Below are 117671 nucleotides of genomic sequence, written 5' to 3'. Positions count from 1 at the left end.
GGTAGAAAGCGAGAGGCGTGTCGTTCACAGAGGGGAGAACCCTCAAGTGGACAGACAGTGGCAGAATCGCAGACCCGATAAGCTGTAATGACAGTGGCTAACTCTCTCTCTCACACATAAACACACTCTCCCGCTAGGTCTCTCTATCTTTCTCTCTCTCTCCGGTGATGGGCGCTGATCTTGGAGTTGGCGGAATTAAAGGCGGAGCGTGAGTTGGTTTTGTGTGTGTGTGGTGTGTGTGTTTTAGAGTGGGAGAGAGAGCTGGAGATGTAATGCAGATTTCTCAGAGGCAAATGCTGTGATTTGTTCCTGCATTATTAATGACGTTGGATCAAAGAGCACGCGCAAATGAATACGTTAATGGGTAAAGAAAAATAAATAAAATAAACACAATATCCAACCTGGACAAAACCCAGTGTAAGCCAACAATTTAAAAGGGCAATCTGTAAAAATTGCGCAACTCCAAACGAACAGGGGACAGAAAGCTTTCATAAGAAAGGACAAAATGCACTCCCCTGCGCCATAGTTGGACTGGCCATCCAGCAAACCAGGACAAATCCTGCTGGGCTGCCACACTGGCTCACCTAAATAACACTATCTTGAATATTTCTAACCTCAGCATAGGCCAGTTGCTGACATATTGCCATACCTGCACAGATTGGGGAATAATGTTCTCCACAGAGGTTTACCTTCAAATCTGATTATGTAACTGGTAGGATGTTTTCTTAGGTTATTATTAGACTGGCGACGACAATTTTAAACCCAGTCTGCCCAGTTAGAGAGACAGGGAAGATGTAGTGGTGGCAGGAGTAGAGGACGAGCCACAAGAGGTCAAGGAATGCTAAGGAGAGAGAAAGCAGCAGCATCAATAGCTGAGCTTGAGGAAAGAGTGAAGGAATGTGGCTGAGAGGACTGAGACAGGACACTACAGTGACTCAATACCACCTCTTGAGGCAGAACGTGGTTTTACAGGACAGGCTGGGGCTAGCTGGTTAGCAATGCTAACTTCAGTAAATGGTAGCGCACATGGGGCTGCAGACTTCAAGTTTGAAAATTAAAAAAAAAAAAAGTCTGGGGGTGCGGAGTGAGAAAGAAGCAAGCCTACCCATCCTCTGCTTGATGTCAGCAACTGAAGCCGCAACCAGCATTACACACCTGAATCTGCAACTGAACTGTCAGCAGTCCAGCTGCACTGTGGGTGATGTAGGAATCATATGAAGAGAAGGACTAAGAATGTGGAATAAAAAAGATGGCACCTCTGGTTCTGTGGCACTGATTTTGATCTTTTTTTTTTAACTGTCCACTATGACAATGTTGTGACAAGTTTGTCTATTTTTTGCTTTATTCAACCACCAAACACACTGATGCTACATACAGTCTAGTAGGTAAAATCTTGATCCGTTGGTATTAACTGATATTTAAGTTACAGTACAGGTGATGGTGATAACCAGAGCCAGAGAGCAGCAACCACCACTCTACTCCATCTGTGCCAAGTCCTCTCGGAAAAAGTTTTTACTTCCATGAGCATGTATGTTCTTATTTGAGCATGCTCATTCACTAATAGCTAGGGTCTCTCGTCTTTGTGCGTGTTCTGATTGAGTTGATCACTGCTGCAGCGATGTTAAGACTTTGACTGCAGCCACTCCATGAGGGAAGATCTGTCCGAGATGCTCCAAAGATCTGAGAGAAGTTTCTTATTCTTCCTAGAGAGACAGAGACAAAGACACTGAAATGTTGCTTAAACAAACTACTGTATATATATATATATATATAAAAAAAAGTATATCCTCACATAGCCCCATATGTGTTGAGCCTAAACACATTGTAGTCTCCCACTCAGCCAAGCTAGACTACAATAAAATCCCTGTTCTTAACCTCCGACCAGCAGCTCAACTCCTCTGTGTACGATTATTGTGTACTCAGCATGGCTTCACTCCAGCAAAGGACAAACATTTCATATAGGGAGGATTACACTGACAGAGAGATATAGTTCTGTGTGTGTGTGTGTGTGTGTGTGTGTGCAGGCACTGACAGATATTTCATATGGTGCAGATTACTTAGGAAGAGTCTAAGCAGCACTCAACTCCCAACAGGCTGTCTGTTACAGAGCAAGGAGATGCCATGTACAAATTTACAAAGACAGAAGACTATATTTGGAGAAAGTGCAATATGCTGACACTTTGACAACAAAAGACTAAGAATTAGCCATATTTCCGCTTCCTAACTCACTCTTAAGCGGAACATCTCTGCCTGGCAGCGTGTGGGTTCATCCTAATAGAAAAACGCTTCCATATCAGCATTTTTTTTTTTTAAAAAGTGTATTTTCTCTTCCTTTCCCTATCAGTGTGCACTGTGCATTCCTCTGAATACTTGGAAAATAAATTACCCAAGGGAAAATAAGATTTGGACTCCCCGAGAGAAAATGTGCCATGACAAAAACATTTACAAAAGCTATTAAAGCATCTCAGTTTGGATTTAATCAAAAATTCCAGCACATTTATATTAATTAAAACTGTCTTTTAGTTAATAACCAGATTAGGAACATTAGTTTAAAATTAGGACATTAAGCAAAGAAAATTATAAAAACCTATCCTATTTCTGCTAATGGACAAGAGTACAAACACAACCACAAACTAAAAGTAGCTTTTGGCAACCCACACTACATGTCTGAGCCTTTTCTTTTTTTTTTTGTGAACTGACAGTCCAGATGTGGCAATGGCTGCATCCATTTAAGTCATGAGAGGTCCCTACTTCCTGTCATAAACCTGTGTTTAGGCGTCTCTCTGTCCCCTGTGAAACTCCTTAATGTCATTGGGTGACAAACTCAGCCTGCTCTATTAATCCGTACCCCATCTGATTTTCCAGGAATATTGGTACATTTTCTGGTTGAGACGTGTTAGCACAAGTATGAAATCAAGTTCATTTGAGTGTTAAAGCTTAAATAAACATTTGATTTAGTGTCGGTGGAGCTGCTTTGAGTTTTTTTTCCATGACACACGTTCGACTCCTAGTTTTCAGCTGTCAGGCTCCAGTTGTGCTCAATAATATTTAAGAGACTCTCCAAAAGCACAGGATTAGGATATTTTGTGATTTATGGGAGGGTTTAAAAGGTACTCCAGCATTTTAGTATTACATTAAAGTTAGGGGACTTGTGTAAGACAGATTAAAATAAGAATGGTAAAAATCAAAGCAGCAGAAGCTGAGATATCCTAACTTTCAGTCCTTAATGTGGGCCCCCACATTTATTTGAATGATAGTAGTCCAGCAACACAGCAGGAGTTCCAACACAGGAGGCTCAGGCAAAACAAAACAAAAAAAAAGAAACATGCAGGGTCAAATTCAAGCCACGCTGAAAATTTGCTCATCTGGCAAAACACCGCAGAGGCCAAAAAAAATGTACTGTTTGTACTGTAATACGAACAGTGTATTTCTACATTTTACCTCACAATTGTCACAACAAAGATATACTAACCGTGGATACAGAGTATTAAAAGTTCCTGTGCTTTGCTGTCTCACCTGTCTCAGCAACATGCCCCCCACTAACACAGCCCCTTGTGTTGTTTTAAAGGAGTCTGACCCTTTCTACGAGGTCAACACCTGCCAGGTAAACATCTTTGAAACACTCCCAGTTAGTATTGCAGGTTTTATGTTATAATGTCTTGAATCCCAGAGATAACCCTGATGAGATGATCCAAATTACTTTCCCTGACTTTTAAAAGCTTCTCCAGAGGCTCCAAATACATTACACAAATGTTTTCACAGGCTGAGTTGTGCTCTCTGTGAGTAGTAAACAGATCATGATGTATAAAATTGGGGGACCGCCCCTTCACAAAGTGCTTAGGGTGAATATGTGTGTTCGCTGTACCTCCTGGCATTGACCATGTTCTCCAGCTCTCGGGCTTTGCGAGCAGCAGTGTGTAGTATAGAATCCGGGATGTCAGCCAATCGGGCAACGTTCAGGCCATAGCTCCGTCCTGCAGCTCCTTCAGTTAGTTGGTAGAGGAAGGTGATGAACTCTGGCTGAACTTCTCCGTCTGTCAGCAAACACACATATACACCTTAAAATCTCAAAAAAAAAAAAAAAAAACCCAAGAGATAATAACTCAGAAATTGCCAGAGTAAGATTGTTCTCAATTTAACAGCAAGACCACAGTCAAACCCATAATTTCCACCATAAAACATTGGAAATACGTTCATATGTGCACAAAAATGCACACAGACACACACACACACACACACACACACACACACACACACACACACACACACACACACACACACACACACACACACACACACACATACCATCAGTGTCAGAAGCGATGTCAGGTTCATTGAGTAGAAAAGCCATATGGTAGTTAGACACATGTTCAGGATACACCCGCTCCAACTCACACAGAGGAGGATAATGGGTCACAAACAGGGTTAGAGCTTTCACCTAAGAAAAGGAAAGAGATTTTGAATATCCAGAATAATCTAGTACACAGGGTCTGTGGCAGGTCTTCAGCCCTTAACACCTGGTATAAAAATGTTGAGGTTCAGGAAAACTGCATAAGCATGGTCAGTCGGGCGTGAATGTGATCTGTACACTGTGTTCACATTAGTGAGAAAATATCCAGAGAAGGGGCAGAAAACAGCAGAGCTGCAGGCAGGAATGTCATCACTGCCGTTGCTGCTCTGTACCGACCTGCCAGAAAATCCCGTCACTTTGTTGTTTTTCGACAGTCGTGGAATATGTCTCTCTGGTAGGTAAAAGTAAGAAAAGTTAAGAACAGACTACAGTAGCGTCACTTGTGCTGACCCTCCACCCGCCATGTTTCGTTTTACTGACAATAGAACTGCCGCCTTCCCACCTACTCACCAGCTTTGCATAGTGCCTGTGAAAAATGAGATCTGATCACAGAATGCAGACAAGAAAACCATTAAACCACAGAAAAACTCAAGTATGTGCTGAGATGTTGCCGTCGTATTTGTCATTATTTGTTAAACACATCCTTATGCAGACCACATTTTCTTCCCAGGTGTAAAGAGGTCATGTTGACAGAATGATGATCACATATAAAAATCAATGAGCCAGAGTCCATTAAAACACAATATGGAAACATAATCATTCTCATAAACAAGCTGAAGCTATAACTGCAAAATAAACAAGACTAAAAGTCTACAGCCACACCAGCGGGTCTGGCATAGTGGTGCTTTGAGGTAAATCCTAACATCAGCATGCAACATGCTCACAATGACAATTCTAATGTGAAATTTATACTAATTAGCACCAAACACAAAGTATAGCTGAGGCTAATGGGAAAGTCATTAATATTTTCACCATGACGGCTCTAGATTAGTAAAGTTACAACGTCCCTAGTTATTATAATTCACCCTGAGGGGGGCATGAAAGTCTGTATTAAATTTCATGGCAAACCATCCGGTAGTTGTCAAGACACTCGTCTCAAAACCACAACTGTCAACCTGCTAGCAGTGCTAAAGATAAGTCAGGGGATCAACAAAATCTGTGCAAAAATAGTTGTTGCAATCTTTCAGTTTGGACCAAAGTGGTGAAACACCCGCTAAATATCGAACTAACTGACAAAGCAAACCCACAGCACTTTAGCACCCCATTAAATATATATAGAACGAATTGTAACCTTTAAACAGAATGTGTATCTTGACTGTTAATAAAGGGTAAAGATACATAAATGTTTACCAGGCATATTAACTATTAATCTTTTTTTTTTTTTTAACTATTTTTAATCCTTACAGTTGGAGAAAAAATGAACAGAAAGACGAAATAAAGATACATAGTACATATACCAAGTGGTAAGCAGCATAACAAATGTTGTATTATGTAACGCTATCTGTGTTACCACAACTAAGCAAAAGTGGAAGCTGAACAACAAGCCGAGCATCTAAATCTACGGTGCTTTGGCCCAGTGTTACTTAACTGCCTCTGTACCCTGCAGTGAGCTGAGCCAATATATAAAGGCATGCTTTGTGAATATCACCACTGGTACAAACACATATACACCGTATTGTGTCACCCCCGCCCCCCCCCCACCCCCATCAATTTATTTCTTCTTTTGTTTTGTTTTTTTCTGAAGGATTTCTGTCGTCAATCACCCGTTTTTCTGCCTTTCACTGTAAACACCACACCCAGCTTTTCAGGCTCTGGAGACAGATTCAGCCAAGTGAAGGCCCTTCACCTCATCCTGCTATTCTTTAATCTCTGTCAGGCCTGGGAGCCATCCAAAGGCTACATGATTGAACTCTGGCATTAAGGTTAAGACATGAAAATCACAAAAAGCAGGAGGCGCATGCACTCACCCGCTCAGCCTCTCTGTCAAATGCATGCACAAACATTTTCCTCTCAGCGCTGCACTCTCAGGACAGCTGCTAAGAGCTCTTCACTAAAACAAATGCATTTCCTTTTCCTGCTTACTTTAATGACCTAATCATGTAAATGGAATAGGGAGTGCAAAATATGGTGAGAATATTTTCTCCTGCATATTATAAAACAGTTTTGACAACGTGACAAATTGCTGAAACACTAGTACAAATGCTGCATAAAAAATCCCCAAAACGTTAGTATTAATAATTATTAAGTGCAATGATGACTGTAATAACAAATCATATAGCAGTTCTCATGGTGGAGTGGGCCTGAGTCTTATATCATTACAGCAGACAGGCGGCTGCAGGACTCGGCTGGCTCCAGGTTCGGCCTGCTAGCCCCTTGGTCTAAGAAAGGTCACACGTCACTAGTAATGCCTCCTTCTGAAAGAGACGTGCAGGGCCACTCCCACGTTTCCAACTGAGACCCACAGACCTGTACACGCTGAAACACATGTACAACACAGTCATACACACACAAGCTACTTCAATCATTCCTGTCCACCTACACTAAAAAGGTAAAAACAAACTGAGCACGGCAGAGGGAGGCTGCAGCCTGGATAATGGCCTGATTAGGTGCTAATGGCAGCTCATTACCAGACCACCCCTGGGTACACTGATAGCCTTGTTCTGCAGAGCTGGATGATCTGATGAAATCAGTGCTGAAACAATTAGTCAATTAATCAGTTAGTCACAGGCAGTTTTGATGATCAAATAATCGTTTCATCATCAAGTAAAAATCCATAAAGTTAGCTGGTTTCAGGTTCTATAATATTGTACATCCATGTTTACACAGTTGATTTGAATGATTACGCATTTAAAGACATTTTTGAGGTTCTGGAAACGGCTGCTTAGCATTTCTTAGCATCATCTTTGATCTCTGGTAAACTAAACAATCGGGTCACTAAATCAAAAAGTAATTAAATCTGAAATTTACCTTCTGACCACTTGGGAGCAGCTGAACCAAAACACAGTTACAGGCCAGAAAACCAAAACAATAAGCTGAAAGACTACGAGGCTGGTGGGGAACTGTCATCTGATAATTCTCTAGCTGTGCTAACATGACCAACGCATCATAATTTGATCAATTGTTAATTGATTAAGTCAACAAGTAAAATAAAAGCTGTTGAAATGTGTTGAAAGGTGGTTCTATCTCAAATATGATCCAGGTTTAACGGTCCTCTAAGATGACTACGACTTAAAGAGGGAACAGTTCTCAGTCTCTCTGTTTATGAAAACTGGCGTCTGGGTCTTAAAAAAGATGAGCTTCGGTAAATATCCACCCGTAATGTAAACTAAAATCTGCTGTATATTTATAAACAGATAGAGGAAAGCTTGGAGCGGTCAGACTTTAAGGAGGCCGGGTCCAGATGGGACAGTCTGTGTGTTCGGCTCACTTCATGTGATGGTTCAAATAAATCAGCATCTCACAGACTGCTCATCTGCCACATGCTACAGATAAGACGTTCTCTGCCTTGTGTCATCTTGCCCGCCTCTTCTTCTCCAAGTTGGTGTCCATTTCACTGTACACCTGTACAGCATCGCCACCCACCCCAGCTGTTTTATAATGACATGTTGACAGAGACGCGAGATGTGGGCGCACAAGAGTGTGCTTCCACTCTCTAATCTGATCCTGAGGAAAAGGCTAGAGGTGTCAACACCACTATTGCTGTCTGTCTTGGTACTTCTCTCTGTCCAATTAGACACAAATCCAATTCTAACTCAAGTCAACCCCCTTTGTGGTGTCACCTCACAACTAACAAGGCTGAGGTACTCAGTGAGAGCCTGTATGTGCTTGAGAAAGGTGGACTAAATGAAGCATGCATGTGTGTCACTGACCTCTGACTTAGGCAATCTTGTTCTCTCACTGGCCTAAATCGCTTTTGCCAGGGTAAGTGGCAGGTGCATAGGTGATGACCTTTCCCTCAAATCATGTTTTGCCTTTTGTTTAAATGAAAATACTTGTTACACATCCAGGGTGCAATAGTAAGGACTGAATAGTGCTGTAGTGCGCCTTGTGTTGCGGGTAATGTAGGCTCCAGATGTTTGTTTCAACATCAGCTATTGTTGGTCAGTCACTTTTTTGAAGACTTTCTCAGTGCTGTTTGGAGCAGTATTTTGTGTTTCACTTTTTTGATTCCATGCCATATTTGACACACCTGATATTTAGTTGCACGCATATGGCAAATTTATTTCATCTCAATTACTGGGAACAGGATGCACATCTCCATTTCATTTACAATTTGATGTTAAGACCCAGGACATAAAAATCCTGCACAGAACAGATTTAACTATCTGATTCAGAGAACGTGCACTTTTTCAACAACACCTGCCACAAAACACTCAGTGAGAAAGAGTGTGAATTTTCAAGTAAGTTCTGAAAAGAATTTAAGCAAGCTGTGTCCCTGTCCATGCCAGTATTAAAATAACTTATTTTTAAAGTAGAGCAGAACTCAACTAACTCATATGCACAGTGAACAAAATGAGAAAGAGTATCTGGACAACACTGTAGTGGGATTTAGTGAAATCTATCAAGTTTACTGTAAATTGATCATCAGTTCAAATACTACACAAAATTACACTCTTTCCAAAATCCACATCAGAATCAAAAATTTAGTGCTGAAACAATTAGATGACTGACAGATAAACTGTCAACAATTATGACAATTATAATTTTATTTACAATCATAATTATCTATTAATTGTTTCAATTGCGCAATATGCTGAACATTTGCTATTCTGAGCTTCTCAAAATCTGAAGATTTGCTGCTCTGAGACAAAAACAGACAGGCACCTTATCCATGTGCATGAGTACAGTGCAGCCACAGAGCAGCGCAGAGTGCAGTGGAGCACATGAGGGTCTTCGTAGGAGCTTTGTGCATTAGCACGAGCACATCCGACCATTTACGCCCACATGGAACAATACATTCTTCAGGAAATTTACCCATTAGCGTGCAGCCAAAAGTGAGCTTTAGTGAGTTCTGTGAGTCCAAGTGTGAGGCTGGGCCTGATGCTCTCTACTATTACAGTGCAGCATTACAATGCGTGTGCAGTAACATGCAAGTCTGAGTCATGGTACGAGTGGAGAGCAGTGCGTAGTGCTAAGCTTAGTGTGAAGCTAATGGCAGGACCTGCTGTTAGCGAGAATAAAAAGTGAGAGTCCAAGTGAGTCTGAGAGTGAGTAATGGCTAAAGAAGAGGACAATATGAGGTACTTCACACATCACAGCTAGAAAGGAATTAAATTAGATAAACATGTACCGAACCCATCTCATTCCGGTCGTGATTTCACAACAAAACCCGACCAACTTCTAGCAGAAGCAACTCCTAGTTTCCTCTCTCCTCTGCTTTCCTGTTTCTTTTTTTCTTTCTGCGCCAAGGCTGTCTCTTTCATTGAGTGGTGTTATGAAACCCATCTACATTCTTAACTACCTCTCAGGTGAGTGTTGGGGACAGGGAAAGGTGTGTTACTATAACAACCGAGTCAAAAGAGGAGTAGTCTTGACTTTTGACGAGAACAGTTGAGTCTGGTGAGGAGGAGGGGGACGAGGCAGAGGATGAGGAGGACGGGGAAGAGTAGGAGGAAGAGGAGTGAGCATGAAAGACTCTGCAGGTCTGCCTGTGCCGAGGAGGCCTTTCGCTGTGAAGCATAACTCCTTTTGTGCTCTTTCATTTGTCTTTCCTTTAATAGCAAGGCTTTTCTAACAAATCAATGCTGTTACACAACAGGTAGTTAGAGAGCTCCCTCCTCCTGCCAACAGCAGCTCCCTACTGCATTAGCGCTACTTACACATTTTCATTCTATGTTTTCCAACAGAATTACATAACCCCAGGATTCTGTCCAAAGATTAATGTGGAACTGGCAAAACAACAAAAAACTGGATGGAGGTTTTCAAAGATAAATATTTATTCATCTATATTTGAACAGGGGTAACTCGGGGCAATTTAGAGCTTTTTGACTAAGGTACAGAAAATAAACAAATACCAAAATACCAGCTCTCATAGATTGGACACGGCTTTGGACACGACCCATAAGGTTGAAGTAGCAAAAGTATGCTTTACCACCAGAAGGCCCAAATTCAGCAGTTTACTGTAGTACAGGGACTATCAGCTAAAAGCGAGCGGTGTGTCTAACCACAATAACCAGCCAAAAAAAAAACCACACACACCACCCTACTGTTAATGACTTAAGATCTCTACACCACTCAAACACACAAGTGTCGTGTGTATTTGTGTCTCGCAGACAATTCAATGTAGAACTTGGCTGAAACCCTTATTTTTCTTAAATCAAAATTTAAAGCTGCATTAATTTATCATTTTTGGCCACTTTGGGGCACCAGAACTAGCTTAATACAAAATATTTGACATTACCTTATAACCCGGTAGGCTGACATGTTACCCTATATTCAATATTTACTGTCATCTTGTATTTACCGTTACTGTCATTTTTGACAGTAAAGTGAGTTGTTCAACTGTAAATATCCTGCCTCAACACACATACAACTGCTCACAGTCGATGAGTATGTAAATGTCTCATGTTCAAAGATCTTGTCTGCTGAATTTGTCACAAGCAAAGACACAAAGTCTGTTTCGACATTAATTCATTTGCTTTGAAACTATTTGACACATTTGATATAATACCTAGCAGCAGTAGTACATCTACACATCCAAAGATCTCATTCGACATCCTGATTAGAAAACATTTAACGAGAATGAACAGGAAGCCTTGTGTAGTGAGTTTAAACAGCTGAGAAAATGAACAGCTGTGTTTCCTACCTGATGCCACAACCTCGAGCATGCAGCCCAAGTCAAACTGTAATAATGAGTTTGTTCAACACAAACTGGAACATACAAGCACTGTACAGTAAGGTCTACACAAGGAAACAGCGATTAACCTGCCGATGTCGGTATTGATGACCCCCTTTCCTAATACAAACACAGCCCCTACTCTCGTGGTCTCTCAGGGTACCACTCATCTGTTCTGTTAAAATGGAGATACGCAACGTAGTGCAACACCCAAAGGGCTCCTGACTGTGCTAGTTCACATAATCCCAGCAGAACACACACACACACACACACACACACACACACACACACACACACGCACGCACGCACGCACGCACATGCACACACTTACACACACACATAGTCTCTCTCATTGGAATACTGATTCCAAGTACTCCAAGTACACTGAAAAGCCCAGTATATCTCCAACGCTGTCTCTTCTCTTTAGTGACCCTGAGCATTTCATCTCCTCCCTTTAGCTAAAATTGCACCTTTCACCTTTCCATACACATCATTTTAACGACAGCTGACAATGAACAGGAAACATGTTATTAAGAAATGGCGACAACGCACGTGGACACATATGAGCCCTTGTAAGTGCAAAGGTGGACATTGGACAGTCTGTCATCAGCCTCGATCATGTGGGTGTTTCATGAGGATAAAATGAGGCCTGTTGCACTACAACGTGCATCCCTTCAGCGATTAGGTACCTAGGGGTGCCTCTTTCTCTTTCTTCCTCTATTTTTCCAATGCATCCTGCTCTATAATAAGATATTAATATTATAGATCAAGCTTCTTTGCAATTCTGCGCAGTTTTCAAGAGCTGCTCTGTTGCTGAGGCCTCTCTGATGGCTCGTCTCTCTCTGCAAAATAAACGATCATGGCAGTCTGCAGAGCGCACAAGCACAATCAAACACCTGCATGCACGCAAATAGACACACATGCCCACACCTCTTCACTGAGAGCCATTAACCTGATGGCTAATTGGGATAGCATCAATATCCCACACAGCTTGTGGATTTAGCATCACGATGAATATGTGTATATGTGTTTGAGAAACATGTATTTCATGTCATTTGGTAATTCAACAGCTACACTAACAGTTACATGCCCCAAACGTGTCGTCAGTGCCTTTCTTCTCATTTCTCATGTGTTCATTCACTAACACACACACACATACACACAGACACTTACAACTCTGATGAAGTACTCCAGAGTGGCATAGGCGATGGCAATCCCATCATGCGTGCTCGTGCCCCGTCCCAGTTCATCAAGGATGACCAATGAACGCTCGGTCGCGCGGGAAATGATCTCGGAGGCTTCAGTCAGCTCTTCCATGAACGTACTGCGCCCTTTGTAGATGTTGTCTGAAGCCCCCATCCTGATAACCAATCAGATAAAGAAGAAAGAGAGGTAATAAGGTGAGAAAGAGTTATGCTGAGATTTTATTTTGTTTTTTGTTTTTTTTGAGAACGTCACTGTGTCGTGCAGAGAGACACGTCAGAGCTGGGTCGTTGCCAGGGACAGACTTCACCGCTCCACCTGACAGGACCAACAACAAATGTTGAAATCTCACAAATGTTGACCTCCTCATGAACAGGTAGCATTCACCTGGATGAAATTAGTGATTTACATCAAGTTTGTCCAGTCAAGAGTTTGTTTGTTGCCTCACAGAATAAACAGTAAGAGAAATTTAGGATAACAAAACATGAGTGCACTAGCATGAGGCCCAATGTGTAATGAGAAAAAACACATAAATTTACAAGAATGACTAGAATGCGTGTAATAAATGTACTGATCAGAAACAGTGGAACAAAACTACCCTGAACACAAATGATGTTGCCGTCTGCCGAATTCTTCTCAATAGATATGTGCTGATTACAGAGATACTATGACAACACGTTGAATTCTTCACAAACCTCCAAGCCAGTTTGAGAGCTCCTCTGATACAGACTGGCAGACAGAGCAGTGACTCATCTGATAAAACCTTGACTCCAGCTGGATCACAGATGCCACATCTCTCTGCCAGCCAGTATTTCTCACCTCTAAATCTGTCTTTTCCTGTCTTGATTGACCTTCAACATAATACCTATCAATGAACTACCAACAAGACCATGCAGCACAACAAGTTGCTATGGTTACACCACACGCCATACAGGAGTGGGGTGTGGCAGACATGCTGCTGCATTTCATTAGCCAAATTATAGTGTGTGTGTGTGTGTGTGCATGTGTGTGTGTGCATGCATGCATGCATGCCTAAGACTCAGGGGAAATGATGATCAGATCTATACCGCACGGCAGAAAGGAAGGACAGAATCAGACGAAATGCAAGACACACTATGTCTGTCCACTGATTAGGGGAGTACAGCGGAAACACAACAACTCTCTACCAGCTGGGTGTCCTGCTGGTCTCATTTAGTCCCTTCTTCTCGCCAAACAAACTGATTCTGAAAATAGACTCCATTTATTATCACCTCACACCTCTCCAGAAAACATGTTTAGCCACATTTCAAGTGTTTATCTGACACTTGTGCGTCCCTATTTGCTTGCTGATCTTATTTTCTTATTTCATCACCATATTGCTCTTAGTTTGATTGATGAAGATTGCTTTCACTCACGTTTGTAACGGAGCAGTATCAGTCACTTGGCCGTTAGAGCAGAAGATCAAACCGCCCTCCCTCAGAGGAGAAAGCTTTGTCTACAAAGAAACTGCTGCTGTTTGACATGAAAGACTGACACAAAACCTTATGTTTACCAATGATGTCTTTGAAATTTCTGCTGCCAGACTTCACTGCAACAGAGCTGGATATATTTCATAGGAAACCTCATGTCACAGATATTATTCACCGGAAAAGAAATACATACCACTCCAAGGTATTTACATACAGAGCAATGGTATATAAAATATTCAGTGACAACACTGAGTTCTTAGATTTGTCCAGACCATTTTGAACCACGGATTTCTATCTAGTCTGATATAAACTTCAAGGTATTATAGAACATTAAAGGCCTAACCAGCCCTATACACCGCCTACAAGATGGCACAGGCTCTCTGACACTGCAGCGCTATAAAAACTCAGAGGAACAAATGAGTCGATTTAGGATACTGCATTTCTCCACATGCTCAACATGTTACAACACCCACTTAGGTGATGATGTTGCACAGAGACCTGTTGGCACCAAAACACCCACCACGGTTTGTGAGGCTTGTCTTAGCCACATTTCTGGGACCCAAAAAAAGGGAAATAAATCTCACTGCATTTTCTGAAGGAAGGGGAGCTTGTAAAAGACTTTCGTAAAACACAGTATAATCACTGCTAGGAGCCCATGGTCGATTAAAGGTCCTTTTCAAAACACACTTTTACATTCTGCTTCCTTTTGCTGTTTCCATAACAACCGTGAAGTGATGGAAGAATGTGCGCTATAACCCTCAGGACTCAATACCAACGAGAAAACACACACCACAGCTGCATACATGCACATATGCATTCGTCGGCCGCCAGGAAACACACACACAGACACATCAAGCTTCTGGCTTACTCTGCTTAAGTCTGTAAAAGAACACACATACAGTTACGTTTAAACAATTGTATGGCATAGCTGTAAAAATCCTGTAGCGCAGTAGAGTGGGCAGGAAAATAAAACCAAGACTCTGTGAGGCGGCACTCAGCTTTAAACAAATCTCCAGATTATTCATGTTATTCTCATTGATAATCAATCATATGGATCAGTTCAGACAGGATATCCCATTAGACACCTACGCACCATCTCATTAAGTCAAAGTCACAAAGTCTGTTTATTCCACTGTAGTAAAACTCACATGCTCCCGCTCCATGTCTGTCCCCCTCTCGCTCATAAACACATAACGTCTCCCTCTCCCACACACACACACACACACACAAGATGAAGCAATTCCCACTGCTGCGTCTATTATGCTTGACACAGCAGTGGGAATTGATTGAGTGTTTATTATCAAGACTGATTCTCCTCAGGATCTTACACTCAGTGACGAGTGGGAGGCCAAGCAGCCCTATTAGAAACAGATAGGATGACAGAGGTAACAGAGGCGGTGAAGAGAGGACAGTGGATACCATGCGGCTGTGTGTACGTTTTCTCTGTGGACATCAATTAGATCTAAGTTGCATTTTTTTTTCTGAGAGAAAGAGATAATATTAACCTCCAACCCCTGATCAGAGACCTGACTAAACAAGAAAGAGACACATGCACGGTTCTATGTTGCTTTACATATGTAGACCTTCACTGACTGACGTACATTAATTCTTTAACCTGATCATGCACTACTACTCTCATTAACTGAATCATTTTCTAGAAATATCCAGATTTTTATAAAAACAGCATCAACTGAGGCACCATGATGACGTGGGGCTTTAAGGTAATGACCTTGGACCTTGTGGAGTGACCTTGCCAGTCACTCCACAGCTCCTTGTCTTTTCCTGCTATCACTATATTCCCATGTCATTTCATGCTGGAAGAAGACATCGATTACCTCAGTTTACAAAGAAACATAAATCGTTTTTGTGATGAAAAAATTCAGAAAACATTTTTGATAATACAAAGTGAAAAAAGCCTGCAATTATCTTGTGTCCTTCAGTTTTAGTTTTAGTTTTTTACAAATGTTAAACTGTTTTTTTTTGCTGATTTTAACAGTATTTAGTCTTTAAAATAAATTTACAGCCTTTTTATTCAAAGTAAATAGTTCCAAAATTCTTAAAAATGTATTTCTATTGTAAGCTTATTCAAATTATTTGATTTTAGTTTACTTTAAATAGTTCTGTTTTTTGCTTTCAGCTTATAGGATGATAAAATATATGATCTGTAGCACAATTAATATATCTCCACATTTTATAATCAGTTTCCACTCAGCCTTCCCCTTCCCGTCAGTCTAATAACCCTAAGCCCGAAGTGGACCCTTATAAAATCCCCTCATTACACTAATATGAAGTCTAAAACCCCCAACTGTTCTCAAAGATTGCAGAACGCACACACACGGAGACCAACACACATGGTTTGGTATGCTGACAAGCCGCTGGCTCCCGCAGGGTTAATACATAAGAACATGCTTAAACCCACAAAAAAAGGACAATTACTCACATCTGCAAGTCATTAGGTCTAATCACACAGTGAAGCAGAGGCAGAATAACAGAGACCATATATTGGCCTGTGTTCCACACTAATGTGTAGTCAGGACTGGAAACTACATGCAGAGCTTACTGCTGCCCTCATCATTATAAGAATAATCATCAGTGGCAGAGAAAGATCTTCTATCACATATTCTTTTTGTCTACGACACAGAGAATCGTATCGTATTGAACCATCACAAAGCAAAGGAGCTGGTCTTGTCAAACAACTCTTGTTCAACTTTTTTCCCACCCTCACGCCCCTCCTCCTGTGTGGTGAGGAACACAATGGGATTAGAAGGGATTAGTGTCAGTCCTAAAAATAAACTTGACCATGTCACAGATGATGAAGGTGATACAAGGTGAAAGAGGTTCTTGGTGCCTCTTCTGTGCAGATGCCCTGAGGACTGAAAAAAAAAATCTCACGTCCTCTCAGTGTCCTTATGTTTAATAGCACTAATATGAGAGAATCTGCAGAGGTGAAAGTGTGCTGTGCTCCGTCAGTGTTGTCATGGTCACTATCTTTGTCTTCCTGTCGACGAAGACAAAGGTAGAGAAAGTCATTCAGGTATCACTCTTTTAGTGTGTTTCTGAAAGAATGGAGCTTGCAATGGCATTGTTGGTAGTGGTAACACTTTTACGTAATGGACTTGGTATATGTACATGTAATCGTGGGGTGTGTGTGTATGTGATGTCTCATCTTTATGATGCCAGGAGAACATCCACATTTTTTTTTCCCCCATCAGTCCCCCTGTTAAATGTGAGTGTTTTTTTTTCCTGTAGTGAGTGATTGCTTTTATTCATCGCCTGTTACTGTGAAGTTTACACTACCTGATGAAGCCAATTCACACGCAAATTCATAGATAAGTGTCAGTTCACCCAAATTACAAATAAACATTTTTCAGTTAACTCCTGCAGCTCTCAACTGTTTTCATATGGAGTACTTCTTCAGAGGAGAGAAAACTTTACAGTGTGTTCTGTGGATTATCCACTGGAAACACTTTTGGACAGAGATTTTGCTGCTTTTTTTTAAACAGAAAATAATTTCTGTCTCACTACACTGATTACTGAAGACTATTCAGACTCATCAAACATGTAACAAATGCAGAGGCAGATTACAGATGTGCTTGTGTTCATACCTGGTGTAAATCCCATCCAGTATGCCCAGACGTGCCTCAGAGGCCGGGACGTAGGAGCCCATCTGAGCCATAACACAGATCAGGGCCACCTGGCGGATGTAGGAGCTCTTACCCCCCATATTAGGACCAGTGATTATCATAGTTCTCCTGCCATCACCCTGTTAGAGGAGAGGAGAGGATAGAATAATAACAGTGACATTGACAGAAGGCGAATGAGGAGAGAGACAGAATAAGATATTTGCATGCTGTCCTGCACAGCTGAGGAGGTGGGTGGACTGAAAGCTTGGCTTCTCTTCCTACTGGCTTGTGCTTCTGTTGCAAGATTAACCTACACCCACTCCAGCACTGAGCAAGGAAGTGTGCGTGTACGTCTGAATGTGTGTATTAACGTGTGTGAGAGCAAGTCTCTGTGCGTGCTGTTGCAATTTTGTTTTAGAACTGTCTCAATGAGTTAGAGAGCAGGCAAACGTCTGTGTGTGTTTTGGCTCAACTTTGCATCAAAGCTCTCTGAATGAGCCTGTGTGTGTGTGTGTGTGTGTGTGTGTGTGTGTGTGTGTGTGTGTGTGTGTACCTGCAGTTCTGTGTGATTGGGCACATACTGGTTGTGCTCTCCCATCAGTAAGTCTATGGCAGGATGTCTGCCGTCCCTGATCACGATCTGACGCTGATTTTCATACACCTCTGGTCTGAACACAGAACACATTCAGTCAGTTTGGCACATACAATAAAACACATTCATACACACCAAACACATACAGTATACACGCATGGATCCCACTTTGACATTGTGCATAGTGTTTTCCCTTTCTGCTTTATTTAGGTATCGATATTAGAGTCTGACCAATACTGAAAGTAAAAAGATTAAAAATGGGATAAAAATATATCCACCAATATTTCAAGGCAAAAACATGAACATTTTCAGATTTCATGTAATTTACATATACATAATATATCACCAACAAAGATGGCAGTATCAGTAAATATAACACTTCATTTTGAATGTGAACATAACTGAGTGCTTTGGAGTTTCTTTTTCTATATCTGCCAGTTCACACAGATGTGATAAATCTGTGTTAAACCATTACTGGCTGATTACAAATTGGCAACAAATAGTAACACACACACAAACAAACAGTAGATACCTGCTTTAGCAGGTATCTATAGCAATCTAAGCAATAGCAATTGCAGAAAAAGAAGTTAAAGTAAAACAGTCTGCATAAATCTCCACGTACTGTAAAAAAAAAGAGGACCTGCAGTACTAATACACAGAAGTAAATCTAAAATACTAAAATGTGTAGAAATAGACAATACATGTAGATGTGTGTGTGTGTGAGAGATGTTGGTGTTCTGGCTGAGCACGCTGCAGAGCCCAGTGCACACTCCCACACACAGCCTGCCTGAGACTATAGGACATGACACAGGACACCCACACACCCACACCCACATGCACACACGCACGCACACACACACACACACACACAAGTTTAACCAGCTATCCTTGTTAGGACACTGCATTGACTTCCATTCACTGTGGACATTAAGATTGGGCTTTGGTCCCCATGAGGACTACTAGTCCCGACTAGATTGGTGTTTGTACCGCAAATGGTCCCAAAGAGGTAACAAAAACACATACACACCATCCTACAAATAAACACATACACACAGTAAGAATTTACACACATACACCAATATTTATGGTCATCATGAGGACATCACCTGCAATAGTCCCCTTGTTTAGCCACCTCAGCCAATGAAAAGAGACAGTCCATGGTTGCTAGGTGACTAATAGCCCTTTTCATGGTGTGATAGTGCTCCCCAAACTGACTACAGAGAGAAAGAGAGACAGAGAGGAAAGAGATTTTCAAGTGTAAATTAAGGTAAGTGCATACTGTGTTCTGAGTAGACGGCACTGATGGCGTACTTGACTAAAAAAGACTAATTCTGGCAGGCTGAGAGCTGTGGAGGCATCTCTCTGAACCAGAGACTGACATGTTTTTAGCAGTTCTTCATTTGAGTTTATGATCAGGTGTGTGTGTGGATGCAAGTGCTTGTCATACTCTAGAAAATTGGTCCACTCCCTCTGGCAATCCAGCAGCAGCTGCTCCCGGAGCTGCAGCAGCTTCTTGTAGCGCTCCACCAAGAAAGGAGAGTGATACCTGCTAACTGCCTTGGTACTGCAGAGGAGAAGGGGGAAATAAGTGAGGTGGAGGATGCAGAGCACAGAATGGACTAAAGCGAGGAATAAACTTTCTAAGTCTTCAGTATATACATATAATATCATGACGAGCTTCAACAAGTGCCGAGACTGCCAGACACCAGTCTTTTTGTCTTGTGCGTTCTTAAAACTAAGCAATGTGAACTTGTTACCCATAGTCACCAGTTGTGTGTGCCCATGTGTTCGCCATCATTTTTATAAGCTTATAAGTAGTAACTACTGCTCAAGAATATATTTGGTGATGGAATGAATCCTATAATGATTCAAAGCTGCATAACGGAAAGAATGAAGTGGCTGAGTCCATTGTTTTTGACACCTTCAGGTACATCAATATACCTAGGCTGATCTCATTCTTTTGAATGGAGTCAGTCCATTGATGCAACACCCAGCAAAAAAAAAAACAGCAATTCATTCTGCAGCAGGACAATGATCCCAAATATACAGCCAGAGTTATAAAGAACTATCTTAAGTGACAAGGAGTGCTGCAACAGATGGTATGGCCCCCACAGAGCCCTGATCTGGGATTAATTTAAGAGACAGAAGACACTGAGATGGCCCTAAATCCACAGAAGGACTGAGGCAAGTTCTACAAGATGCTTGGAACAAACTGCCTGCCAAATACCTTGAAAATCCGTGTGTACACAAGTGTTCTAGAGACAATGCATAACATATCATGCTGCCCAATACAGCATTCAGTGGAAAAAAAACTCCTCAGAGTTACACAGCTGCATCTAAGACAGCATGTTAGTTAGTTCAGAGGTGACATTTAAAAGCACACAGCAAATTTTAAAAAGACAGTCGGCGTCAGTCGCATCATTTCAGAAATACTGATTGAAGCGTTGGTGACTGTCTGTGTGTGTTTGTCTCTCGCATGTGTGTGCATGTGTGTGTGCTGCAACTGCGAGCTCACCTGCTGATTTTGACCCAGTCACGTGGAACAGTGGATGACAGTGAGTTCTTCACTTCAATCAGAAACTGAGAGCAGAGGAGGAAGAGAAGGAGGAAGACTTTGACAAAACAAGACTGCAGCAGACGGATCAAAGTGTCACTTTTGATTAAAACTGACACACACGCTGACAAAAAAAGAAAAAAAAACACACATACACAGAAATCAGATCATCACCATGAGTCAGTCTTTCACCCAAATCAGGCCATCAGTCTCCTCCCACCTGTCTTTCACTCTCAGCCTCACACACACACACAGACGGTACCTCCTGTCCAGAGACGGTCGTGTAATCGAGTGCGGGGGCCTTCAGTGTCAGTCGGATTTCTTTGCGGTGGTCTTGAATCTCATTGAGGACAGACTGGATCTGCTCCCTCCTTTCCTGCAGCACCGGGAAGCCGGACAGATCTGAGAACAGCTCTGTCTTATTCCCCACCCTGAATAAATACACAGCCCAAATATGAGACATTTTGTGAGACATGCATTTACTGATCAGCCTGATTATTCAGTAGTGAAAACTGTGTCATCACAGTTTTGTGGCACTGTGTTGTGTTTTTCTGATTCCCACATTAACATATGAACATAACGGCTTGACGTCACCATTTAAGGCTTTTATTTATAGACTTACCACTATGCACCAGTGTTAACGACTGAGTCTTAATCAATAGAGATTTATACACTCTACATAATCCTTAGTTGCAGCGCTTCGGTCCATACCAACTACTATGAGTGAACACAACAAAGAAATTTAAATGATATAATATTGATGTGATTGATCATATTCTTTTTCAATAACTAATTCTTTTTCAACAATAACAATCACTCAGACAAAATGTCAAGACTATCACGTTCTGAATAACATATCAGTCACCTATAAATCCACTCAGTACTGACTATTTTGTATCCAAACATTCTTCCCTGATTTCTGAATGAAAACTGTAATGGCTGTTGTTTTGTTTTGTTTTGTTTTGTTTTGTTTTGTTAGAGATATCTCTATGCTAACTCCACAGTCCAATAGTGTTATTGTACTGCAGTGCATTGCAGGTATCTTTTTTTGTATTGCTGATCATGCAAAATACTCAGTTCTTCCTCTGTCACCTACAAAAAACCCAGCATTTCATGCTGCTTGATACTCACTTGGCCGCCTTTTCATTGAGCACCTTGAGAAAGCTGTGGGCTGGAGCCAGCAGGTCAGGAGTGTCTAACAAGAGGCCTTGGAGCAGCACCGAGCTGATCTGTGACTGGATAGCTGGGAGCAAGGCCTGCAGTTCCAGCCCCAGGCGAGAGAGACTGCTACTAATGAGGTAAAACTCCTGTGTGGAAGACTGGAACACACGAACACACACACACACACACACACAAAGATATGTATAAAACAGTTCAGCAGGCGATGGTTCTGACGTGCATCTTAACTGTAAGGGAAGCTGCCTTTGATCAAAATGTAATGGCAATTTATAAAACAGAAATAAGAAATGCTATACTATTCTCTTCAAAATACAAATCATACTCTTTTCATTGCTTTGTGTATGTGTGCGTGATGCGTTTCTGTAAACCAGCAAGATTAGATCTCTAAATCTCATCTGCTCTGGATATGGCAGCCAAGCTTAAAGAGCAACCATCGATTACAGGCAGCACAGTCACACACACACACACCTCCGCACCCCCACCTCCTACACAACCCAAACCACCCACCAAAAGACAAAAATTAAATATCACAGCTGCTTTACTGCACTGTGCATGACAGAATGTCATTGTAAAGTAGACACAGGATTTATTGAGGACTTTGGTCACTGATTTATTTAAATTTATCAGCAAAGAAGGCTGCCATTAATCTTTTATTTTCTGTAAATTTCAGCTCCACAATACAGGAAATATAGCTGTATAATGTAATATACAGCAGCTACAGTTTAATGTTTCCTCAAGATCAATGCTGCAGCTTTAAAAATAAAACTGGTGATCATTTAAGATGAAACCAAGTTAATGATTAATCAATGCTTTGCATTTCACCTCTGAAGAGAGGCCATATTGTGGATTTTATTGACTTCATATAGCCATTAGCGATGTCAGAGTATAGCACCAAGTCATGAAAGGTTAATGAGAATCACACTGACAGTGTTTTATGGTATTAATCACATGCTGCCGTTTTAATGGTTCCCCATGTCAGCAGCCCCCTTGTTGTGCTTTTATGAACCCAAACAGACAGTGACTGGAGAACATAAGCGCGCCCTCCCTCCCATTATGTCAATGGAGCCATAGAGACACAGGCCATTACACACAGGCCCATTTATCTACAGATGGGCAAAATGACAATTAAGGACCCTGTGTGCATGTGGTGTGTGTATGTGTGTGTGTGTTTAGTGGCATTTGATGGTTTTCTTTTAACAGTATATGACAGAATCAGAAAGTTGAACATGAAACAAGACATCAGGCTGAGACCAACACACACAAACACACACACACATCCCCACATACCCACACATGGACACACACACGGGTGGAATGAAGCCTTCTGACATTTCAGAGATGGGTCCAATGGGAAATGAGATTGTGTCAGACAATCAGGTAAGTGCCACTGAGGCGACTGTTCCCAGTTGTTAATCAAGAGGCATGCCATAAAAGAGTGAGAAAGAGAAAGGGGGAGAGAGAAACAGAGAGAGAGAAAATTGTCTTGGTTTTGATTTTTATGCAAAGTAGCGGGGAGAAGGAGGTCTGCTGATTTCACCACCTGAATCAGATTTTTGTCATTTTGGCCATTGTTTTAAGGAGTTTTAAACTATTCCACTACGCCCACAGATCTCAGCTGAGACAATGAGTAAAATAAAATAAAAGTGATGTTATTTTCCTGGGTGAGACGTTGTCAGTCTCATATACTCTGCTCTGCCACTTTCATTACTTTTTACCTTTTTGTGGTATATGCTGCAGATGCCTCTCTCCAGGTCGGGCAAATGTGACAGCAGGGATCTGATGGAATTTAAAGTGAGAGAGTCCGACTCCAAGATCTCCTGCACAGCATCCTGCCGCTCTGAGATGGACCTGTGGGTTTGTGGTAGAAAAGGAAGGAAGGAAAGAAAGAGGTACAGAAATTAGGAAGACAAGAAGGAAAGCAACGTGTTAAAGAAATTAAAATGTTCAATCTCTATCACCAGCCATTTGGAGGGCTGAATTAGTGTTGAGTGAGAGGTTCTTTTTATAAGAAAGGTGTTTTCAACACAGAACAAAAAACTGGCAAATTGCTACTGATTAGCTTCTTCACAAATTCAGAAATGTGCTGTGGTTTGCAAGTAGCCTGAACAACTTCAAGTCAAACATCGACTATGAAAGAGGCGGTTGCAGTCTTATCTACAGCAGTTTGTGCTTTTTATTCTATGGGATCTCCAGCATGTCCTCTCTGGAGACAGGGTAGATGCTGAGAGCACTGAGATGTATTTATTAAGTTAAAGCATTTTTATAGTGCATTTTACAATGGGGTCAGATAAAATGCAGAAGGTGGGAAAAAAAGTTTGAAAAAAAAAACCTCCAATAAAAGACACAAAGAATATGAAATGTTTCTTTGGGCATAAACATCCAGAAAAAAATGGACTGAAAAAAGCAGATCAAGACAAGTTTAGTGATGTAATAAATGCACATCATTCATCACTGATGTATTGTGTGTGTGTGTGTGTGTGTGTGTGTGTGTGTGTGTGTCTGTGTGTGTGTGTCTGTGTCTGTGTCTGTGTCTGTGTGCGTGCGCACATGTGCATGAGTGTCCGTGTCATGTGCTGTGTGTCTTGGAATTAATGTGGCTGGGTGTAATCTGGGTTTTACTGATGCTGAAATTCTGTAGAGGAGCTATCTGTATAATCTGAGAGCTGTGCCCAATCCACAGCTATAATCCCTGCACAGGGGAGAGGCAGAAAGAAAATACTCACACAAACAATATATGGATAATAAAATTACAATGCAGAAATGAGAACTGGAATAGTACTGCAGCAGCATAACTGAGCTACAATTCTTTATTCTACCAAACAGCATTGATTAAAGACATACTTTAATTAGGTGTATGTTAAAATAATAGTGTATTTCCTACTTATTTGTATTATTTTTGGCCCCACCACTATATTTATTCCTAAATACTGAATAATAACATTGGAGGAATTGTGCACTTCTGCCTTCTATCCCAATGTGACAAAGTCAAACAGCAAAGTACAAAAGCTAAATGGCCTTTTTACCCTAAGTCAGGCCTCTCAGGTGATGCTCTCTTTCAAGCTGTGTGCAAATTCTGCAGCCAGTGTGAAAACCATTCAGGTCACATCATTACCGTCCCACAAAAGGATTCTTTTCAGCAAAACATCTTTTTTAAAAAAAATTGAGTTATAAAAACAAATGAGAAACTGAGATTTTTCTGAATCCAGGAAACTGGACCAGATTTAATAGATAGGATGTTATACTGTCAATGCACTGTCCTTTTAATTCTCACTCTCGTTCCCATATTTACCATATGACATGAAAGCGGGACAAGGACAACAGAGTGCCTTCACCATGGTTGTGTGATCCAGACTCACAGGCCAGACAAACTTGCAGTGTTCGCATTTATTTTTCAGCACTGTGAAGGTGAATGACAAAAACAGAGAAAGAACAAGAACCGACAGTCGTGCTTCATCAGAGGTCAGAGCGTGTCCTGTACTCACTGTGGGTCTGTGATTGGCTGGCTCACCCACTTTCTCATCAGTCTCCTCCCAAATGGAGTGCGAGAGTGGTCCAACACCCACAACAGACTGCCTTTTACACCACCATCTGTCTGTCATTTAAAGGACATACACAAACGCAAAAATGCACATAGAGTAATACACACAGCTCGTATATAATGCCCACATGGTGTAACAAGTTGGAGCTGAGGGTTAGAGATTAAATATGCAATAATCCAGAACTGTTTATTGAAAACAGCTATTCTAATGGTAGCAATGAAAGAGGTGAGCAGCTGGTAGAAGCCACAAGCAGCCAGGTGAGAAGGCTTGAACTGGACCTGAACTCCAAGTGTGACGTGTGTGTGTGTGTGTGTGTGTGTGTGTGTGTGTGTGTGTGTGTGTGTGTGTAAGAAAGAAACACACATGCCACAGCAGCAGATTCGTGCTGAACTTTTGAGCCGAACTTTTCTTTCAATTTATCTCACGCTTTGAATTCTCACACTTTAAATTTCCACATTCCACTGTGTGACTATGGCTGTAAACTGATTTTTCCAGGTTGTACAAAAAAAACCTGTGTAAGGTTGTCATGACATAAATGTATTACGTTCACTGGAGGGTGTCTCTGTAACTGAAGACATTTCTAGCTGGCTAGCTGCTGACACTGTTATGTGCTAAAAGCTAGCCAAAATAGAAAACTCAAGTAAAGCAGGTCAGTAAGTCTAAATATACATTTTTTTATGATATAATATTTTTATAACACTGTATAAAAGGAGAACGTGAAAGAGTTCACTTGCAGTGATGAACCCTCCGAGAATTCTCTCTCGAATATGCAGATCCCCTTGGCAAGTTTCAGCTTATTGTTTATTTATCTGACATGCAACTTCACTGTTTTTGTTGAGACTTAAGACTTGGCTCTACCTAACATGATTTAAAAAAGCTTTCTTCAGACAGAGTGCAGATGTTTCACTTTAGTAATTAGGATACACTGGAGAATGATACAGTACAGTGTAGTGTAAACAGTCAGCTGAGATGTGCCTTTACCTGATTGTTGAGGATTTCCAGGTTCCTGAGGGTGGCCGCACTGAGGATCATACCCTCCGACTCGCAGGACAGATGCCGAAATGAGCTGTATGGAGCACAAGAATTATTATTATACAATTGCATAATGTGAATAGCATCATTTTTCTAATTAGGAAAAACTTTCCATCACTCAAATCAAATCAGTTCTGTCACTAAAAATGGCTTTCAGGCTTGTAAAATTCTGATGTTCACTTTTTAAACGGGGTTAACAAAAAAAAAAAAGAACTAGAAATTGCACTTTAAAGCAATCCAAGAGTGAAAAATGGTGTAAAATACATTCTGGAAAATCCCTGTAGGGAGTACAATGGGTGAACTGACCCTTCAAACTCAGACTCAGAGCTCCTCACTGTGTTGTATTCAAAGAGGTTGCCCTATCTTTTGTACTCTCACCCTGCAGTGTTTCTGAGAAGAGGAACAACTACCCTGCTGACGAATGAGTGATATTACAGGTGTTATCTTACAACCTCTCCAACAACACTTACTTATATGTGATGTTGGAGAAAGTCTTTCACAATATTAATTCAAATGTCAGGAGCAGAATGTCACATGACTTCTGTTACGCAAGACTGTATTTTATTTTATTGTTTAAAACTGCAGAAAGGGAAAGACGTCCACAACTCTACTATGACTTTGTATAAATCGAACCAATTCTGCCTTCTTGGTTTGTACAATGTTAGTGTTCACCTCAAAAGATTTGAATGGGGGAACTGAAAGATGTCAGTGCTGCACTTCAAAGCAATAAAATAAGTTGTGAAATATATTCTTTTATAGTCCTGTAGGGCAAAGCCTAAATCCCCTTGCATTTCTGACCAGAGTCCAAGTCTGAAAATTAAACATCACTGATCAGTGGAAACCCTTGATAATGATGAAGCTTGAAGCCTGTGTTGCTAAGTGTATGTTTTTGTTTGTGTATGTGGGTGTGTGTGCACCTTTCACTCCTAAGAACTCTCTCCAGGTTGAATTCTTGGAGGTACTGGATGAGCGGCCCCAAACAGCAGATCACTGGGCTCTCCAGGGATGCTACACTCGACAGAGAGCGAGAGCCTGGAGGACACAAACACACACACAAACATGCCACATTTTCACTGATCACAAGCCAATGATCACAGGCCCACTCCTCAAACACAACCAGTGTTTTGAATGGCTGACTTGGTCTCAGTGAGAGTATATGAGTAACAGAAGGGAATATAGAATAAAAGATTAAAAAGAAAAAAAGGCATACAGTGGTACAAACGAACACACCTTTGTCCTGGGCGTGGCAGTAGAACTCTGTGACCGTGTTCATTGCAGAGGCGAACTCAAACTGAGCCCTGTCTCTCTTCTCGAGTCTCACCCGGTCATCAGCCTGAGCGCTGGAGGCAAGCAACATGACAACACTGAGTCAAGAGGTCAGTGATGCTTGTAGGAAGGAAGGAAACACAGGATCTGATAACTGATCGATTTCTTTCTGCAAAAAGAAATAGACACAGCAACACTGCATGTTCCAGCCGTGCTTCTGTTCAACTAGACTTTATAGATACACACACACACGCACACACACACACACACACACACACACACACACACACACACACACAAGCAAACCTCAGTCACACACCCAAAGACACAGTTCCCCTGCATCTTCCCATTGCTTCATCGTATCTCCCTATTGTTCCATTCACTCTCTAGGCATTGCTGCTTTCAAGGACTTGGCTGCTTTGTCCGCTCTGTTGTTGCCAGGGCAACCAAGGCAAGCACGTGGCTCTGGAGACAGTGCTGAAGCATTTTCTTTCTTCCGTTTCCTAATGCTCACACACACACACACACACTCACACAACCACACATGGAAGAATCTTCATCTTTCACTTCAGCCACTGGTTGAACTGGGAACAAAGATTGCATAGTGTGATCAATAGACCGCATTTTGTGCCAGCAGTGCAGCTACAACCATTAATCATTTAACCAGTCAATTCAACCATATTATGAGATTTACAAGAACATCGACAATTGCAGATATTGATCCAGGGACAGAGGGGTGCAGTTTCTACACAAAAGGTTTCTACAAAACCCCGATAGCACTCAGCTTTGTGAAGCAGGGTTTAGGAAGTCTCAGTTGGGTTTGAGATTCTCAGAAAACTACAAAGCTTGATGCTGGTTCAGGCAAAGAATTGACCAGGGGTTTGAGTTCTGCTCAAAACTCAAGCAAACTCAGTCAAAATTAAAGGGTTAGCTCACCTTAATTACAAATAAAACCATTTTTGTTTATGGTATCCGACAGATAATTTTTCTAACCAATAGATAATTTTGGTTTGATTTACAGCCTCTTTTGATCAAATTCAAATTTTAACCTGATGATGGCACCAGAGAAAAAAAATCAAGTGATCACCAAAGTGATAAGAATTGATCCTCTGGGGACCACAGGTTATTATGATATTTCACCCAAAACCCTGAATATCAATCTCATGGTGGAGCTAAACAAAAAGTGAAGGGATTGTTAAAGTCTTGAGGATTCATCTTTTGGAAACCATGAATGTCTGTAAAACATTTTGTGCAAAATCCCAATATGCAACAAAGGTTCCCTGGGCCATTTTTCAATACTATGAGCACTTCAAATTAAATTTAATTAAAATGTAATTTGGGTTTAGTCCATCACTGCAGATGTAAAGGGGCGGGTCCTTCATATTAAGAAGTGACACACCACTTCTTTGGCATTGAGCATTTTTTTTTCTTCAAATGCACACAGCACTGTGATAATCAATCAAAAACAGGGATGGGTAAAGGTTAAATCAGACTGTTGATACCCAGAGAGCAGAGGTTAATGTGCACAACAGATTAAGGTGCTCAATTAGTCTCTGTTGCTTCAGGGTAAATACAAAGCTCTGAGAGAGGGTATTTAAATCTACACACACACACACACACACACAAAATATGCACTGTGTGTGTGTGTACTTCATCAATCCTGATACATGACTGCTGTCTTACCGTGCACCAAAGATGTAATATCAACGTTCAAGAGAGTCAGTCAACGACTTAAAATCTTTGGAAAGGCGAGAAAGGGAGAACATTTGTGTTGACAGCATCGGCCAGGGAGCTTTTCAGTCTCTCTGATCCCCTTCACTGCTCTGATCCTGACTCATGACTCCAGGCTGTGGATGAGTAAAGCAACTAATATTGCACCTAGTTACTACCAACCTCCCAGGGACTCATTACCTGACGCTCCATGGACACACATTCACCCCGTTGCCTTGGGGCCCATCTCAGCAGCCCACCCTAGAGACACGCAGGCTGTCGAGCTAACGTCAGCAGCAACAAAAGTCCCCTGTTTTAAATGTCCACCTGGGTGAGTCCCACTTTTGTATGTTTTAAAGGGCTGAAATTGCATGACTGCAAAGTTTACAAGCGTCAATGCTGATATTCATAAAAACATCTATTTCAGAATCTTTTATACATTTTAAGTGTCATTCTTCTCAGTCTGATGTATCACGATCGAGGAAAAAAAAAACCTAATTGCCTAGAAAAATGTCTTGGGAGGATGCCAACAGTAGTAATCTGTAAAGGGCTTCGCGTAGCTGAGTATTGTGTATAAATATATTTAGCGAATACATTTTCTGTCTGAGCTCAACAATGCTGCCCTGTATTTATATGATACAGGCTGCAAATTGAGAAGAGTCTTGTCTCTGATGAGCACAACACTAGAGAGCAGTGCTGTTCAAACACAATAATTGGACTGGCCTTTACAGGCCCATCTCCCCAATAATCGCTCAACATGGATGGCTGAGAGAAGAAGGAGGGGAAGACAAAGAAAGAAAGGAAAATGAAAAAGAAAAGAAAATAACCACCGGAATAAAAAAAAAATGAATAATGAGAAATGTGCAGCGTCAGGGAGGTGAAAGCAGCAGACATCCCTCGCATTTATCCAACCATCCCCTTCTAATCTAATCCACTCCACTCCCTACCACTCCCTCGTTTCATTTTCACAGCATAATGCAATCACAGGCAGCCTCCAGAGAAACCCGTCCCCACTGGTGTGAACATGCTGGGTGCAGACTGTCGGCAAAGATGAGCCAAATGACGGCACGATGGGAGGCAACAGGTTTCTGGAATACAGCAGTTCAGTGTCACTGTTGCTGGCCGCGCTGTGAGTCAGCCGATGAACGAAAGACAGTGTTGAACATGCATGCATTAAATGGAGGTCTGCTTTTGCATCAGAGACTTGGTTAAAGCTTGTTAGTACAACATAAGCATTGACAACTCCCGGTTGTATCTCATGTTCTTATTCTGAGCTAATCGCTCAGATGGTTTGGCTGCTGCTGAATTTCTGTCATCATTTGAAATGATGGTGTTAATGCAACTGTGAGGACTCAGCTTTTTTCAACATTTATAACCACTGCAATATAAAAACATCAGTCCAGGGGGAAGGGCTGTCTATTAACTTTTAAAATATATACATGTGCACTGGCTGGACCGTACTTAGCCCTGCAGTGGTACCCAGGGTGCTGAGGGACACTATCACATAACCTCTGTATGAGCCTGCATTGATGTCCTCATCCAGACTGAGCCCAGAGAATTTCAGACATAACAACTGTCTACCTGCCTGGGGAAATCTAAACACAATTCCTCAGAATGAAACAGACTAAACTCACCAACACACACACACACTTCAGCACCTCAATGAGAATATACTGTCAAGTAGAAAATGGGTATATACTGCCCCCTAGTGTCCTGATTGCAGATTACCTGGCATTGGTGATGCTGTGTAAGAGCCTGTGGGTTTGTTCGGAGAGGTCAGAGGGCACCAGGATCTCCACGGGGTTGATCTTTAGGACACGAGTCTCAAGCTCAGACCGAGACTGGCCATCAGGGAAGCAGTCCAGTAACACGTCTCCTGTGCTGGGCTGGACTGCCTAAATGCAAACACATTCATAGGATGAATGCACACATCGATGAAATAACAAAGAAAACATATGCATATAATGTGGTAAGAGATTTGCTGTTTTTTCTTTGGTGCTTGGGCCATTGGTCTGAATTTCAGGAGTAATATTTCTATGAAATAATTCCTCAAAGTGCTTTTTAAATAGAAGTGGGTTTCTGAATTTCATGCGGAGATGCCTTCCTTCTAAATCAGATCATGTCAAATATGTATAGCTTGTGCTCAAAAGTAGATGCAATAAAATAAATCTGTTGCCTTGGACAAAGACAAGGGACAGAATTGTTTACAACCCAGCTGTAGCCAATATTAACTAATATTACTCTGCTTAAACCTGAGTAAGAAGTTGCCTGAATGCATCATCAGTTTCTATGAATGTGTACTCATCATACTCACCACCAGCCCCACAGTGAGCTGCTTCTTCAGTTTATCCCAGTTCTCACTAATACAAAGCAGGAAGCTTTCAGGAGGGTCCAGCACCACATTGCCACAGGTCCCCTCCTCCACGTCCCCCAGTCTGCAGACCGGGTTTACATCTTAAAAAATCGTCAAGGACGCAGCTTTAGACATACAGAGATAGGAAAGTCTGTTTCAACGCACAGAGATATTCACAGTCTATAAGGATACCCTCTCCCACCAGAGTGGACTTGGTGTACAGAGCACTGAGCTGACGAGTGAACAGAGCATTTCTATTGGCCCCTGAGGCCTTGATTGCAGATGTCTCCGTCTGCTTAACCACACCAACCTAGAAATTACAGACAATAATGTGGTGAAAAGAAACAACGCAGCTCTCAACAGCTTGGATTTCTAAATGCAAACAGTATGCAAAATATACTTCATACCTTGTGCCCGTGGGACACCAGCCGTCTGACATGAACAAACAGGCGGTGCGTGGGGATGCTGCAGGTCATGAAGTTATGATCCAGATGGCAGATGATATTCAGCTCCTTGGCAGCAATCTGTTCAAACACACACACACAAGGGTGACACCTGTTAAAATTGAGCCCAAGTTGGGTGTTCAGGAAATTTTTCTGTAAACTTTTGACATGCTCACTGAAATTAATTAATTAAAGTGCTGCCATGCAAGTTCAATAATCAGTGAGTAATGGTAAGTCAGTGATAATCTGATTAAACAAAAAAAAAAAGAAAATGTTCTTTCCAATCCTAAATGACAGATTTACAGATATAGAGAGAGACACAAATTTCACAGAAAGAGAATACACATTAAAACTGACAAGAAATATCCTGTGAGCGGCAATGAAACATAATTTCATTAAAAATGACTTTCAGACAGTAATACAGTCAACATGTTTTGCATTCATATTGAAAATGTCCTCCTGGCATCATTAACATGGATGCATTTCAGTTCTCACCTCTGCATCTTCTCCAAAGAACCTGTACTTGTAACCACACTCCACAGCCAACAAGGCATCCTTATGTTGCTGCTTCAGCTGGATGACCTGCTGTTCCAGGGGAGTGTATATGCTTTTTGAGCGTCTGGAGGGGGCGCTAGAGTCTGACGGCTCTGCACCCTTTCCACCCGCCCCTCCTCCTCTTCCTGTTTTTGCAAAATGAGACAAAAGTAACTCCTGCAAAAGAAGAAGAAAACAAAACCTAAGTTGCTTTTAAATGGCAGTTTACTCAAAGGTCACGTTGTTTTTCCAGCAGTAACAGTTTCCCATTCAAAGCTTTCAGTTCTCAATTTCCCTGTCATGTGCAGAAAAAAACCCACCTTGTGAGAACTTTAGTCTGCTTTACAAGTTCAATCACTTTATCTTTCATTTGTTGTTGGTATATAGCCCAGCAAATACTGGATTTTGCAGCCAATACCCAATCAATAGACAATAGTTATAAACTATAAAATGTACAAAAACAAAATAGTAATAGATTTCTACAGTATTGTGACCACAGTATGTACTTACACCATTTCTGAATTACCCAAAACAGGTCCTTGACATTTCTATACAAGAATTTCTTGTTACCTATGTGCAAACTCATACACCAATATGAATATATATGAAAAAGTTAACATCAGCAAATATGTTGGCCCAACTGATTTATCAGTCCATCTTTATTGTTGTCTTTATTATAATATTTGGGGCTTAAAAATGCAGAGAATGCTAATAGACATACTTTTTTATATGTTTGTATCATGACTCCTCACAAAGAATAATGAAATTCAAATCTTCTATAAAGCTCCTCTTCAAACTCTTGCCTGTAATACATCAGTGACCCTGTATGGGGATATTGGCTTTTTGCTTGCCCTCCTATGGTGCTGCCTTGCTCATGGACACGTTAGCAGGGCAGATGTTTGCCACCGTGAGGGCTTCAACCTTCAACCTGCTGCCCAAAGCACACTAGTGGCAGTAATGTGATGATGGAGTCAGCATTTATACTGGGTACCTGTGTTGTAGCAGCAAGCCCTGAACACTCCTTTTCTTTAACCTCCTCCTCTTCATCTTCATGCTCCTCCTGTGTCTGCTGAAGTCTGTTTGTATTGCTGCGTTGATCTTGAACGTCTCTCTGAGGCCAAACGCTGCTTCCCTGGACACAGATTTTACTGCTGGAGCCATCTGTCTTCTTTTCCTCCCTCTGAGAGTTACTGAGCCTGACACAGGGATCGGTCACACAGGTGAAGCCTTTCAGCTTCTCCAGAGTAGAGGAGCAGAGGCCGCCTGTTCCTCGGCTTGATGTTAACTTTGTCTCTGAAGAGAGAAGAAATACGGTTTAAGTAAATACAGAAGAAAATCCCACATGTAAATATTTTCACACATAGTCTTCGGGCAGTTCCACTCAATGTAGTTTGTCATACTAATGTTATGTTACATGACTCAAAGCTCCACGTTTTCGGCAGTTACAATGCAATGCTCAAGTTCTCAATTTATCAGAAGGATTTTACATTACTGCACAAGCTTTTCGCAGAAACATGGTGGTTTAGGAAGCTGGAAATGGGTGAGACATGTGACTTATGTGCAAGTTGAGAAGCCCTGTGAATTTTCAGACACACACACACACACCTTTGGTGCTCTGACAGGGTGCAGCCTCACAGTCCAAATCCTCCAACAGCTGATCTTGTGGAGAAAGCTTTGCTCGTTTTGGTGGCAATCCAAAATCTTCATCAGAGGAAAGTTTCTGCTGCAGGACAAAAGCAGCTGAGGTTCAGTGTTTAGCATTCGCAAGTTATGCATAACTGATGAGAGAGGGTGTGCATGTGCGTGTGTGTGTATGTTATATTCAATGAAGACAGTTCACCTTGCCTCTTGAAAGCTGGTGCTCAGAGAGATTTTGGCTAATCCCACATTGAGTGCTGGAGGCGCTGCTGCTGCTGCTCAGTCCTCCGAAGTACCTGCTAATGGAGGTCTGAGTGCTACAGGACTTTTTCACAGACTTTGGCATGTTTCCATTTGCTCCTATATTGCATGCATCGTGGAAATAAACGTATAAAAAATACGGACCCGTGTGAAGCCTAACACTGCAGCACCAGACTTTCACCTCCCCGGCTTTTCAAAACACAGCGTCGCATGTGCTGAGGTCACACGGGCGCGTAAATGACGTAGCAGGCGCCAAGTCAAACTGAATATGAGATTTCCGGTTACATCTTTCAACATTAAACTATTTCGCTTGACAATGTGGTAACAACCATGTGCTTGTTTTTGCACGCCTAGTCCGATTCGAGGATTTTAAAAAATCGTTTTGTTTAGTTTAGTTTTTTGTACTGGGACTGCATTTAAAGAGCTAATCCACTGCAGCCGAAAACTATGCCTCCACATTCATTCTCCTGAAATTGATGCACTATCAAAATCTAACTATGTGAACTTTTTCAGTCTGAACCATCTGGTAACCATACTTAAGTGCAGGGTTTGAAAAGCATGTCATCTCATCCAGTTACGTCATGCGGTTACGCTTTTATTTTTATGGTTCACAGAAATACTTCCGGTCCTGTCTGTGAGCGTGAGTTGAACCCATAGACTGTATAAGACTGTCACAAAAACCTATGCGAACATTGGCAAACAAACACGGACACTGCAGCCCCTGTCAACCGCTGGAGGTAGCCGGAGGCCTCTGGATGTAGCCGCCTAGCCCAGCCGATGCTTTAGCAGCGAGCTAACTCTCAGTGCCTGTCTACGGACTGTCACTCAACGTAACCACGCCCCAATTTATTAAGCCTAAATAACACTAAAACGGTTGTGGTACAAAAAAATTCACCTCCCTCACAGTGTTCACGGAGGTGGAAACTATCAATAGAAACCAAAAACAAAAAATGTACCAGGCTGTAAATATGTTTTTTTTAGGCTGTAAAGTTGGCTATTTTAACATGGGGGTCAATGGAGAATTGCTCACTTCTGGAGCCAGCCCCCAGTGGCAGCCGAGGAACTGCAGCTTTTTGAACGCGGAAGTGATCCTCACTGCTGAAACCTACAACTCCCCCTTTGGTTGAACCGCAGTGTTTTCAGATTCGCATCCGCACTTAAGAGGAAGAAAACTATTTTAACAAGGTAAGAGTAGTATAGTACAAGAAATACCAATAATAGCTTGATAATTGTCTCATATGTTTGCGTCGGGAAGTGGTGTTTATGGAATCAGTTAATTAAAGATAATCATCGGAATAAAACGTCATTAATTAAATTCTGTATACCAAATAAGACAAGAGGAATACATAATCTTAATCAAAAATCTTGCATGGCAAGCTCCACAATTGTGGTAGTAGTTTTAGTTTTGTAGTGTTCCCTCACTCCACTCTTTTTAAGTTTTAACTTCATGGCAAAACTTTGGTCAGACTTTAGATGCTATTTCCAAACACAACTTTCTGTTAAAGATGTCAGGATATATTTTTAATTTTATCAAACTGAACAGTTAAAGCCCTTTAATCAGATCTTATTCTAACCAGAGTTTTTTGAACCATACCAAACAGTGGCATGTCTACACGTCTATACATGTCTATTTCTGGTATTTCTGTTTTTGCTGATCACAGATTGTATTTTGAGAACTGCAATAAGGAACTGAAAGTTCTTCCTCTGTATTTATCCAGACATTAAGGCATTTTTTTTCCTGCAACCGCAGATTTTTTTTTCATGAACTTAAGTTCTTGTGAACTGAACCTTACATTAAGTTTTGAACTTCTATTTGTTATTTATGGCCTGTAAACTTCACTGATCTGAGCTTATATTTTTAATATTATAAAAATATTATACACAAAATAAACTAATACAATTTATTTTGTGTGTTGAAATCCTCTTTGTGGAAAAAGTCAAGGAGTCTTACGTCAGTCTGATCAAATTAACTACATTTTTCAGTAATAAAACTCTTCTATCTGTCACATTTGACCAGAACACAACATTAAAGGGTTAATCTGGAGTACATGGTTGTCCCAGGGATAACAAGGTCACTTTAAGGCCAACATTATTCAGGTCACTTGGGAGGAGGCTTTGTGAGGAAATGCAAATGTTCAAGTTCTAAAAGGACTGAAAACTTGCACTGAAAGAAAAAGGCTTATCTCCAGTTCCCTGTCTCCCACTCTGTTTTTCTCTACAGTCATGATGCAGCTTTATGGAACTGTGATCCTGTTCATGACTCTGTCTACAGGTAAGAACAGCTAAGCTGAGCTGGGTTTATGTGCGCATGATGCTTGATTTTTAAATGTTATTGTCAAAGCAGAACCGGAGGTAGCTTGACATTTTGGGAAATCTTAGTGAGACTTTAGCATGAAAAGTAAAAAGTAAAGTGAGTAATACATTATATCTTTTATTTAATCCTTATAAAAACCAAAGTGTAAAAACAATTTATGGTTTTATAGGGGTTAGGGATTGATTTGAGAAGCTCTTTTCACCCTCCATTTTTTTGTTGTTGTTAGTGAAGCAAGACAAACACATAACTGATTTCACATAGACGGACATTATGAGACATCACACACATACAAAACTACAGTGGTACAAAATAACTGACAGCTTTAATTGTAATGACGTACTTATTTTAACCAAAACCAAGCTGTGTCCCTAAACCTAACCAACTAGTTTTTGTACCTAAACTGAACCAAACTGTGACCCATTCCACAATTTTAAATGTGTGTTCATTACTGTCATGACGAGGACAACGATCTGGTACGCCTGCTGCTGGCACTCTTGTTTATTTAAAAGAAGACATCATTTCCAAGCACTCACAGTGAAATGTCACTTCACTCTTTAATCATTTGTTTCCAAATTTGCATGTTCACTTTCTCGTACCTGAAACTGCAGGGATCAGCGTCTTCTAGCAAAACATCCACAATGTAACCTGAACTCTGAGGTTTAGTTTATATGTACCATGTCTTAAACACCTGTATTCTGTGTCTCTGTGCAGCATGTGGACTAAGATGCTACACATGCACAGCCTCCGACCCTAAATCTTGCACAGACACCAAAGCTTGTCCTGTCATCTTCAACCGCTGTTTTTCTCTCAGAGTAGATGGTAAGTTGTTCTGTCACAAACAGCTGATACAATATGTGGCTGACTATTATACACATCATAATGTATTTTGTAAACTAGTTTCTGAGAGTTTTATCATCGTGTCTTGTAGGTTACAACATGGTTACCAAAGGCTGCCAAAGCAGTATAGCATGTGGTGGTGCCATAGCTTGCTGTGAAGGGGACTTGTGTAACAATGCCATATCAGCTGGTCCCAGTGTCATCCTCCTGCTGGCATCCTCAGCCATCATCACACTGTTTCTCTGAATCTCTGGGACAACAACAGCAGAGAATATTTTGTTATTTTAAAACTGTGCTTTTTTTGACTCAGTTTATACAAAGAATAAACAACTTTTCAGTGTGAAAAGATGTGAATTAATAGTGTCCCCAGTATCTACACCAACTACACTAGGCTGACCACATATTTGATCAAGATGACCATAACATGCCTGACCATTAAACTTTTATTCCTTAGGCTATTTACAGCAAACATCTTTGTTATGAAGTCCAAATAAAAAAAATTAATGATGGAGTATAAAACATGAACAAGCATGAGAAAATGAATAACTCATATGGTTAGTTATTGTAATGGAAAATACTAAGCATTTGTGATTATCCTCGTATGACCTCGTATGAATTACTTACATAACACACCTTTACTTCAATCTCCTGACACACCAGGGTCTAACAGCAACTGTCCTGTCTTTCCTACCCACCTCCAACATATAATGAAGGACCAATAACACGGCCACTGGCTGTTTATTCCCTTTTCTTTAAACACCCTTTTCTGCTGTGGTGAGTTGCCAGATACACCAGGGAGAGGACTCAAATGTTTCTCTTTCAATTTCAAAGGTAAGTTTTTACAACTCTGCTGTTTTTACAACAGCAGAGGTATTTATATCTAATACTGAGCACTACATATCAATACACAATCTATTAGACAGGGTCTGAACTGAACTGATATATTGCTGTACTGAATGCCTTGTGTCATTTGTTGTTGTTAAAACTGAGTTTTTTTCCATCATATCTTGCAGGTCATGTCACTAAGGATTGCATGCAAAGTCAAAGCTGTGTAAAGCTCATGGCTTGCTGTAAACAGGACTTGTGTAACAGCGCCATACCAGCCATTCCCAGTGCCATCCTCCTGCTGACAGCCTCAGCCATCATTACACTGTTTCTCTGAGGCTCTGCATTGTACTGTTTTTTCCAAATTTGTACAACTCAGGAAGCAGAAACTATTTTTCTACATGGAGAAGCTGTTAATGAGTACAGATCAATATTTGTTCAATAAACCACAATATGATTGACCACTGAAGTGTTTAATTCCTTCAGTTCTGCATTTCACATCACTATTTACAAAACGGCTTTGTTATGAAGTCCTAATCATAAAGATCAGTGATAAAGCAGGATATTAAATATCAACAATCATGAGTAAGTTAATAAATTATGGTTATTTATTGGTGCGTAGGTTTTACATACTGTAAATATTTACAGCAAAAATTCTGCTTCTGCAGCCTAAATTAGACAGCTGATGGACACAGATTGCAGAGGAGAGACAACATAGTGTAATCTTTTATACACTGTGTTCCTTCCCATGCTGACTGCACAAATCAACACGATGTGAAAGACAACTGAGAATTGAGAATGATTAAAAGTAATCATAAAAATAAACTCATTACAGAATAATATCAAACTCAAGAAGAGTAAACAATTTTTCATCATGTATATATTATATATATTGTTTTTTTTATGTAACAAAATTCATTAAAACTATTCAGTCTAACTGAGGTAGTTAAACATGGTGCCAAAGCCCAGAATTTAAACTTAGCAGAACGCCCAGGAATGTCTGAACACTCAAATAGACTTTTAGCGATGTACTGTTGGAAGTAGTCAGAGGGCTTCCAATTTTGATGAGTTCTAAAACTTAAGTGATAAAGCAAGGAGACATATAAGTTTAATCCATTTTTAGCAGATATATGTAAATCAACGGGGTAAGTAGTTTTCCAAATCAAGCTTTTAAATGATTTTGTACTGTGCCTGTGTGTGTGTGTTTGATCAACAGTGTGAACAGTGAATTAAAACTCCTTTCATTAACCTTTCTGCACAATCTCACTCCACAGTTCTTTGCAAAATTCTTTCTGCCTCACTTAGCCCTCTGCTCCCTAATGTATTGAAAATTGGTTTTAGTAAGTCCTGATGTCCACTACAAAGGACATTGAATCAAAAATGTGTTTTGAACGGGTTCAAATTATTGTGCCTTTAAAAAGATCTTACTAAATCCAAGTCAAGACTATTATATTAAAGAATATTAAAGAAAAAACTTGTTTTTTAGCAACAGAAACATGATATCTGCAAAACATCAATGACTTATCTCTCTTGTTGCCATAAAATGTGTAAGTGGAATTCTCGCCACTTTGAAAACACAGTGCATTTGCTGTGTTGGCCACAACCCCACAACTGAGGCATCACAAGAAAGCCAAGGATGTCCACTTAAAAAGACAGTATGATTGAAATAGATTCTATAAATGGTATTTTGATCTAGGGGTCTCATATTCCTGTCCCCCACAGAGGGCAAAAATGAATTGCCAGGTCTCAGGAGGATAAATGAAACCGCGGGCCAAGAGTGTGGCTGGGTGGCTGGGGAGGTCTGGACATTTTGCATCTCTACCATTTATGAGGAACATCCCTTTCACTCTGTGCTGTTTTTGCAATTTTTTTTTTCAAACACATTGTTTATTTATTTTTTATCAGCTGTCCCTTGTAGTGGACATTGGGTCTTGCTTGATACATAATGTAATGATGTAATGTTATAATACTGAAATCATTTCTGTATGGATTTCCTTGAGTCGGCTTGTGTGCAAAGATGAAAGATGCCAAATAATGTTTAGTTCTGTTTTTGTCTTGTGTCTATGTTGTCTTGTGGTTTCCGCTTTTATTTTGAAATTTTATCTTCTCTCTTTTCAGGTTGCTTGCCCTTCCTTCATGTTTCCTGCCTGTCTGATTGTTTTCCCCGCCCTGATTGTTTCCACCTGTTTCCCATTACCCTGTGTGTGTATATATTGTCTGTCTCCCTTTGTTCTGTGTCAGTTTGTCTTGTTTCTTGTCAAGTGAACCAGTGTTATATCTCACGTCTTTATTCTTCAAGTCAGGTCTCGAATTATTTTGCACTTTTTTCTTTTATTGCGCCTTTGCTGCCTTGTCTGTTTTGATCATTTGGTTTTGTTTGTTAGTTTTCCTCTTTAAGAGTGACTTTGTGTTTTTCCTTGTTACGAGTGATTTTTGGTTCTCCTTTTGTCTTTTTGTTTCCTTGCATTTTCCCCGTTTGGGTGATTATTATTTGATACTTTGTTAAATAAACTTTATTGGGGATCCTGTTTCCCGGAGTCGTGCTTTTGGGTTCAGTCTTCTGCTCAGTCGTGACACCTTCACTGGCTGTTATCATTATCATCAATGGAAAAGAATAGCACAATAAATAACAATCAGTCCACCACCCCCTCCACATCCAGAGACCTACATAGCTTTTCTGCAGGTTACTGACAGTTGCCTACAACCTGTTTAAAATATGACCTCAAATATAACCTCAAGTCAAATACTGTGTGTGTGTGCGTGTGCGTGCGCGTGCGTGCGTGGAGCGCCGTCCTGCTTTCAGGTAAATGGTGATGGACACAGATAGCAGAGGAGAGACAACATAGTGTAATCTTTTATACATTGTGCTCCTTCCCATGCTGACTGCACAAATCAACACAACATGAAAGACAACTGAGAAGCTGGACAATTAAAGGAAAGCCTTTGAGATCATATCCTCTGTTCAGTTGTCAGTTCACATGGTTGATTAAAAGTAATCATAAAAATAAACTCATTACAGAATAATATCAAACTCAAGAAGAGTAAACAATTTTTCATCATGTGAAAGCTGAGACTAACAGCAAATCACAGTGTGTTCAGCAACACAACATGTTCTATATTGGAAAATTGTCTGAGCGGTGGTTGCAGAGGACAGTACCACAAAGGGTAAGTGTCTTCCTGAAACTGGAAACCAGAAACAAAAAAAATAAGGTGTTGCAGTGCAAACCACCACTTTCTCACCACCCTCACTCTCTCTGACACTAGTTTGTCTGCAAACATACACTGTTTGCAGACAGGCAATTCAACGACCACATTGAGTGGCGTTATTGGTTTCTAGGCAGGATGCTTCATGAGGAAATGCACATGTTTGAGTTCTGGAAGAAGAGTAAGAAGCTGGACTATAAAAGCAGGGCTTTGCAAGAGGTCACATCTTCTATGCACATCTCTTCTCACAGGGCTGATAAAAAAGTCTGTTTTTCTCTCTGTTCACAATGCGGCTTTATGCAGCTTTGATCCTGTTTATGATTCTGTCCACAGGTAAGAACAGCTGAGTTTTATGTGCTTTGGCTGGACATTGTAATACACAATGAAAGACAACAGTTGTTGTTCAACCTGAGAAAGGGTAGTTGGGTCTGAAAGCATTGATTTGAGCATGTAAATATATGAAATATACTTATTTTAAATCATTGTAAAAGAAAGGAAATATTTTTGAACAGTGATCATTTTAAAAATACAATCTGCAGCACTTCCACACTGTAGTTTAATCATTTCTCGTTTCCATTCTTTGAGAAGGAACTTTTTCTAAATTAGTTTAAACTTTTGTTTGTTTGTTTAAATTTGTAAAATTGTGAGCCTTTGATTTGGAGTATGTAAAACCATGTGTAATAGTATTTTGTATTTTTGTACAGCATGTGGATTACAATGCTACTCATGTGCAAAAGCTCACCCTAAAGCCTGCACAGAGATCATAACTTGTCCTGAATCCATGAAAAGCTGTGTCTCTGCCATTGTCAACGGTAAATTTTTCTTATAACAACAGAGTTATTTATATATAATACTAAGCACTACATATCAATACACACAATCTATTAGACAGGGTCTGAACTGAACTGATATATTGCTGTACTGAATGCCTTGTGCCATTTGTTGTTGTTAAAACTGAGTTTTTTCCATCATATCTTGCAGGTTATGCCACTAAGTATTGCATGCAAAGTGAGCATTGTGAAAAGCCCCTGGCTTGCTGTGAACAGGACTTGTGTAACAGCGCCATACCAGCTGGTCCCAGTGTCATCCTCCTGCTGACATCCTCAGCCATCATCATACTGTTTCTCTGAGGCTCTGCATTGTACTGTTTTTCTTACCAAATTTGTACAACTCAGGAAGCATAAACTATTTTTCTAAATAGAAAAGCTGTTAATGAGTACAGATCAATATTTGTTCAATAAACCACAATATGATTGACCAGTGAAGTGTTTAATTCCTTCAGTTCTGCATTTCACATCACTACTTACAGCAAAAACGGCTTTGTTATGAAGTCCTAATCATAAAGATCAGTGACAAAGCAGGACATAAAACATCAACAATCATGAGTAAGTTAATAAATTATGGTTAGTTATTGGTGCTTAGGTTTTACATAACTATTTACAGCAAAAATAGCCTGGTTCTGCAGCCTTAATTAGACAGTTGAGTGAAAAAACAATTATTTTGTTAGTTGTTGTCTCTGAGGCTTGCTGAAACAGATCAGCAGACAGAAAGACTTCAGACTTCCTGGTTTGATGCCTTTGCTTTCTTTACAAACCTAAAAACAAAAAGTGATGCAGTGGAAACTCTAACGGCCAATTCGTGGTCTCAGAGTCTGGGTCAAGAAAGACATAGCTTTTCTGCAAGTTACTGACATATTCTGTTGCACTTATGGATAATAAGCATTGTTGCTTACAACCTGTTTAAAATATGACCTCAAATATAACCTCAAGTCAAATGCTGTGTGTGTGTGTGTGTGTGTGTGTGTGTGTGTGTGTGTGTGTGTGTGTGTGTGTGTGTGTGTGTGTGTGTGTGTGTGTGTAAAGCTCCATCCTGCTTTCAGGTAAATGGTGATGGACACAGATAGCAGAGGAGAGACAACAGTGTAATCTTTTATACATTGTGCTCCTTCCCATGCTGACTGCACAAATCAACACGACGTGAAAGACAACTGAGAAGCTGGACAATTAAAGGAAAGCCTTTGAGATCATATCCTCTGTTCAGTTGTCAGTTCACATGGTTGATTAAAAGTAATCATAAAAATAAACTCATTACAGAATAATATCTAACTCAAGAAGAGCAAACAATTTTTCATCATGTGAAAGCTGAGACTAACAGCAAATCACAGTGTGTTCAGTAACACAACATGCTCTCTTAGTGGAAAATTGTCTGAGTGGTGGTTGCAGAGGACAGTACCACAAAGGGTAAGTGTCTTCCTGAAACTGGAAACCAGAAAAATAAAAATAAAAAAAATAAGGTGTCACAGTGCAAACCACCACTTTCTCACCATCCTCACTCTCTCTGACACTAGTTTGTTCGAGTTTAAACGAAGATTAAGCTGAATGTTCTGTACATTGCTATTTGTGGAATCGTTCTAGATCCAGTTTTGGTGATTGTCATGTTTTCAACTCATTTTAAGGATTACACTGTTTTGTTTGAAGTAATGTAAAAATTCTCTGACCTCTAGCCTTTGAAACCCCTCCAGGATTCACTGGATAATTTCATTCTGCATTGTTTTAACTTAAACTGACTTAAACACACTTTGCAAAACACCAAACATACACTGTTTGCAGACAGACAGCTCAACAAACACATAGAGTTTCTGTTTTCTTTGGCATGGTATATTTTTTTGATGTTGCACATTTTCACAGTGGCACAAAGACCCTTAACATTGCTCATTGTTCACTAGAAATGAGTCCGCCTAAGCATGTTAAACTCACTTCCAGCAGATGGTCACAGAATGGCACCACAGTAAGTACTTGTACAACTGAAATGGATTTTACTGATAAAGTAAATAAATTAGGTAAAACAAGTAAATAACATTTCTAATAAATGAATAAAGAGGAATTTAGATTAGAATCACTCATTTGTCTTCCTGGCAGATTTGTAGAGAAACTAGATGAACTACTGACAGAAAACACGTTTTATATTTTGTACATATATTTCAACACGCAAAATGTGTAATGTCATATGTAACTGTAAGTACATGGAGTTACATACTGGAGTTTTTGAATTAAACACTATACTGCAACATTTACAGTACGATTTGTGTTACAGAAAAAAGATGATCAGCTTCTCAAGATGATCCCATATCATTTTCAGTTTATGTTTTTATTTACACAACTGTAAACAATCTACAGAGTGATTGTAATCAAGCAATTCTCTGACCTCTAGCCTTTGAAAGACCTCCAATATTCACTGGATAATTTCATTCTGCATTGCTTTAACTTAAACTGACTTAAACACACTTCACAAAACACCAAACATACACTGTTAGCAGACAGACAATTCAACAACCACATCGAGTGGCGTTATTGGTTTCTAGGCAGGATGCTTCATGAGGAAATGCACATGCTCGAGTTCTGGAAGAAGAGTGAGAAGCTGGACTATAAAAGCAGGGCTTTGCAAGAGGTCACATCTTCTATGCACATCTCTTCTCACTGGGCTGATAAAAAGTCTGTTTTTCTCTCTGTTCACAATGCGGCTTTATGCAGCTTTGATCCTGTTTATGATTCTGTCCACAGGTAAGAACAGCTGAGTTTTATGTGCTATGGCTGAACACTGTAATACACAATGAAAGACAACAGTTGTTGTTCAACCTGAGAAAGAGTAGTTGGATCTGAAAGTACTGATTTGCTCATGTAAATATATGAAATATACTTATTTTAAATCATTTTAAAAGGAAGGAAATATTTTTGAACAGTGATGATTTTAAAAATACAATCTGCAACACTTCCACACTGTAGTTTAATCATTTCTTGTTTCCATTCTTTGAGAAGGAACTTTTTCTAAATTAGTTTAAACTGATGTTTTTTGTTTGTTTAAATTTGTAAAATTGTGAGCCTTCGATTTGGAGTATGTAAAACCATGTGTAATAGTATTTTGTATTTTTGTACAGCATGTGGATTAAACTGCTACTCATGTATAACCACTGACCCTAAAGCCTGCACAGAGATCATAACTTGTCCTGAATTCATGAAAAGCTGTGTCTCTGCCATTGTCAACGGTAAATTGTTCTTATAACAACAGAGTTATTTATATATAATACTAAGCACTACATATCAATACACACAATCTATTAGACAGGGTCTGAACTGAACTGATATATTGCTGTACTGAATGCCTTGTGTCATTTGTTGTTGTTAAAACTGAGTTTTTTCCATCATATCTTGCAGATTATGTCACTAAGTATTGCATGCAAAGTGAGCATTGTGAAAAGCCCCTGGCTTGCTGTGAACAGGACTTGTGTAACAGCGCCATACCAGCTGGTCCCAGTGTCATCCTCCTGCTGACATCCTCAGCAATCATCACACTGTTTCTCTGAGGCTCTGCATTGTACTGTTTTTCTTACCAAATTTGCACAACTCAGGAAGCATAAACTATTTTTCTAAATAGAGAAGCTGTTAATGAGTACAGATCAATATTTGTTCAATAAACCACAATATGATTGACCAGTGAAGTGTTTAATTCCTTCAGTTCTGCATTTCACATCACTACTTACAGCAAAAACGGCTTTGTTATGAAGTCCTAATCATAAAGATCAGTGACAAAGCAGGAAACTCATTACAGAATAATATCAAACTCAAGAAGAGTAAACAATTTTTCATCATGTGAAAGCTGAGACTAACAGCAAATCACAATACCACATGTTCTCTTAGTGGAAAATTGTCTGAGCGGTGGTTGCAGAAGACAGTACCTGAAAGGGTAAGTGTCTTCCTGAAACTGGAAACCAGAAACAAAAAATAAGGTGTTGCAAAGTAAGGCACCACTTTCTCACCACTCTCACTCTCTCCAACACTAGTTTGTTTGTTAGAGTTTAAACAAAGACATGTTGACTGAATTTTCCATATGAAATTCTGTATGTTGTCTGTATTAGTGGAAACGTTCTAGATCCAGTCTTGGTGATTTTCATGTTTTCAACTCAGGATTACACTGTTTGAAATAATCTAAAAATTCTCTGACCTCTAGCCTTTGAAACCCCTCCAGGATTCACTGGATAATTTCATTCTTCATTGTTTTAACTTAAACTGACTTAAACACACTTTGCAAAACACCAAACATACACTGTTTGCAGACAGACAGCTCAACAAACACATAGAGTTTCTGTTTTCTTTGGCATGGTATATTTTTTTGATGTTGCACATTTTCACAGTGGCACAAAGACCCTTAACATTGCTCATTGTTCACTAGAAATGAGTCCGCCTAAGCATGTTAAACTCACTTCCAGCAGATGGTCACAGAATGGCACCACAGTAAGTACTTGTACAACTGAAATGGATTTTACTGATAAAGTAAATAAATTAGGTAAAACAAGTAAATAACATTTCTAATAAATGAATAAAGAGGAATTTAGATTAGAATCACTCATTTGCCTTCCTGGCAGATTTGTAGAGAAACTAGATGAACTACTGATAGAAAACGTGTTTTATATTTTGTACATATATTTCAACACGCAAAATGTGTAATGTCATATGTAACTGTAAGTACATGGAGTTACATACTAGAGTTATTTGAATTAAACACTATACTGCAACATTTACAATACGATTTGTGTCACAAAAAACAGATGATCAGCTACTCAAGATGATGCCATATCATTTTCAGCTTATGTTTTTATTTACACAACTGTAAACAATCCACAGAGTGGTTTTCTTTGGCATGGTATACTTTTTTGATGTAGCATGTTTTCACAGTGGCACAAAAACCCTCAACATTGCTCATTGTTCACTTTAGAAATGAGTCCACCTAAGCATGTTAAACTCACTTCCAGCAGATGGTCACAAGATGGCGCCACAGTAAGGACTGTGGTGCCATCTTGTGACCATCTGCAGTGCAGGGACAGTGGATTTGACTGATTAAGTAAATAAATTAGGTAAATAACATTTCTAATAAATGAATAAAGAGGAATTTAGATTAGAATCACTCATTTGCCTTCCTGGCAGATTTGTAGAGAAACTAGATGAACTACTGACAGAAAACATGTTTTATATTTTGTACATATATTTCAACACGCAAAATGTGTTATGTCATATGTAACTGTAAGTACATGGAGTTACATACTAGAGTTATTTGAATTAAACACTATACTGCAACATTTACAATACGATTTGTGTCACACAAAACAGATGATCTGCTACTAAAGATGATCCCATATCATTTTCAGCTCGTGTCTTAATTTACACAACTGTAAACAATCTACAGAGTGGTCTCAAGGATAAGGAGCTCGCTTTGGGGCTGACGTTATTCAGGTTTCTTGGCAGGATGTTTCATGAGGAAATGCACGTTTGAGTTCTGGAAAAAGAGTGAGAAGCTGGACTATAAAAGGAGGGCTTTGCAAGAGGTCACATCTTCTATGCACATCTCTTCTCACTGGGCTGATAAAAAAGTTTGTTTTTCTCTCTGTTCACAATGCGGCTTTATGCAGCTTTGATCCTGTTTATGATTCTATCCACAGGTAAGAACAGCTGAGTTTTATGTGCTTTGGCTGAACACTGTAATACACAGTGAAAGGCAACAGTTGTTGTTCAACCTGAGAAAGGGTCGTTGGGTCTGAAAGCAGTAATTTGACCATGTAAATATATGAAATATACTTATTTTAAATCATTTTAAAAGGAAGGAAATATTTTTGAACAGTGATGATTTTAAAAATACAATCTGCAACACTTCCACACTGTAGTTTAATCATTTCTCGTTTCCATTCTTTTAGAAGGACCTCATTAGGATGGACAAAAATCAGATGTTTGCTTTTTTTTTTTCTCTCAAGTTTCTCCTCATGTTCTCTTAGTGGAACATTTTGATGTATAGGACATTACTGCAAACTTTTTGATGATTGTCTTCTTACTGGTGGAAACCACTTTGGAATATGTGGGAACTTTTTTGAAAAAATTTAGTTTAAACAGTCAGTTTTTGTTTGTTTAAATTTATAAAATTGTGAGCCTTAGATTTGTAAGCTTAGATTTGTATGTAAAACCATGTGTGATAGTATTTTGTATTTTTGTACAGCATGTGGATTACAATGCTACTCATGTATAACCCATGACCCTAAGAACTGCACACGGATCTCAACTTGTCCTGAGCCCCTGGACCGCTGTTTCACCACCAATGTGTCTGGTAAGTTGTTCTTACCACACCAGAAGTATTTATATAATACTGAGCACTACATATGGTGAGATTATCTGTTAGACAGGGTCTGAACTGATATATTGCTGTACTGAATGTCTGATGGCTTTTGTTGTTGTCAGACCTGAGGTTTTTCCATCATGTCTTATAGGTTACATCACTAAGGGCTGTCGAAGAGGGATTAACTGTGTAAAACCTGCATCTTGCTGTGAGGAGGACTTGTGTAACAGCGCCATTCTCACTGGTCAAAGTGTCATCCTCCTGCTGGTATCCTCAGTCATCACCACACTCTTTCACTGAGGCTCTGGAGAAACTACAGCTGAGAATAATTTACTAAAACATAACAAAAAAACATAACAAATTTGTACAACTCATGAACAATAATATGTTAAACCTGATAATTTATTGGGTAAAACCACAATATGACTGACCAAGCAAATACCTTTGTTATGAAGCCCTAATTAGACAGTTGAGTGAAAAAAAAAAAACAACAAGAAAATATGAGCAGTTATGAGCAAATAAATAAATTATATAGTTAGTTGTAGTTCCTGAGGTTTATTGAAACAGACCGCCAGACCAAATTAATGTTCCTGGTTAGATGTGTTACTTTTTATGCCTATCACAGTTATGTTTAATTATTTATACATAGATCTAACATCGCTCATTTCTTTGTACATTCCCATTGCTCCTGCATCCAAAGAGAAAATCTGACGTTTGGCAAAAATGCCAAATGGTGCCAAAGTAAGATGCTCTTGCAGTTCACGTTAATGATTGCTAATGTAGGTAACGTTAATGGTAGCTAACGTTAATGTTTGCTAGCTATGAGTGGTAGCTAACGTTAGTGCTAGCTAGCTAGCTAACATTAACAGTTACATTTAGAGCAAGATGTGATCTGACATTAATCTAGTCCCCATCCCCATTACCACTGCCACCACCCTCATGCCAGTGCCAGCAGTGAAGGCCTGATGATTAGGGATGATGATGCACTTAAATTTGCATTCAGTTTAGCGTCATCCGTCACCTCTGTCTATCAGCAATTAACACCTTACTGCCCCTCCCAAACACATACTTCCAAGTAGCATATCTCTGCCGTCTGCCACCAAAAAATACAAATTTAGACTGTTGCATATTTAGATAAGTTTAAGTTTCAGTTTCAAACTTTCCTCTCTTAACATCTCAGATGTTAAGTCACAAAAACAGGGCTAGGGGAGTAGGACTGAGCTTAACCCTCATCCCCACCCACAAGCATATTCGTTTTCCATGTTGTGCATAGCTGGCATAATCGAAATCAGCGACAGTTGGTGGGTGTCTTTTTTTCATCCACCTAATTTTTTTTTTTTTTTTTTTGGTGGCTGAGGGCAGAGATAGGGTCCTCGGAGGTATGTTTTTGGGAGGGGCGGTAAGGTGTTCACTGCTGATAGACACAGGGTGGATGGTCAGTTTTGATGCCTAGCAAAAAGCCAGTGCCACCCTCCTGCCAGTGCCAACCCTTCTGGCACTGGCAGGAGGGTGGTGGTGAAAGAAGTCTCTCGGTGCATGCTGGGAAGTTGGTGCAGGACTACACGTGTAGCACTAACCAAAAGGTTTATAAATCTAGCTTGCAGGGAGAGGTACTTGGGCGTTGGTGGGGAGGGAGTGGATAACATCTTGGCAACTGGTGGCCAACACTGAGCAAACCAGTGCCGGGTCAGGTCACAACCCAGACAGTGAAAATCACTGCATTACTGATGTGTCTTAAGTAAATAATCCTGTAGTATGAGTTTTGGGGGTGTTTTTCAACTGAAATCCGTCAGGTCCAACTGAAATCATAATAAATTTATATTAGCCCTGAGTGATTCATTTCAGCAGCCTGGAGAAAAACGAACCTCCTGCTGAGGGACCCTGTCACTGTGTGCATGTAAATGCAGCTGTCAGTGGCAGGGAGAGACAATTTAAACAAACCTGAGCTGGAAACTGCAGCTTTAACGCCACAAACTAAGGTGTCGTCTGTTGATGTTTTTGTGTGTGTAGTGATATTAAAGAACACAGCCCACACCTGGTGACATATGTGGTCTTGATAAGTATTTTTAGCTGCCCATATGGCAAACTGTCTAAACTGTGAGACCAAGAGTGATGGAGTGACATGGTGGTTATTTTCAGGGCAGAGTGATGAATCATTGTGAGTGTTGCAAAGCTGGATTAACAGTAGAGATTGAATGTAGCTGGAGCATGCATACAGCATGACCCACAGTCCTAAAATACAGTAAATTATGCTTTGAGTTAGCTAGTTTTACAACTGTAGTAGTAAAGGTGAAGATTTGCATACGATATTCCACTTCTCAGGGTACTGATGTTTTCTTAACAGAGAACACAGGACACATGCTGACAAAAAATGACGAATTTAATTGTTATTGCATGTGCACTCCTCGGTTTGTCACTGTGAAGGCAAACAAACCTGCTGGATGGACAATAAAGAGTGTCATGGCAAACATGAACAAAGTTTGTGTATTTCTAACAAATGTTTGTTCAAACAGAACTTTTAATTTTTTTCTTTAGTTAATCTATTTTATTTACCATATTAGTGTGCAGCTGAATCACTTTAGCATACTACAAAATACCGAAAACATAGAGGAGCAGAAAGGGCATTTCCATATTGCTGTATCTTAGGTTAAATGTGTATGCTTTGTCTGCCAGATAGCAGTTAGATTAATTTGTGTCCACTCATGTCTTGTGGTTTTTCTCTTTGTACATATTAAATTCTACATGACATAGAGTAAATTAAAGGTACCCTGTAGAGTTTTCTTAAAAAAAAAAAAAACAAAAAAAAAAAAAACAAAGTTAATGTTTCCATTCATCTTTTCTGACAATGTGCATATCCTTGAAAACTTACAAATGATTTAAATCAATTTCCCATATCTTAAGGTATTTCCAAAGCAGACTAACTTGCTTTAAAACTTGCTAATGTGCTTTAAATCCTGTATTGTTCACATGCATATTTGCTAACTTGAAGTTTCTTCTTCCATGCATTTCAGTGGTGCCCTGTAGCATTTCTTACTATTATTGGCAACCGTTTATCAGTGAACAGCTTGAAAGCATTGGCAGGAATGAACACTATGACATGCACATGCGAGTCCTTTGGCAGGAGATGAGCAAAATTAACACTTATTACAACACTACCACCTAGTGCCACCAGAGGTTCCAAGCTCTACAGGGTATCTTTTTTACTTTTATACAGCAGAGTACAGCAGACAAAATCTGCCAGTAACCATCTCATCAACAAAAATGGATGTCACTATCACAGGAGCCTGAACATTTTACTGGTCCAGAGATGCACATCTGGTGTTTATTATGGTTGCACAATAAAATAATATTATGTCCTCTTCTATATTATTTCCCTTGTTTGCTGCAGAATCATTCCATTGAAGGAGGCTACTGAAAGCACTTTTTTTTTAACCTAAACAAAGACACCCCCCCCCCCCCCCCCTAAAAACATCAGAAGACAATACCTTGTAAGTATTTTAAAAACTGTTGTTGCCACAAGGAATTGTGTTTTTCTATTTGGTAGACACTAAAAACAGAAGAGAGGAGAGGCAGTAGACTTTTGACAAAAGACAGACAGTGCTAAAATCCTGTAAATATATGTTGCGGAAACAAATAAATTGAACCATAGATGCACTTTCCTAAGTAGGTCTAATACTTCTGCACATCAATTGTTGTGCTCCAAATCAATTAGATCACTATGTGTGCCATTGATCATATATAGCCTTTCATACAAATCCTGTTGCATAAAACATAATAATTTTCCTAATAAAAAAAACACTGTTTCATGTTGGAACTTGTTTCTTTCAATTTTTTTAAAGCAACAAAACAATCCTATTAGTCAAAATTAAGAATAATTCAATTCAGTTCAATTGTTTGTATGTATAAAGAAAACACAACAACCCTTTTCATGTTTTCTTTGGCATCTACATACTCATTCACTTAAACATGTCTCCTTTATCATTTCAAACTCTGTTGTATCACAGTGGTAATATCTGGATGGATTTCACAAAAGTGTCCAACTTCAAATCATGGGTCACTACATATATTCAGTGTTTTGACAAAATACCCTTTCAAATCCCTTTAAATGATGTTTGTCGGTGCATATCGAACATTTCACATTTGACGTTTTGTTATCTATGTACAAATTATAAAATAGAAGTATTGTGAAATTACAGTGGTACTGTCTAACCGTTAGTGATATTATTCCAAGTTGAACATTTGACTTTGGCTCATATATATATATGTGTGTATGTGTGTGTGTGTTTGTGTTGACTCTATCTTACATAGTATAGTTGTTTTTAAGCAAAACATTTAGATGACTTAACCAGTAGTGTGCTTCACTCTTATGCCAGCAATCACTGGGTAAGAGCTGACAGACAAACATTATATTCAGATAGCAGATATCTCATTTTATAATAAAAATGGTCAAAAAACGTGAAAGTGCAGTGCATCAAGCATATCACTGTGCCAAAGTGAGTGTTTTATTTTCCCACAGGTTCTCTGTGCTAAGGCTGCTATACCTTGGTTCAGCTGATAAGGCAAATTAAAATCACAAGGCAGACATGGACGGCACATTAAAGTATGGCATCTTTGAGAACAATACTTGTTTTACAAGGCAAACCAGTAGCAGTAGTTTAATAAATCTATTTGTTGCTGCAGATCAACAAAATTAATTCTAACATTACCAATGTTTTCTTTTAAATCTACCCTGAGCTGTGAATTTAGATGAAAGATGAAAAAGTATAAAACAGTAGATTTTGGCACTGAAATGACGAAGTGGCACTACAGTTCAGGGAATGTTGACATAAAAATATTTGCAGTCTGTTGATCATGGAGAGTACCCCCAAATTAAACCCAGGGTCACATTAATTTACTGTATTTACACTAAAATAATATCTATTAATCAAAAGAAAGATAATCAATGGAGTTGATAAAACTAAATAAATATAAAGAGCAAGAGAATAACAAATGAGATACATCTTGTTGTTCATTGCATTAAAACGAATGAACGTTAGCTTTAACAGGTAGTTCAGAAGGTAAAATCACCATACCACACCATGGTGACTTATGGTTAGGCATGCCTTCTGCAAAGGGGTGCATCTGTCCAACTCAGAGTGCAGGTTTATTGCCGGTTCAGTTCCCAACCCAGAAATAAAATTCACACAGAAGAAGATAAGATCAACTCTCACCCTAAAACCAAAACCAGTCTAGCTACGGCACTCAGGGTTCAAAGGAAATTTGTAATCTAGGCATCTATTAGGCGGAAGACTACAGCGATGATACAATCTGAGATCGGTTTTACTATTGGCTGTGGAAGGCACATGATTATGAGGATCAGCTTAAGTATGGAACAAGAGAATCAGAAGTAAATACAAGTATCTTTCTAATTCTTTGGGTGGACAGTTATAATCTGACTCTGCTGTGGCAACAGATCCCCAACCACCCCCAGTGGTCATTTCCCTTTGAAAAACACCTCCTGCTATTTCTTGGCATGTGTGCTCACAAGAATGTGTGCGCATTCAGTGTGTGTGTGTGTGTGTGTGCACGCGCAAGTTTATGTGCCTTTAACTCCTTAGCATCATCAGTGGACCCATGTAAAGTAAGCTACCTCATCCAGGTCCACAGGGTAGTCAGTGAGGTAAATGGGGCCTTTATCAAAATGTTCCCCCTTGTAGCTTCTCCATCGTCCTGCAGGCAGGTAGATGTCCCTCTCCTGCTTTCCTGGCTCTAACACCGGAGCCACCATCAGGTCATCCCCGATCAGAAACTGAGAGTCAATCTTGTAGGCGGCCTGGTCATCATTGGCGATCCACCACAGGGGCCTTATGATTGGGTCTCCTGTGTCAAGAACCTCGCCTGCCAGTTCGAGAACCCTTGGGGCCACCAGAGTCTCATGAAGCTGTGTGAACTTGAGCGCTATCTGTACCACCTGCAGATGAACGCACAAAGATACAGTGTTAACATCACAGTGGAGCACCACCAATCACCATCCACCAAGCGGGTAAGGCAGCCTGTATGTTGCCTGAGAGGCAACTCAGGGCATTGAGCACAGGGTGATAATTTCATGACCCTTCGGTCATGTGCATTTTAACATTTTCATCAATTCAGAGTTCGTCTCATCTGGATCTTGACAGTTGGACAGTCAGAGGACACAGTTTAGTCTTTCAATGAATGAATCAAACTGAAACTGTGAAGAAAACATACAATACAATTTTGAAAAGTCCTGTCCTGAAAAATCCTGTGGCTAAAAACCTCTCTCACACACACATACACATAATTTTTAACCATTTTTGTCTGGGAAAGGTCAAAAATAAATAACAAATGCACACTTTTTGCTACACATTAGACCATGGTCATGATTTGTTCTCAAATTATTTCAGTATGGTTTGAAAGTGAACTTGATTAAATTAATATTTTATACTCTACCTAAGTACTGATGTGCAGTCACCTAAAATCACAATATGAACAACTTGGTTCTTACTTAGGTGTTGGCGCCCTCCAGTGGCAATATTAAAAAAAGACATTGTAAAAAAAATGAAAGCTACACATGCTGAAACCATTTTTATACAAGCAAAAAGGTATCCCTTCAGAATAATGTGATGATCCAATTATGCTTTATCTTTTATTAAGATTTGAATTCGCTTCTCCCAGTTGATTGTTGTTTGTTATTGGATTTGTATATGGTTTTATTTCTTCAGTTGTTTTTCAGATATTTTTACATGCGTGTTTGTAATTGTTTATTTTCCTTGATAATTCTTTGATAATATGTTTAATATTTGTTTCTGCTTTTCTTATACGTTTCCTGTGTGCACGATGTTAGTTTGCCGAGTAGTACTCAAATTCTTTGGGTCTGGCCAGTAGGTGTGCACTACCTCTTGTTGTAAGCGTACCCATGGGTGGTACTAGAACTGTTTAATTCAATGAGTATGTAAGCTTGAACACACAAAACACTGGTCACCTTTAATTGTTTACTCCATTTAACCACAGAAAATCACAGAAGAAATTTATTATCCTGTAAAATACATTCACTCTTTTTCAGGTTGAAAGACATAAACACTGTTTTACTTTGCTCACCTCATTGTCATAGGCCCATGGTGGTATAGAGAACTGCATGGCAGGCATAAACGCTGACAGCTCCAACCATCGGATGTACAGCTCTCTGTCTGGCAGGCCATTTTTGCCATCTAAACCACCTAAAATACAACGCACGTGTCAGACAGCAGACTAAAACTACATCAAATCAACACAGCCAACATTTGACTCTAAAACTCTCTATGGCCATATGTAATGGAGTACCATACCTGCAGTGCGGTTGGGGTATGCATTTCCTCCTATCATATCAGGTAAGACAAACTGGTAGCCTAGAATGCTAATCGTCAGAACAGTTGGGATGATGGACTTGAGGCCAAGCTCATAGCCCCACACTGAGTCTCTGTCAATGATCCTGGAGAAGCAGGAGATGTTCTGACTCTGGTAACCCACCCTCAGCTCAGCACGCTCACTGAAGGGTATGGCCATCTCTGTGTAGCGGCGGGTGAAGGTGGAGGGGTCAGAAAGTGGGACCAGGGTGCTGAACTGGTGGGGGAGGTAGCTCGTCTCTCCTGCATCAAACTTGAAGGAGGTCACATCATACTGGGTTTTGAGCATGCGCAGATGTGAGGAGAACCACTCACGGGCTTCAGGGTTTGTAAAGTCCAAGATTCCTCCGATGCCATTCCACCAGCGAACCAGAGCAGGGAGCTCACCGCTCGGCTCCCGAACAAACAGCCCTTTCTCCACAGCAACACCGAAATTAATGGAGTCATAGTTGATAAATGGATGTGTCCAGAGGGACACCTGAAACCCGTCCTCTCTGAGCTTGTCAAACATGCCACTGGCATTGGGGAACTTCTGCGGATCAAAGTCAAACTCTCCATAGTCAGCAGTGTAGCGGTCATCCAGCTCCAGATGGGAGCATGTGAAGCCATGCTTGGTGATGTCAGTGGCGTAGCGCAGCAGCTTCTCCTGAGTTACAGATGTTTTGTGGAGAGCCCATGTGGACCACACTGGATGTTTGAACACTTCAGCAGATGGGACCTTGATAGGTTTTGGGAAATACCGACGGACCTACACAAAATACATGCATAGAGAGCAGAGACTCATGACAAGGGTATTCACTCAGCAGAGACTGCAACCTGGTTCTGGTATGTCCTGTCAGCCTCACTCCAGTTTTGCTCTTATAATGTTATTATGCTACATTGGACTTTCCAAGCAGGGAAGTTGGCTCCATATTTGGCCTTACCCTGTCAGTGCACCACGATTTGGCTAGAAGAGAATCGACTCATGCATTTTAAGTGTTCTTGGTGCAGTCATTTGGTGCATATCCAAGTATAAATCTAACAATTACCACCTGCACCTCAAGATCTAAACTATCAGATACAACAGATTTTGAATTCACTACTTTAAACACAGTTTAAACAGAAAAGTAAAAGTTATAGAGGAAATAAGATGAGTGATTTTGCTCTTCAAAACAAAACACACAGTATATCTATACTCACCATGTATTTGTGAATTGATGTAACATCTGACCCCACACACACTCTATAGCTGAGTTCAGGTAAGGCCTCCTGTCCCACTGGTGGTTTGAAGGGGGAGTCCTGATACCGGGCCTGGAACCTGAGTGTCCTGTCCTTCTCTGACCAGCCCAAATGAAATGGCACTGAGTCGTTAATCTTGATCGCAGTTGCATTCGATGACAGCCAATAGCGTTCTAGAATTCCCCCAAAAGCGTTCCGACTGGAGTAGACGTCACTGGTGACGAAAGGCTGTGGTTCCTCCTCACCCTGGATCCTGATAGGCCAGTACTGTGTTGCTGTCTCTGCTCCCCCATACCAGTGAGAATCATTATAGGCCATAGCATGCTCCACTGAGCGCTTATTTTGCAGCTCCTCCCAGCGAACACGGTAACACATCACTGTGTCCTTTGGTCGAACTGTCTGGATAAAGAAGTTTAGCTTGCCTGAATCTGACCGTGTGCAGCTCAGAATACTTCCCTCCTTTGAGCAGGAGTCCAGATCCAGAGTGCCAGACCTAGGAGGGTATGTAGACAGAGGAGAGGAAAATACAGTGAAACTAGTTAAGCACAGGAGTCATATTTCTGTATTGCTGAGATGATGTCAAGCTTGCAAAAATGTTTGAGATGACTAGGATACTACAACAGAGGATAAATGCAATCATGACACAGATAATATTTTATTCTTCATTCAATTACTCTCTTTCTCTACAAATCCAGAGACTGTACTATGGCTATTTCTGTCTGAGCTCTGCAGATAAAGGACGTGACTAAATCAGTCTTCCCTAAGGGTGTAATCATGTGTCTGTCTCGTCTGGCTTTCGATTATCCATCCACACATTGCAGACAGGAAGCCTTTTAGCACAGCTCAGCCCACAAGGAGGAACAACTGTGCCAGGGCCAAACAAAAAAAAACTGTGATTTATGTTGCAAAGGTTATTGTCAGCCAAGATTTACTAGCTGTTAGTTTCACAAGGGGAGTGTTTATTACAGGAACATATTGGATTGAATTACAATATGCAGAAGGTCCTATTTTTCTGGTCACTCTGTGTTTTGATTGCTCTGAGATGACCAAGGCATCAGCAGGATAATCTTTATTCCTTACCTCACATCTCCCTTTGGTATTAGTAAAGCTGAAATGATTAGTCCATTGTCACTATTTTGATAATCAATTAAGCATTTGAGTCACTCCCCAAATAAGAATGCCTAAGATTGTACCAGTTTCTTAAATTTGTATTTTTTCATCTGTTTCATTTTATTGTAAATTGAATAATCAGACAAAATGACCAATTTGAATATGTCACCTTGATCTCTGGAAATTTGTGTTGGGCATTTGTCTCAATTTTTCTGACATTCCATGAACAAAAAAGGAATCAAAACAATGACCAGCAGAGGAATTAATAATGAAAATGACACCAACAGTGAACGCACCTGAAGGTCATAGTGAAGATGACAGCTTCTGCCTGGTTACGGATGATAAAACCGTCCTTGTTGAGGTCTAACAACTCAGTTTTGAGCAGCTGGGCTTTACGGAGAGACGCTGAGTAGTAGCACCAGGCGACCACAGCAGCCAGCACCAGCACACAGCCTAACATTCCTGCCATCACCAGGGGTCGGCCTTCATGAGACAGCTTCTTCTTTAGTGGAGAGGATCCAGCTCCCCCTGCCATCTGCTGCTCCCCAGGAGCCACTGGAACAATCTGATACATCTTGATGACTTGAGGCAGCGAACAGGTATGGAGAAGGAGTAGCAGGAGTGGACAGCTGTAGTTAGCTTGCTGTGTGGGTGAAAATGTCTGGAATTTAGCTTCACACTGGCAGCAGCAGAGGTGGAAAAAAAGCCTTATGTCTACCTGCCGATCTTTAGCAACAACTCCATTTCTGAATAAGGGTTTATTTGTCCAAAGCTGCAAGAGAGACAGAGGCAGACAGAGGCCAACATTCAGTTTAAGAAGTGGTACAATGTGTAAAACCGGTGGAAATGTGTAAAGAAATAAACAATCACTGATATCGTCAGCACATAGCCTATAAAATCATACAATGAACAACTTCAATGTCCAGCTTGACAATCCAGTCCTAATTTTCACCACTGACAGTCTCCAGGAACTGCAGTTATAAATAGCTTTGGAGCATTGGGTGCTAACATGATTAAAGACATTAATTACTCACCTTCTGTTTCTCACTATTCTCTAAAGAAGACAACAAAAATATATTGTACAATTCGATAATAAAGCTTTCATCTTTTAAAACAAAAAAGGCACATATAAGGATGTACTTACTAAACCTGTCTGTGATCACATTGGCTGACAGTGTGGCTATACATGTATCAGTAAAACATGTTACTGTACCGAATGCATTCAATTGTACTTGTGTCCTGCAGCATAATTCAGCAGCGGCAGTGTCCAACAGAAAGAGCTGTAATCTGGTAAATAGCAGGTAGCCAGGCTCTGTAGCCACACAGGCACTGATGGTAACAGAACCAGTGAAACCATAAAAACAGGCTATGATCAGAGAGAGTCCAGACACCATGTCAGCATGGTTCAATTACATTCACCTCTCAGGTAAGAGCAACTTGGACATGACTAAATAACATTTATCAGTCACAGTTCTCAAATGACTGTTCTGCAGCAAACCTACAGTTTTCAGATAGAGCACGGGCCAATCATCCACAACTGAACCCTACTTTATGCTCCCCACAGGTATCATTATGTTCTAGCTCATCGTGCTTATTTTATTCTAATGAAGGTTAGTGGCAATGCAGCAGGGAGGGAAGGAAACCCTGCAAATGCATACCCTGCAACAACTCAGTTCCTGTGCTACACCAACACACTGCTGTGTGATACGCCTTCCTCTTTATGTCACCTTCCTCACGCGTCTGTTAGAATAAGATGCTTTACCCCCTCTGTATATACAGACAATGCTGCACCATATTGTCATTTTGATCAGTTGTAATGTACCACTGAACTTAATCCTGTTTTCCTCCAGATTCCCTGTACCCACCCTGCTTGGCATGAGCACAAGACATTCCCACACTTTCTAGTTCAGACCTGCCCCTTTTCAATCCTCATTTACTGGATCAATACTAATTTGGTTTATTGTGACAAGAGTATTTGACTTTCAAGCCCCAAATATTAGCGCTCGCTGCTTTCTAAAGAAATTCTTTTTAAAATCATTAATACAGACACAATGTTTTCATATCCATAAACAATGTATGAAGATCCTAGGGCTATTTTACGACATAGTTCATGGTTCAAAATAAGAAGTGACACTCTTCAGATGGCAAGTTTGCCTTTACACTGTGACCAGAAATCATTTTAATTTTGCTGGTTTTGGGGATCAAATGTATGCGAATGGAAGGTGCTTTCTGATTTCCTATAGAGCAGCAAATAACCAGTGGTCAGTGCAGCCATTTAGGCTGTACAGTGGAGGTTATGCGTGCTTTCCTACCGAGCAGCGAGCTCCTATGCACAGACACACGTTTCCTTTCTTCCTTCATTATTGTTTTGTCCCCATATTAGTTGCGGCTAAATCCCTAAAACAATACAAAACTGTAAACACTGTCCTCTGACTTTATCGTAATGATCACAGTGGACACGAACAGCGGCTCTAGATCCTTATTTTTATGTAATTTCCGCCAGAGTCAAGGTGACATACAGTATAACTAAATAACCAAACATTTTCAATTCCTGATCGATAACACACAAGCTCTCGTCGACAGGGCTGTTTGTCCTGTATCGGGTCGGTACAGTGACTGTAACCGGCTGTACCAGCTGTCACGCATTAGATGCACAGCGGCCATGTTCACGGTTAATAGCTATGTTATTTACGTCAGTAACACACAAATAAGTTAGAAAATATAAACACATAGACACACAAAGAGAGTTATCTCACCTCCGTATCTGACTCCCTGGGGTCAATGTGTAGTTACAGCTGTGAGCGCAGTAACCCACTGCGCAGCTGCGGAGAGGTTTGAAGTTCTACAGTCCCGCCCAACAACAAACAACTTCGAAGCGGATTCGCCCATATACCTGTCACTCATGAACAACACGATCCGGTGGACTCCTGGGAAATGAAGTGTGGAAACAAGGTAGTCTTCAGAAATCGTTCCAAAAATAGATTATTAAATCAACTACAACTTTATAGTTTGTGTCGTGACCGCGACTGAAATTGAATTTAATATAAAATGGATAAACTGAACAGACGTTAACTCTTATTGATGTTATTTTAAAAGTATTGTCCGTTTTTAATCTTACGTGCGACCGTTTCCCAGGGAAACAATTCAAATTTCAAATATAACTTGTGGTATTCTGTCTTTTTTTTTTTTTTTTTGATCAACCTATAAAATGCTGTCATTATATGCGATTTAGCTACATTTTTAAAATATTAACATCAACAAATTTGTTTTTGATCACGTTGAAGGGTCAGTGAGGCAGTTTTCTTGTAGTGTGTATGTAATAATAGCAGAATCTGGTCGAACTAGGCTTTGGTACAGAATGAGCTTGTACAGGAGAAACATTGCACAGCTCGCCCTGAACGAACTACGGAGGTGAGATCATCCAGAGCAAATAATAATGTTCTTGTGACTGCTGTGAACTGTGGCATGCTTTCCACCACTGGGTGACAGCAACCAGCTATCAATGACATGATGAAAGAGCATGATAAAGCAAGTACTCTTTTATCCTAGTTTATGTCCTGTAGAAATGCTGATATATTGTGTTATTTGTTATTGGTGTGCCAACAATATCATCAACTGTTGAAAAGGGCAAGTAAAACTGAAAAAAGGGCAAGTAAGCTAGTAGTTTCTTTATCACTGACAAGCAACATTAGTGGTGGCACCAATGGTTCAATTACCCTTAAACTACAGCCAAAGTAGCTGTAGCCATAGCAAGTACTAGTGACAGTAGGCTAGAAGAAGGCTTGCTTGTATTAGCATTAAGCAGTAAAAGAGGTTAAAACAATGAAGAACTGTAAACAAAAATATTTGTACACTCATTAGAAAATGAGAGATGTGATAGATGCCACCAAGTGGGCAACTGTCTCAGGGCCCCTGACCATCAGGGGCCCCAAGAGTCCCAGATTCACTGCTTGTCCCTTGGTTTTGATAATCTGATAACTGCACTTTAGTTGGGGAAATTTGCAACTCTGCAGTACAATTTAATAAAAACGAAGGTCCTGAGATCAGTTTGGTAGTATGCACCTCAACCACAAGGCATAAATTCACTTTACAAAATCATATTAATGAAATCTATTCAATTACATTACACTGAGTTAAATTAATTACATTTAATAAAACTAGTCATAAAAATAAGTTAGTTTCAACCCTAAACATGGAGCATGTTGCTTCATAAAGTTGTGTTAAATGAAACAATCTCAACAAACTTGACAAGAAAACTATACTATACTATACTATACTGTAACCTGGCCACAGAATGCAAGAAGCAAAAATAGACACAACAGCAGTTTTTTTTACTAACAGGTTATCTGGCAATAGAAACTATAGCTTAGTGTTACAAGTAAAAACAGAAGTGATGGGGGTAACACTTATTTGCAATACTAACAGTAAAATTACCACTTGTTGTAAGAGCAGATGTTGTAGAGGTGACAATGGCGGCAGTAACAGTAAGTGGTTTCTGTATCAGCAATAATATTTGGCAACTCTGTTTCAGGACCTGCATCGGCTGAAAAATCACAAGATCAAAGTGACTCATCCTCATGTGCAGGAAGTTCAGGGTGCGGAGGAGAGATGCTGCTGATACTGGTGTCCCTGCTGTGTTGTGTCCCTGCAACCAGGGCCTGTCTACAGTGTGACCGTGGGATCAGGCTCCTACATGAGGACTTAGTCTTGTCTGCTCCCACCGTAGATGACCAGATTGAAATGAAAAAGATTTGTGACCACGCTTATGTGACCTATAGAGAAACCAGCAGGGCACGAAAGGGAATCATTGGTGAGATGCAAGACCTTGTTTAGCACAGCATGACATGGTATGAGTGTGTGGTATGCTAATAATTCACACTAAGCAACTTCTTTTTCATAGCTTGTCTCCTATTTTCATGAACATTTTCTAAAATATTGTCAGTCCACCTAGGTTTTTTATGAACTAGCAGTTGAAGTATTTAGTGCTGTGCCTGCTATTTTCTTCTGGACAAAAGTGTGAGTGAGATGTCAAAAATGTACATGAATAAAATCAAAAAGACATGTTTCCTCTTGCTCAGATCCCACTACACTGTACAGAGCCAGAACTGAGTACCAGAGTGAATTTGATCGCTTTCTGAAAACCCAGGACACTGGTAAGAAGCAAAAAAAAACATTCACTGTAATTACGCACAGTAGTTAGAAACGTGGAACAAAAACTATACAATAAAACTATAAAACACCTGACACAGTAATCAAGAAAAACTTAATGTCTACCAGATTTTTAAGCCAAGAAAAATCCTCTCATTGTTTAGGATCTGCAACATTTAAAGCCATTCAGATCATGGAGAAGGGCAGGAAGATCTTAGAGAAACACTTGGATGCCTTCATCCGTGATGGTAATTGACATGAACAACAGTGAGTGTTCTGCACAGTATGAGGCAGGGCGCTTTGTGTAAGTCACTGCTGTGTATGAGATGCATTAGTTTCAGATCATTTGTTTGTCTCTCTCTCAGGACTGTGCCCCAACAGGTGTGGTAAGTTTGTTCTGTCTGGTTTTTCCAGCTGTATCCCTGTAAATCCTTATAGAAACACATACAGTACTATACATACAGTGCGTGCTTAGAGGACACGTGTGTGTTCATGTGTGTGATTCTCAGGGCTTCTGAATCGAAGAGTAATGGATTGCTTCTCTTGCCGCTACAAGATATACATCTGTCTCTCTCCCTCTGGCCATCAGGATTGTGGTGGTATATTTTTATGTGTTTGTTTGTGTGTGTATGTTGTTGGAGAGTGGGTGGATGTGAGGAGGCGGGGGGGAGGGGTCGTACCTATGTGGTGGGAGTTCACCATTCCTCAGAGAATATGGACATAAGCTGTCACGAGTGTGTAAATGTGTCCTTAAGCGAGGATCTGCTGCTGTCTGCCCATGTGCAGGGCTAATGAAAAAGATTATTCAAGTAATCCAGATAGAAATGAATGGAGCATCTCTCTGTCGTCTCGCCCCTCTCACCCTCTCTCCAGAGTACACAGTGCAGGCTGAGGAGGGAGGCCAGGCAGTACTGAACTGTTTTCTTCCATGGCATCATCTTCTACTGGGAAAACCAGAGTACCACTACTCCTGGGTCCCAGGAGTGCCAGGAACTAAAAAGGTCTCCTTGCAATTACTTTCTTTTTCAAATGAAACAAAAACAGAAATATAAGAAGGCTCTTACCACTTTTAAACCACTTGAGTAGAGGTTTACCACTTTCTAACCACTTTGTATACTTCCTGATTCCCATGTATTACGTTATGTCCCTTATTTAGCTACCCTTGAATATACATGTTCACTGTCTGCCAGCTTTTACACCCACTAACTTGCAAGTATCACTTCCTAATTTGTGCCTGCAGCTGGATGAGGATGACTTCAAAGCCTTGGTAGTGACAGACGACTCATCTGTGGTCTTAAATCAGCTGCATGTGGATGAACAAGGAACATATCGCTGCTCTCTGCGGGACCGAGATGGAACGGTCTTCTACAGAGTCACTTTCCTGCTCACTGGTAGAGTTACAACTCTTGAGAAAATTGTCAGATAATTCAGCTGTGAAAGGGCAAGACACGACATCAAGGACATCCAGGAGGCCCCAAGCAAAATAAAAAGCACATTGTTTAATTTAATTTAATTTTAAAAGAGATTAACTCACTACATATTCAAAAAGTAAGGCTTAAAATTAGTGTCTGTGTACGTGAGTGTTTGTGTTTTGTATCTGTTGGTTGGGTGGTGCTGCAGGGTGTGTCAGTTTCTTTGGGAGTGGTTTCTCTTTTCTTTTGTTGCTCCTTTGGCTTTCTTTTATGTTATTTAAGGTAGTTGTCTATATATGTTCCCTGTTGCTTTATAGATATGAATAAAATGCACATTAGGTTTACCCTCATTGAAATATGCTATGTACTGTAAATAAAAACACCTCACAAAATAATTCCAACCACAGAACACATGAAAACTACTTCTAAAAAGTGCTTCTCCCAATCAGTAGATAAAGCATACAGTTCAATAGCTACTAAATTAACAACATAAATGTTTAAATATAAGGATGCTTGAGTGAGAAAACATTTTCTAAAGGGAGTTCACAGCCTACTGTTTATGTTTTGAGGTTGGTGACAAGCAAAATGAAAACCCCTATTTATAGTCAGTCCAGAACAAACTGAAAGTGTAAAGTCCTGCCTCAGTATTTCCCTCTAAACAAAAATTACCCTTCAACTCCATTAACACATCACTCTGTTATTTTCATCCTCCTTCCTCACAGTTGCCCCTTTGCCTGACCAAACTCACCGACCCCTCGTCACTCTGCCCTCTCTACCTCATGGAGACTCACATTTTCAACCTACTGAGGGGCTGCTGGTGCCAGTCATCGTCATGGTTACTGCTCTGAGTCTGGCAGCGAGCGTAGGCCTCACCGTTGTCCTGGGGTGAGCGGCAGTAAGTGGGTGGAGGGGAGAAAGAGAGGGCGAGAGGTTAGCAGGAAGGGTGGAGGTAAAAGAGGTGACACCAAACAGTCAGAGAGCATGACAACCTAACTGATGCAAGACAAAGAAAGCGATCATGTTGTCGTGTAGTTTCAGGATTGAATCATGATTTATAAATTTGATTGATTTAGGTGTACGTCTTGTGAAGCTACTGCAGATATATGAAGAGGTTAATTGTTTATAGTTGAACTGAGTATGCCATTACATTGTTGTCTTCGAAAATATCTTCACTTCTTCCAGGAAATTATGTCACTTACTTAAGCTCAGAACTCAACAAGTGTTAACTTACTTTTAAACTTTTTATGGGTTTGTTTCTGACTGAGTTAGGATTATCAGCGTCAGTGATCTGTTTTGTAGAATGATCATGAATCAGCGGAAAGCAGCAGAGGAGCCGAGAAGAAGGAAGGAGGAAACAACGACACAAAACACAGCCTGAGGGAGATGCTGTGTACAGTAAATAAACACTTTAATGACAGGGATGTCTTACTCACTTTAGGATGTACATTTCGCCCCCGGGGTTTAACAAACTTCCCACATGACATGAAAGTGAGAATACATGTTGGCTATATGCAAATGAGGCTCCATGAGGCACAAATTGGCACAGGGGTTTCTACGAGCACATCGTTTATCTCTAACAATGAGAAAAAGTCAAGGGCTGACAGTGTGCTTTGTGGTGAATCAAACAATGAGCTCTCACTCATAAAACAGAAAGTATGAGGTGGAATATAACCAAAACATAAACTACACACACCCACACTAAAAATCCCCCCAAAACCACTCAACTTTCCGTAACATTAAGCACCAACTCGCCAGAGCACAATAATGATCTGACCCCAGCAGGGACACGTTCCCCCTGAAAAGGGAGATGGCGTTGTCACGTGGGCGTTTATGAGAGGAATCAGGGATGAGGTAAATCTCCCGGATTACTGTGTTTTTCAGAGATTAATAGCCCCAGCCATCCAATTAATCCTGGATAATCCCCCTGTGGGAGGACGAGGGGGGTGATGTGGAGGGGTAAAAGCTAGCAGCAGATGTTTTCATCAGGGTTTCTTTTAATTTTTATTTGCTCATTCAAAGACTCTGTCTGAGTCTGGGTAAGGGCAAATTTTTGCATTGCTAGTAATGTTCTTATCATTCTGAACTCACAGTTTTCTTACAGCGTTGTCACCAGACCAATAAATGATGTGTTCATTTTGATGACATAAGCTGCTTCTGATCAAAAAATAGTCACTTCTGTTTACAAAAGTGCTGCCATGATCGTAGCCGCCGTTTCGTCATCAACTCTGTCACTCGGTCTTGTTTTGTCTCTCATGATGTATGTGCTATGAGCACCTAACCCGATGTTTATGCACAAGTCTTATTTCCTATGAAAGGCCAAGTCATCATCACCATCAACAACAAAAACATTCAGCCCTGTCACTCAGCTTTGTGTCAGACCTCACACTTTCTTGGCTGACTCTGTGCCAACGTGATGTTCTGACTTGCTTACTTGGGAAAAACACCTTTGAATCAAACGATAGTGAAAGCAAGGGATTGATTATGTATGAGTGAGCACGTCCAGGAATTAAGTAACTAAGTTTGCTGGAATCATTAATCATTGCTCAGGTTTTTCACGGTAATTTCTAACCTTTTTGACGGTAGTCAGGTGGGGTTATGACTTATGATGAATGTGACTAAGGTTGTAATGCTGCAACATGAGAGGGGGAGTGTGTGTGTGGAGGCTGAGGATTGCATGGTTGGTGACAGGATGTATGTCTGTGGTGCTGTTTCCTGTCGGGCTGCTGAGATGGGGGTGAGCGTTGAAAAAAAAAGAGAGAGAAAACATTCTTTAAGACACCCTCATACAGAGACGTTCACGTCACAATCTTCCAACTCAACAGACCTCATCACTTGGCTGTGGGTTTAAATGTGTGTGTTCAAGCCTAAAGCACAGGTTGAGGCTACAGTAAATGCGTGCTCAGCTTCTCTGCTGACAGCCACGATGAACTGTGTACCAGAGTGTGTGTACTGCTGTGGACTGAAATTGCAGCCTCAGCAAAGAGAGAACAGGATAAAGTGGGATTGCTGCTGAGGGACCAGCAGGCAGCGGTGAGGGAGGGGGAGAAGGGAAGTGGGAAGATGAAGAAAGTGGAGTCAGAGGTTTGAGTGGGAGACGTTTGTGGGAAGACAGAGATATTTGAATATGGGTTATGAGGAAATGAAGACAAAGACGTCAGATTACACCTTATGATACAAACTATCCCACACTGTACATGTAATATATTTTTCTGTTTGTAACAAGGCAGTGAGTGTCCTGTATCCAGGGGTGGAAAGACGTCTACAACATCCTACTACGAAAACTGACTTGCTCTGAAAACTAATCAAATGAAAGCACAAAAAAGACAACTCTAAAGACTTACTCAAAACCCATAAAAGCCTGCTTTCAAATCTAAAGTATAAAAGGCTCTTTAAAATTGAATATTGATTAATAAATAATCATGAATCAAATTTTAATTTCTTTTTTGAAAAAAACAAACATTGCTTTTAAAGAGTTTAACACTCAAAAAACGAATCTTCCTCATCAGGAACGTGTGGGCATGGTTTGGTCAGATCTGACTGATTGTGGACAGTGGACAACAGCCATCACCCACTCCTCACCCACACCCTGAACCGTCATCAACCAAATTTGATCTAAATGTTGCTAAACTAGTATGCAACATAACTTTTTCTCCACTGACCACCCAAAAATAAGCAAAGCTGTTAGCTCTTCTAACTTTAACAGAAAGTGTGAGGTTAAGGTAGGACCCCAGCTCTCATAACAAGAGACTGAGAAAACGGTTTTCAGGACTTTAAGGTCATCGAGAGGCAACATGGCACCCTGACCGTTGACACCGTGCCAACTGTGTCGAATTCATTATTGCTTTACAAAGTACTTTGTAATGTGTAATCTTTAATATTTAATATTATTAATGGAAAAATGAATAGTCTTTTGAATTTAGTAGTGAGTTGTGACCATTATTTCCATGCTAGAAAGCTTTCAGCCAAATTGCCTTCAGGGAAAAGAGGATCATTTGAGACCTAAATGGAATATCCTGTTTGTTAAACTGAAGGCACCAGGCCCTCCCTAATTTCTGGCTTTTACTTGTTGAGCACAGTGCTTTATCAGTAATCTGCTTAAAGGATACTGTAAGTATGGGAATATTTTATATTTATCTTATCAGCAACAATCCCATGGAAAGACCAAAACTAATAATAAACTGATCCCACAAATAAGTATTATCTCTGTATAGCCAACATCTGATATATCTCACTCTTCTGTGTCATGGCCTGCATTGTTGTCTCGCTAGTGCCACAAATCTGCAGCTGAATAAATATACGTTCTACTTCTATTTGAGTAATGTTTACCAAAAACTACAGTGCCCCCCTTTTGGGGCCAGCTACTGAGCCTTAAAAAAGAAGTAGGCTATGTCTTCATTGGACTAAAACATGGTTGTAATCTTTTCATAAAAACATAGAACGTCACCAGCCCTATTCTTTCAATGTAAATTAAGTGTGTTCAAAGTGCAAGTTTAAGTAAAAGTCATTCTGTTTGAATTATGGGACTGATTTTAATAAGTTACTTTCCACTTCAACCATGTGCAAAATGTCTGTCCTGGTGTTTTACGACTGTAACATTTGACTTTTCCCCGAGGTGAACGCATGATAACATGAAGGTGTTACTTTTGTCTGCATGGGTCATGAAAACAGAGGCAGTCATGCAGCGGCCTGGAGAACCTCAGGTTTAATCTAACCCAAATAACACAGCTCAGCCTTCACCCTTTCCTCTGAAGGCTGATGTTTTTGGGGGGTGGGAGGGGGTGGGGCAGCATAACGTCATTCAACACAAAAACACGGGATAACCCGAAACGACCACGTGCGCGGTAGGAAAATCAGGTTTGACGTCAGTGTCCATATGAGGAGTGCCGGGCAGGCCAAATATGGTCGTTCCGCCTCTGACGTTGTTCCCTCTGTGGAAAGTAAGGAGGGGCCGCTGTGACCCCGCCCCTCCCACAGCTGTTATCAATGAACAAGTGAAACACAAAATCTAAATCTGATTTCAACCGAGCTGAAGCAGAGGTACTTTCCAGATACATTATCTGTAGATTTTAAAAACATTGCTTAAAGTACTTTATCGACTTTTAATTGTCCCAGAAAAAACACTAAAACCGGGGTTTATTTTTTTATTCGCTGATATATATATATTTTTTTAGTTTTAAAGAACAAACAGTTTATTATTCATTACTTTTAAATTATTTTAAATCCACTTTTTTCAGCCATGACTTCAATGAGTGAGCCTTTGGAAATTACCGGCAATGAGCTGGTTCACATACTCAGGACCCCCCGGGACCAGTACACCTCTGCCGGGTGTGTGGTGCTGGACTGCAGACCTTTCCTTGATTTTTCTTGTGCGCACATTTGCGAGTCCCGCAACGTCAACTGGAACTCCATGCTGCGTCGAAGATCCAAGAGCTCGGTGGTGGCTCTGGAGTGGCTCATTCCGGACAAGGCGCTCCTGGGGCGACTGCGGCGCGGGGAGTTCTCCCCTTTGGTGGTAGTGGACGAGAGCAGCCGCTCCTTGGGCGAGCTGAAGTCAGAGAGCGTGGCCCAGATGCTGATCACCGCCCTTCAAAACGAAGTCCAGACTCAGATCTGCTTTCTACAAGGTATCGAGACTTAAATACCTTTTCAGTTTCGTTTTTATGCACCAAAAATTTAACATAATAGGCTACTGCTCAGATAGAGATTTTGAAGTTTATGATGTTGCAAGAAAAAACATGAGGTATGAGTGTGTTTACTAATATCTACATACTAATATAGGGGTGTAAAAAAATGTTCAGGATCAAACCTAAAGGATAAACAAGCTGTTGAATTTGTAATTTTAAAAATGTATACACACTTCCTTTTCATGTTTACTCCGTCATTATTATTGATTATACATAACACACTTTTAAGAAGGACTTTGGTTTGAGCCCGAGGCTTAGCTAATAACATATGACCTCCATTTAGGTGGATATGAGGGATTTTCAGAGGCCTATCCAGACCTCTGTTACAACTCAGCCAGCAGCCACATCTCTACAGTGGAATCAGAGCCAGTGCCGGGCCGAAGGACACCAGCATATGACCAGGCAAGATAAAATTTACCTTTATATTAAATCTAATACTTAATGTCATACAACTTAAAAATCAAATTATCTGAACTACAAATTTCTTCATATAATAAAAAAACTGCCCTGTGATTGTTCTTGGTTTTAAACATGGACATGTAAATTGCAGGATGGTCCAGTGGAGCTGCTGCCATTCCTGTTTTTGGGCAGTGCTATCCACTCCTCCCGCAGAGAGACCCTCACAGCGGCAGGCATCACAGCTGTGCTCAACGTTTCCTCCACCTGCCCTAACTTCTATGAGGGGGAGTTTGAGTACCTACGACTCACTGTGGAGGACAATCTGGCTGCTGACATCAGAGCCTGCTTCTCCACAGCCATCTCCTTTATCGGTGAGTTTCCCCACTGAACATCCACAGCTTCCAACCTGTGTACAGTGTAACCTTAAAATGAAAGTTCAGTCATTATTTGCTCACTGTAATGTCAGTCCAAACTCCAGGGAAGTTAGTAGACCCAACAAACACAGTGAATTAGTCTCATCATAATGAAATGAGCCATTTTTTTAACACTTGGCATAAAATATAAAAAAGGGGGGGGAAAGTCTCTAAGCAGCTTGTACACCATAATCCATTTTGTAGCCTAGACTTATGGACCAACAGTGTAATCATCTGGTTGCAAAACAACTGGATTATCCTGTACAAGCTTCAGAGGAGAAATTTATTAACACTAAAGTTTTTTTTTTCTTTAGCTTGTTTTGACCCCTTTACCTTAATTTATAGGAACTAACCTTGATTGAATTTCCATTTGTGCTATGTATAAGCTGTTTAAAGTTGTATATGTACTTGTGCTGGTAAAACATAATCACTGATGTCAAAGAACGTAATGTGAAATGGATCACAATATGCTGATCTCTCTTCCTCTTTCCGTCCCGCCTACAGACTCTGTGAAGCAGAGTGGTGGTCGCGTGCTGGTGCATTGCCAGGCAGGTATCTCCCGCTCTGCCACCATCTGTCTGGCCTACCTCATGCACACACAGCGCGTCCGGCTGGACGAGGCCTTCGACTTTGTGAAGCAGCGACGTCATGTTATCTCCCCCAACCTGGCTTTCATGGGACAGCTGCTGCAGTTTGAAACTGATGTTCTCTGCCAAGGATGAAGACCCAGACACACCAAGAGGAAGGACATTTCTATGACCGTACTTTTTCAGTTAAATCTCCTGCCTCCTTTAGGCATTGTGCTGGACTCAGAGCATTATCGGGACTCGAAACATATGTATAAATATACTATTTTGTGCTATTGAAACCACTATACAACAGAAGCAAACACTTGGTGCATTCAGAGAAAAGCCACTTGTGTTGCTGGCATCACATGGCTGGTGGCTCTGGATTCCTACTTTCAGTAGAAACTGAGAAATGAGATCCTGATGCAACAAACAGCAGTTGGAAATATAAACCCCACTGCAGTAACCACATGATGAACAATTGTGATTCTGAGCCAGCAAATTGGAGCAGCTATGAGGTAATTCCCCTGACGTTTTGTACTTAAGGGGAATTATACCTGCTTGTCTAGTTTTGTTTGTGTGTTTGCCTGTTACTTTGACTTATGTGCCTGATTATTTGCAAGGGCTTGCTTGTTTTCATACTGAAAATCATTCCCTCACAGTCACGACCACTGTGACATGACATGTCTTTTCATGAGACAACACTGTGTTAGCTAGGTACAGCAATACTGGATGAATCTCAAGTTATATTGTCTAATTTATAAAAAAAAATGCACTAACCAAAAACTGGTGTCTAATCAGAAGTCTAATCATTCTGTATCCTGAGATAGATTAATTTTGGTACACAAAACTGGAAGTTTTTGTTTTTATCATGTAAATAGAATTTTTATTTTTATTTATTGTTTCAACATTTGTTAAGACAGCATTACCATGACTGCTGTCTGTTACTGCACTTTATACTTACAAGGTTTGACTGATTCCTTCTGTTTTTCCACTGAAATAAAAACAGGGTGGAGAACACATTGTGTGTGTGTGTGTGTGTGTGTGTGTGTGTGTGTGTGTGTGTGTGTGTGTGTGTGTGTGTGTGTGTGTGTGTGTGTGTGTGTGTGTGTGTGTGTGTGTGTGTGTGTGTGTGTGTGTGTGTGTGTGTGTGCGTGTGTGCGTGTGTGCGTGTTCACTCTTTCATGCGTTCTGTATAACACACTATGTTCTTTATTCTCAAAAAGATATGCTCAATTGATGGTCTGTAACACTGGCTATCCAGACAAACAAAGTAACCTCAGAGCAGTTATGCCTGAGTGTCTCTCTTTTTTTCTTTTGTGCTTTGTAAAGTGCTCTTTTCACAGAGCACATTACAAATGCATAATTTCACACTGGCCTTGCTGCACATCATTCGCTCTTGCTGAATCAGGAGGTATTAAAACCGTGCATTTCTGAGTATTTTGGAGGATTATCCGCCGAGAATGGGTTTTACAGTCTGAAGTCCTTCTGACCTCAGCAACCACTGACATAAATTTCACTTCCACTTATTGAAGTTGTGAGAACAACTTTGGACATGTGACAGAGAGAATTTGACAAAAAAAAAGCCACCAATGGAATTGTTATCAGGAAGTTTGGAAATTCCATATCACTGATTAATTTGTAGTCATGATGCTTTGATCTGATAAGAATACTAGGAAAACTGTATCCTCATGTTACAGACTGCATGTAGCTTTGGTGTCTCAATGGGACCAAATGCTGGTTCCTCATTTTGTTAGACTTCAGCTCGACTGTTACAGGTATGTCATCCACACTGAGCTATATTTAGCATGTCAACCACAGACTTACACAGGTCACAAGACTGTTAGACAGTACGTCATAGCAATACGGGTAAAAGTCACCTTTCCACACACTGACAGCTGAGTTATAAGCCCTGATTTGTTTTATCTTTAGTTTTTTGTTTGTATTAAACAAAATGCAGTTGACTCTAAACTTGACCAATCCAGAAGAAATGACAAAGAACAACCACTAATGGTGCATTAAAGACCAGTTCCAACCACTACCTCATCCCCTGATGCTAATTATGCCACCCACACTCTTGTTTTGGCCACAGCTAAAACAATCCACTTCCTCTCATTTGCAACTCTCCATTTGCCCATCACACATGCAAACATAAATGTTGTGCTTGACGTCTTCCTTCCATTAGCCACAGTTCTCTTGACAATGGGCAGAGAAATACACCTTGGAGTTTTTAGGTTTTGATTGAGACTTAGAGCTCATCCCAACTAAAACCCAGAAAAACAACATTTGTGTCACAACTGCTGGCAGCAGCAGTACAGGTTGGGAGGACCCAAACACTGACACACACACACAGGCAGGTTCAATGAAGAAACTTTAAAAGATAAACTGAAGAGAGTACATTTTATACGTGAAGCAAACACAGACAACAGGTTACTGAAATACAGGTAGCAGCTACATGGGAACATTAACAGACAAACCAACAAGGAGCTAGAGGCAAAGCCACACACAAAATGGTGACTGAGGTGATGAGAGAAAAAGGGAACAAGTGTGTGAGTGGGTGGGAAAGCTCAGGTGATTGCAGATGAGAAACAGGTGATCAGGTGGCTAAAGAGACTATAAAAAAGTCCTGGGACAATTGGTGGGTGGATGGAAAATAGCAGGTCAAACATAGCCAGGGAGAAGTAAGCAGGGTTTGGAGACTGTTGCCCAGGGGAACTGAGTAATAGCTCGAGATAATTTGTTCTGGTTTGTGTTCATTTAAACATTAACTTTCACATTTGGTTTAAGGCATTTTGAAACTCCTTAATTTTGCTGTATCTGTAGTTATCTATATATCTATACCTATGTATGGATATATACACATACACACATACATATTTACATAGCTTCTTTGTTAACCTTTTTATTTTCTATCTGAATAAAACAGGACAAAAGAAAGGGAGAAGATATGAATATAATGGTTGGTTGGTGAATATAGTCACTGTAGACTGTACAGGAAGTCAGTGGTGGAAAATGACTACAGTTTTGAAGTTCTTGTACTTTCCTTGAGTATATCTATTTTCCGCTTTATAATGCTGCATAAATATTTATCTCCATTGCATTAACATGACAGCTATAGTTAACAGTTACTTTCCAGACTGCATTGTTGATGATTAAACCAGTGGTTTCCAATTCTTGGCATGTGACCCCTCATAAAAAGCAGCATCTGTTTATTGTAATATTTCAGATGTATTTTGAGTTGTTAGCATTTCCACCAAAAAAAGATTTTTTCCAGTAAAAGATGAAAGTTTGTAAAGCTAATACAAATTTATGTAACCAGACTTATCACCCTCTGGAGTGGGCTCAAACCCTCAGATAGAAACCACTGGACTAAACTAACTGTGTGTATATTAATAAATTTTTTAACTCCAGATCAACCATCATGTATCAGAATTAATAATCTAATAATGTAATATCTAGTCATATATTAGTCACAAGCCATTTTTCTTAAGTATAAGTACATTTACTTTTAATGTTGTTACTAAAATTTGCTGATAAGTGCTTTTACATCAGATAGGATCGTGACTACAGGACTCTCAGATGTAATGGGATATTTTTACACTGTTGTACAGTTTTATTTACTTAGATAAAGGATCTGAGTATTAATTCCACCACTACAGATGGTCTCACATGAAATATCACCCAGATTATTCCCTCTGTTCTCTCTGTTATCACCTAAACAGTGAGACGAGTATTGGAGATTGGTTTATGGTGAGACAGCGCTCTCTGGTGACAACTTTTGAAATTACTAGAAATCAATGTGAATCAGAAGTATCCATCCAGCAGATGACACCAGCAGACTATGTATTAACTGTAGAAGCCTCTTTATTACCAAGATAATGCAGAAAAGCCAAATTTACACACACACACACACACACACACACAATGACACACCTGTCATTGACATATTACATTCTTTAGCCACTTTGACCATCACATGCCTAACCCCAGCAGCCTAACTCTAACCTAATTCCGACCTGCACCCTGAAACCAAGTCTTAACCCTCACAGAGCCCACACACACATACACAAGCACACACAGAAACACCCACACATACACACAGAGTTCTGTCTGTACTGTTTCCCATCAATCAATCAATCAATCAATCAATGAAACTTTTCAAACTAATCAAAGTGCCTTATGAGCAACTGACAAAAATGAACTAATGCACACCAGGAAAAATATGAATTTAAAAGATAAAATAATAATAATACATGATTGTCCGTCAACACATTTCATTGACTTTTAGTGTCATTTCATTTGGTCATTTTTGAAGCTCTGGATGCAGACTGTTCCACCTTGTTGCACTCAGTTCATCTTCACTCAGGCAGGCTCCTTAATGAAAACAGACCTAAACTGTTATTCACACTCCAGATTAAAAAAGTGTCAGACATTCAGCTGTGGCAATACCTACCAATGGTATGAATGTGTGTTTGGATTGTATGCACAAAAAGAAGAGTGTGAGAGATTAGGGATTTGCGCAGGGATCACACTTTTGTTAGATGAGGTGATTTACCCTGTTTGCTATTTACAGCAGGCTGAAGACTGTGTCACTCAAACAAGAAATCCCATTAGGAAAAGAACTGCTAATAGATAATATAAGCAATGTGTGTGATATTGCTAGGTGCAGAATTACAATGTGGGGATATAACACAGTCATGCTCGGGCCTGCAGGCAAAAACACAAGCAGCAGTTGTCATCATTACAAATGCAGCCAGGATAATTACTGTTTGACCATCTGGGAGTGCTCCCTGTAATTGTTCGCAGGTTGCACACACAAGCAAACATATTGTGCTACGTATGGGCTATTTTTTTCTCCCAATGTTTGTGATTATATAGTGTAGAGTATTTTTATGTCTTTGGTTCTCTAGAAAACCTTAAAACCATCAGTCTATGAAGAGGAAATCACTATTTGATTGGCCTGCTTACAACTCAAAGTCAAATGCAACCTGTGACAAGAGGTCGCAAGTACTTTGTTTTAAGGGGTCACAAGCCCAAAGAGGGTGCTGTTCTAGGCCCTAACCCTAACCTTACACATCACAGATACATGCCTTACCCCAACCAGTACCTTACTGGACCTAAAAGTAATTCATACTTTAACCCTAAACCCAAGTCTTAGCCCTCTGAAGCCAAGAGCCAAGATTTCCCAACTGTCCTCACCCTCAAGGTCTAAAAATAAAGCTGGTGCTCACAAAGGTAGAAGTACACAAGCACACACACACACACACACACAGAAAACAGGAGGCAGAATCAAGCCAATAACTCAAAAAAATTGAAAACATCCAAAGGGCAGTTACTGTGCTGTAATTGATTTGGACCTGAACCATATTGTGCACATCCTCCCACCGCAGCCTTGCATTGTGCTGACCTGACTCCAGTTAATCTGACACTCATTTGAAAAACAGTCTTTAAAGACTTCTTCTTGTTAAATCTTACTACACCAGGAGACTTTGGTGATTGTTTTAAAGAGAATTGAAGGCTTCCAAAGCACATAAAGCTTTCTCAAAGAGTGAGTGCCCTTTCCGGACCAGGTGAAAACTTTTTCAGACTGGATGTCAGGCAAGACTTACTGATCCCCTGAGCGTGATCTATGACAACAGAAGTTCCTCCACGCTTGTGTGTTATGCTGTACGTGTGAGTGGGTGTACACGTTTGTATACCGCATGCTCTTACACAACAAGCACTTCAGAAGCGGTGTACTGTGCACTAACGCTGTGTGCTGCTCAGTCTCCATAACCTTGGTATCGGTGACACACCCCTCTCCCCCAGAATGCATTTTCAGCGTGTTACTAAGCACAGTTCACCCACGGAAACAGAGACACTTGATTGGAGTGCACTCTCTCGCTAAAAGCTTTATTCTCTTTTCCTTTATATTTAGAATGTGTAGCGTGTAACGCAGAATGTACAACCATTACCGGCTGCAGCTCCAGGTCACACAATCAGAGAGCAGGGGCTCCCAATTGTAATTCCATGGGTGGCTAGCTGGGTTTCTCTCTCATTAGAGCAGCAATGTGTGGGGGACGCACTACAAAAACAAGTGAGCAGGACCTCCTACCCACATACCATTCATAAGATTGTGTATGTGTGTGCATGTGTAGGCTGGTGAGTGTGTGTGTACTTATTGTTTGTTTGTGTTTTTGTGATTATGATTGAGTTTATAACACAGAGGCCACCTGCCTACATTCAAACACCACAAGATAAACCGTTTAATTTATTGCTCAGTAAAACAGCCAGACGTAGGTTTCACTCTATAATTGAACAATCGGGCACTTGATCTCAGTTAGGCAGCAAACTAGGAGGGATGCCGTCAATGTCCGTGCTTCTTGGGGGAGGAAATGTTGCAGGGCGCATAATGCAGAGGGATTCAAATGGAGGTCAAGTGATGATGTAAATGCATGAGCACAGAAAGCTACAACAAGTGCCTTATAAACCTGCCCTGCACCTCGCACAATGAGCAGAGGTGGAAGGTATCACAGTGCAGTTAAGTTCTGAAGCAGAGGTAGCCGGGCATGAGGAGACTTTAGATTTCATAAGGAAATCATTCATCACGTTCACTGCAACATTTATGTGACGCTTGTAAAACCAGTTCCTTCGCAGATTAAGTTTTTATATGCAAAATCTGTAACCTCATTAAATATAAAAGATATGATTTACTGTTTGAGACGAAACTACCCAATGGAGTAGGCGGACCACCTGCAGTTAAATGCATAATGTAGCTCTCTGAAGGGAAGTGTTCCTTAAAATTAAGGTTTCCACAGTATCCTAAGATCTGTGGACTTTTATGTGGTTTCACTGCATTCACAAGAAAAAAAAAAGACTTGATTACTTTAAGGTGTTCTGGTGATGTGGATGATGAAGGACAGCAGATGACCATGATAAAACACTCACAACACAGCTGCATGGCCGCAAACAAACACAGGTCTAAACAACAATCAGAGAACAGGCTTGTGACCAGGTTAGGTTGCTGAAACGTGAATGTGAGTGCCCTTGGGTAACTGACTCCATCTCCAGCTTCTGGAGCTGTTGAAAGTTACATGGAAACTGGTGTAAAGAGCAAAGTCTAAAGGTGTAGAGATTATGCAGGCTTTTAAAGAAAAGGTTTTGACTGACAAGGTATATGTGCAGTGCAGCATATTGATATTGATGATGATGATGATTAATTACTGAGTAATAGTTCAGCTGGACACCCCAGTGTCCCCATAGGGTTAACTGACCGAGGCAGTGCCACCCAACAAGCCATTTCTAATATAACTGCGTTGGTAAATGTCTGATGTGAGAGCGAGGGAAAGAGGGAGGGAGATGAGGTGGGGGGTTAGAGAAATAAGGATCCCATGACGCCCACAGCTCCACAATGACATCACCGGCTCTAAAAAGAAGCGGAAGAGGGAGATGGGAGGCACCCCACTTATTAGATTTCGTCGTAAGGTCCTGTTCACAAGTGAAGATGCTGCTGCGCCTCTGTTAGGGAGCCTGTGATGTGCGCCAGCGGAGCGGCTGAATTTTGGCACCCTGGTGAACTTCTGAGGAGACAGAAGCGCCAAGGCGCCGAAAAGCACCTCATGAGACGCAGAGACTGAGGCAGCTCTGCAGGGATCATTTCACAACTGAAGAAACTACGCGTTTTGACTTCAAATCTAGCTTCGTGCGCAGGGTTGGAGAGCTTGAGGTTAACTTTGAGCTTTCTCTTGTTCGACTGGCTAGAGAACGCAGGCATCGGCGCAGGCTACCCTTCGCAGGGAAACACCAGTATCTTTTTATTAGCGAACCATTGTAAATATTGCATTATATCAACTTTATTTCACTTTGTGTAAGACATTCTGTGATTGCTGCTCACATGAGACAGTCAGTTATGTGCGCGTCTCCAAACGAGGACGCACGGAGATATGCCGAGAAGTGTCGAGATTATTTACGCTAATTCAATATCCTATATTCATAGTCGCCTCGCAGTAAACGACGAGACAAAAACGACAAAATTAGATAATTATAAATTGCATCTCCCGGTCTTTCTGACAGTTAATAATCCACAGCAAAACGGATCAATTCCCGTGCGTTAAAGAAGTTTTAGCTCCTCGGGCTGTATTGTAACTGCAAAGGTCGATGCCGAGCAGTCAGTGTCACAGAAATTTACTTCTGTTTTGGGGGAGAAATCTGTTCGACAAGGTGGAAAGGCGTTTTAATTGAAAGGCACTGATCCGTGTCTTGACGCACTGGCCAGGACTGTTTGTATTCTTAAAATGGACTTGGAAGACCTGCCGTGGAGGATGCAAGGGAGCTAACGTTTGGAAACAACAGAGACTAAACGAGAACAACTGAGGTAAATGTGACACAATATATTTTCGAAAATATAAGCAGTATTTTATTGTGTACAAACACTATGTGATAATCTTATGATTTTTTTTTATGAAATACATTTTTCAAACAAATTTTATACAGTGGAATATATATGGTTTTTTTGTTTTGTTTTTTTTAATCTGTAAAGACACCTGGAAAGCTAAACCCAGCATGGCCTCGGTTCTGGACAGTGGCTGCTCCATGGAGCTGAGCGGCTGGAACAGCAGTGTGAGCAGCTCCGGAGCCTCCGTCCCCTGCAACCAGAGCGTCCTGAAGCTCGCCCCTTACTCCCCTGAAGCCACGGCGGCCTTCGCCACAGCCATAACCTTGATGGTCCTGTTCACCATCGTGGGGAACATCATGGTCATCATCGCAGTCCTGACCAGCCGGTCTCTCCGAGGTCCGCAGAATCTGTTCTTAGTGTCACTGGCTGCTGCGGACATTTTAGTGGCCACACTCATCATCCCCTTTTCTCTGGCTAATGAACTTCTTGGTTACTGGTACTTTAAGTCTCTGTGGTGTGAGATCTACTTGGCGCTGGATGTGCTTTTCTGCACCTCCTCCATTGTGCACCTGTGCGCCATCTCACTGGACCGCTACCTGTCAATTTCCAGGGTTACTTACGGGCGTCAGCGGACTCCCAGACGCATCAAAGCAGCTATCGTGGTGGTGTGGCTCATCTCTGCCATCATTTCCTTCCCTCCTCTGCTCTCATTGAACAAAAGCGAGGCAGGGAACCAGGGGAGTGAGAGAGGACCACAGTGCCAGCTCAATGATGAACGGTGGTACATCCTTTACTCCACCATCGGCTCCTTCTTCGCCCCGTGCCTCATCATGATCCTGGTCTACATAAGAATCTACCAAATAGCAAAACAGAGGACACGACGCCCGCCAGGTGAGCCCAGGAAGGATGGGGTAGGCTGTGCCACACCAAGTCAACCTCCACGGCATGTACAGGCTAATGGGAAGGATGAGGAAGAAAGCACACCCCCTTCATCCAACAAAACCTCCAATGCTAGGCCCCCCACCCTTGCCATCACCCCTTCTCCATCCCCAGGAGAGTCTCAAGCCTCCCAGAATCCCACATCCAATAATCTCCTGCAACCTCCGTCCCCTTCTCCAACCATGACCCCTGTCACAGCCTCCCATGATACCTCTCCCCATGGCCCCTCAACCCCCTCTTCTGTGCCTCAGTCTGCCCCTGCCAAGACTAAAGAGGTGGGGAAGAAGGGCAAGCGACAGGGAGGGAAAAAAGCCGACAATAACAATGGCGACAGCTCAAGCACAGAGAGCGATATGGAGCACAGCCATGGAGGAGGCAGATGCAGCACCAGCATGCCCGGGTCACCTGCAGGAGGGGGGATCCACTCCCCAGCCTCAGTCAAGCGCTACAGGGACATGATAGCCACTTCAAAGGGGGCTCGGCTGGTGCCAGGGAGGAAGTCAAAAACAGACAACAACCCTGGGGCAGCGAGGCGTAAAGCGATGGTGAATAGAGAGAAACGTTTCACCTTTGTTCTGGCAGTGGTCATCGGCGTCTTTGTGGTGTGCTGGTTCCCATTCTTCTTCTCCTACTCTTTACAGGCAGTGTGCCCGAAGACCTGTGCTATCCCTGATCCACTCTTTAAGTTTTTCTTCTGGATCGGTTACTGCAATTCTTCACTCAACCCAGTCATATACACCATCTTCAACAAAGACTTCAGAAAGGCCTTCAAAAAGATACTGTGCAGAAGCACCAAAGGCACTTTCTTTTAGCATACAAAATGTGCTGTACAGGACATGGACACAAAAAATTTGCTGTTTCTGAGGCATAAAAAAACCCCAATTATTTCCATTTTTCGGAACACTGAAAGGGCTGTTTTAAAAATATGTTGAACTGTGGAAATTCCAGCATAAAATTCAGAACTGAGAGCCACTCTTTTACAGCCACAGTGTGTGCAAACAGGCAACGTGGACTGTGAAATCCCAGCTTGCAGCTGATACACACAAAAAATTTTACAGTGTGGGTGAAAACAGGACATGGAATAAAGGCAGAGCTAGACTACGCTAAACTGCTTCCCACTTCAGTATTGCTGTTAAGATTGTGAATGCAAAGTTTTATCCCCAGATCACACTGAATAATGGATAATACTAGGAGAAGGAGGGGTGCAACATCATAGAAGAAATGCACACACACTCTATAAAACTGACAGGCAGTCTTGAAGAATGCAGGAAAACCATTGAGAATTAACTCCTGAATAAGAATACAGACTGTTTAATGGATAATATATAAGGTTTTTGTAGTTATTAAGGATTCCAGGACTACTGGAGAAAGAAAACAGATCAAAAGAAGGAAAAGTGGCCTCAGATTCATGTGAGCCTAGAGCCTTCTATTTATCAATACAGAGCACAAGGACCACACAAGGTTAGTGGTGATTTCTTACGTCTGCAGTCTTAATTTGCCCAGCTGCAGGGCAAACATGTGTTCCTCGATTTTATCTAAAAGCGCAACAACAAGCAAAGGTTTCTGATGATCACAAATGTAATAGCACAGACAAGGGCACCCTTTCACACTCAACTTGTGGACTTTTTTTGTAGAAAGCCCTCATGTCAGACACCATGCTCTTAACTTGGCAGCGTTCACAGTGGACACTCAGGTTGTTTGTTATGACACTCGCAGTTTCCACCAGTTACAAAAAAGCTGAAGTGTGGTGGATTTTGGACTTAAAAGAAAACCATGTGTATGTTCTTGAGACATAAAAGTAAGATAACGTGACCCCCTCCCATCCTCTTAGCTTGTTGTTTCCTGCTTTTTAACTTAACCAGGACTACTCCATCGTTGGACTGGCCTGAGCATTGCTTCCAACGAACTGCCTCAGTATTTGGACATTTAAGAAATGGTCAAAACTGTCTCAAGCCTCTTGAAAATGAGTCAGAGGTTATTCACAGTATCTAATGGGAGGTGCATCTGCTGAAGACTGAAAAACACTAGATTCTTTTTATTTAACATGTGAACATTATTTTCCAGAAATCCTGCTTCCTGATGAGCAGCAGTATTTACCAGGTCTATATTTACATTGAACTGTAGAGGACAGCTGAACAATGCAATTATGGATGTGTAATGTCACCCCTAATTACGCCTACATGGGTTATTCTGAGAACCATTTTGCTGAGTCACTCTTTATCTACGCCTCTGGCACATCATCGCCAGCAGTGGACCTCTACATGGCGCATTTGGTTTGTTGCTGCGAGGCGAGAGGATGAATGGTGCATTTATTTTTCTCACCAAGAGACCCAAGCTCTATCAGTTTTCTCGACAAAAAAAAGAAAAAAGACAAAAGAAAACGTGTCTGTAACTGTGAACAGCACACATACTTATTGACTCAATGGGACAAGGGCTGTCAGCAGCAACACTTCAATTTACTAATTGTTTAATTCTGCTGACCTGTATGAGTGTGTGTGTATGATGTGTGTATGATGTGTGTGTGTGTGTGTGTGTGTGTGTGTGTGTGTGTGTGTGCGTGCGTGCGTGCGTGCGTGCGTGCGTGTGTGTGTGCGCGCGTGTGTGTGTGTGTATTGACTTTAATGTTTTTCTGTAGAAAGTGTCAGTGCCTCCTCTGGCTGCTATGTACTACAGATCTATTGTAATATTGATAAGAACAGAGACCAGATTTCCTGGTGCAGGCCTCGCTTTGCTGTCTGTCATGTGAATGTTTCACTTGATGGAGAAATCAGTGGTTTATCACTATGCTGAGAAAGTCTTATTGAGTTGTAACTCAGTGTTAATCAGTGATATGAAGTACATGGCTTTTCAGTGATCACCCTCAAGGGACCAAAGGACCTTATAGGACACCAGCCTGACTTAGTGATATCTGGCTCTGTGTTGCTTTAATGAAGTATTACTTTGTATTTGGTGTATGTGATGGGAGGCTAAGATTGAAAACACTGTATTATTTATTTCAAAATATTTTGTGTTTTCTGTTACCTATTTATTGATCAGTTACTGTGCTTTTATTCTGAAAGTTAAGCAAAGTGGAGCTGATCAAAGAGCGAGAACACTGTACAGATTTTTAATATCTTCAATCAGAGCAAATTTGATTCATGCCATTGAGCTCTTGCTTTGTGAGACTGAGCTGTATTTGAGTTTGGGGGATGTTATTTGTGATGAACTGAAGGAGCATGAACTTTGAGTTATGTGAATAATGCAGACTCTACAATACAACATTTGTCATCGTTGTCTCATCTAGTTATAGTACAGTAAAATGTTCAATCAGAGATACAAGCACATTCATGGATGTACAATCTATCAAGTGTACTGCAGCAGAAAAATCTCTCCTCACCAGTGCTACTGTTGTCAAATTTTTCCTGAAAAAGTAATCGAGCATGAACATGTCAATAGCACCCATAGCCAGTTTTAGTTGGATGATTTGCAGGCTTTGAGCAGGACATCAAGGCTACAATCCATACCACACAGAGCTGCTTGGAGATTCAAATGACTGATTAACCAAAATGATTGAGAGTAAGAGCTCTGTGCACTTGTGCACCTAGTCCCTGCCTTCATCAGAAATGGTTATTTTCTCTCCAGAAATACAAACAGCTATAGCAATGCAATTATAACAAAAATAACCACTGAGGTCATGGATTCATGACTGATTCATGACTCCAATAAATATCAGTTGTAATGCTGCTCAGACCCCCCAAAACCATGGCTTTCTGTGGTGAGAATGCTGCTTTGTTTGTTTTTCAAAAGTATGAATTATGGCTTAAAGGTGACAGATGCAGTAATCTGCCCCTTGATCACCATCCTTTTCCCTGAAACCCCCTATATTGTCTCTGCCCTGACTGTGTTTGGACCGAACTGCACGGTCTGAGTTTCACAACCTTTTATCCCCCATCTGTCATCATCCCTCTCCAGTTTGGAAATAAAGCTACTTTAAAAACCATGAGTCTTTTGCCAGTTTGTTCATTTTATATATTTTCACAACACAACATCAGGGATTGAGGGAATAGGGAAAAAAAGGTCATTTCTGAGAAGAGAATCACCAATAAGTTGTTTCACAAATATGAGAGTTTTAAAAGAATGACGGTTTTCTAGCATGCATGTTGAACCAAAGTGCAATCTAAAGCCATTTCCAGCCGTCATGAAATACCCCTGAATAGCAACATAACTTTAGGAAATAGTCCATAACATTGTGAGTTGATGGCAGTTCAAGATGTCATTGGAAAATCTCCTATCACAGTGGGACAGGTCGCAGCAGAAGCAGCATAATGTTGCCTACTGCCAACAAACACAGGGGAAGTCTATAAGGAATTAGAGCATGTTGCCAAATATCACATATGCGCTCACACACATATTGAATGTGTCATCTTGCAAGTGTCACATACCGTATTCAAGTCATGAAACATGCTCAGTGCACATACAGATGTACACACACTTGTTGTGACAGCTTGTTATATTTGAGGTCAGCAAGCCTACAGTGAATTGTAATTGATTTATGCTGATGATTTCTCAGAACCGAATCTAGCCTCTGCCCTGCTTTTTCCCCTCACACACACAGACACACACACACAAATATTTTCACTCAAAAAAGATGCACCGCCCTAGTGATGGCCCACCTTTATGTCCTCGCCATTTCATTTCCATATTCATGGCAGTGCACAAGGAGGTGAACAGATAACTTATCTTAGCCAAGCGTAAGGAGCCGTGAGGTGTATGTTTACAGTGTTGTATATTCATACAGACACAGTGTCCCTAAGCTCCTTATTCTCTAGCCTCAGCTGGAATATAAAGCAGGCCTGATCTGTGGCAGTGGACCCTCCGGAGAGAGAATGGAGAGAGTCCAACTAACACGACACACAGCACGCTCATTAGCTTCTTATTCACACAAGATAGTAGCCTCGAGAAAAAAAAAAATGCACACACAATCTCCTATACAAGGAGAGGCGTACACACAAAACACACACACAAATGTAGAAACACAGACAGACACACATTAACTTTCATTTTTAAATTTATGATGGATGTAGCGTTCCACAGTATGAATATGTATGTGTTTGGAGGGCGTTACAGCACTGAGCATTTTCCATTTCCAATCTCCTCCACGTTATAACGCCAGATAGATTTCTTCACTCTGTAATTTGGCCAAGAGGCAGGGTGAAAAATGAGAGACAGAACACAGTCAGGCTCTCGCCCCTATTGAAGGTAGAGACATTAAAACGCACTTTTGCTTTTTGAAATCTGTGATAAAAACGTCATTTTTAGGGGGCACAGGCAATTATGATTAGAATCGCTTTAAGAGTCTGTGACTGTTTAACAGCGTGGTACTCGATGGGTGTGTATGTGTGTGCGTGTGCGTGTGTGCGCACACTTCTATCTTTGGTAGGACCAAATTGAGCTTTAGACCTTGAGAAAGAACATTTTTGGAAAATGAGGACATGGCCTTCAAAGACTTTATTAAGGTAAAGTGTCAGAATCTGGGTTAGACATGTAGTTGTTTATTGTTTATCTCACTCTCCATTAGCTGTTACCTTGGAAACAGTTTTTTGAGGTCAAGAAAATACACAATTAACACTAGTTTACACACACACACACACACACACACACACACACACACACACACACACACACACACACACACACACACACACACACACACACACACTACATCCAACAAATGATACAAATTGAACCCTCCTCATCACATCTTAGGACGCAATTTCTCTTCAGAATGTCACTATACTCCAACTGCCTTTGAAGATATTTTTGGATATCTATATTATTTAGCAGGGTGTTTATTACCAATCCACATATAATTTTCAAGCTTATATCCTTTGATTGTTTTTGCTTTGTGATTAACACTGAGGGTTTTGCCTCTTCTTCTGTTTATTGTGCGAGTGTTTGTTTTGATATGACTATGAATTCCTCCTGATTTCAACATTATGTGCCCTTCTGCTGCAGCCCAGCATAATCAGGGGGAAAGTCACTTGAGTCAACAGTGTAAAATTTGCATGGAAGTAAAATAATTTCCACGTCAAAACAAGTTTTTATCAGTGGAGTACAGCTTTAAAAAGTTTGGACAAATACAGAAACTGCTTACAATTTCCCCTGCAGGGATAAATAAAGTTGTTCTGAATTGAAATGGACTGAGTCACAATGTCACCATTCCCCCAAACACAAAAAAAGTTTACATCAAATCTAATACAGGTAGGTAGGTACATGACATACAAACAATAAACAGAACATTGATCCATGAAACGCTACAACAAAAAAAGTCTCAATTAATTTGAGCATTCATACTACCATACATCCATACTGCCATAAATACATCCAACTGAAGCTATATTGCTTCCAAATATGTTTTTAAAACTACATTCTTGAGTAATAAAGTATGGCAGACTATTCTGGTGGGGCATGGCTCTGTACATTACAGTTTTTATTGCATTGGTGTTTGGTGTGTGAGTGTTAGGGGTTAGAGAAAGCATTATCTCGATGAGAGTCCTCACAAATATAGAATTACAGAATTGTGTGTTTGTGTATGAGTTTGAATAGACCAGATTGAACAACACAAAAAGAAGTTCACCATCTGATGCACAAAAGAGATGTCGAAATAAAAGCCATGCAGTTTTCCAGCTGGAAGTGTGATGCTTTTTAGAAAAATATTCTTGTGCAGCTTCATCGTTGAATTAGGAATGAGACTCATTTCTGCTTTCCCTGTGGACACAATTACTCCCATGTTTTTCATGGATATAAACCCTGACGCATTATTGTGCCTCCTGGTGTTGGTAAAGAAAAGAACTGAGAGGCAAAATTGTCACATTATTATCATGGGCACTATCGGGCTTTACTGTAATAACTCTATTAGTGCTATGTTTCTTTGAAAAATCGAAGTCTGGCCAGAACTCTGATGAAAATCCAAATCAGAACTCAATCATCTGATTGAAAAGTACATGCGCAAGCGATGAAACAACCATAAAATATGCAGTTGATGTGTTGGCGGATCAACACAAAATAAAAGAGATGACTTGTGCAGTTGTGTGAGACATCCAAGCAAGGTTGCCAAATATGAAGAGGGGAGAAAGACGGCAGTGTCTTTATTTAGCTGGGCCATCATGGAAAGGTCACAAAGTTCATTTTGACACACAGACATGCACGTACGTACCCTTACACATGCGCACACACACCAGGGCAATCACAAACACACACTAGTCAGGGTATACACACACACGCCAAATGAAAACACACACAAAGAGAAACAAACTCGAGCCAAAAATAGAGAAACAGATGACCAACACTCCACTGCACAAACACATACACACTTATGAATATCAGCACACACACACACACTGTACATGGCCACATATGCTGTCACCGGAGAACAGACAACAACTCCAAAAAAAGAATAGACAAAAGATAAGTTTCCCAGTTGTGTCCAAATTCACCGATTTTGTGACACAGTCATTCACAGCTGAAGCATTAGTTGTGCTCTCCCATGCAATTCATTCATTGATCCACTGTAATCAGTAATCAGTGTGTGTGTGTGGCTGATAAAAAGATGAAGAGAGGAGCAAGATGATGAGAATTCAGTAGGAAGGATGTTTGTTTACATACAGTACTTACAGTATGAGTTTACGTGTGTGTGTGTGTGTGTGTGTGTGTGTGTGTGTGTGTGTGTGTGTGTGTGTGTGTGTGTGTGTGTGTGTGTTTGTGTCACGTTTGGCACAGGAAGGAGAACAGGATGTGCTGTTTGGATGTGAAAGTGTCATGTCCTTTCTGAGCTAAACAGTAGTCCAGTAGGCTAAGCAGTGGACACAGCACTTTGCATGCAGTTTCCATTACAAATGTATTGTTTTAATCTGTGCAGAAACATGGGTTAAGTGCTGGACTATTTCTTGGCTGGGTGCAGAGAAAAGTCCTGTAAATAGTCCTTCATGAAATCACATATCATCACTGGAGTCGTGCTAACTGTTTCCCATCTTTATGATAAGCTAAAGGGCTGCTGCTGTACTTTCATATTTCCACACAAACACCAGAGTGGTATTAATCTCCTCTTCTAAGTATCTGCTAGAAAGAGGATGAGCATGTTTCACAAAACGTCAAAGTATTCCTTTAAACAGAAACTAACTAAATTTGATCATTAATTCCTCCCAGCCTTAACAGAAAATGTATGTCAGTGGCATATGCATGAATTATTTGTCCTTCTGCCTTGATAAATTAACTCGAGTCCAGTCCAGTTTTTTTTTCCTAAAAATACAGTAACTGCCTGATTGTGGGTTTCTGTTCACATCATTACATAAGAATAAATTTAACTGTAACACCGTTTTGTAAATGAGGGTGCTGACCTTAGTTTTCTGGCATCATCCCACAGTTTCGCTCCTCGGCTTTGAAGTCCTAACAGTGACTGATTTCAGTGGTTAGTGTGGATGAAGGGCTCCATGTGACTAACAGGAGGAGAGCATCCACCATGGCAAAGAGAAAGAGGCATTTATTTCTTATCACAGTCTCAACATTCAAACCCTGTTTGGGTCTTTGTATCAAGAATCTCTTTTCTGGTTTCAAAGCTTTTCACTGTTTTTCTCTCTTTTTTTATATATATTAATATGTTTTTCTGTCCACTTTGAAAACCAAGAATGAGGTCAGCAGACAGAGATAGTACGGACTCAAGGCCTCTGTTAACACAACATAGGTTCTGCTTTGCTGCCTCTTTGATGAGATTCAAAGGTCTCAGATGTTGTCTTCTGTAATCATTTAGCCCTCAACCAGCACATACTGTACATTCATCTACTTTTGTGTGGGTACTTTTATGCTCACAGAACTGAATTTTATGTTGTTACGTTTCCCATTATTCTGCATTGCCTGAAAAAAGGTCATGACCTGTAAGGAAGATGAAGTAGCTCCATTCTGCAGGCATTTACAGCAGTATTCTACAGTATGCTAATGCCTGAATGTTTCTGATATCTATCGCTCCGCAACATTTAGGTAGAAGTGTGTGAGTCCAGCTGTGAAGAGAGGAAAACCTTGTTATCTATCATACACTGACAGACTTCTGAGACAAGTCATCTGAGATGCTTAAGATAAATATTTCCTGTAAGTCTCCCTGTGCCAAGTAGATAACTCTCTGTAAACCACAATCCTGAAAAGGGTAACACTTATTCCTGAATGATGAAGTGCACATACACTGTTCCCATGCCAGTCATCTGGTAATGTTGAATGTCAAATGTCAAAGCCATTTTACAAAATGTGGATGTGATTTTTCCAGACACACACTGCAGAGAAGACACATAAAAACCCACTAGTGATCAGCTTGCAGACAGGATTTGTGTAGTTTTGGGTAGATTTTGCTGCCAGAAATACATGGTTTGTATATGTGAATGTAAATGCAAAAGCATGAAACTGGTATCCCTCAGTACGATGTCACACAAAGAACAATTATTGATTGTTATTGATATTCCATGTAAAAGTAATCGTTTTTAGCGTCTGAATAATAGTTTTAAACTGGGAGAAGGGCAAGGACAACAACAGTATGAGCCATTCATAGTTAACTAATTGTGCTATCATCAGGTTAATGAATCCCAAACAGCCTATTTTATTAATGGAGGGTGTGAGAAGTGAAACAACTCAACTACCTTGATAGAATTCACTTTTGGGTACTGGGAGGGCTTTCACACTACAAAAAAAAAGTATATGCAAAAGGGCCTCCGAGTGAAATGAAATAATTTACTTAAGTGACAGCCTTTTTCTATTTACACTTCCTAGCCAGTTGAGGACACTAACTCCAGACTACATATTTCAGAGCTTCGCTGCAGAAGAACCCCAGTCAAATACACAACTCATACTCTCTGTCTCAGACAGACAAACGTGTTTGTTTGCTTGTGTTTGTGCGTGCGCACGCGTGTGTGTGTGTGTGTGCATGCCCGTGTTTTTATGTGTGATCCCCTCAAAGAGATTTCACACTCTTATTCCAATGATCTCCTCCTATGGCTGTCATTGCGTGTCAGATGACAAAAGCAGCTAACTCTGTGATCAGCGACAAGAGGGGAACCGGGGAGCAGGGGGTAATTTAAATGGGATGGGTGTTACTGATTGACAGCAGAGAAATTCTCTAGATTGCTTATCAAGCATCGTGGCCACTGAGTGATGGAATAAACAATAATGAAACGTGACACAAGCATCTAAAATCAAAATGGCATCTAGTGGTTCTTGTAGCAGGTTGAATATAGGAATCTCTACCCACCTGTGAGTGTGTTTCTCATGCACATGAATGGAGACTAACAGAGCACAGTCACATTAAGGACGTAAAGTACTTTTTCAGCCACTAAAGTAACTGCGCATTTTCTCATCCAGCAGCAGCGGACAACCAGACCAGTGAGCCTACTGATGCATACTGAGTCTGAAATCAGCTGAGCCTTGGTGAATACAAAGCATGCAATTGAAGAGTCATCCTCTAATTCCTGACGTAGCAGGAGACAATTCCTACACAGTAGAAGCATCACCAGATTTAATCACACTGGTGCATTGCAGAAATAAACTTCTGAGCGTGGTAACTAGTTAACAAGGTAATTTTGAGTACACACAAGTGAGTGTCATAATTACGACTGGGGCATGTTTGTGTCAAGTATAGTTTGTGAGAGGCAATTATCACAGTGATATATCCTGATACATCTTGGAAAGGCCCATCATGTACCAGACAGGCTTTAGTTTGTGTATACATATGCGCCATCTGTACGATTCATGTGTGGGTGGATGCCTAATTATCTCAATATTCTGCCTAACTCAAGTACACTAAATGCTTTATTGATGGTGCAAATGAAAACACACATATGATAGATACCAATTAAAGATATTCAAAGCATATATGGTGAGTCAGAGTCAGTCAGAAATGTGTTCGCAATATGGAGATAGTTGAGGCACAACACTTTGCTTAAAAAAATGTTATTAAGAAATACATCACTATCCACAAGCAAATGGGTCTTACAGTATTTTTGTGGCAAGCTGTTTTTGTAAATCATCAGTTCCCAGCAGGGCAGCCATCTATGATGGGAGGTTGAGGGTATGCTGCGGCTTTTTACCACTCCTCCTTGCCATCAGTGCCCCTCCTCTCTTCCCACAAAGTAAAGACAAGCAGAGAAATAAAGTGGAAAGAAGTTGTAACCCAAGTTTACATTACACCTTGTAACCAATCACAGCTGCAGGTGTGCAAACTCAGTGTAAATTACAGTCATCATGTAGCATTGCTACATTTATGTATAATGATGATTAACACTGAATGTTCAGTAGGTCTGTATTGAACACTTCATGGACTTTATAGACATTGCTTATAGTTGTATTAATCAGTATTTTTATATTAACAAAGGATAAACTGACAGTGTTTAATGTGGAAGGTGTCACTTGTAGAGACAAACCCACAGAGAATTCTCCTAATTCTGCAGTTTACCTCAGGTCTTTAGAGCTTTTTGCCTCTTCCAGCTTATTGTGTGGTTTTGTGGCCCACAGACTCTTCTTATGAACCTTGTTTCCAGCAGCAACAAGCAGCTGTTTAGAGCAAAAAAGCTCTGAACCCTCTGCATGCTACTCACCCAGCACCAATTAGTGAGCAGGCATAGTTAGTAACTAGATGGTGAACATAGCTGTGTATTTAGCAGCTAAGGGGCCAGAAAATTTCTTCTGGACTTTATAGAGATCAAAACAGAGCTAAAAGGAGAGAGAATATTGGGCTTACATTCATCAAGTAGCCAGAGACATAACTTCAAATGAATGCTAATGTTGCTACGCATCTGTTAGATGTGTAAACAAGCAACTGATCTAACACATGAGCTAATACATTCCAACTACTTTAAGGTAATAATATGTCAATATTGGGAATTTAGCTTGATCATCTGCCCTCAAGGGGTCATAAAATTAATGAATGTAGCTTTAATACAGGAACCAAACAACAAACTTCATGATGCAAAAAAGTAGATCCATCTAGCATGTCATGATTTATTACACTTACACTCTGTTTTGTTTATGTTTTGTCAGATGTATCATATGTTATGTGTGGTCCCTGTGAGGATTTATACTTTGAAACTTAAAAAGCTCTCTTGGAAGCCAGCACCTGTGCCTCATCCAAAGGACATTTCAGGAGCAATTTCTCTAATTTCTTCTTCTGCTGAGCTGCACAGTGATACTAGCATGGGTTTTCATGTCACAGAGGATGAGAGGAATGATTCAGGAAATTATGGGCTCACCCCAGGTGATTTCACTGATTAATACAGTATACCTTCAATTCAAAAGAAGGAACTAAACAGTGAAATCACATTGGATGAATACCAAATCCACCAATACCTGGTTAATATTGTATGTACCTACAATGTGAAAAAAATCCTTCTCCAAGGTGTCTTGGAAATAAGTATCTTCGCATTAGAAGGGGCAAAAAGAGATTTGAGCTGCACTGAGTACTTGATGCTGTGTACACAATCAAGTATGTGCAGTTCTTCATTTCCCCATCTGTTTAAACTGGCTCAGAAATACACCCCAACACTACAGACATGATGTATCCTCAGAGAGAATCTTGAGGCTTACCATTCATTACCGTTGGCAGCTAAACTTTCAGTGCTTTTGTTTTGCATTGTCTTGGCTATATAGCTTCTGCACTCATATATTTGGAACAAGTCAACTGTCTGTGGACTCCCTTATCTGTCCGTCTGGCCCTATTCTGGTTTTAGCCTCTCCTTTAGACAAGCTGCAGTTTATCTGTCTTGGCTTGATGATCTGTCCTGTTTGAAGCAGCCAGGTCACAGAGAAGAGGTTACAAGAGGAACTCAAATGAAAGCGTGGCCTAACTCTGGATTAGGTTTAAACACAAGATCTTCACATCTGGCTCCAGTCAGACTGAGATTTGGTCCTTATGGGGTTAAGGTGGGACCTAAGAAAAGCTACACTGATAAGACAAGTAGGTTCAAGCAAATCACAGCAAATTATAGGAAACAGACATAATAAAATGTATTAATGGGCATAATAAAAACTTTTTTATGGCTCGACAGCTAATCCCTTCAAAAATTGTCCATGAACAATTAATATACAAATACATATTTTATTCTGCAAAAATTTAAAGTTTGGGCTGCATCTCAATTCCACAATATATGTTAGTACTAAAGAACTATTTTGTACTGACATTATTGACATTTTCAGATCTTCTTCTTCTTTTCTTTGACTTCTGTGACAGAAAATCTATACTTTTGGGGTTTTTGAAGTGTTCATTGGGCAAACAATACATTTTAAGCTTCAGCTTAGATATTAGAAAATTCCAAGGAGTATTCTTTACTACTTTTTTTAGTATATTTAAAATCCAAATTATCAGTTGATTAACAGACAACACAATCAGCAGATAATTAGAAAGTGAAAAAAATTGGTTGCAGTCCTAATGTATTTCATTGGTGATGCACAGTTTTTGTGGTAATGAGTGACTTCTATTTCAAATAATCGGCTTATGAAAAAGAATAATTTTCCTCTTGTAACAGCGTTTGCTTGTCTGTGAAATTCATTTTGATAATAATAATAATAATAATAATAATAATAATAATAATAATAATAAATAAAACAACAACAACAAAAAACCCCAAAACAATTCAAGGTCAGTCAAAAAGGTTGAAAGTTCTGGAATTAGTAGTTGCCCAAGTGGGTGAAACTCTCTGGAAAAGTAAATGGACCTTGAATTAGGATTGTTTGGTCAAACTACTATTTTCTGGTTGAAGGATGAACTTCAAAGCTTTAGAGTTAATCACTGCCTTTGGATCAGTGTTATCTCTGGACCATGTATTAATAGTATGTGGGCTGCACTCCATTTCACCTTCCCCCTTGCTGCATGCTAAGAAGAGGCAAAGTCAGAGTCAGTGTTGAATTTCAATAAAGTGAAACCACACCACAAAAATATATTTATGCGACTGAACGTATTTATATGTATACATAAGAAATTTTATATCGTTTAAAATGTATAAAATCATCTAAAAATGTATGTGACCTATAGTAACATCCATATATTTGAATGCATCTGATAATTTAGCGCTTAAATTCCGGTTCATGCCAGGACAATCAGCAAAATGATAAAGCTATGCCACCATCTTTGTTTGGGTTAGAAGGCACAATTAGGGCAACGGAAAAAAAACCTCCAACTTTAATTTCAGTCTGCAGTGGAGCGAATATTTGATCGTGGTGGAAGGAAGAGTCTTTGAGGATTGTGGAAATAAGATGCGGTAAGTGTTGTTTAACGACCTTCTGTGTTTTTGAAAGAAAAACAGATGTTGTAACTTTAATAGAGCATAAGGGGCTGTAGCATCTGCTAGCAGAGTTGGTTCAGTACAGGTGAGAGGTGCACCGTGAGACATGTGAACAGATGGAAACACGAGTTAATTTAATTGGTAAGCCGATCTGTTGTTGTTCTCTGGCTGTAAGGATGAAATTATTCCGTGGGCTGTTGTGGGCTGAACGATATGTGGCTCATTAACCTGGCTAAAACAGGCTAATTTAGCTAACAGCTGGCTACGAAACGGAACAACTACGAAACAAGTCTCTGCGTTTGGCTACTTCACATGCTAGCACCAGTTGACTAGTTTATAGAAAATTCTTAAACTTTTTTCAGACTTTTTTTTTTTGTTTGTTTGATTTTATGTCATGAAGAATTATGGTTGTGCTTTACAAGCCATACCATACCAAATATCCCAGGATTGATTAATCGTAGTGCGCATGCCCAAATGTCCAAAAAATTCTATTATTGCGATGGGAATAAACTGGATAATTCTGGCCTGACAGCAACATGTTAGCCTGAATTAATTATGCCACATTTAAAGAACAAAGCCCCAGTCAACTTGTTTGCGCTGTTTGTTGTAAACTTAGAGTATATGGGACTTTGTTTATTAACTTTAGTAAATGGCTGCTATGAGCCAGAGTTGAAGGTGTATTTACTTCTAGTCCTGTCTGCTTTGCAGTATTTCCACTTGTTGGTTATGAAGGGGGAAACTGATCGTGCACATCTCTATGCTTGTTGCTGACAATGCTGGTTAATGTTCCAACTATAATTCTTATTCCATTTATGTGTAGGCAGCACTTTGTTAAGTTGAAATGCTGTGTAAGACTGGAGCAGAACATAGATGCAGTTTTGTGTTTTACAAGACAACTAAATAAATGCCAAAAAAATAGCAAAAGGCAATACAAAGCAAACTTGATTACCTGGAGGAGTGTTTTCTTTCCTTTATGTTGACATATCAGCAACAGTGAAAGGAGATAGCCAGCTAGGCTTATATGCTCAATGCTAATCTGTCTGAGTGAGGTTTCCTTAGTTTAAAGATTATTTTGAACAGTGTGCCACACCTTCCACTCTAAGTTTAAATGTTGGATTCCCGTTGTGGCGATTTGAAGTCTTCTGTGGAAAGATGAAGAGAATACTTGGTTGACAGACTGCTGTCAGTGGACTTATATAAACAGTATGTTTTCCAGTGTGTTATCATTTGTCTGTGGCCTGTGTCCTCACCTTCACTTTCGACTCACTATCATCTTTACTCGAGATTCACAGAGATGTGAGAGATCAGTTGCAAAGCTACGTCTGATTACCTTTTCGTTATCTGCTTGCTTTTTGATACAGTATGTTAGATCAGAAAATATTATTCATGCTTTTCTCCTTTGTACAGGCATCAAGACAAAGTGTGCATAATGTGCCACCAAGTCTTTTGGGTTTTTATGTGCTCTGTTGTTAAAAGTGAACCCTATTGAAATAAATCATTGATGTTATTCCTGGGTTGGTGGCCTGTAGTCTAATCAGTTATTTGTAAACATATACACATAATACACAAGTCAGAAACTAGCACTAAAGCAGAATGCAAAATAGAGAGCTGCTCTGTAGACAACGCAGATCAGAACATCTGACATAGCACATTAGCTTTCAAACAATCATGTCAGAGGTAACATGTTCTTGAATCAGATAACTTCTTCATAGAATTTCCTCTTTTGTTTTGTTTTTTTTGGTCCCTTTAACCCCCACAGTATCTTTTCTGTGCCTCCCTCTTTGAATATGCTGCCTTCGTTATGTGATAATGTGATATAGCACATCAACTCAACTGTTTTCTCAAACCTTAATATTATATTTCAGAAAGGTGTAATAATTTCTTTTGATTTTATCTGAGGTGCTTGTTATTACAGGCGGGGTGCTGCACCTCTGCTGTAATACTCTGTGGGAAACCCTGGTGATAATACAGATAAATATTGTATCGTAGGAAGAAGGGGCAACAGCTGCCATGCACGTGAAGTACACAGGGTGTCTAACTAAAGCTGTATAGTAGCCTGCATTCCTGGTTTGGCTTTCACAGTAGATTAAGATTAAGTTTTGGTGGTCAGTTCAGATGGTCATGTTTTGCAAGGAATGTTTGTTTTTTCTGGCTCTTTCTAAATTCTAGTAATCATTTCAACTCCAGTTTGATTTACTGTAGGGCCGTCACATTTTATTTGAAATCTGAGCATTCATTCGAACGTGGGACTAAATTAAATATTCAAACTGTAATGACCTGTTTGGATTCAAAATTTACTGTCTACAAGCGCCGCTTGAAATAGTTTTCCTTGTAGTCCAGTAGAGGGCGCTCTTAAACTCACTGTTTTAGACAGGTAACAAAATTTAAAGGAAAACCCACATAAAGTATGTTAGTGAGGTTTTGGGCCACCATGCCCCACTAGAACAGCTTCAGTGCACCTTGGCATTGTTTCTACAAGTCTCTGAAGCTTTAATGGAGGGATGAACGCCATTCTTCTAAAAGATATTTCCATATTTTGTGTTTTGATGATGGTTGTCGAGAGCACTGTCTAACCCGTCAGTCCAAAATAACTCATAGGTGATCAAAATGGTTGAGATCTGGTGACTATGAAGGCCATAGCATATGATTCACATCATTTTCATACTCATCAAACCTTTCAGTGACTGCTTGTGCACTATGGATGGGGGCAGTGTCATCCTGCTTCTCCAATTTTTCAGGCCTTTCGTTTAATTTGTCACCTGTGTATAGTATGACCTATTCCATGTCATATTAGCCGACCAAGAAGATAAATTAATTAATAAAAATGGAGGAGGAATATATGAATTTGATTCTAATCAGTTTTGTACATATATGCCAGATCAAATTTGTTTGGACTTGAAATTTTTTGGGAAGATAATAATGAAAATAGGTAATAGGACTCTGATATGTTAGTCGTTGTTTTAGCTATTTACTCCAGCACTTTGGATTTGAAATGAAACAAGATTCTGAGTTTAAATTCCTCTAAGGTACCTTTACTTTAAGGTTACTTTAAGGTTGATAGGCCTTGAAGCCCATTTTAAATATACTGATTCTAGCGTATCTTAATATTTCTTAATCATCTCAAGCTTTGTCAGAATTTTTTATAATTTATTACCAGGGAGCCTCTTGTCATAGGACCAAACTGTGTTAACAGTATGTGAGAAGAGAAACACATTTCTAATCAGTTAAACAAGGTTTTAGTTATGCATGAAAAATGGCATAAAAAATGATGAATCATTTTAAAACAGTCTTGGTTAGTGAACATTATAGTCTGATTGCATTATGTAGTGGAGTGGGGTATCCTATATGTGACTGAAGCCTGGCCTCACAGAGTCCAATGCCTCCATAGTTGTCTGTGTGCCTTCCTGTCACACCACCAATATTTTGTCGCTGGTTTTCTAGTTTTTTGCTTTTTCTCCTATAGATCTGTCCATCTTTGAGTTCCCCCTCTCTCTTCTTCCATTACTGTATACGTCAACTGGATTTAACCATGCTTTTAAAAGGCATGCTGGAATTTTGTATCACATAAAACTACATTCAACTGAGAATAATGGAGGAAAGAAACACCAATACTGTGACAGAATGACGTCCCAGGATCACACTATTGTGTACAGACTGAACAGCTTTCTTATATCATTAGATGTCTGAACTCGATTTCTTTCTGTAACAGCTTCTGCTAGACTGACAGATTATATTGTAAGAAAAAATTACAAAAGTTTTGATTCTTGAGCCAAACTTTCTGGGTATCTTTCATGTTTTCTTTTATACAAAAGTAAAACCCAGGGGGTGTCTCAAATCACTCAGTACTGCACTGGAAGACATTCCCAAAGGTGTATCATTGTGTGCGAGTGCAAATGTAAAGTACTATAGAACAAATGTGGTCATCTTTTTTCACTACCCCACCATATGGTTGAACTTTTGTAGAAATTATAAAATCAAAATTCAAATTTAGCAAAAGTGACTTAATTGATTCAAGAATCAACACAGACATCCAGTGTCAGTGTTTCTCCCACATAGGGCCATCTGTGTCAGTTTTATCTCAGCTGCCACACAATCATAAAGAATGAAAATTTCATTATGAGACCTTCAAACATAACGCAAAGCTGCACCAACTGGCACACGATTGGAGAAAAACCACTGCTGTCAGGGATCTTGTGGGGATGAGTTTTACAAGGCAGAGAAGTGAATATTCAGAAGCATTTTTAATGGACACTTTAAGCTCTGTTCAGATAGAATTATTGAATACACATCATTAATTAGGAGAGGTTTAGTTGAGCAGAGTCCTTGTACACTACAGTGTTGACAGTATTTTAGCCAGTGCCAAATCACAGTAGGTGGATTTTAAAAGACGGCTACACACAAACTCAAAAATATATGAAGATAGCCTGCAGTCTGGATAGAAAAGCTTACTGGTAGCTGAAATAGCAACTGCTATAACAGGAAAGCACAAATACTCAGAGGTCAAGCTCAAAGCGTAAGGTGTCTCTTTGGACAGGACTTCATTATTAGAGCACTAATGAGCTGATAAACAGCATTTGGGGCTGTAATTAATATTTTGTGGGTGAAAAATAATCAAAAGTGTGCTTCAAAGAAGATTAAATTTAAATTCATGCAATACTTAAATCATTCCAACTATTACAAAGAAATAGGTTTATTTTAGAGCCAGTTATTTAAGCTTGAAACCCTCTGATACATCCCTAACCAAACAAACAGGTGACAGGGGTGACAAATGCACATTAACCATGATAAACAGCTTGGCTTGCCTACGTTCGGACTCTCCCCCACAGACACACACTGAGGCACCTCTTGCAGGAGAGCTGCAAGCTCAGCTACAAGATAGCACCCCACACAGCAGCTCTCTCAAAGGGCCATAAATGTGTTTCTAGCGACTGTCAAAGCTCCACCTGACTCCCTGTCATTACTGGTTAGTTGTGACTACCAGCTCTGTGTTCTCCTGTCTGTGCCACACTGAGCAGTGGTCAGTCAGTTCCCCTTGTGTCCTGCCTATTATCTTACACACAGCCTAGCCAGGAGAGTGTAGTTACCCTTTTGAAGGCCACGTGATGCTGATTAGGTGTGCTGTCACAGTTATTGCTATCCAGAGTTTAACAGTTTATCTTTTTAGGAAGCATCCTAGCCAAGTGTCAAAGGCGTTGGAATTTTACATCCACCTGGGATCCAGCTGAGGTCTCATCAGGTAGAATATCTGAGCACACCTACAGATATGTGGGGGCACAGAGGTTTGAAAATACAGCAGCAAACTGACCACTGTGCACACAGTGTAACAGAAATCATTACAGAGTAATATGATGATGAAAGTGATGGTGGTTGTTGTTATAATCGCACAATGTCCTTATTTCCTCAGATATGGTGGATGTAGAATCCATACAGGAAAGAAGTTCATTGCATGGATTCAGTGAATTTGATGAGAAGAGGTGAAGGCATATTTCATATGAGTTAGTGTCCCTCAGTGCTCTCTCTCTGCCATGTGTATGGGCTGAAATGCAGCTATACTATAATTTTATTTCCCCCCCGTCCCCATAAATCTGTAGATATACATTTACTTCCTGTGCGCAGAATTACTGGGAATATAAATCCTTGAGATAAGCTTCCTCTCTGATGGTTGTGCTGCTGCTTTAAGGAGATTGTTTTTCAAAAACACTGACATATGACAGCGTCCAGTGTATACATCCTTAACAAATATTTTGAGTATGATCGTACTTGACAAATAATTAGCCTCACAGAAAGAAAATAATTACAGGAGGGGTTTTACCATACATCTCCTATTTCCAAATAAGTAGTTTTAAATAGGCTTTTGTGAACACACACACAAATATGAACAGGAAATCGAGTCTTAAACGTTTAATTAGCATGTCAATAGCAATTGACTGATTTGAAATCCTACCTGATCTTGATTAGTGTTACTGCCTCAAACATCTTATTGACAACAAACCATTTGCTTTAGCATCACATTAATAGTTGTATGGCCAAACTGATGAAGACTCTGATGCCTTAAAAAATCTGATATCAACTTCCTAAAGTGTGAGAAACAGGACATCTAGTAGTATATATGGCAGCACTGTAGAAGCACGGTGCCAATGTAGTACACAGTATAATGCAAGCAGCTCAACTTAGTATATGTACAATAAATGTATAGTGCTTATAATCATAATTGCAGCATTTTCATAAAATATGTTTCACATAAACAAATTGGCAGTAGCATCTGCAGTCTGCTATTGCCTCATCAGTCATAGATAGTTGTTATCATTTGTAATTTGGCACAAACCCATTGCAGTTTCCACTATGTTAGCAAAACAGCATGAGTACATTAGCTGTTTTGTTTTTAAATGACCATTATATGTGTAATGTAATAGCTGCAGCAGCGACCCAGTCAGGGCTAAGGAGTCATTTGGAAATCAAATCCAAAAAGATTTCTGCTTAAGTAACCAAATGCAACAAGGGTGCATTACTTACTAATCAGTAAGTTATTTTCTATTTTCAAGGTTTCTTTTTAGGCAAAACCCTTTTTTTTAAACCCTCCTGTTGTGTGGGATGAGGCAAAAATGAGCAACCAGTGAAAGCGAGAGAAATTGAAAGCACGACTGAGGCCTAATATAATGTTTTTAAGCTCCGACAGGATCAGAGGTATCATGTCATTTCACCCTCTGATGGAGAGGAGAGAAGGCAAACCTGTATGTGTGTCATGTTGCTACAGGAGATAATCCACATTTCAAGTGCCTGCGTGTGCGCAGGGGTGTGTAGCAACAGTTGGCAGTAAAATGGATTGACTTTATTAGACGGAAAAGTAATGTCCATCTGCACTGGTTTGCTGAAAGAGTGTCATGTAGTGTATAAATGAGTGTGTACGCCTGTGTGTGTACGCATCTGTGTACGTCATAGTTGATAGAAAAGAGTTTGCTCGCTGCAATCAAATGAGCTCTGAGTCAGAGGTTTTCTCTCCCTCCCCTCACATCTTATCCCTCTCCTCTCTCATTTGTCTTTGCTCGCTGTATTGATGTCTTCCCTATTACCTCTGATTTGGCTTGTCTGGTGGTGAATACCTAATCATGCTGAAGATGCCACACTTTAATTTCTTGAAGGCTTTATTCTTATCCCACTCCTTTCCTCTCATGTCATCGTTGGGGTGACACTTATTCATTGCTGGAAGGGGGGATGTGCCACATACAATTCATACAGCCATAAAAAAGCCCATGCATGTTATGACCATCTTTGCTCACCCACCCACACATTTGCATGCATGTTTTGTAGAAAATGCAGTGTAAATTAATTTCTTTATACCCATAAGACCAGACATATAAGTATCTAAATACCCTTATTTTGTTCAGTATTGATTTTTTTTTTTTTGTTCTTTTTTTGAATATTCCCTCATTTTCCTCAGATTGGCTTATCTGGCTTTACTCAGAGATTTCCGAATGGGTGCTTTGATATTGTTTGTTAAGATAATCCTCAACTTCAGGCTTCTAACGTTCCTTTTGTTTCTTTTAAGACAGCTCTGAATGTCTAGACACCGGTCGTCTTCATCAGACAAACCCTGCTGCTGCTTCAGAATAAGGTAGGACAAACATCAGTCTTCTTGTTGCAGACAGTGCACAACAACATGTATGTGTGCAAGCCCTTTGTAACCTCTACTAGTGGATGTACAGGGGGCTCCGCTGCCCTTGAGGGTGTTCAGAAGGCCTCTTGGTCAGGGGTCCACAGCTGTTCTATGGAAAATGTACTGAATATGTCTCTTAGTTGCCATGTTACAAGGGACCATAGCAACAGCACACACACAGTCATCATGATCACAGGGAGTGATCTGGGGAAAAAACATCCCCTGAATTTTGAGTATGGTCTGAAAATCACAAGCAGAATGATAGTTGCTGTGTTATCATGCTAGCTGTGCTTCTTTGTTACTGATCATACGTGCGTTACACTGAAAAGAAAACTGGCCACCTGCCCTCTGGTGAACTTCGTAGTACATTCGGGATGCCTCCCTCTTCCTGACTGTGTGTGCACTATTCTAAATACAGCTGAACAACAAATTTTGGACGGAGAGTATGAATACAGCCCTTGGTTTTATAAACCAAGTAGGATATAGCCTGTTTGATTTGCATGTGGTACTTTGAAGTGTTGTGCCTTGCGAGTGTCTTGTGTCAGGGGAACTGAAGCAGTGATTCATGGTATCTGGTGGGCAATGGCTGCATCTGTCTCCCACTCTATGAGTGCTCTTAAGGGAATTGTCTGATTAGTTCATGCATGTGGATGTGTGTTTGTTTGCTAGTGTTCTCAAAACTCATAGTATTGTACTTGTACTGTTAATCTTGTCAGTACCAAATTGTCTGGTTGACTTTGCTGGTTCTTATGATAAAGGTGTGCCTGACTGGTTTCCAGTTGCAGTGACTGGAGGAATAAATGCAGTGTATGGTGCAGTGTTGTTTTACTCTTTGCCCACCCGGTTAGCTCAGTTGGTAGATCAAGAGACTCAATCTCTCTGGGTCGTGGGTTTGAGCCCCACTCCGGGTGGGCCTCCCATGAGCTCACCACCTGTGGGAGGTGCTGTAGGACTTCGGTGCATTGTGTACTGGGTGGCAGTCGGCCCCACGACCTGGTCCCCGACCCAGATAAGCGGCAGATGATGGCATGATGACGTGACATGACTTTTTGAGTTATGGCTGGCGAATTTATGTTTAACCAAGTTAGGACATTAAGTAAGCACATGAGCTTTTCCTTTACATTCAGGATTGTTGATTATCATGTACTTCTTAACTGGCAGTGCAAAGACAAGATTTGAAGTTAATTACGCATAAAAATTAAGTTGTTTCAACTAGTTTTTTTCTTTGATATTTAAAACAAAGTAAAGTTCCCCTGCTGCCTATAAAGAACAGTTGATTGATCTTAGGATGCCTCATTAGTTCAGTAGTTAAGTCGCTGAAATTAAGTGAACTTGAAAAAACAAGTTGGGGAAGTCATGACATTAAGTTGAATCAAACTGGTCAGTTGTGTTGACAAATGTTTCTTACAGATTTGCTTTCCTTTTGCATTTTCTCAGTTTTAGGAATGAGTTCTTCTTTGACAAACTTTCAGCTACAGCTGCTCCTGTTGGAGCCACTTTGTACCAGAGCCAATACAAAGACAACATGTGAGGCTTCTCCTGGTGACTTTGTGAAATTGTACATGTAGGGGGATAGCGAGTAAATTTGCTAACCTCCATCATGTTTTTAATTGTTTTCATTATCGTAAGAAGACACAACCATGACTTAATTTCACACAAATTGACACAAAAAGACACATAGCAGCTTTCCATCAGGATGGGTTCTTTGTTCAAACTCCAAAATACTGGTCTCTGGAGAGTTTTTAGTCTGAAAAAAATGCCTGCTGGGAAGTCTGCTAATGTGCTTTTAAACTTTTTTAACCAAATTTTTGAGTGAACTCTCAAAATACATATTCAACTCTTCATATCTAGCCAAAAGATCCCATGTCAGAAGAACACTCATGTTTATAGGTTCTGAAGTTGTTTGAAGAATAAAAGTTAAAAGTTAAATTAAGTTGAAATTAATTAAACTTTATATTTATTTACATTTTAATGAGAAAAGATACAATTTCAGTAAATCCCTGCATGATGTTTTACAGTGTACCAAGGCAATGTTTTCAAGTCAACTACCTGTAAAATGTCAACTTTATGCATTAGTTGTTTTATTTGCATTTGGAGTAGCATTTAGTACATGTACTAAGAACAAGGAGTACATTTTGGTGCACTGGGATAGTTTGGGTTCACAGCAAACATTATGTGCATGAGCTGAACATAATACCATGGGACACTGATTCTCTTCAGGGCTTAGGTTTCCCTCAACCAAGTTTCATAAATGCACGAGACAAAATAATTGGTGCAATTTCTCAAAATATAATTCAAGTCAATTATTATACATGAAGACGTATGTCCACAACGTGTCACATTGAATCTCCTCCCCTGCATGAGACATACCGTAGGAGATGCACCCTGAAACTATTTGTGACACCAAGTGTAATGTCATTTGTCTTCAGAGTTTATGCTCTGATTTAGCTGCTTAAATTTGAGTAAATGTATTTCAAAAAAAGTTTGTTAACAGCACTAAAATGTCCAGCACAGTGCATATTTTGTTTGCAGTTGTTTATTAACCAGGGTAAATATATGTGGTTATATTCTTCTTTTTTATTATTATTTTTTAACTCTCAAATATTGATATCTACATCTGCTTCACAAGTGTCTAGAAGTAGGGATGTCCCATATTTCCCTTTGATCTAACATGCAAAATTTATTTTTATTCCCCCAGAATTTAATCAGCAAGATTGAAGGCCATTACACAAACCGCTCCAGTAACTTTAGGTCTGTGTTCATAAATGTGGTAGTTAAATTTATACAGACATCTGTTTTAATGGTCACTTCAAAAAGGATTTTTAAGTCTCGGTCCATGAGTCTAGTCTTAAATAATTTTATTTTAGTTGCTGGGTGGGTGCTAACTCAAAGAGCCGATTGTACCTCTGTCTGTGTTTATCCACCACAGTCAACTGACACTCTACCCCCACCCTCCCTCGCTCTCACTCTTCCTGAGGTGTCACTGGCTGCAGAACCACAGGAACAGGCTTCAGGGAGGCTGTCTGAATTCTATTCCTCTATTTTCACTTTTGCCCCCCCCTCCCTCCCTTTTTTTAATCCCCTCAAGCATATGCTCTCACACAAAGCTGGTATTCTCTCACTTAACTGCTCATCGTGTCACACTTTAGCTTGCCAGGAGACAGTGGGTGGGCATCTACGGTCTTGTGGGTGCAGATGTATCTATAAGTATCTCTTTATCTTAACACCCCAAACCACCACTTCCACCATGTGCCATGATCCACCCCCTGTGTCTGGCAAAACTTGTAAACAACTATTCATCTAAAATTGTGCTACTGGTAGAAAGGGTTCTTTTAAAAAAAAGAGAAAAAAAAAAAAGGTCAGAAAGCATTACCCCGTTTCTTATTTTATTGGGTCACGTGTAAGGGATAGCATGAAGAAAACGCAAAAACATTACCAGTGGTATTATGCCTTAAGTTAAGTTTAATCCTTTATTCGTCCCTCAAGCTAGGGAAATTTATTCTCTGCATTTTACCCACACAAAGTGAACGAAACACACACACAAGCATGCTCATGCACTAGAGACGCTGTGGCAGGGGGCTTCCCTGGGAGGAGCCCGGGGAGCTGGGGTCGATCGGTGCCTTGCTCAGGGGCACCACAGCCATGGTCGCAGAGGCGGGGGGGCTGTCTCCTTCACCGCCACCCATATCCATTGCACGTATCCATTGTGCTTGGTCGAGGAATGTAACCTTCCCTCCAATCTCCAGGCGGTCCAAAGTTCACAGCCGCACGCTTAACTTGCTGCGCCACGGCCGCCCCAAACGCTTCACGAATTTGCGTGTCATCCTTGCGCAGGGGCCATGCTAATTACTAGACTGTGCATCCATATCATTCTTTAAACATGCTATTGTAGAAGTTATATCACTACTGGCATAGATCGTGAGTAGTTTGAAGCACGGACATACCAAAGAAATGTCTGTGGATATTTTGGAAACAGTGATGGAATTGCATCGTTTGTCCACCAGAGAGTAGCGACAGGTTTATCTTTGCCTTAATTTGACATCTGACAGTGACGAGGCAGCCAGTGCGTAACACAATGTGATGAAGGGATTGCATTACATTTTATTTACTGTATTGAATGTTTTTAGCCATATCTTAAAGGTTCAAACTGCAGTGGAAATAGAGGAAGGTGATGGAAACAAGGGCAGACCCTTGTTTCCGCTTGGTGCGCCAATGCTCTCAGTGTCAATGCTGAATGCTAGTGAAGTTGGCTCAACAGCTGTCAACCTCACGCTGGCACCACTTCCTCTAGTTTTTATTACTAAACTGTGACCAGCATGTGCTGTTTTTATTTCTCTTGACTATGTGCAAATGTGATGTTTTTAACATCACAGATAATGGCACTAAAAATTTAGTCTTTTGGATCAAACATGAGAAAGATGACACTCTACCCAGTGTGGCTGCTCTGCAGGTTCTCTAGACTGTAGTTTAATTGTACAGCCCTAAGATAAGGTGGATCCCTAATAAAATGATCAATAAGGATTTTTAGGAACTGTATTTTTTTTAGCACATGGAGTGTAGGACCCAGAAATGAATCATGCTGTGACTTATGTTTGTTTCTGTTTTATTTCAGTCAAGCAGTTAGATTTAGCTGTTGTCCAGCCCTTTCTATTGTCCAGAGTTGATGTAACAGTATCTGGCTATATTATACATTCTGTCTGCATAAAATTAAAAGAGAATGAATTTACTATTTTTTAATTAATAAAGGTATCTGAGAGAAAATTTTAATCTGAGTTCTGAGCAAGAAGGTCATGATTCTAATTTTGCCCATAACTGCATCCTTACTTTTAGTAGAGATGGTTATATTGGCAGAACACTGTTTTCAGCACAATCGTGTATACTTATGTATAAAACAGGTTTATGTAGACCCCCTACTTGGCTCTTATGAACTGTCTCACGGTGCAGTTGAGAGGAGCCAATTCAGTTGTGCGTCAAGGACTTGCTGACGTAAATTCACTTCCACACTGGTGGCCTCTGTGTACCTAAGGCCTTTGTGGGGCTTTGTTTGTACATTGTTTTTGCCACTTCACGTTGTAGTGCCTGCAGTACCATCACATCTGCATGATGTGGAGAGGCATGTGGAGTGTTTATTTGTTTCAATATCCCTGCAGGAGTCTGTTTTTTAATAGCACATGAGCGGCTTCATACCTCCACCAAATTAACACTCCACTGATGTTTTTGCAGCGTCTCTCATTGTATGTTGCTGTTTGCATTTTCAATTTTACTGTCCTCTCCTAAGACCACTCTTTTCCATTTATCAATTTGTTGCCTTTTCTTCTCTCTCTTACTCGCTGTTTCTGTGCCTGTGGAAGTCATTCTCAACCTCTCCCTATCACTATGCTGGCCACTTGGGAGCTTGAGTGGATTTGCTAGGATGTTTACGCATAACGCTGATAAATTGTTTTGGCTCGATCTCAGAGAGCTGGCCTGCTATTAGAATGGTTTATCTGATTTGGTGTTTGGGGAGGAAAATTTGTCATTATTTTTATGTAATTAAAAATACTCCCATGAGTCGGCTTTTCATTTATACGGTGTTCCCAAAACTCTGCACGGTAGCTCAATCCGGCATAGGGCTGGTGGGTTGTAATTTGCTGTCTGCTTTTTTCTTGTTTGGATTGAGCATTCACACATGAATTTTCACCGTGAAGAAATCACCATGATTCCATTCTTAGTGTCTTAATTGGGCTTCATTGTAGAGAATGCATGCTGGTTTTTCCCTCAGCAATTAAGCTGATTCTTTTGGGATTTGATATAGAGGTGCACTGATATAATTTTTTCAGAAGTCGAGTACCAAGGATCGGCTGATGCTAAGCAACAAAAATGATTAGATAGTGATACTTAGTGTACTGCTGACAATGACATGAATGTCTTATTAAATAATTTCTCCCATTTTCTCACAGAATATAGTTTAATTGTAGTATAATTTTAAACCTTAGCTAAAAAAAAAAAAAAAAAAGTAAAATACATGAGATTTGCCTTTGTTTGTTGCTGGAGAATAGTGGCACTCCACCAGTCTGTAGTCACAGCTGTTGTATCTAATGGTGGATTATTGGATTATTTGAAAAATCATTCAACATAATTGAACAGTTTTGCTTTTAGAATGTAAGCACATGATCCAGTTGTTCTTTTGTTTACATTCTTTCACACACAGTCATCCACCAAAGCATTATTTGCTGCCGTGGCATTGACATGTTATCCTTTCGGGGACATTCTTGCTGTATTCCCATGATGTTAATCAGCTGCTCCACAGGGCGCTCAACTTTGTGTTTGTGTGTGTGCATGCTTCAGTGGATACTTGTAAGATTGCTCTAAAGGCAATGTGCTAAGTGTCATTTCTAACCCCAAAGACTGCTTTTCATCTCTGTTAGGTTTTTTTCAGCCAAATATCTGCTTTCCTCTAATCATGGTACTGTAGGGTAAAAGGTTAGTTTCCCAGAACTAAAGAATCACAGCGAAAAAATGTAGTACCTTAACAAAAGTTACCCCCTTAGACATTGATGAACTGAATAGACTGCCAGTTATGGGAGTTAAACAAAACAATGAAATGCAAATAATCTAATCTATCTAATATTAAAAAAAGGTTGTGATTACTTTATATTCTGAAATAGCAAAAAACACTGTGTGTTGTTAGATTTTTTGGACAACTGTAGAATAAGTAGTTGCAAGTCTGTTCTTTTCAGCTTCTTGATGGCTTGAAGTGTTTGTTCCACTATTGTTGGTGCAGAAAAATAATTGTGAAAACTGCTAATTTAGACAAGTAAATGTTGAAGTAGAGTGATAATTATTTGCAGAGCTGGGCGGCTTTTATTGTGAAACAACTTCAGGCAAGTGGCTTACACAGAAATATTGTGTAAGTTAACAAGCTGCCAGTGGCTAACCGCTCAATAAAAACTGTCTAAATCTAGATTTGTACATTTGTCTGTGTTGTATTGGTGGAGCAGTTTAAAACATTGCATGGGAGGGACTCCATTACACCATTGACAAAACATTGCAAAGAATCTCATCTAGGGTGATTAAATTTTGTGCTGTGTTTTGGTTCTTGTTTATCTCTGGCATTTTGTTTTGACTTAGTTTGGGTTTTAACAAGACCTCAATCAGGCTAACCACAGATTTCCAATGCCTATTAAATGCTTGAATGAGTAAGTGAATTAGTTCGGAAGAGATCTTGAATCATTGTGAGCTCTGGTTATTGTCTGAAAGAATGAGATTGTGGATTGAAGTAGTCAAAATACAAGGTCCAGAGCACCTGCAGTCAGCTTCTTTTGTAGGATATGTCTGCTCACCTTTATGGACAGGGTAAAAAGCTCAGATGTCCAGGAGAGCCTTGGAGTGTAACCACTGTTTCTTTGCATAGAAAACAGCCAGTAAAGGCTGTTTGGACATTGGGTCAGGATGCTTCATGGATGAGTCCCTGTGGAGTTATTGTGGGCTGGTCCAATTGGAAGCAAACCTAGAACATGCTGGAGAGATCACATATCGTTTCTGGCACAGGAACACCTCAGGATCCCCAAGGAATAGCTGGAGGAGGAGGCTAGGCAGAAGGACCTGCTGCCACCATGAAGAGGACTTTGATAAGCAGGGGAAATAAATGGGTAGATGGATGGATGGGGCAGTCCATTTGTTCCAAAGCCAGCGCTGGCATGTTAAGAATGCTTATCATTGTCTACTTTAGATGAGGAAGCACAGCAGAAACAAAAAAACAAACAAACAAACAAGGCCAGTTAATGGCTTTTGCTTATCTGTGTGCTTTTGTTCACCATATTTGTGCTTTCTAATATTTCTTGGCAGTAGCCGTGCTGACTGTTCTTCTATATTTGCATCAACATGTAAGAGCGTTCGTATTGGAACAAATTCAAAACCAGACAGGTGCCATTAATGAGTGGACAAACATAACAAATGCAGATGCTTTATAGGGCACTAAAAAGTCTTATGATTGTGAACGTGATGTGAATCTTGTGCTATGGCTGTCAGTGTGTGTTGCATGGTGAAGTAATTTAAGTGGGAATAAGTTGCAAAACCCAGGAAAGCATGAAGAAGGCCATTGGGCCTCTCAAGAGAATAATAGACAGATATTAAAACTGTTGGAACATTTTAATATTAACTGCAGGATTACTGTATTGGATTGCATCATTTTACAAGAGGCTCCTTGTGGTACTGTCCACCCCCATGTAGATTTGTCATCAGGAATTATTCCTTACAGTCTAATTGTGCTGTCTAAGAAGCACTGGAATACTGTCACAAAATGACTCCCCTGTCACACATTTGTAGCAGGTACAATATTCCTTTTATAACCAGTATGGGCTTGTGCTGATTCACGGGGTACTAAAACATCTGAAGCAAATGATGTCTGTGACGTAGTTCTGAATCGTGGAGCACGTCTGAATCAAATTAAATCACAAGAATAGTTTCCATTGCATTAACACCACTGTTCGTAATAGTTTTAATCATCAGCTATGTCTCAATTTACAAATCATTACCTGGCAAGAAGCTCACAAGTGGCAGGCATCTAACTGCCACTAAGCTTTTTGTCATTAGATTTGACACAAATGAATTTTAAATGAGCCTTTTTCAGCATCTCGCTTTCAAAAGATTATTACTATTCCCAACATTAGTCAAGTAAACAACAAGGGTAAAAAAGGAAATGAGATTGCTGTAATGGCATTAATGCAACAGGGGGTCCTGAACAAGCTTTGCTTAGCTGTTGGGCACTGGAAGCCAAAAAGTTAAAAAGCAGTGAAGACAGTATTTTTAAGTGCAGGGGAAAAAAAAAATTAATTTGTGTGTGGCTTTGCCGTCCTACTATGTATGTCATTGTCACATAGCACACTGATACTGTAAATGTAATTTCATGGAAATTGGGCTTTTGTTAAAATAAAACTTCATTAGTCCTCTGGCACCAGTCCAGGAATCAAACTGACAGAGTGAAAGACAGCTTTCCTCCTCTCTGTCTCTGTCTCTCTCTGTCTCTCTCTCTCTCTCTGTCTTTTACACACAAGCATGTTTGTTTTTATATATTTGTGAGGACCCTCATTGACATAATGCAATCCTTAGCTCCTAACCCAAACCTTAAAGAGAAGCTCTACACTAAATTATTTTTAGCGCTGCACACATAATTGAATAGATTCTTGTTGGCATATGATGTTAAAACAATCACACTCTCTGTCTAACCACCAGAGAAACAGAGAGCTTAGTAGTAGTAGTAGCTTGTCCTGGGTGTTTAGGTCTGACTATGAGCTCTGCATCTCTGTCCATGCTGCACTGAGCAGTGGTCAGTCCGTATCCTCCGTGCCCCCGACCCTCTGCATCACATAGTTCATAGCAACGAGGTGATGCCTCCTACAGTCGTCGCTCCCTCACTCCACACAGATCTACAACAGTGCTTTGAAGTGGTGAATACCAGCCAGATTGTCCTCAAAGTGCAGAAATGTCTTCGTTGCGATGGTGTCAAACTGAATTCACAAGGACAGTAATGCAAGCACACACACACACAAATGTTTTACATGGGTTGTGAAGACACTCATTGACATAATGCATTCACTCCCCCCTTACCCTAATTCTAACCATCACAACTAATTGCCTAACCCCAACCCTTACACTGACCCTAACCTAATTCTAAATTGAACCCAAAAACCAAGTCGTAACCCTCAAAAATTTGTGAGGACAAGACAAAATGTCTACAGACACGCGGCAGCATGCACGCACTCCACTTTAGTTACAGCCCTTAGAGAAGAAGAAATAACTTGAGGTGTAGTATCAGTGAGATGGATGAACACAGCAAGGTTTTAGACGGGGTTCTGATGTTGTCCCTCATACACAGAGTGTGCTGAAAAGGCAGAAACGCAGTGTGCTCGCTGTACAAAAACCTCCAGTAAGATATAGTTTTTCCAATTACTTGCTGTTGTCTCTTCTTTCTCGCTCTCTTTTCCCCTTGTACTGCGGTGATTAAATTGGCTCAGAAATGTAATATCAGAAGTTTTACTTAATTTGATTCTTTTGAGACAGAGGCTGCAGGCTAAAACCACTTTCTTTCAAATAGTAAATTGATGATTGTTTTTGGCATTTTTCATCCCAATAATTTTTTTAACATCTAATGGAGGAGGCATGGTGCAGTATGAACAGCCCAAGGTAGCAGTTTGTACTGAATCTAATGTTATTGTTTGTGTTACATTCTTTTGCAAGTGTTTTTCTGTATTTAACAGCTGTTATGAAAGCTTTTGAGGGGAACTTACTATTCATAATATGCACAGGGTACTTCTTTGTTGCTTAATTTCTTTTATCTTATTAGATTTTCATCAGATTGATATTTAAGGTGCTATTAAATATGCATGAGCAATTCTCAGTTGCAGGAGTACTTTAATTTAACTATAATTTCAGGAGAATTCCTTCTTTTTCTGCAGAGAAGCAAATGTGAAATAGGGGTGTTTCTGTGGGATAGGGGCTGGGAGAAGTAAAACAGAAGTGTCTCTCAGACTAACGCACAGAGTAGAGGAGGAAAGAAGCTGACACAGCACAGATTTAGCGAAGAGAGAAAGCAGTGAGGAGAGAATAAGCCAGGACAGACAATGAGGACGGGTGTAAATCAGACCTCGAGAGGACTGAGAAATTGCAAGGACTCGGAGCAAGGGATGGAGGGATGTTGATTGATAGGGGAATGACTAGTCTGTTGTTTATCACTGGAGTTAAGATGGTGTTAAGTAGCCTTATGCTGTGGTGAGGAGAAGTATGAGACAGGCAGAGGAGGGATGGGGAGGGTGGATGAGAGGAAAAATAATTACGGTGAGGTGGAGGTTGGCAGCTTAGGGGTTTAAAGCAAGAGCTACATACTTTAGAGAATATTGACAATATGAAGTCATAAGGCAGAAATAAAGTTAGAGGCAGATTACTAGGTACAAAGAAAGGAATCTCCTGTGAGTTACTTTTGTAATATATCCCTGTTCAGTAGAAATGTATGAAGACACTGATTCCTAAATCTCAAAATAATCCTGACTTTGGCACATCGTTTCTGCTATATCCATTCAGGTATAGTCACCATGTGTCAGTTCTCACTGCCACATCAATCTTTGTCCACAGTATATTCTTAGTTTTTATATTGCCAGCAAAATGTACCTCACATCCTTGTGTGATTTAGAGTAAAGCCAGTTTGAGAAATGAGCCTATATTTTTGAAATACCGCTTCTAGGAGTTATGTTTGTCTAGCTCTTTAGTCACCCACAGAAGGGTACAAAACAAGTTTACCTTTTTCTAGGAAATCTCTATGGATGGATAGCCTTCATGGCCATCATATGGAAAGCTGCCAAAGAGGAGCCTGACTGGAACCGTGCATGTGTCCCTGTAGTTTTTGATGAGTAGGCTGTAGAAGTAGCATGGCAGAATAAATACTGTATGTTGTAAGCATTTTTCCCCTAAGCTCAAATTACTCTAAAAAGTTCAAGTTGAAAAAGTTCAACTGTGAGTATCCTAAATATCCATCTCCATAAGCTGACAACAGAGTGGGTGGCAAAGTTACATCTTCCTTCACTGGAAAATTGACTGTATTCCCTTTTTTTCACACAGTCATGAATGCACCATAGGGAGACAGCACCTACACCCACAAGAAAAAACTAAGGTAAAAACTAATCTGAACTCGGTCAGTTTGGCCGCATTTTACCTGGTAATCTACGGACTGTTACTAAAGTGAGTACGCTGTCCATAACAAGTGTTATTTAAGAGGCTATCTTTATATGGAACACACATCTTTTTATCTATGGTGGTGGAATGGCTTTATGCAGGGCATCTGCAGTCCTTCATTTTTTTCCTTCATTTGAAGTAAATTAAAATCTGCTAGAATTAGATGTAGAATATCTTGTTGTTTTGTTTACATAAAGTGTGCACATACCCTGTCGATGATTGGCAATGTCGGTAGGCCAGCTGACCTACAGACATTTATCTGTTGATTCTATCACACACATTCTTTTCAGGGATTGAGTGTACACAGTGCTTAAAAAAATATCCATCCAGTTTTAGGGTATGCCAGCCAGTGACTGCAGATAAATCTTGTCTCCACAAATGACTGTCAGAAATGTAATGGAATTGGTCCTGTGATCCATTCCCAACCCTCAGAGAGGCTTTAGAATTACGATCATAGAGATAACATCTCACTCCATCTACACAGAATGCCAATGTCATACTTGCCCTCTTCTCTTGCTGCAGCACTTCTACACTGATTCTTTGGAGCCACAAAACTTTTTCTGCTGCTACTTGAGAGAAAATCGTGAGTTAGTCAAGCAGTGTGGTGCAGTTTGAGAGAGAACCTGGAAGGAAAGACAAGGTCTTGAAATGTATCTGAAAATCCCAGAGGTTTTTCCTCTTTGTGAGGTTTCTAATGAAACAGGTGTTCCCCTTATCCTGCTGATATGAGAGCTGGAAATGAATTCACTCTTTCCTCATTTACATTCATAGGGAACAAAGCAATGGAAAAATAACAAGCCTTTTCATCACGTATCCCATAATTTGACCTGGAACAGTGTGGTTTCCTTACCCACTGCAGTAGAGTTTTAATGTTCTTTGACTTGCTGGCAGTGATAATTTAGCAAATGATTGGTCATGATTATGGATCACTTTTAAACAACGTATGTCACTATAGCACACAGGGGTAACTGGCATTAAAGGATCAGACAAAAACCCTGGGAAGTTGGTGCCAATTGGTTGAGTGTGTGTTCATATAAATGCTTACAGGTGTACAGATGTTTTTTGTGTGTGAGCTGGGAACACTGTGAATAATAGGGCGCAGAAGACTAACAGTGGGATGCCAACTAATTTATCATGTCAGGATGCACTCGTGAGGTTTCGCCTGCCTTCTAGTATTGTTAAGATCCAGGGAAGGGATTCAGAGCATAATGTGGAAAAATTTTTAATTCATTAATGATTAATTTATTAGATGTCACTGGCAGAAGTTTAACTTTCCTCAGTGTGTTTTCACAGAAGAAATAACTAAGCAACAAATATATAATTTAACATATCATAAACTCTGTGAGATATTCAATTATGGTGCCGCTAATGGAATGACATCTCACAGTTTCCGCTTGTCATATTAACGCGACATGCTTTCCAAGCTTGTGAGTTTTCCAGTTGCAGGAGTCAGAAATAGTGACTGTCAGAGCATGTGATAGAAACATTTGTCACTGTGAGTAAACCTCCAAGAAATGTTGATACATCTCAGCCCTTCACACAGACAAGGATGAATGAATCTTGACCAACCAAAACAACTAAAATCAGATTTTTATTCATACGCCTCTGTCCTACTTCATAATCAGTGGTTTAGTGGTTTCCTACGTCATATCTGTTTGAGCTTAGCAAGGAATAGAGAGATTTTACATATCAAAGTCTGTTTACAGGTCTTGGGAAGTACTACTGCATATGTTTAAAAAAATAATAAAAATAAAGATTTTTGTGGCTCCAGAGAGAGCTGTGCGAAAATGCATGAATTCTTGAATAAGTCTGAAAACTACAAGTTTGAAAATATGCAGGAAAATGTTAAAAAAGAAGTGAGCTTACCAGAACTCTGTAACATCGGTGCCAGATTTTGAATATGTGTATAATATGTGGAACCAAAAAGAAGATACCTCTGATTGTGCTGCCAAATTTTATTTTATTTTATTTATTTATTTATTTTTTAAGAAAAAAATCATGAGTCCAGAAGTGTTGTAGAAGTGCAATGCTAAATTGGTGGAGTGCTATTTTAGTATTAATGTTAGTCCATATATATCATTATATGTTACGTAAATGTTTTATAGCTTGACAAATCAGTTTAAATAAGTTCTCATAACAGGTAAGCAGCCTTAAGAAGTTGAAAAGAGGGCACAATGAGTGTGGAGAGTCCCATGGGAAGATAAAGAGATCTCTATGATGGGATCCTGTGATTTAAAAGAGTTTGGGAACTGCTGTTATAGAGATGTATGCACTATTACACTACATATAACTTTCTGTTATCTGTTATCTGTTATCTGTAGTGTGTAGTTTCTGTTGGGCCTTCTGTGTATTAAAGTTCCATATCTTGAAATACCCTGGTGTAGCGACTGAGCCCTTATTTAAGTGTCACCAGAGTTACCCTGGCACGTACATTGAGCGCTGTCATGCTACAGTTCGTGTGTGTATTCACGTGCGACTCTGCAGC

The 117671-nt window shown here is 40.2% G+C and overlaps 8 protein-coding genes across 12 annotated transcripts; 6 read left to right on the top strand and 2 right to left on the bottom strand.

Annotated features, from left to right (window-relative positions):
• Window positions 1-1344: 1344 nt before the first annotated feature.
• On the bottom strand, window positions 1345-34755 carry msh3 (mutS homolog 3 (E. coli)). Of its 3 annotated transcripts, none has more exons than XM_041043273.1 (24): window positions 34503-34755; window positions 34268-34385; window positions 33654-33955; window positions 32624-32839; window positions 32093-32209; window positions 31878-31995; window positions 31647-31786; window positions 31061-31227; window positions 27587-27696; window positions 27274-27388; window positions 26306-26390; window positions 25268-25377; window positions 23501-23633; window positions 21738-21925; window positions 20869-21037; window positions 20568-20632; window positions 19500-19616; window positions 19159-19266; window positions 18014-18128; window positions 17443-17600; window positions 12360-12546; window positions 4306-4438; window positions 3866-4034; window positions 1345-1703 (listed from the first exon to the last, which is right to left on the bottom strand). In XM_041043273.1, the coding sequence occupies exons 1-24, from the start codon at window positions 34644-34646 to the stop codon at window positions 1622-1624; spliced, it is 3366 nt and encodes a 1121-aa protein (XP_040899207.1). In that variant the 5' UTR covers window positions 34647-34755; the 3' UTR covers window positions 1345-1621. The 3 variants fall into 3 exon arrangements, with proteins under 3 accessions (XP_040899207.1, XP_040899209.1, XP_040899208.1); XM_041043275.1 differs by having other exon boundaries at window positions 25298-25377; XM_041043274.1 differs by having other exon boundaries at window positions 34268-34382.
• Window positions 34756-35640: 885 nt separating this feature from the next.
• Window positions 35641-38099, top strand: LOC121184682 (lymphocyte antigen 6G-like). Its single transcript, XM_041042500.1, has 4 exons — window positions 35641-35746; window positions 36783-36833; window positions 37587-37694; window positions 37804-38099. The coding sequence occupies exons 2-4, from the start codon at window positions 36785-36787 to the stop codon at window positions 37956-37958; spliced, it is 312 nt and encodes a 103-aa protein (XP_040898434.1). The 5' UTR covers window positions 35641-35746; window positions 36783-36784; the 3' UTR covers window positions 37959-38099.
• Window positions 38100-41895: 3796 nt separating this feature from the next.
• Window positions 41896-42994, top strand: LOC121185010 (lymphocyte antigen 6G-like). Its single transcript, XM_041042963.1, has 3 exons — window positions 41896-42074; window positions 42446-42553; window positions 42723-42994. Exons 1-3 carry the CDS (start codon window positions 42029-42031, stop codon window positions 42869-42871), a joined length of 303 nt encoding a protein of 100 aa, XP_040898897.1. The 5' UTR covers window positions 41896-42028; the 3' UTR covers window positions 42872-42994.
• A 2161-nt stretch (window positions 42995-45155) lies between these two features.
• On the top strand, window positions 45156-49434 carry LOC121184352. The gene is made up of 6 exons (XM_041041970.1): window positions 45156-45301; window positions 45676-45783; window positions 45953-46097; window positions 48164-48231; window positions 48780-48887; window positions 49048-49434. Exons 1-6 carry the CDS (start codon window positions 45256-45258, stop codon window positions 49194-49196), a joined length of 624 nt encoding a protein of 207 aa, XP_040897904.1. The 5' UTR covers window positions 45156-45255; the 3' UTR covers window positions 49197-49434.
• A 1748-nt stretch (window positions 49435-51182) lies between these two features.
• On the bottom strand, window positions 51183-61607 carry LOC121185006 (myogenesis-regulating glycosidase-like). Its single transcript, XM_041042959.1, has 6 exons — window positions 61360-61607; window positions 58900-59375; window positions 57455-57986; window positions 56219-57023; window positions 55992-56110; window positions 51183-54846 (listed from the first exon to the last, which is right to left on the bottom strand). Exons 2-6 carry the CDS (start codon window positions 59175-59177, stop codon window positions 54499-54501), a joined length of 2082 nt encoding a protein of 693 aa, XP_040898893.1. The 5' UTR covers window positions 59178-59375; window positions 61360-61607; the 3' UTR covers window positions 51183-54498.
• A 1473-nt stretch (window positions 61608-63080) lies between these two features.
• LOC121185007 (izumo sperm-egg fusion protein 1) lies at window positions 63081-66747 on the top strand. The gene is made up of 9 exons (XM_041042960.1): window positions 63081-63413; window positions 63682-63756; window positions 63916-63999; window positions 64117-64137; window positions 64261-64350; window positions 64625-64752; window positions 64992-65142; window positions 65886-66048; window positions 66463-66747. The coding sequence occupies exons 1-9, from the start codon at window positions 63212-63214 to the stop codon at window positions 66539-66541; spliced, it is 993 nt and encodes a 330-aa protein (XP_040898894.1). The 5' UTR covers window positions 63081-63211; the 3' UTR covers window positions 66542-66747.
• A 3414-nt stretch (window positions 66748-70161) lies between these two features.
• Window positions 70162-73245, top strand: dusp2 (dual specificity phosphatase 2). 2 transcript variants are annotated; one of them, XM_041042962.1, is made up of 5 exons: window positions 70162-70200; window positions 70398-70787; window positions 71131-71249; window positions 71398-71617; window positions 72164-73245. In XM_041042962.1, exons 2-5 carry the CDS (start codon window positions 70400-70402, stop codon window positions 72379-72381), a joined length of 945 nt encoding a protein of 314 aa, XP_040898896.1. In that variant the 5' UTR covers window positions 70162-70200; window positions 70398-70399; the 3' UTR covers window positions 72382-73245. The 2 variants fall into 2 exon arrangements, with proteins under 2 accessions (XP_040898896.1, XP_040898895.1); XM_041042961.1 differs by having other exon boundaries at window positions 70179-70787.
• A 6485-nt stretch (window positions 73246-79730) lies between these two features.
• Window positions 79731-85462, top strand: adra2b (adrenoceptor alpha 2B). 2 transcript variants are annotated; one of them, XM_041043128.1, is made up of 3 exons: window positions 79731-80578; window positions 80744-82083; window positions 82180-85462. In XM_041043128.1, exons 2-3 carry the CDS (start codon window positions 80767-80769, stop codon window positions 82348-82350), a joined length of 1488 nt encoding a protein of 495 aa, XP_040899062.1. In that variant the 5' UTR covers window positions 79731-80578; window positions 80744-80766; the 3' UTR covers window positions 82351-85462. The 2 variants fall into 2 exon arrangements, with proteins under 2 accessions (XP_040899062.1, XP_040899060.1); XM_041043126.1 differs by having other exon boundaries at window positions 80744-85462.
• Window positions 85463-117671: the final 32209 nt, after the last annotated feature.

The sequence above is a fragment of the Toxotes jaculatrix genome, chromosome 7, assembly GCF_017976425.1.
Source record: "Toxotes jaculatrix isolate fToxJac2 chromosome 7, fToxJac2.pri, whole genome shotgun sequence".
Taxonomy (NCBI): Eukaryota; Metazoa; Chordata; class Actinopteri; family Toxotidae; genus Toxotes; species Toxotes jaculatrix.
The sequence above is the reverse complement of the archived record's forward strand: the minus strand, read 5'-3'. Positions and strand labels throughout refer to the sequence as shown.

Bases quoted from the DNA above. Each gene is read 5' to 3' on its own strand.
- LOC121185010 (XM_041042963.1), top strand. From the start codon at position 42,029: ATGCGGCTTTATGCAGCTTTGATCCTGTTTATGATTCTGTCCACAG. The intron at 42,075-42,445 runs GTAAGAACAGCT...ATTTTTGTACAG, and splicing joins GTTTATGATTCTGTCCACAG to CATGTGGATTACAATGCTAC. The intron at 42,554-42,722 runs GTAAATTTTTCT...CATATCTTGCAG, and splicing joins TGTCTCTGCCATTGTCAACG to GTTATGCCACTAAGTATTGC.
- LOC121185006 (XM_041042959.1), bottom strand. From the start codon at position 59,177: ATGTATCAGATTGTTCCAGTGGCTCCTGGGGAGCAGCAGATGGCAGGG. The intron at 56,111-56,218 runs GTATGGTACTCC...GTTGTATTTTAG, and splicing joins ATACCCCAACCGCACTGCAG to GTGGTTTAGATGGCAAAAAT. The intron at 54,847-55,991 runs GTGAGCAAAGTA...GTTCATCTGCAG, and splicing joins CATGGGCCTATGACAATGAG to GTGGTACAGATAGCGCTCAA.
- msh3 (XM_041043273.1), bottom strand. From the start codon at position 34,646: ATGCCAAAGTCTGTGAAAAAGTCCTGTAGCACTCAGACCTCCATTAGC. The intron at 25,378-26,305 runs GTAAAGGCACAT...TTTAAATGACAG, and splicing joins TGGAAATCCTCAACAATCAG to ACAGATGGTGGTGTAAAAGG. The intron at 23,634-25,267 runs GTGAGTACAGGA...ACAAACCCACAG, and splicing joins CAGCCAATCACAGACCCACA to GTCCATCTCAGAGCGGCAGG.
- LOC121184352 (XM_041041970.1), top strand. From the start codon at position 45,256: ATGCGGCTTTATGCAGCTTTGATCCTGTTTATGATTCTGTCCACAG. The intron at 46,098-48,163 runs CTGAGGCTCTGC...CTGATAAAAAAG, and splicing joins GCAATCATCACACTGTTTCT to TTTGTTTTTCTCTCTGTTCA. The intron at 48,888-49,047 runs GTAAGTTGTTCT...CATGTCTTATAG, and splicing joins TTTCACCACCAATGTGTCTG to GTTACATCACTAAGGGCTGT.
- LOC121184682 (XM_041042500.1), top strand. From the start codon at position 36,785: ATGATGCAGCTTTATGGAACTGTGATCCTGTTCATGACTCTGTCTACA. The intron at 36,834-37,586 runs GTAAGAACAGCT...GTCTCTGTGCAG, and splicing joins GTTCATGACTCTGTCTACAG to CATGTGGACTAAGATGCTAC. The intron at 37,695-37,803 runs GTAAGTTGTTCT...CGTGTCTTGTAG, and splicing joins TTTTTCTCTCAGAGTAGATG to GTTACAACATGGTTACCAAA.
- dusp2 (XM_041042962.1), top strand. From the start codon at position 70,400: ATGACTTCAATGAGTGAGCCTTTGGAAATTACCGGCAATGAGCTGGTT. The intron at 70,788-71,130 runs GTATCGAGACTT...ACCTCCATTTAG, and splicing joins TCAGATCTGCTTTCTACAAG to GTGGATATGAGGGATTTTCA. The intron at 71,250-71,397 runs GCAAGATAAAAT...TGTAAATTGCAG, and splicing joins GGACACCAGCATATGACCAG to GATGGTCCAGTGGAGCTGCT.
- LOC121185007 (XM_041042960.1), top strand. From the start codon at position 63,212: ATGCTGCTGATACTGGTGTCCCTGCTGTGTTGTGTCCCTGCAACCAGG. The intron at 63,757-63,915 runs GTAAGAAGCAAA...CTCATTGTTTAG, and splicing joins TCTGAAAACCCAGGACACTG to GATCTGCAACATTTAAAGCC. The intron at 64,753-64,991 runs GTCTCCTTGCAA...TTGTGCCTGCAG, and splicing joins GAGTGCCAGGAACTAAAAAG to CTGGATGAGGATGACTTCAA.
- adra2b (XM_041043126.1), top strand. From the start codon at position 80,767: ATGGCCTCGGTTCTGGACAGTGGCTGCTCCATGGAGCTGAGCGGCTGG.